General features: G+C 55.3%; 11 protein-coding genes across 17 annotated transcripts; 4 read left to right on the top strand and 7 right to left on the bottom strand.

Annotated features, from left to right (window-relative positions):
- Positions 1–5,618: 5,618 nt before the first annotated feature.
- Positions 5,619–8,549, bottom strand: TPPP3 (tubulin polymerization promoting protein family member 3). The gene is made up of 4 exons (XM_035543807.2): positions 8,459–8,549; positions 7,539–7,730; positions 6,609–6,762; positions 5,619–6,424 (listed from the first exon to the last, which is right to left on the bottom strand). The coding sequence occupies exons 2-4, from the start codon at positions 7,724–7,726 to the stop codon at positions 6,236–6,238; spliced, it is 531 nt and encodes a 176-aa protein (XP_035399700.1). The 5' UTR covers positions 7,727–7,730; positions 8,459–8,549; the 3' UTR covers positions 5,619–6,235.
- An 8,212-nt stretch (positions 8,550–16,761) lies between these two features.
- ZDHHC1 (zinc finger DHHC-type containing 1) lies at positions 16,762–44,659 on the bottom strand. Of its 4 annotated transcripts, none has more exons than XM_035543803.2 (12): positions 44,319–44,659; positions 35,917–36,135; positions 33,526–33,589; positions 33,053–33,197; positions 32,329–32,430; positions 31,410–31,534; positions 30,910–31,068; positions 26,645–26,757; positions 21,209–21,294; positions 19,654–19,747; positions 18,898–19,006; positions 16,762–17,484 (listed from the first exon to the last, which is right to left on the bottom strand). In XM_035543803.2, exons 2-12 carry the CDS (start codon positions 36,133–36,135, stop codon positions 16,949–16,951), a joined length of 1,752 nt encoding a protein of 583 aa, XP_035399696.1. In that variant the 5' UTR covers positions 44,319–44,659; the 3' UTR covers positions 16,762–16,948. The 4 variants fall into 4 exon arrangements, with proteins under 4 accessions (XP_035399696.1, XP_035399697.1, XP_035399699.1 ...); XM_035543804.2 differs by having other exon boundaries at positions 33,053–33,179; XM_035543806.2 differs by lacking the exon at positions 32,329–32,430.
- Positions 44,660–45,836: 1,177 nt separating this feature from the next.
- LOC118246462 (fibulin-7-like) lies at positions 45,837–48,908 on the bottom strand. The gene is made up of 8 exons (XM_035543589.1): positions 48,817–48,908; positions 48,348–48,504; positions 48,035–48,205; positions 47,709–47,834; positions 47,435–47,557; positions 47,223–47,360; positions 46,978–47,116; positions 45,837–46,197 (listed from the first exon to the last, which is right to left on the bottom strand). The coding sequence occupies exons 1-8, from the start codon at positions 48,883–48,885 to the stop codon at positions 45,837–45,839; spliced, it is 1,284 nt and encodes a 427-aa protein (XP_035399482.1). The 5' UTR covers positions 48,886–48,908.
- Positions 48,909–50,722: 1,814 nt separating this feature from the next.
- On the top strand, positions 50,723–55,157 carry LOC118246493 (C-type lectin domain family 18 member A-like). The gene is made up of 12 exons (XM_035543630.2): positions 50,723–50,831; positions 51,397–51,488; positions 52,193–52,417; positions 52,504–52,601; positions 53,027–53,148; positions 53,237–53,344; positions 53,965–54,057; positions 54,120–54,226; positions 54,362–54,491; positions 54,613–54,709; positions 54,803–54,894; positions 55,013–55,157. Exons 1-12 carry the CDS (start codon positions 50,723–50,725, stop codon positions 55,048–55,050), a joined length of 1,311 nt encoding a protein of 436 aa, XP_035399523.1. The 3' UTR covers positions 55,051–55,157.
- Positions 55,158–55,920: 763 nt separating this feature from the next.
- On the top strand, positions 55,921–61,291 carry LOC118246607 (RNA-binding Raly-like protein). The gene is made up of 7 exons (XM_035543821.2): positions 55,921–56,027; positions 58,001–58,079; positions 59,300–59,350; positions 59,523–59,671; positions 59,859–59,972; positions 60,150–60,307; positions 60,439–61,291. The coding sequence occupies exons 1-7, from the start codon at positions 55,991–55,993 to the stop codon at positions 60,475–60,477; spliced, it is 627 nt and encodes a 208-aa protein (XP_035399714.1). The 5' UTR covers positions 55,921–55,990; the 3' UTR covers positions 60,478–61,291.
- A 251-nt stretch (positions 61,292–61,542) lies between these two features.
- On the bottom strand, positions 61,543–63,077 carry EXOSC6 (exosome component 6). The gene has a single exon (XM_035543818.2). The coding sequence runs from the start codon at positions 62,955–62,957 to the stop codon at positions 62,130–62,132; it is 828 nt and encodes a 275-aa protein (XP_035399711.1). The 5' UTR covers positions 62,958–63,077; the 3' UTR covers positions 61,543–62,129.
- Positions 63,047–78,074, bottom strand: AARS1 (alanyl-tRNA synthetase 1). 4 transcript variants are annotated; one of them, XM_035543813.1, is made up of 21 exons: positions 77,969–78,074; positions 77,310–77,519; positions 76,170–76,358; positions 75,285–75,430; positions 74,360–74,551; positions 73,592–73,736; positions 72,703–72,848; positions 72,121–72,229; positions 71,880–72,030; positions 71,378–71,502; positions 71,018–71,162; positions 70,156–70,334; positions 69,514–69,627; positions 68,533–68,739; positions 67,389–67,573; positions 66,939–67,047; positions 66,059–66,172; positions 65,573–65,692; positions 65,049–65,135; positions 63,695–63,808; positions 63,047–63,324 (listed from the first exon to the last, which is right to left on the bottom strand). In XM_035543813.1, exons 2-21 carry the CDS (start codon positions 77,451–77,453, stop codon positions 63,139–63,141), a joined length of 2,907 nt encoding a protein of 968 aa, XP_035399706.1. In that variant the 5' UTR covers positions 77,454–77,519; positions 77,969–78,074; the 3' UTR covers positions 63,047–63,138. The 4 variants fall into 4 exon arrangements, with proteins under 4 accessions (XP_035399706.1, XP_035399707.1, XP_035399708.1 ...); XM_035543814.2 differs by lacking the exon at positions 77,969–78,074 and adding an exon at positions 77,599–77,938; XM_035543815.2 differs by lacking the exon at positions 77,969–78,074 and adding an exon at positions 77,608–77,932.
- An 879-nt stretch (positions 78,075–78,953) lies between these two features.
- On the top strand, positions 78,954–86,389 carry LOC118246494 (uncharacterized). Its single transcript, XM_050713285.1, is given in 8 exon segments — positions 78,954–78,971; positions 80,746–80,959; positions 80,962–81,179; positions 81,589–81,640; positions 84,958–85,145; positions 85,507–85,665; positions 85,935–86,045; positions 86,276–86,389. Coding segments are annotated over 8 exon segments (1,074 nt in total).
- A 489-nt stretch (positions 86,390–86,878) lies between these two features.
- Positions 86,879–89,118, bottom strand: LOC118246606 (C-factor-like). The gene is made up of 6 exons (XM_035543819.1): positions 88,972–89,118; positions 88,535–88,586; positions 88,177–88,364; positions 87,719–87,877; positions 87,300–87,419; positions 86,879–86,992 (listed from the first exon to the last, which is right to left on the bottom strand). The coding sequence occupies exons 1-6, from the start codon at positions 89,116–89,118 to the stop codon at positions 86,879–86,881; spliced, it is 780 nt and encodes a 259-aa protein (XP_035399712.1).
- Positions 89,119–91,427: 2,309 nt separating this feature from the next.
- On the top strand, positions 91,428–101,751 carry LOC118246604 (uncharacterized). The gene is made up of 14 exons (XM_035543817.2): positions 91,428–91,532; positions 91,672–91,801; positions 94,838–94,962; positions 95,550–95,640; positions 95,786–95,865; positions 96,148–96,192; positions 96,806–96,840; positions 97,686–97,840; positions 98,083–98,170; positions 98,521–98,601; positions 99,212–99,310; positions 99,606–100,369; positions 100,797–100,873; positions 101,133–101,751. The coding sequence occupies exons 1-14, from the start codon at positions 91,483–91,485 to the stop codon at positions 101,194–101,196; spliced, it is 1,884 nt and encodes a 627-aa protein (XP_035399710.1). The 5' UTR covers positions 91,428–91,482; the 3' UTR covers positions 101,197–101,751.
- A 793-nt stretch (positions 101,752–102,544) lies between these two features.
- On the bottom strand, positions 102,545–120,955 carry CARMIL2 (capping protein regulator and myosin 1 linker 2). Its single transcript, XM_035543822.1, has 40 exons — positions 120,916–120,955; positions 119,805–119,896; positions 119,511–119,561; positions 119,318–119,377; positions 118,252–118,373; positions 117,913–118,010; positions 117,281–117,351; positions 116,852–116,925; positions 116,288–116,363; positions 116,127–116,215; positions 115,652–115,746; positions 115,405–115,491; positions 115,188–115,297; positions 114,982–115,059; positions 114,799–114,875; positions 114,614–114,718; positions 114,388–114,457; positions 114,200–114,281; positions 112,939–113,035; positions 112,787–112,844; positions 112,432–112,604; positions 111,902–111,970; positions 111,190–111,283; positions 111,018–111,113; positions 110,729–110,857; positions 110,066–110,179; positions 109,676–109,851; positions 109,309–109,396; positions 108,804–108,923; positions 108,214–108,280; positions 107,062–107,267; positions 105,212–105,315; positions 104,452–104,845; positions 104,151–104,270; positions 103,874–103,910; positions 103,673–103,741; positions 103,257–103,523; positions 103,056–103,157; positions 102,801–102,893; positions 102,545–102,717 (listed from the first exon to the last, which is right to left on the bottom strand). Exons 1-40 carry the CDS (start codon positions 120,953–120,955, stop codon positions 102,545–102,547), a joined length of 4,323 nt encoding a protein of 1,440 aa, XP_035399715.1.
- Between the last annotated feature and the right edge of the window lie 1,065 nt (positions 120,956–122,020).

Raw genomic sequence — 122,020 nt, 5'->3', positions numbered from 1 at the left:
AAAAAAAATCCAAACAATTTTAGACAGTAAATGTGATAGTACAGACAGGATGTGTCTGTGTCAAAACCTGAGAAACTTTCAACTAAGGGAAATAGAAATCTTACAAAACTGAAGACTGAAGAGCGGTAGGAGACTAAAGCAAAGCTGTGATGAATGCAGAAACCCTTCTGTGCCAGCTGCGCCCTGGTCTGTGGATTGGGCAGCCCAGAACGATTGTCAGCCAACAAGTCACTGGTACAACCACTGCATTACCAGGCAGGTAAAGTGAGTAGCAGCACGTTTTAGCTGTGCGTGTCAAGCAGCATCTGACGAATGCCTTGTGGTTGCTCGGTGTAGCCGGAGGAAGTCTCGCAGAGCAGCGCCGGGTCCAGCAGGCTGGTGCAGGTTGCAGCCAGGGATGTTGCTGTTGGGCCACAACCACCCTGTGCAGGGGGACCGGAGCAGGACCACCGTCACTTCTGTGCCTGTAGCGACTGACGAGCTCTCAGACTGCTTCTATCAACAGCTTGCCTCATACCCGAAGCAGCTATGCAGCGAGGCAAGGCTACGGAGCTGTGTTCATGCTGTAACCTCCTGCTACCTCTGCTGTGCAGTTCATCAAAGCAGCACGCAAATTTTCCAGGACAGAGCTCACTCTGGCATTCCCACAGGGCTTCAGCTGTGCCAAGAGGCCCGGAAGTTTACGGAGAGGGAGTAGCTTATGTCTCGCTGCCAGACACTGATAATTTCTCTTGGCCTCAGTTTCTGATTTATTTACATGAACTCAATGACGCCCTAGCAAGGAACCCAGGAAGGCTTCAGATCAAACACAGGCTGACTTCATTTAATTTAAATCATAAGCTTCCCATCATTAGCCACGTTACCCGCTGGATCTTTGCTTCCCAAAGGAATCCACTGGATCCCCCAGTGAGGAAGGTCATTCCTATGTATGCTGGGGTGCTATCAAACCAAAAGCACATGGTCTCTTTATAAATGACAATCAGTTTTGGTGAAATGGCCACAAAGAAAAGCAGGTTCTGTTGCTTCCCTTGATAGCTCATCCAGTGATTAAAATTAGCATAATCTATAAAAAGTTGTGCCTTATTTCCAGCTAGTGTCTTTCTAACTTTCTAGCTTCTTCTGCTAAATAGAAGACCTATGGATTGTTTCTCCTTCTGTATTAGGCCACCATAAAGCAAGTTTTTAAGGAGTTCTTTAGAGGGGAAGATCTTGTCTTTCCTTGCCTTTCTTGTTGACACGCAGCCCAGCTCCTGATGCCCATTAAAGCAGGAAGATCACTTACACGAGGCGTTTTTTTGTTTGTTTGTTTTTTAATCCTGAGTTAAACCTGAGAACATCCATGGGTGGTGCCATATTTACTGGATATTGCTGGTGGTGCTGGAGAAAATTATTTGGATTGTTGGACATTTCTGTGAAGGGTGCCTGGGTAAACCAAACGCGACCTGCCAGTAGGATTTGCCTTGCAGAGCTGCAGAGAGGAAAGCCACTCCATCCCCAACCTACAGAGGCACGTTTCCCTCTGGAAATGAAGAGCTGGGGCATGCAGCAGGGCCTCATAGCCCAGGGACCTGCCTGCTGCACGCCAGGAAGAGTCTCGAGTTAATTTGAGCATGAGATGGGAAAGAGCCAAAAATGAGCTTGCATAAAGAGACAGAAGACAAATTAACAAGGAATAAAACTGTTAATTAGCTCTTGGGGTTAGCAGCTACAAAACTACCTGTACTGAAGACCAGGAATTAGAGGACTCCGTATATTCTTCATCACGCCCCTGCTGCCCTGAAGAGAAGACTTTGCCCCCTCTTTTTTCTTCTTTCCTCCACCCCCAGCGATTCTTCCTGGGATGCTGCTAATGGCAGCTTGTGGATTCGCTCTTGCTATCCCATATTTTCTCCTCTGGGTTATCAAGAACATGTTTCACAGCTACGTTCATAAATAACCGCTCCAGGCTGCGGTTCAGCTGGGAGGAGGCAGCCGCTGGGTGCTTGTGGCAGCACAGAGGGGTGCGAGGTCTGAGGTGTGGGATGCAGGGACCGGGGCCAAGGGGAAGGAGCAAATGGAAAGGAGAAAAGGGCTTTGGTGCCTGCTGCCTCGATCAATGCAAGCAACATAAATCCTGGCCGGGACACCTTCCGCCCGCTGGCTCCTCCACTGCAAGGGGATTACGTGCTGGCTCTGGAGCATCTTTCTTGACCTGGTGTGGAGCCAGCCTCAGAGCAAACGCTTGGCCAGCACAGATTCGTTAACGTGGGGGAAAGGGCTGCGAGCCTTTTGCACAGGCTCTGTCACTTTCCATCACAGAAAACAGGCCTGCAACCAACATTTGGGATCTCTGCTGTCTCAGCACCACACTGACACCCCTTCAGGCTTCACAGGGAGAGCAGCCAGAGCCCCTGTGCCCAGGGGACCCCCTCGCTAACCCAGCTTGCTGCAGGGCACCTGCTGACCCTGTCACCTCTCTGTCCCCCCATCTGCTGCCTCCAGGGGTGGACGCTGCCTTTACCTTGCTCAGCTCTGGGAGGTTCCCTGCAGCCCAAGGCTTGCTGAGGCCTCTCTGGTCCCATCTGCAGCAGATTGACCTCTATCATCCATTTGGCATCACGCGCACACCTGCTGAGACCCCACCAGCTCATTGATAAGGTGTTAAATGGTGTCGGTCCTACAGTTGATCCCTGAGGAATGTGAACCACCAGCATCAGCTGGCCTTCATACTGCTAGTCAGTCTGAGCCTGGTGGCCTAACCAGTTCTCCACCCAACATCCAGCCCCTGTCTCTCCTGGAGGAAACCAAGCCAAAGGCCTTGCCAAAGTCCAGATGAACATCCCCTGGTCTCCCATTGTCCACCCAGCCAGCTGCTTTGTTGTGGGGTTGTTCGGGTCCTCCATGTGCCCAGAAATGGCTTCCAGGAGCATTTACTCCACCACCTTCTGAGGGAATAAAGGGTCATTCTCCAGATCCTCCTTCTTGCCCTTTCTGAAATTGGATTTGGCATTTGCCTCTTTACAATAATCAGAAATCTCCCTGGTCTCACCAGGACCTTTCCCAGATTTTAGACTGGGGCCTCGTAATAGGATTGGCCAGCCCACTCCTCACCAAGTCGACTATCCCATTGACAATCATGCTCTTGTCCCACCTTGTCTGGCAGTGCCCATCCTTTACCCACAGTCCTCCTTCCTCACAGGGGGTTTCATGGTCATGGGCACCACCATGAGCCTACTCCCAGCTCTGCAGGAACGTCCTGGGCTGTTGATCCTTTCTCCCACCAGGCCGTGCTGGGAGCTATCAGGAGTGTCGCCCTCTGGGACTGTTTTTTTTTTTGCTCAGTCCTTGCTCATTTCTCAGCAGAATGCATTCCTCCTGTAGCCTTTAATTTCCCTCCTCCTTATAGCTTCAGGTCGGATTTTTCCTGTCTGCAGTAGTCATGAAGACTGGTGTTTGAGGGGTGTTGTCTGAGACATGGTCCTTGTGCTTCTCTCCAAGAGGCCGTGGCTCCACGTAGCTGCGGCCGCACATGGGGGCTGCACGATGTGCCCATAGAGCAGGTCACGGCTGCAGATTTCACACGGCTTCTTCTGAAGGGCCATGACCATCTCCTGCAGGATGAATGGGGTGAGCCTTGTACACTCACACTCAGCCAACAGCTCTCCCAGGAGATCACTGTGCTCATATCTAAAAATCATTCTGATTTTGGTGAAGACCCAACTCAGCATCTCGTTGTTCCCAGGAAGCCATTCTCATCACTTCGGGGGAGGGCTGACTTCTTTTCAGATCTCTCTTAGATCCGTCTGGGTCTTTTCCAGCACTCATTCCCCTGGGGCTGGTTTGGCAGGAACGTGCCTCCAGCTGGGTGGGGCGGCCAGGCTGTGGGGCCATCACCGTCCCCACCACACAGCCCCATTCCTATCCAGCCTCGCAGACACTGGAGCAGCCTCCTTGGGAACACAGAGATGTCTGGAGGGGAAATGTCTGGAGTAAGCTGGAGAGCAAGCAGCAGAGAACATGCGGAGGCACTGGGGCGCTAAGGAGCACCTGTAAGCCGAGAGGTTTGGGGACACATGTGGGAGCTGCCAACCTCGGTGTGATCCCTGCGACCCCACCAGGAGCTGCAGAGAGGCCACCTCTGCACAGGGTTGGAGCAAGTGGCATGGCTGGGCAGAGTGAAGCCCGCAGCCCCTGCCCACCAGCTGAGCAGTGAGGGCTACACTGCCCAGGCTTCCCATAGAACTTACGGGGGTAGATCCTGTAACTGAGGACCCATCCATCCTCCTCACTGACTGTGGGTGCTCAGCTGCTGCTACGTGGACAGCTGAGCTGCTGCTGGGCAAGGAACAACTGCTGCCCACCAGTGTCACGGCTCTGTTGGTGGGCACAGGAGCGGCACAGCTGCTGCAAGCCTATGACCAGCCAGAAATCCCCCTCCTGTTCTTGATTTCCCAGTATCAAAAGCACGTCAGATCCCTGTGCCAGTGACTGAGCTTTTAGGGTTTGGGGCAAACGAAGCACTTCTGCCCCTCGGGGAGAGGCTGTGATCAGATCAACGTGTTGATGTGCTGTTCAGTGCCCAGGAGCCCAGCAGTCCTGCTCCCAGGAAAGCCTTGGGCATCCCTGGCCCCAGAGTGCTGAGAGGGGCAGGGTGAGGGATGCTGCGCATCCGTCCAGACCTCCAAACCCCCTGTCATGCACAGCCAAGGAGGGGAGGGGAAAAGAGCTTGGGCACCTGAACACCTTGGGCACCTTAGTCTCCAACCTGCTGTGGTGCAGCCCTGAGGGCACCTCCCCCATGTCCCCGGGGTCCCACAGCACCCAGAGCCTCCCAATAGAGGTCCTCCCCCCTTGCTCCACCACCAGCTCTTGTCCTGGATCAGTCCCACGGAGCCAGGCCGCTCACCTCATCACAAAATATTCTTCCTCACCAAATCCTCCAGCTGTGTGCCAGGGGACTGGGGTGGCAGTCGGTGCTGATCCCCAGGGAATGCAGCTCAGCCCAGCCCGGGGAATTTCGCACCTCCTTTTTGCAGCTGGGCAATGGGGTCAGCGAAGGGACAAAGACCCTAGGAAGGGGGATAGCGAGGAGCGTTTTGGGGCACAGAGAGCCCCACCGGCCCTCTGGCCTGCTCAAAGGAGGAACAAACACCCCCAGTACATCACAGAGCCGGGCAGCGATGCTGAGAGGAGCCCAGCAGCAGCCAGCCAGCCTCCCACTCCGCCTGTGCTTGGAAAAGCAGCTGAATGGGATGCAGAAGGACGGAGCTGGCAGGGAGCCGAGCAGTGAGTGGGACCAAGAGCCCCACACACACCCCAGGCACATCCCCGGTGGCTCAGGCAGCCGCGATCCCGCAGCCATGGGTGCTGGGGGTGGCAGCGCCCAGCCCCGAGCACCCGCCCAAGCCCCGAGCGCGGCCGGTTCCCAGGGAACGTTACCAGGAACCCGCGTGTTTGGTTGCAAACAGAGCGGGAGCCGGAGCCAGGCGCTGTGTTTGTGCCTGCGGTTGCTCAGGCAACTCGGGGCCAGCCAGGAATCGAGCCCCGGGGCCAGCCAAGCTGCCCGGCAGCAGCAGGCGGGCAGGCGGACGGACAGATGGACAGACGGGCTGTCGCCGAACACAACCAGAGCCGAGGCGTCAGTGCGGAGGGGGCTTTATTGCAGAGCCGGGTCACAGCGCGGGGCTGCAGCACCCCTTGGTTCAGGCTTCTTGAAGGCAGTGGGAGCCCACGTGGGTGAAAATCTGGGGACTTGGGGACCTTTGGTTGTGGCTGGGGAACACGGAGCAGGGCGCGGGCCAGGTCCCCTGGGCCAGCCCCATCCCAGGAGCAGCCCAGTGGCTCCGGGCCATGAGCAACCCTGTGGGGGTGAAGGAAAGCGAAGGCTGTGGTGTCAGCGGGGGGGGGAAGGCAGGTCCCCAGCAGGGCTGCCGGGTTAGGGACAGGCTGCGGTCCCCGCTGGGACTGGCAGGGAGGGTGCCCCGGGGCTGGGGCTGAGGTAGGGAAGGTGACGGTGCCAGCGGGGCACCCCGAGGAGCAGCGCAGCAGCAGGGGCAGGGGGGTCACAGCACAAGGGACGGACGTGGCGCTGGGGCAGAGCCCAGCCACTTCCCAATCGCATCCGACATCCCGCCAGCCTGGGGCCGGCCCCAGCGCAGCCTCCCGGGCCCCACGGCACGCGGGAACGTCCCGAGGCTGACATGGCCGAAGGCCGGCGCGCAGGGACCGGGGCGGTGGGCGCCAGGGGCAGCCATCCCTACTTCTTCACTTTGGCGTCGTAGGTGCCCGCGTTCTTGTAGGCACTGACGTAGCCGCTGTTGTCCACGATGTTCTCCCGCCCGCTCTTCCCCTTGCCCTTGCCTGTCTCGTCGAAGCGCTCCTTGTGGGAGCCCGTGTACTTGGAGGTGTCCGTCAGCCTCTCCACGGCACCCACGGTCTTGGCTTTCTGCGGTGGGGAGAGGGGCACAGGGAGTCAGACACCGTCCCTGTCCCCACGCGAGCTCTCGATGCCCACGGGGACCCTGCGCTGCCCCAGACCCAGGGCCATGGGGCTCCCAGAAAGCATTTGCCCGTGGGCAGAGCCCCGTCCTCCCATCCTGACCTGCCCTCCTGCTCCTGCTGGCACTCACCGTGACGCCCACATTAATGGGCTCCTTCCCTGCCACCAGCTGGCAGATGGCTTCGAACGCCTCCTCTTTGCTCTTGTCCTTAAACCTCTTCTGGGCCAGCTCCTCCAGGGCCTTCTTGAACTCCTCATAGTTGATGACACGAGCTGTCTTCCCCCTGCAAGCACCAAACCGGGATGCCCTAAGCACTTCCTCGCGTCGCGCCTACAAACAGCGCTGCTGATCCAGCTGCAGGGGGCTGCGTGGCACCAGGCAGACCCCGAATTTCTCTTCTACCAGCTTGGGGTTCCTCAGCCTCCCCTGAAATGCAGCCAGACTGCATGGGTCAGGCCAGGGATGCCTGGTGCTGAGCTCCAGGAGCTGCACAGCCCCATGCTGTCAAAGTCCCTGGTGCCCAATATAACTGGGACTTGGGTGCTGGTGGCAGGAGCACAGAGCTCCCCTGCTGCGTCCTTGTCTCCCCCTTGGACACTGAACACACCCGGGTGCTCAGAGCCCTCTTGGTTTGCACCAGGGAACCAGGGGGTGTCCAGACAGCGGGTGGGGAGGGAGCAGCTTCCCCACCCTGGTGCAGCATCGGCTGTCACCGTGTTCCCAAAATCAGGCCCGGTGCCTCTGCTCAGGCCCCTGGTCACCCAGCTCAGGGCTGTGCTGCATCCCACGGGACAGCCCCGAGCATCCTTCCCCGCTCCCGTACTGCGAGATGCCCAGCTGGCAGCCCACTTTGACACCCAAGTGACATCAAAATCTGAGCCTCCCGCCCCAAAAATCTTCACTAATTTATTTCCAGGTCCTTCAAAAGCAGCCCTGAAGGCAGGACGCCCCAGGGCAGCACCTGCTGCACCGTGCTGGATGGCCTGGGGAGGACTGCACCTCCGTGGGGACCACAGCTCCAGGCCGCAAGGCTGGAGACCCCGAAATCAGGTCACTTACTTCACCTTGGAGAAGACAATGTCCACGTCGGTGCCGGTGACGCTTTTGCCATCGGTGACTTTGCAGTCTTTGCACAGCTTGGCCCAGTTCTTCCCGTTCATCTCTTGCCCGGTGGCCTTGGTGTCGCCGTAGATGGCGAACTTGCGGAAGCTCTCTTCCAGGGATGCCATCTCCGTGCTCCCAGCCATGGGGCTGCGGGGTGAGGGGCAGAAGGGCCCCGTTACCACCTGGCCAAGGGCGGGGGGTGGGGGGGGGGGGCGGCAGCCACAGGGCTCTGCCCAAGCCCGTGCCTCCGACGCTGTCATGGGTACCAACAGCCCTCGGGGCTCTGAAAGCTCCCGAGTGGGGCCGTCAGCCCTGGGGGGTGCCGAGGCCGAGCATCCACCCCCGGGGGAACAGCCCCGGGCCTCCCCGCTGCCCGCACCCAGCCCCGGGGCCGCTCCGCATCCCCCCGCCCAGCGCCTCCGCTGCCTGGTGACTATTGCTAGGGAGAGGCTGTGCCGCTAGCAACCGTTACTACGGGAGATGTTGTGCCTCTAGCAACCGTTGCTAAGGAGGGGTTGTGTGCCCTAGCGACAGTTGCTAGGGAGGGTTTGTGCCCCTAGCGACCGTTGCTAAGGGCAGGGCGGTGCCGCCTGGCGACCGTCGCTAAGGGCAGGGCCCCCCCGGGGGGGCAGCATCGCGGTCCCGCCAGGCCCCGGCAGCACCGGGGGGGCACCGGGGGGAGCCCGGGGAGGGGGCGGGCCCCTGGGTGGACGCGGCCCCAGACCCTTTTTGGGGGGTCCCAGGCCCTTTGGGGGTGCAGACCCTTTTTTTTTGGGGGGGGTCCCTCCTCCGGAGCTGCGCTGCTCGGCGCCCCCGCCCGCCCCGGCCCCGGCCCCGGCCCCGCACCCCGGCCCCGGTCCCGGTCCCGCACTCACCTCCCGGCGCCGCGCTCTGGGCGCGGGGCGCCGCCGCCGCCGCTGTTTAAGGCCCCGGGCTGGCGCCGCGCCGGCCCCCGGCGGCGGGAGGGGCCCCGGGACGCGCCCGCCCGCGCCGCCGGGGCCGCCCCCTCCCGCCCGCCCCGCACGGGAAGCGGCCGCCGGACCCCGCCCGGCCCGGTTCTCGTCGGGGGGAGCCGGGGGACCCCGCGGAGGAGCTGCCCCGGGGGGCCCGGCGCTGCTCGTGCACCCAGAGCCCCCTCGTGGCTTTAGGGGCAGCGTCGCAGCGGCTCCATCCCTGCGTCCTCCATCCTCTGTCCTCCATCCCTCTGCCCTCCATCCCTCCACCCTTCATCCTCCATCCTCCATCTCTCTGCTCTCCGTCCTCCATCCCTCCGTCCTTCATCCTTCACCTTCCATCCCTCCATCCTTCATCCCTCCGTCCTCCGTCCTATATCCCTCCGTCCTTTATCCTCCATCCTCCATCCCTCCACCCTCTGTTCTCCATCCCTCCGTCCTCCACTCCACAAAAGGGCTTGTTAGTGTGAAAAACCTCCCTCAATATCACAGCCTCCAAAGATTCTGTCTGTTTTTCTGCCTTTTCCATCTGCGTTTCTCAAAGCACCGCGTATTGCCACGGCTCCAGGCAGGTAGCCCTGCTGGATCACCTACCCTGCTTTCGTGCTGAGTTCTGCCTCTGGTTGTTGCACTGGAACAGGGCACCTGGAGAGGAGTTCGCTATTTCCAAGGCTTCCAGACGAGGTCTCAGGCTGCTGCTGTGCAGAGGAGCCCCTGATTTGTTGAATCCAGCCGCTTTCTTTTCCTCCTTGGCTGAGCAGGGTTTGCTCAGCTGGGGGGGGGGAAGAAGGTGGTGTGGATGCTGCTGCTGTCCTCACTCGTGGGGCTTGGTCCCCAGTCACCCTGCCATCCTCTGGCAGGAGCTGCTGTGCCACAGCCTGAGCTCAAGCCCAGGCAGCTTCGCCTCTGATTGGGGTGGGCACCGGGTTCCTGGGCAGCTTCAGGAGGCCCCAGGAGATGCAGTTCAGCACCAAGACACCTCTGCACACCCTATCCCCCCAGCCCAGATTTCAGAGGCTGCAGAGAAGCTTTTACATGCTCGAAGATGCAGACTGGCTGCTAGGAGGAAATTGGGCTTTTCTTGTTCATCTCTGTTAGTTTGTTTGTTTGTGCATTTGTTTTGATTGCCTTTTTTTTTTTTTTTCCTGCTTGGAGAATAGGAAAAAAGTCCAATACTTTTACTGCAAAGCCAAGCACGCCATGAGCTAACCCCATGAGTTTGTGGTCTGCTCCATGCCCCATCCTCCAGGGTAAGGCCCTGCCACAGTTCACAGTGGGGGACGGTGGTCACTGAGCAGCCTCTGACCTGTCCTGGCATCACAGGGTCACAGCGTGGTGGAGGTGGGAAGGGACTCGAGGTCCTCTGGTCCATCAGGGCCACCCAGGACCATCTCCAGGTGGCTTTTGAATACCTCCAAGGACAGAGCTCAGAAGAGCCGCTGCGTGCCCCAAGGAGAGGATAGTTACTGGGGCTTGCCACATCAAGCAAGGTGCTTACAGCTGGCCCTGAGGCAGCACATCTGGATCCCCAAGGGATGGAATATCTGTATCCCCAAGGGGAGGCACATCTGGAGAGCTGGGTGAGCGCCAGGAGAGGGGCACCAAGCCCGGAGGGACGCATTGCCCCACCGCTGCCATCCCATGGGCGGGTTGAGCAGGTCAGGTTTCGGTTTCTAAGGGCTGGGGTTTGTTGTGCATTTGTTGTCACCATGACAGCCCCGTTGGGATGGAGCATGCCGAAGTGGCCACGGCAGCCAGGTCCTTGGCTGGCTCCTGTTGCTCCTGCGGCAGCCCGGAAAAGGAAGCGCAGGAGGAGGCTGGGGCTTGGTCCGGAGCCCATGGCAGGGACAGGAGCCGCGGAGGAGGTCACGCAGGTCCTGTGGCATGACTGAGGGAGGAGCACGGATGTGGGTTCACGCTTGGGCCCCCAGGGACCTTTCTCTTTTGGGGATATCCAGAAAGGATCGTGATTTTCCCAGGCACTCAATGAGCTGTGCAACTCCGGCACTCATCCCAGACGTGCTGGGGCTCATGGTCAGCATCACAGGGATGCAGCAAGCCAGGTGCCAGGCTTGCCTCTGCTAGGACCGTGTCTAACCCCAGCAAACAGGACCGGGGTCACCCATGCTTCCACCTCGGCACGCAGCCCTGGCGTGCTGCAGTGGCCGCAGGGTGCTGTGGGCGCAGGTCGGAGCGCGCACACGTGCCGGGACGCGCACCCATGCGTCCTCCTCACCTCCCACGGGGCCGGGCACCGCCGGCTCGGTGGAGTTATCTTGTTTCATCAGGGAGTGCAGGAATGAGTCGCTGGCTCCGCAGCAACTGGGGCGGGATGAGGTTATGTGGGAACACTGCTCCTATAGAGCAAGTTGCTACAAAACAGAGGGAAGTGTTTCGGCGGTTGTGCAATATGTATACGGTCACCTCGGCAACGGCGCGTCCAGAAGGCATTAGCGGGGCTTAGCTGTGTCCGAGCAGTGGCGTGAGCATGGCGAGGTGCAGCGGGTGGGCAGGGGGCCGGGGGTCCCAGCTGCGATGCACAGCACGGGGATGGGGAGGGGCAGGGCTCTGCATCTCCCCCCGCGACTCGAGGCAGGTCACCAAAGCAGAATGGACTCCAAAAATGTCACAATCGAAGATGACTCCCGCAGGAAGGTCACCCTGGCTTCAAAGGGAGGACTAAGAAAGCGAGCTGCGCCTGAAGATGAAAGCAAGCACAGAAAGGATCGCATTGTAAGGCCGGCGGAGCCGCCGGCAGGTTGACAGCAAGATTTATAACCCTGCGCTGGGAGGGGCTCCAGAAGCTGTCACCCTCCTGCAAACGCCTTGCTTATTCCTGATAAAAAGCCGCAGAGTCTCGTGGTGGGAATGGCCAGGCCAGGGCACTGGACCTGCGGCGGTGGCAGAAGCGCCTCCTGCACCCCAACTCACAGCTTGTCCACGCTGGGGGCCCCGCGGGACAGAAATGAGCTCAGCCCGGGGGAAGGAGGGAGCTGGACGGGAGCCGCTGCCTGCCATGGAAAGCCTGCAGGGCTTTGTGGGACACCACGAGTGGCACCCAAAGCAAAGGTCCCGTGTGTTGAGAGAAAAAGCAACTGAGGCACTGGGTGGCATTTCTGGGGGTTCATTCTGCGATACACCAGTTCTCCCAGGAGCTAAAGGCATCTCAGTGCCACCACTTCCACTCCTGGGTGCCCAATACACATCTTCAATATTCCTCCCTTACAGTGGTTGTGGCAAAACCACAAAACCCAGCCCAAATCAACCACCGCAGACGTACACAAAATCCTGTGGGATGCCGCCTGGGACTTTCAGGAGACCAGGGCCCATACGCAGCACTGGAAGCACTGGGAGCCCGTCCTGCTGGGGCCTGGCTCTTCCCTTAGCACCCGGTTGCCGCAATCCAGGGTCAAGGAATTGCACTTTGCAGCATTTGGCCCACAAAAAAAAAAACAGGTTTTTGCTCCTTGAGGGGAAGCCTGCAGGACTCTGTGTGCCTCCTGTCTAACGTCCATAGGGCCCTATGGAGAGGGGAACGCTATCACCCCCCAGGTTAAGGTGCAAAGCCTGTCTGGGACATCCTTATGGGAAAGGTGGACCAAAGACCCTGGGGACCATCAGGCAGGCAGATAAATGTGGTGAATGACTCCAGAAAGGAGGAAAACATTTAGCAAAAGTCATAGAAAATTTTATTGTGGACAGAGCTAATAAAAAGCTCCATACATGACTTTGGGACTGGTTCCGCACAGACGAGGGGTGAGAAAACACAAAAGGTCTGCTCAGGGGCACCTGCTGGAGAGAAAGTACTGATGATTCCCGGGTGGTGGGGCAGCTGGCCTTTGAAAACCCTGAGCCCAGCCTACTGCAGGGTGGATTGCAGCAAACACAGGGAGAACAACAGGAAGGACTCCATCTAACCTGGATCCATCCAGGGCAGATGTCCTGGTCTCCACAGACGAGCAGCACAACATCTGCTGGGCCACAAGTGCTGGTCCCACACATGCCAGCATTTCCCAAGGGTCACCCTGCAAGCGGGTACCCCTGGCTACAGCAGCACGGGAAGCTGCAACATGCACGACCACAGGCAAACCTTCCTTGCACATCTAAACGTGACGACTTCAACCATGAGACTTCACTTCTGCTGATCAATGGCTCACATAGTTCGATGAAGAGTCAAGGCTCCTCATCTCAGCTCTTTAAGGAGTCAAAAGTCAGCTAACAGGATGGTAAGAAAGCCCTTCACAGAAATTTGGGGTCAGTGATCTCATCTACATTACTTTGCCAGACAGCTCCCCAAGAGTGCGGCAGGGAGTGCTCGGCCTGGATCGCCTGTCCACGATCCACCAGTCCCACCAGCACCGCTCGCCGGTGATGGCTCTGGGGATCACCTTGGCCCCATAAACCCTTCAGGCCCAGTGAAGCCGTTCCAACATTTGCCCTGTCTGTGCCATAAGCACCACGCCCTTTCTGTGCAGCTTGCCATGAGCTTGTCTGGTACTGCTACCTGCCAGCACCTTGTGGCAAAACGAGGGGTGTGGAGGAGCAGTTGGACCAGGGGCTGAAGCTCTGAGGTACCAGGCTTCCACACTGCTCCTTGGCCAGCCTCGAGCAAAGGACAAGGGGGCCAGACACTGCCTAAATGCCAGATAGGCGCATGGGTGTACTCCATCAGCACCCCTTCCATCATCACGTCTCATACAAAACCTGGGAGCCCTCTTCTTCTGGAATACCTCCAGGATCCATAAAATTCACCGGCTCCTTGGGCAAAATGTAGCCGAGGGGAACAACAGGAAGGATCGGGCTTGTCTGTGGAACAGGGGAGAAGAGTGAGAGAACCTTGGCGACTGAAGGCCATTGAGTCAGAAGGCAGACTCTCAAAAGAGCTGAAAAATCTACCCTCTTCCAAGCCCGACTCTGGTCTTCCAGATGTTCCTGTGCTTCCTTACAGAGCAACCAGACTCATGCTTCAAGCTGGGATGATGCAGAGAGTCCCTCCCCAGGGGTCACGTTGGGCCATGCTGGGCCCTGAGAAAATGGTGGAAGACACAAGCACTGCGTCATGTCTGTGCACACCCCAAAACCTCCTTCGTTGTCCTTGGCCTTGTGTTGGCATGATTTGACATGACAATGCCCACCTTCCGCAATGACACGCTTTCTCCTGCTCCCCCAGATCAGCTTTGGAGACTTCACTAAACTTTGGAGCAGGAAATGTGTTTAGAAGGGAGCCCCTCTGGTCTCCACACATCCCTGGCAGAAGGAGCAGAGCCCCAAGCTCCTCTCAGGGCACATCTCCTTGCAGGCAAAGGCGACTCTGGAATGAGCGCTCAGTGGCGGCTCCATGCAGCGTGGTGCTGGCGAGGTGATGTGCTGGGGGGGTCCCACAGGAGCTGGGCTAGCTGCTGGCATTCAGGGCTGTGACCAGAAAGGGCAGAGGCCTTCAACATGCACCAGGCACCCTCCTGTCTCTCGCAGCTTAAGTCAGATCTGCAGAAGGAAATCTGTTGGGATCTAAAGCTTCAGGGACAGGCAGCGGACTTGCATGGACCTCGGCACAGTGTTGAAGCCAGTGTGAGCAGTGGGACAATGGACAACAGCAGGGCTGGGAGGTGGCTACATTGGAGCTGGGGGTCAAGCCTGCCAGCCCTGCGTCGGCTATGCCCAGAGGCCATTTGTCCCCAAATATCCTGGCTTGCTCTGGACACGGACCACGAGAAATGGCCCACATTGTTGATGTGGTTGGCAGCAGGCTCAGTATGAGCCAGCAGTGTGCTCTGGCAGCCAAGTGGGCTGAGGACACTTGGGCTCTCCGGTCTGGAGAAAAGGAGGCTGAGAAGCCTCTTTGCTCTCTGCAACTCCCTGAGCAGGGGAAGCAGAGAGGGATGTGCCGGTCTCTTCCCCCTGCTCACCAGTGATAGAACAGAATCACAGAATCACAGAATTGTCTAGGTTGGAAGAGACCTCCAAGATCACCTAGTCCAACCTCTGACCTAACACTAACAAGTCATCCACTAAACCATATCACTAAGTTCAACTTCTAGACGTCTCTTAAAGACCTCCAGGGATGGTGACTCAACCACTTCCCTGGGCAGCCCATTCCAATGCCTAACAACCCTTTCAGTAAAGAAGTTCTTCCTAATATCCAACCTAAACCTCCCCTGGCGCAACTTTAGCCCATTCCCCCTCGTCCTGTCACCAGGCACGTGGGAGAATAGACCAACCCCTACCTCGCTACAGCCTCCTTTAAGGTACCTGTAGAGAGCGATAAGGTCGCCCCTGAGCCTCCTCTTCTCCAGGCTGAACAATCCCAGCTCCCTCAGCCGCTCCTCGTAAGACGTTCTCCAGACCCCTCACCAGCTTCATTGCCCTTCTCTGGACTCTCTCGAGCACCTCCATGTCCTTCCTGTAGCGAGGAGCCCAAAACTGAACACAGTACTCGCGGCATGGCCTCACCAGAGCCGAGTACAGGGGGACAATCACTTCCCTAGACCTGCTGGCCACGCTGTTTCTTATACAAGCCAGGATGCTGTTGGCCTTCTTGGCCACCTGAGCACACTGCTGGCTCATATTCAGCTGACTATCAACCAGTACTCCCAGGTCCTTCTCTGCCAGGCAGCTTTCCAACCACTCATCAGAAGGGAACATCACTCACACAACACAAGGGAACAGCACAAAGCTGCACCAGGGGAGGTTCAGACAGCATATAAGGGAAAATTTCTTTACTGTGTAAGTGGTCAAACACTGGCACAGGCTTCCTGTAGAGGTGGTTGCTGCCCCACACCTGTCAGTGTTCAAGAGACGTTTGGACAATGCCCTCAGTAATGTTTTGCCTTTGGTTAGCCCTGAAGTGGTCAGGCACTTGGACTCAATATCTTTGTAGGTCCCTTCCAACTGAACAATTCTGTTATAATGCTCACAGATAGAGCTGTTCCAGGCCTAGGCAAGTGGAGGAACGGCTTAGCTGGACTCACACAGGACCACGTCTTGTCCTTTCCTAACCTGCACTCACCATAGTATGGAGAATGGTTTGGCTGTGGGTTCCATGCATGAAATGATGTGGCAGGGTGATAAAGGCTCCCCACATCTCCTCTCTGCTGGTGCACCTACGTGTTCACACACACGGGCAGCGCCTCTTCAGAAACGGTGCCAGCAGCTGAGGCTGCCGCTGCCATGCCAGGGAGGCATGGGCTGTGCAGCTGTCAGATGGGAAATGGTGTCAGGCACATACGTGCTGGTGGCCAGGCCTGCTGGGATGCGTGCTTTGCTGCTATCCTGGGCTCTGAGGTAGCTGGCTGCTAGGCAGATCTGGGCTTCCTGGCAGCCCTGGCCTCGGTGCTCAGCCAGGAATTTGCAGCAGGGCATGCTGCCCGTGGAAGCCAGGAGGACAGGGAAAGCACAGGCTCTGCAACCCAGACAGCTCTCTGCTTCTCACCACCGGCACAGAGCTGTGACTCCAGGCACTGGCCACATGCCCTGGTGTCTGGTGTGGGATTTTTCTGCAATACAGAGAGTCCAAGCTTGGCTGTGGACTGATGCTGATTTGGCAAGCCCAGGAGACGGAAAGCTTTCAGGACCTGCTGTGTCCCAGAGTTTCTGATGAGAAAGCTGCACTGTGGGGCACTTCAGGCTGCTGGGAAGGTGCAGTTGAGTAGGTCAAACCACACTGCTTTAGAGAATACATGCTGGTGGACTTGGCTTGAAGGTGCACAGTGGAAAGTGGTATAGGGACAGAGCAATCCTGAGGTTACTCCCTGTCTACCTGCTGAGGCCCCCAGGCATGATCCAGAGACTGACTGGGTAGAGGCAGATGGAAAATTTAGTTTTCAGGGTACCGAGGGATGGCAGAGATGCAGCCTTGTTTTTTTCCCACACACCAAAAGTTACTGCAGTACTGCTCTGCAGAGGGCCAGGAGGGGACAGCCCCTTCCTATGGAAAACACTGTTTTAGTTCTCTCTAGCAGCTTCTCAATGCACCTGCCTCAGGTTTGTCTCCTTATTGCCTGTTGCCTTTAGCCAGGCAGCAAGAAATGTCTCACAGTGGAGTGATGGCATGCACACAGTGAGGGGATGAGGCCCTCAGTGCTCTACAGAGTGCTAACACTGGCTAAGGGCCAGAGGCTGCCCTGGGCACATCCCTGTCAGGGGAATTCTGTTCTCCTCAACAAGGAAAGTGGTATTGGGCTCAGGGGCACTTCTGTCTTAGGAAGATGCAGCAGCCAGAAAAAAAGAAAGATGCAGCAGGGTTTTTTCTGCCTCTCAGCTAGGTCTGCTGGAAGATGGTCAGCATCATGTAAAGGGACACTGCTACCTCCAGAGAATGAGTTTCTGGAGTCAAGATCTTTGAACAGCAACATACAAATAGAAAGAGAACCTCTTGTCTCATTCCCAAAGGGTATGGCTTTGGAAGGCTGATCGCTAGGCCACTGTGGTGTTTGTCCTTATGTCCTTTAAGCGTGGATTGTGTCTGCCCAAATGCTGCTTGCTGGTGCATTTTCTGTGGTGTGGCTCAGATGTGTTCCCAGCAGGCTGGGGCTGTGACAGTTGAGGTTCTCCACTGCTCTTACTTACAAACACAGCAGGAATCTTAGAAAAAAGTTCCAGGTCTTGTTCCATGTGTCTGTCTTGCTGGCACCTTTTCCTTTTTACCTTGTGCCCAGAATACAGGTTCTTCTCCCTGTCACCTCTGGGATTGTCCGTGGACACAGGATAATGCTGAGCATTGCTTGAGCTATTCTTAGAAGGACCATGAGGGGCTGTGTTCCCAAGGTGAGTCTGAGCCACAGGAATTTCATCCATGGACTCAGCAGACTCTGAGTGATAGTCAGCCGGGGGTCCCGCCGCCTGGATGGGACCAGTGCTGCTGGGGGGCACAGCAGCTCTCAGAGGGAAAGCTGGCACTACGAGGCGAAGACTGTGGGAAGAGGAGGTGGCAGCAGCTGTGGCTGGAAACTCTAGAGATGGAAAGAAAGAAAAGAAAGCTTAAGACAAGGGACATCCCTCAGCCCCACAAAGATGTCAACATGCCCAAGAACTCTGATATGGATGATCCACTTGTGTTTAAAACCCCCATACACATATTTATGCAAAGTTAGATGTGAAAATGTGCAGAATTCTCCACTCAGCAGTGTACCCAACTCTGATCATTTCAAAGTGCCTCCAAGCTCTCAGAAACTCTCATTTTCCCTTCTTTTCTTAGGTCAGATAACTTCCTGACAGTGCTGGGGTTTTATGACACTTTTCATTTCTGTATGCCAGCAACCAGAAAGCTACTCCAGATGGCTGGCTATCAGTCTAGTTTCACAGATGAACTGTTGCACATTGAAAATTATAGCAATTTTAGGGAAAGCAATAGTTATGGCATAGCCTCTTTTTTGGAGATCCCTTCTTGCATTTCAAGAAGTCAAGAAACGCAAGGGTTTCTCACCTGTTCTGTTAATGTTCTGGCTAACATAATTATGCGTATATTTTTTCATAAAGTTACCCAAACATGTTCAGGATCAGATACTCAGTTATTTGTTCTTGAGTTCTTCAAAGTCTGTTTTAATTTTCATCTTATATTTTACCCTCTGAATTCATTTGAATTATTTTTTCCTAATTTTGCCTTGGATAAAAATGAGGGAAATTCAGCCAACTCCTTGCTATGGAATAGCACTTGTTTAGCTTTTTTCTTTCTTCTTTTTAGAGAGTCAGAGAACTTCTGCCATCTGTGTTGCTGACACAGTTGCCTAAGTAGCCTAATACTGTTTATGAAGACATAGTTTACCCTCTTGCTCATCTGACTAATTTTTCCTTTAAAAATGAAAGCAGTCCTTGGTAAAGCTGTTTGCTACCACAACATCTTTTTCTGTGACTTCCTCCTCGGAAATATGGAACTGAAATGAGCATCACTATTGTTTAACTGTGCTGCTATAGCAACAGCTTGATCAGAATGATAGGAGCTAGAAGAGTCCTTCTTCTCAGCTACCCTAGAACTAACGGTTCCAAGAAATATCCATTTCAACCAATTTTTAGATTCAGAAGTGTTTTGGTCTTTACAAGGTCCTCATGCTCTCTGCTTTGCTCTCCATTTCATTCCTCTGTACACTCCAATTCCAGTTCCTGGTGGCAGCTGTTGGTTCTCTCCTACCACTTTTAAAGCTGCAATCCCTGATGAAGAGCAAGGAAAATTTGGCATCAGAACCCCATTAGCTCTTCACAACACAGCTGCTTTCAAAGTAAAGTTCATATTTTTTATTCTCATGGGAGTTTCTGTTCTTCACTTTTTTCTTGTCTCTACTTTCTAAAGTCATGTTCATATTAAATCCTTCACATTTGAGTGAACTGGAACAGTTACGAAGCAAGGAAGCTGACTGACGCACTCTCACCTGACTGAGGACCTGGGAAAGAGGGCCAAGGTCTAGCATGTGTTTTAGATCTGCTCTCCGTTGCTGCAGAAGAAGTCTTGTGCGTCTTCTTTCGTCTTTTCTTCTGTCTCTGTGAAAGCAAGAAGCACCAAAGTCACAAAATACAGTATCTAAAATACAAGTGTAGTTGAAAAGGAAGCTTTCTTATCATTTAGATGACAAAACTTTGATTAATAAGCCTGGAGGAAAGGGGGAGAGCACAACTACCTGCCATTTGAGGAAGTGCGGAAGGCATCTGGATGGAGGAAAAGGAATATCAAAAAAGCAGAAAACTTGACTTTGAACAACTGCTTTATACACTAAAGCTTCATGTCTGCATGTATCATATTTCCCTGGGCAGATACTTTAGTATCCATATTTGAATGTATTAACTGTTGGATTTTGCTCTACAGAAGCATGCACAGTGGTATAGATACAGTCACTGAACAGCACTGGAACAGCAAGATATTGTACAGGCTCCATGTATTACAGCTGAGCTGCAAGCTTATGAAGCAACAGCAGAATACACCTGATCACATGTGTGAGCTGAGATGGGAGAGTATTGTTTGGATGTCATGACTGCAGGGCATGGCCAGCCCTGCACATACACGCTGAGGACAGCAAGATTGAGTGTAGAAAGGACATAACCACAGTCTGCGCCAGAGCGAGTTTGTACCCATGCAACATGATGAATCATCAGCAGCAGAGGTTTTGGTATGTAGCAAGTCTCCTGCTTACCTGTGAAGGGACGGCAAAGTGAAGAGATGGGAGGTCAGGAGAGGTGGTCTGCTCAGGATCAGCTTCATCATTGTGGATGTAGAGCTTTGAAAAGCTAAAACACATGGCAGATATACAAGATGCTTTCCTTAGACACTGCTTTACCCTGATGCCCATTTTTCTTGCACATACCCAGCTTCAGTCAGGCTGACTAAGGCATCCCTTGCTTTGCACAGCACTCCCAGCATGACTGCAGGGTAGCTGTTCCTGCACAACTGTGCACAAAACATAAAGGATTCCCTCTCCCTTCCCCAGGGACATGAGTTAATAGGCAAGGCTTAATTAAGAGAGAAGGATGCTGTTTTACCATGACTGCTCGCCTCGTCTAAAACTATGCTGATTCATATTGTGATTCAGGTCTCTTGACAACCTGAAATCATATAATTATAATGAGCTCAATATAGGAATTACGGGACAAAACCACCCAGAAGTTTAAGATGGTAACAGAAGAAAACAATTTTTTGTGATGCAATGGCTCTTAGCAACGTATATTATCAGTACTGTGTTGTCATTTGGCTTCCACGTGGAGTTGAAATTTGATTTTGACAGAAAATCCTTATGGCCTGGGAAATTCAGATAATCAGAATTCAGACACCCAGATTCAGAAATCTGAGATATTCAGATGTGGGGATATAAATACTGAACTGGTACAAACACAACCTAAAGATGTTTTTGAGCTTGATCTCTTATAATCTATTACAGAAAAAACTCTAGGGCAAGTGGAAATGAGATAAGGCTGGATTTTCTGATGTGAAAGCGCTCTAGGACATCACATTGAGCAAGTCACTTGACCAGCTGAAGAACTGAGGCACAGCAGCAAAAATGTACAGGTTCAGGGTTTCAGCTGAGCCTTCCTTGTACCTTCTTACATTTTAACTGAATATGAAGAGTATTCTAAGATGAGGGTCTGGGAAATATATTAATTAAATGTCATGATAGACTTGAGCTTTAAGTTAGACCTCTTCCAAAAAACCTTGGAATTGTTAAGCATATGAGCAAATTCTAACTTAATGCAGACATGGCTTGTAGGGGCCACCCAGATGGTGAGGTATGTACAACAGGCTCTCAAAACTGCTACAGTTGGGTATTATGTTTAATTCCAAGGCAATCACAGATATTGATTAATTGTGACTTCCTATACAAAAATGCTCTAAGCCTAATCACAAACTTTACAGGCTTTCAGATTTCACACTTGCTCACAAAGCAGACCATCTCCTTTTTCAGTGGCATTGTAGAAACTTTGTTACAAGCTTAGGTGGAGCTCCCAGCTATATTTCAGGCAGCTTTAAATGAATTTCAATTTAAAACAGTCTAAACAGAGCGTTCTAGGAATGTTATTTTCCCAGAGGAGCAAAGGCCAGTACTCCTGCAGGTATTTATCCTCCTGAAACTCAAAGATTTCAGCATGTCTTGGTCAAAATAGCAGTGCTCCATACATTCCTAAAGTGACTTTGATGACAATTTCCCATTCAGCATACATGCTGTTGGGAGAGTTCTATCTATTTACTTTACTCACCCTTTTCCTGAAGTTACTGTTGCAAAGTCCTCTACCTGAATACCAGGGTCTGTATAGCCAGGGTTACCTGAAAAAAAGTCCACTTCCTGAAAAAGAAAAAAAAAAAAAGAAAAGAATTAACATTTTCAGAACAATATGGACACAGTGGAGAAGAGGGATTTTCACTACTGAAGTGTTCTCTTCCTCCTTCCTCAGCCATATGCCAAACGTATCCTGTCATTACATTTAGCACAGCTGAATCTCAGCAGAGGAGTCTGCTGCTTAAGATGGAAAACCAAGATTGAGACAATTAGAAGTCCCCGATCCATTCATTTAGTCCAGCCAGTATTTCATGTGACTCAAAATCACATCAGAGAACACTTACAGAGGCCAGCTGAATCATTTCTTGGGACCGCATTCAAAATATCACGTAAAGCCTTCATTAGTTATACAGTTCAATAGTAGGAGTTAAGCAGTGAAGGCAGAAAAGTTCTTTTAAATTCAAAATGGAGGAGACAAAAATGAAAACATGCAATATACAGGAAAGCCATAAAGTATTTTCTGTTTCTTGTGTGAACGCTTTATGGCTAATAACTGTGCTATTTAAAAAAAAAAAAAAAAGCAATATATTACTCATTCTCCTCAGGTACAGATGAATTCCAAGTAATGCCATCCTGACTTTTGAAGTTGCATACCCACATAAACATAAAAGAAGGCTTGACAAATAAGCCTCCTAAATCCAAGTAGCTGAATTACAGAAACGGGGCTCCCAGTTCTCCCCCTAAAAGTATGCAATTAGGATGGTCAGAGGTTCAGAGGACCTCTGCAGATTATTATTAATAAAAAAAAAGACAAACTATGATCAGGAGAACCTTGATGCTCTATTTTCACTAGCTGTACTCTCTTATATTTGAATAATTAGTGAGACAACTTTCAGTATTTTAGTGTGCAGTGACTATAAAAACCCACATATATTGTATATATATTGTGAGGCAAATTTTAGGTTGTAAAGATGGGGGGTGATTTTTAATGCAATAGGCATTAGCTTAATAAACAAAAACCTTAAGCACAGGAAGACCTATTCGGCTGAGCAGCCTGATCAGCAGACTTGAGAAAATGAAGTCAAAGTTGGACGTCCCACAGACGGGTTCCTGAGAAACCCAGGGCCTCTGCAGTTCAGCACATTCATAAATGGAAGAGCAGAACAGTGAGATGAAATCTGGTGATGATGCTCCCTTATGTAAGGCAATAAAAATGAAAACCAACTGCAAAGAGCTGCAGAAGATTCATGTAATGTTGAATTACAGCATGATAAAATGGCACATGAAAATCAATATTGCTAGATGTAAAGATGTAAAGTGATGCACTTGGGAAAAGTAGTACAAACTTTATAAACAAAGCAGTGCTCTCTGAACTAGAAATGAATTCATGGAGTTACATGCTCAGCAGCAGCCAAGAAATCATTTCAGATGATAGGAATGAGAAGGAAAGCCATAAAAAAAAGCAAAGAGATAATGGTTTCATGTCACTGGATAAATTCATAGGCAGCCTGGACTCTGTATTCTCTACATCATTCCAGCCTCTTCACCCACAGAAGATCTGGAAATAGGTGCAGAGAAGAGTGACAGGGCCAATGAAAGGTATCAAGCATTTTCTGTACAAGAAACAGCTAATGGGCCAGGGCCCTTCAGACAGGAGGCAAAATACTCAGGGCAGATATGAGTGGCTTGGAGTACACAAACGGGGAATAACGGTTTCACATCTCAACAATACAATGCTTAAGGAGCATCAAATGAAAGAGGATCAGGCAACAGCTTCGAAAGGAACTAAAGAAAAGTTGTGGTTTTGATACAGGATGGAGCTAAGCTGTAGCACTCACCACCATAGGATGGTGCAGGTGCTAAATGTTACACAGATTCAAGAATAAATTAGAAAAGCTTGTGTCAGCAAGCAGCAAGTACAAAGCCATTCGATGCTCTGTGTTCCAGAAGCCCCTGACACATATTGCCAAATGCTGGGAGAGGGTACTGGGGATTATGCTCCCAGAGTCAGAGCCAGCACACTGCCCTGATCATCTTTGCCCAGCCTTCTTTACACGCCAGCAGAGGAACTTCCAAATTTACTAGTTGCTTTCAAAAATCCTGGCATGGAGGCCTGAAGTCTCGGTGCTCATATAATTGTAGATAAGAGGGCTGCCAAACTGGAAAGAGTTCAGGCTTGTTGCATTTTGTAAAGTGCTCTTACTTTAATTGGTCTTGCAAGTATGGAAAGAAAAAAAAAAGAGGTGGAAAGAAATTTACAACTGTCTTGTAGGTGCTAACATCAAATTTGAAGAGAAATGGTTCAGCAATCTTGAGTGCTTGAACTTTCTGGTTTGCGAACTATGAAATTTTGGGCTCACTACTACCAGCAGAGTTTACCCCAGTGCAGATTCATGATCTGCAGAAATTTACCCCGTATATATTTCACATAGAACTTGTAACTCAAGCCATATCATTGATCATTATTGACAGAACATCAAGTGTACATAAATGGTTCCTTACAGCTCCTTGAAGACCAAATTCTTAACATTTACACTCAAACCTCATGCACCTGAGTCTCAAATGAAGGAGAGCAGACACAACCTCATGTCAATTTGAAGCAGCAAGCCTGGAAAAAGCAGGGTGGGGAGATGCAGGCCTTTCCAGAGGAAAGCTCACCACGGCTGCAGTGAGCTGCAGCAGGAGACGTCCTTGTAAGACTGTGCACAGCTACTGAAAATGATCAGGACTCAACATGCACAGCATACAAACAGGAGTGCAGGCCTGGCATTTCAGAGGAGGATAACAAATGGTGCATCTTCAGAATACCATGAACAATTCTTTCCAAGCAGGCAACAAAAGAGCCTTTTAAAATCCATTTTGTGTATTTCAGCCTTTTAAATTATGTATAACCAAAGCAGCCACATAGAAGAAAGTAAAGCATTAGAACTGACAAGCAGAAACAAATGGAAGAAGACTCGATCAGTAGGAAATGCAATGTTCTCTCAGCGTGATGAAAACTACAAGCACAGTGCAGAGCCCCAGCCTCTCTCAGCTCCCACAGGACAGCCAGCTGTCAACTGTGACAGCGAGACAGAGCCACCCTTACCACCCGGGTTGTTAGCCTTCGTCTCTTACTCTTCCTGAGAATAGACTGCTAAACCAATTTGAATCTCAGTTAGCAAAGCTCACGGCCAACTTACAGGTCCTGCCCATGCTCAGACCTCCTCTAAAGGTTGATTACAGCCGTGCCCACCCACAGACTTCGTAGTTATAAATTTTGACTGTTCTATAATTGTCTACAGAAAACAAAAACAAACAAACAACAACAACAAAAAAAAACAAACGGTTACTTGCACTTGCTGCTTTGGCTATAGTAATAGAGGCAAACGCTGTACATCCAACCGTTTTGCGTTTTTGTGATATCTGAACCATATAAGTGTGCAAACAGTGCTTTTATTTTCTGCATGTCCTGAGAAAGATTTCACAAGTATATAAGAATCCTTCAACCTGAACATAGCTGAAGACCTAACCGCAGACAAACATGGAAAATGGAAGCCAAAACCAACGTCTAAGCTTGAAGAAGCCTCAAATACAAGGATTAAAGGGGAATTGCATGTTTCTTCTTACCCTCTACAATTAACGAGCAGTTAAGACAAAGGTGGGAAGAACATGATTTCTATTTTATGCTTGCAAGATCTTGGATCAATTACAAAGGACTTCTGTGTTCAAACTAAAGGCTGTAGTCAACACAGCTTACAAAAGGCGAGTCACTTGGTGTACTCCTACTCCAATGTATTTGTTTGTGTTTATCTCTGGTTGCTATGTAAGGAACAAGGAAAATCTGGTGGGTTAACATTTTTCTTAACAATGTTACTGGGCATCTTCCAGTCTTTATTGTTCCCCAAGGTACGAACTGTAGCTCTGAAACACAGAACTTTTCACCCTGCTTCTTCCAGGCTGCTGCTACAAATTAACCAGATTCACACATATCTGGAGAAGCAGCAGCACAGACAGGAGAACAGGACTGAATGGCCACATCCCTGATGTACCCCCAAAACCAGAGTCCACCTCTGTTCAGAAATATTTTCAGTATCAATCAAAATTTGGTAACTAGAAAATCATTAGAGCTAATGTTTTATTATTGCTTTAATTTTCATGCTCTCTGACACAAAGTGCCAAACATCCTTGTTGTTATGGAAACCTCTGTTTAAACTGAAAGTTCAAATTTTCCAAGACAGTAAAAGAAGTATATGAAAAGCTGGGGTATCCATATTGTACAGAAAGGGAATTGGCTCACTTTCCCCTTTCCTTTGATAAGGTAAAGCTTTTAATGTGTCCAGAGAGATCCCAGTATCTCTACACAGAACACCTGGATTAAGCTTGGATGTAATTAGTTTCTTATGAAGTATGAAACTGGCTGTGTAGTAGGCAACTCACTTGCATAAAGCTAGGTAGAATTACATGAGATCGCAGAATCACATAATAATTTAGACTGGGAAGAACTTCTGGAAGTTTCTAGTAAATCCCCTGCCCAAACCAATACAAATGTTGTGCAGTCAAATTTTGAGTAACTCCAGGGACAGAGTTGTCTTGCAGCAAAATAAATTACCCTGAACCTCTCAATTAATACTGCAATATTTGCCACTGCACAGTGCAGCAGGGCTGAAGCCTTGTAGAACTCCTTTACAGCAATACAGATCAACATCATGGTAATCACAAGGACCCTTATCACTACATAAACACGAAGAAAAACAAAGCTATCTGGGTCATTTCTGACCATGACTGATGCCCTTTTCTTTTTCAGAAGCGTTAAACTGTTCAGTATTAGCTGCTCAACAATTAACCCCAGTTTCTCCAGTCCTAGAGCCTGCCTGCTTTCAGTCATGACCTACAGTACCACGCACATAAGCCATCAAAATGCACACTGCCACCAGAACAGATGGTTGTGCCCTTTCCAGTGACAGGTCCTTCCCACTTTCCAGTCATCGTCTTTCATGCTGACACAAGCACTTACGTGACTGCTTGGTGAACCAAATGGGAGGGAGCTGGCCCAGCTAAACACTACCTCAACTATTTTTTTAATAAAGTAAGTTTATTCTTACACAGATAAATTCCCCCACCCTGTTCGGTGCATGACTGTAACAAACAGCTGTGCTGGCAGAGCAGAATAGATAGTCCGGGGCCCAAAAAAAGTGGCGGAAGAGAAGGGGTGGGAGTGATTCATTTGAAATCAGTACTTGCTTATGCCTATGGTGTTTATCAAGTCACAGGCCTTAGACTCTCTCACATCCCATTCTACTCCACAGAAGTACTTCAGAAGTCTTACCTGTAGCCACTGCCTCTAAAATTTGGAGCTTGCGAAACTGAGGCAAACTCTACACAGTGAACAAGTGAGGCTTTTTTACAAGAAATGGATTGAAAGTACAATGAGTACCTGACTGGGGATCACTTGGGAGGGACAAGATTCCAGTTGCTTGTCTGCCTCTTTAGCCTCTTGCTGGGGACGCTGCTGCAGGATGTACTCATACGTAGTCAGCTTGTTCCACACTGGGAGGAAAGAGAGAGCTGTCAGTGCATGAAAGGCCCCTCCCAATTTTACTTGCCACCCACAAACAGCCTGAAAAACTATACAGTATTTAATTAGGAACTATAAATATGAGAAAACTGGTATTCTAAGAGAAAAGTACCTTCACACTGTCTATCTTACTGTATCCTTTATTGTGATCACCACAACACTTTCTCACAGGCACAGCGTTCAGCTGGATGTCTGATGCCTCATACACACAGTACAGCCTTTTAAGCTATCACAATTCATTCAGCTCATTTCAGAGCAAAACCATTATTCATATCCAATATGAGAAAGATCCATATCATATAGAAAGCTCAGTGAGCAGTCAAAAGGGATGTAATGCTAAATGTAGAAGAGAAATTCAGCAGGTTAGTGTGTCCCATAAAGAAGATTGAGACAATTAATGTCCAAAACAGTGAGCACCAAATGCCCGACTCATCTCATGCCAAATAGACATGTCCAAAGCTCCTATGTGCCTGAGTTTATATGCTCTTAAGGTCTCCCACACACAAACACATCTGCTTCCATGAATGAGCAAGAGCATTTTACATTTCTGAGCAGCTTGGTTTTCTCATGAGACTCAAAACATCCAAAACTAAGACATTCCTCCCCTCATGACCCTGATGTAGTAAGTATTTTTAGACCACAAGACCTAGAAATGGATGCTGCAGCTTTTTACTGCACAGCCTGGTAAGCCTTATTCCTGTTTACAGTAGCACAGCAGTTAAATCAGACACCTAGGGTACGGGACATCTAGACTAAAATCCTTGCTCTGCCTGAATACATTTGTACCAGTAGTATCCTACCCCTCAAAACCATGCCATAAACACAGGACTAGTTCATAGGGAAGTGCGGAAGAACAGAGGAGAAGGTGCCCCTCCTGTTAAAGCAGTGACCATTTGAAGAACAAAGAATCCAATATCCATTTGGCCAGGAAGACAGAACATAAAGATGAATGCGAGTCTGAAGCCAAGTGATTAGTGAATGCACTTAATGAGGATGGTACCAAGTGCTGGCAAACGCTACTAGAATTGAATCTAAATGCATGATTTGAGAAACAGAATATTGCTTCAGAAGCAAAGGTCTGTATACCATTTTTAGTTTAGAATTCATTGGTTTCTGAATACTTAGCAGAGCAACTTTTAAAATATTTTAACATTTGTTTAGCCAAAAAATACTACATTTGTCCAGACAGCACATAATTGCAGCACATACTGTGCAACACATAATCAAAAAAGACACCTCCCTCCAAAATTCTGAAGAGCCATGCTTCCCTGAATGCCTCTACAAATGAATCTCAATCAACACTTAATTTTGAACACACAGATCTACTACTTTGAAAACAATCTACTGTGATAGCACCAAGTAGTTAAAACCAGGACAGAAATTCTGAAAAGTTCACTGTGCTCACAACACAGACAGATTCAAAGATTTTCATAGCTAAATCTGATTCAAGCCAGTTTGTTGTTGTTGTTGTTTTTTAATGCAAAACTTAAAGGCAATATCAGCCATGGGGGTGCTATTTTCATTCTATAATTTAATTACACAGGAAAAAAATATTCATGAAAAAATATTCATGAACAGTAATTATGTTTCAAAAGGGTGGTTCATTCCAACACTGTCTACCTTAAAGTATTCAGATGAAACCACTGAAAATTAAATGTGTGAAATAAGATGAATTTAAAACAAAAATAATATGTCTCTCTCCCTGAATCTTAGTTGTCAAAATAATGCATACCTTGTAACATACAATATAGGCTTCAATGTGGTAAAGCTGCTCCTTTTAAGCAAGGACTTACACAACACACTTTTGCACAGCATGGAGCACAGCTTAAACCAGCTTCAATAAAGTAGCAGATGTCAACATAATAAAATAACGAAAATTAACAATAATTAAATTCTGTTTCCATGTAACTCATAAATATTATAAATTGTGTCAAAACTAAAAGTTAATTTGGCTCAAAATTTATTCTGAAAGAGGAGAAAAATACCCCCAAGAAAACAAAAAAAAATCAACCCCGGAGTAGAACTGGTGTTAAACATGCATGTTTCTATTTGACGAGAGAAGGCACGACTTTATCCCAAGGAGGGAGCACCCTCTTGTGGAAGTTGTACACAAAGACAGGATAATCTACAGCTCAGCACTGGACAGAACAATCCTGTTTTCTTCATCCAAAATAAATTTTCCCAGAGTGACCCCAGCATTGTGAGGCTTTTAGTCTGCATTGCTAGGTCAACCTTTGAAATCTCCAGGCATCACACCATTAACCAAGTCAAGTCAACTTTTAATTGCACCAAGAAAGCAAAACTGTGGACTGTGACCAAATCTGGAACTGCACTGATTTGTGCTGGCTTAATTTGTGTTCACACCTGTATCACCGTTAATGGACAACCTAAGAATCCACCCAAGAATTGTCTGTAAGCAGTCTTCTCTTCTCACACATCCCTTCTCCCCTAGTTTTCACACCACTGACTTCTGCAAGTGCGAGATCTTCTCTCATCACAATTTACGTAAGGCAGACAAATAGCATGGTCTTCACTTCACACGATGACTGAAAAAAAGTTTTTGATGACCATTCGTACTTCCAGGCAAAACTATCCCTTCTGTCCATCAGGAGCAACAAGTAGGAGATCTAACGTGGAGCCTTTCTGAAAAGTTCTCCCTCTGAGTTCCACAAGTCATTTTGTGTCAGTACAGCACAACTTCCATAGTGGGACCTGATCTGGAAGTTGGACTTCCTATTAGAAAATTAGGCCAATACTATTGCCACTTCTCTTGGGTAACAGAGAAACAGGACCTCTCATACTACAGAAGCACAGGGGATCAGTGAAAACCCTCAGAAGCCAGTGGAGAGACAATTGAATCTGCCATTACTGGCATGGAGCTGGAATTAACCACTCCATCTCACCCGGCCTCTCCACCATTCGCCCAGGTGCTTGCAGTTTGGGGTCAGTACCAAGCACAGAAGATCTAAGCTGGTTTTACAGAATGGCAAAGCACATGGGAGTGCACCTTGCTCACATCACATTGTGCTTTAGCAAGTCCTACAGCATGAAATTGGCATTACACAGAACCACCTGGGATGCAACATTAATCAGCAAACCAGATGAATATGATCTGGATAAACTTCATGTGGACTATATAAAATCCTACACATTTATGTATAAAGTCTTTCATTACTATATTAGCCAAGAACAATTTAGTTACTTTTATTATTTTTTTTTCTTCCATTCAAGAAGCCTTGTACTCAAGATGCCATCCTTTAATACCTAGGACTTACCAGCAACTGTCCAATCACTATCCAAGACATTCTGGAAATGGCCACTGATGTAGTTCAGCAAGTGAACTCTAAGTTTATCTGGATTCTAAGTTTTTGTATGATTTCTATGATTCAGCCCTGAATGAAGGAAATGGTACTGATGGGAGGTGGCCTTATTAGAGCTTTCTGAGGTAATGACTTCAAAATGCTCCTGGGGAATCTCACTAAAGTGGGAAAAGGTATTTCACTGGCTCCACTCCACCCTTTTCAAAGACACAAAAAGCCTCTAGATAGGTCTCTAGACTGAAGCCATCTGCTTCTAAACAGATAGGCTTCTCACTATCCCTAAAAGAAAACAGTCAGAGATGAGATGGTACATTTAGGCCAAATGCACGCTCTGGGCTGCATAGAGTTATTCTACAGGTATCTATGAGGTTAATTTGCATCTTGGAGACAACAAAAACATTTATCTGAGGTCTTACAGACAGGATGAAAGAGATTCATCCCAAGTCAAGCATGTGTAGAGTGTTTTCTCCTTGATGGATTCTCAGTTGCCCTTGGTGAAAGAAAAACTTGAGTGAACTAGTGAAATTTGGAAGCAGCATCTAATGGGACTTCTGCACACTGCAGTAAGAGAGGGCCTCTAGGGAAAATCAGAAGTATAATATTAACTCCAACTTTTTACCTCTTCAGTGGTAATCTTGCATGTTGTATGCATAGTTGTAACACAGGTGAACACACAGAATGAGTAGAAGCTAAAATGAAGAAAATGAAAGAAATAGAAGAAATAGTAGAAGCTATTCTACTTATTCTTCATATAAAATGAAGAAAATGAAATGGGGACTCAGATGACAGGAACATAATACCTACTAAGATAGATGTGAAAGGTCAAGAGGTGGCCTAGCAGGAACACGGTCACTAGGCTCAGTAGAATAAAAGTCCCAGCTGGAACCAAAATGGCTGGAGCCCCAGTCTCAACAGGAGCAGCAGGAAGAAACACAAACCAGACGTCCGTGTGGTTCTTTAGAACTGTAAATCAAAAACAGGAGAGGTCAGCAGATTGTCCAGGTATCTCTAACTCGACTTTACAGCTGGAAATACTCAGAAGTGGCTGCAGGGCCATTATGCACTTGAGGCTTAAGAAACTTTATATTTGCAAGGCCTTTAGGAAGAGTGGCTTAGTAGGCTCTGGAAGGAAACACATTGCATCACCTGAACAGAGACGCTCCTGTACAAATATAACACGAAAGAAATAAGGAACAGGAGCTCCTCCTCAGTGGGAAAGCCCATGGAATCCAATCCCACATGCAGCTGGCCCTTGAGATATGCTGACTGACTCACAGGATGCTTCACTGAAGCATTGCTGTTACCTTCGTAGTGCTGGTCAGAGCGAAGCATCATGGGGTTAATGAAGAACTCCACAAAGACGTAGCAAGCAACGAGCAGCAGAAGCCCAAGGCCCAGAATGGCAGACAGCACACTATTCAAAAAGAACCTGCCAAAAAGGTGAGATCTCTGAGTGGCTTCAATAACATCACACATACAATTCAAAGGACAGACAACCCAGATTACTGTGGCACTTTCACAGATGCTGGGCAAGAGTCTTATTTGTTACCCTGAGGGACTAAACTGTGACCCGTTAGAGCAATTCTAGTTAGAAGGCAATGAAGGATACCTATGATAGACAGCTCCCGGCACAAAATCTAACAGCAGTGTATCGTGGCAATCAGCAGTTATAACTCTTTGCGTCCCATGCAGTTCTAGTGCGGGAAAATTAGCTGAGAAGCAATAATCAGTGATAGCTTCCTTATTCTTTACCTTAAACCTGGCCTAGATTAGAGTTACCTGTATGCTGTTGCAACTCCTGCCAACTGGCAAATCTCTTAGAGAAAGCAGGCAGTTTGGATTCATGTTGTTTCAGAGATGGGAACAACAGTATGACCATGGTTCTATTCCCACTCCAGTTCTCACAAACATTAAGGACAGCCAGTTACCATCACATAAGCTTTTTCTAATACCAAATAATAAGAGCATGCTTTCTGTTTTTACTTGTAAAAGCTTGACTACAAAATTCTATGTGTAGGAATTTTATCCCTGGTTATTGGGATGCCATAGTCATGCTTGCATTTTTGATCTGGTTTTCTCATGACTGACTTTATGCAGCTGGGATCTGAAAGAAAAGTGGTTTTGAGTGGCTCAGTCCAGATTACACTGAGATGCAGGAGCATCCCTGGAAGGGGGATATTACTTAAGCAGCGATGTGTTCTTGTTACAGTGCCAGGCCCTTACCAGTAATTCCTCTCTCCCACACAGTTGTTGAGCCATTTGCAGTGGTGATCAAAGCCACACACACATTTATTGCAAGTTCCACAGTGCTTTGATTTGGCACTCCTGCCAAAGAAAGGGTGGTGTTAGAGTGGCAGCACCGACAGGTTACCATGCCTTCCCAGTGACACAAGTATAGGGGCATACAGCAGTAGAGATCCTGGTAGTCATGAGAATACCTATGATATAGGGAATACTTAAACTACCAAACATATTGGCCATATTGGCGTTGTTGGACCAAATTCCCAGATGCTGCAAAGTTTGTCTTTTTAATGCATTGCGTGATTTCTAATTTAGAGATCCCAAACTCTTTAGCAATTCTACAAATTTTGATCTTAAAGTCTGCCCTCCAAGCATTTCTTGCTATCCAATTAGCATCTAGCACACACACACAAGTTACATATTTTTCTCAGATCTAACACCAACATCCAGGTAACACAGAACAGAATAGTTCTCTCCACGCAACACAAGAGCAATTAAATAAAACACTGAACCATGCACACATTTGACGGTGAGCATCTACCCAACTAACTGAAGCCTGCCACAGGAAGAAGTTTCACTGGCACTATAGAGTTAAGGGTTTCAGGGACTCGATTTCAATCTTATAGTCTAACAATAAGAAGAGCCTTATGGTGAAGTGTAATGGTGAAGAAGAAAGATAAATAGAAGAAAAAGAGAAGATACTTACACATTTACATCACAGACATGGCAATGATGGTTTTCAATGACATGTGCATGTTGATTACGATTGAAGGTGGCCAGAGGCCCTAGATAGTTTTTTTCTCGCACATTTGCATCCGCAGGGTCAATGGAGACTGCAGTAAGATGAACAACTAAATGATAGATAAAACACACTCCTGGACACTGAAGTACACAGTTAAGGATTGTATGAGTGGTTTAATGCATATATATTTATCCTTAATACACAAAGCCCACACAGACAAGAAATATATGGCTTGTAATTAGAAATTACCATATAACTGACTATGGCACATTAATCTGAGCTTTATTAACAAAGAAGTTTCCCTATCTCATGGTAATAAATATCCTCTGCAAAAAGAAAACTAAATCTACAGGAACAACCCTCCTTATAATGTACTATTCTGCCTCACAGAAATGTCCTCCCTTGCACAGGAGTTTTTAAAAATTACCTTTACTTACCAGAATCTGACCCCCATGTGCAGGCTGTTGGCACAGGTCCACACTTCTTAGTCCATACAGAATCCTTGGAAAGGAACAGTCAGTTAAGGCCGTGCACATGCCCCTTCACAAGACCAAACTTCCAAAAAAGAGAAAAAAAAGTCACATCAAGTAACCAGTACCGATCACCTTGTTTTCCTTTTCTTTAGTTTGAATCCCAAGCAAGAGGATCACCCCTTTAAAGTAGGGTGCTACAGAATTTACAGTCAGAGAATATCCAAAATTTCTCATTTGTTTCTCCAACTATTATCTGTTTGGATTCTTAATTCCAAACTCAGTAGCAAGTTAGAGCAAATAAGCTTTAGAAGAACTTTTGATCAAACCTCAAGTGACTGCCAATATTTGGAAAGACTACAAAGCAGCAGCTTTACATATCTGGAAAACCACTGTGCTCCAGAGTTTGCTCCTCAATACACTGTGACAGATGAGCATGCATGCAACAATTAATCTTCCAGTTTATTTGCTATAAAACCAGATATAAACACTTCATTGATCATATTAAAGTCTATGGAAAACACAGAAGTGTTGTAAGGAAATAAAAAGAGAGAGAGAGAGAGACATTTGAGCTGTAATAACTGGTAGTAAAGCTTTGGGATACATTAATCCGATGAGTTAGAATGACTGAGTTATGAAGGTATTTGGCATACAAATTTATGAAGTTCAAGCCTTGATAATACCAAGGACTTCAGTAAGATAGGCAGTTGTAAGACAACTGTGAGCTAAGGATATTAATAATGCCTAAATCATGCAAGTGTAAGTAAAACTATAAGCAAAAGCATCAGTCGCAATAATATCAAAGGTTGTATGGACATATGAATATATGAATACCACATGTACAAATTGCATAAGTGCATATCCCAGGAGCATCTTTTCAGAACTCTTCCCAAGATTCTGTCTGTAATATTTCTGGGTTATCTGGTTCTGCTAAGAAAGCTTTAAATATGAAAGGCTGCTACTAAAATAAAAAATAAAATAGGCTTCTACTAAAGGATTTTCTTGTTTCCAGTAACAGAACAATGTTAAACATTCCCTTTGGTTTCTGCCACAGAAAGACTGACACATCTGGAGTAATCTTTATACAAATTGCCAGAGATTAACCTAGCAAGATTTTTTTTTTTTGCCAAAAAGCAAAAACGGCGCCTGTTTAATTTCATTCTAATTTGACCCTTGACAACAGGAAGTCCTAAATACATCAAAATGTGTGTACATATATATGTACATGCATAAATCTGCTTTGGCTTTGTTTGACATTTCGTAAAATAGGTCAGACTTCCTGACTTTAATCTCACTGAGCCACTTTGTCAATTTTCTTTTCACCAGGAAATATGCTACAGGAGAAATGACAAAACCACACAGATACACACAAATTATAATCCCTCACCAGCTTGGTTAGCAATAAATTCAAATCTCAGGACTCCTTCTTCTAGTCTGCAACTTCCCAGACAATCAAATCCACTAGGAGCCAGGGCCTGGCCTTGAGGAGGTGCCTTCCTTGGTGCAGGTGACAGTACAAGGTGGCACTGAGTGCATTAGGATTGCTCCCCAGCACAGGACCCCACACTCCAGCACAGCCCCTTCTGGAGGCACACAGCCCCAGACCCTGCAGCCAGCTTTGCTCCATCCCACGGCCTCGCTGGGGAGTGGGAGAAACGTGATGGGAGGTGGGGAAGAGGACAGGAGGAGGAAAGCGTGCTCAGGCTGGGCACAGAAGAAGATGCCTTGACAGTATGAGCACCTCAGCATCAGATACTGCCTGCATTTGGAAGAAATAGATAGATGATAGACCTCTCCTCCTATGGTCACCCTACACCACCTTGCATTTCACTCACAGCTTTCCTACAGAGGAGAGGAAGAGGCTTCTGGGAAAAGATCAACTGCTTGTTATCACAAGGAACCACACCATAAGATCATACACTTATAAAGCTGCCTTTCAAGACTCATTCAGTCAGCACAGGAAAATGAGGCAGCTCATCATGGCAAGGATGTTTGGGGGCTTTTCTTCTCCCTATGACTTCCCTCAAACGCTGCAGCACACTTGTAGAAAAATATAAGGCAAAGGAGATGCATAGGCAGGAGTAGACAGCAGAAGAGCTTTGGAGGCAAAGATAGTGAAAGAGTGATGAAGGAGACAAGTAGAATGTTAGTGATCTACCTAAGTGGAGGGACAGAGTGGATCTCAAAATATGTGTTTTTTAGGGACAAAAGACCAAGATTCTGGCTCAGCTGCTTCTCCTATGCTTTATATGCTATCTAACAACATTTTTCTATTAAAAAAAAAAACAAACAAAAAAAAAAACAACAAACTGTTGATAGTTTATTACAGTTCATGCTCTCCTCTTGACCAAAGGATACGATATAGCCAGCGGGCAGCCAGTGGAGGGGCAGGAGAGGAACAAGGATTCCAAAGCCAACCAGTGCAAAGAAGAGGTACAGCAACCAGGCAATAATCTGGAAAGGGTGCAGAGGCCAGCTCCAGCCATTCCTTCGAGCGTGTTGGACCTGCACCTCAGGAACAGCTTCGCCGAAATTCTCTGGAGCTGTCTTATTAGGAGGCTTATTGCAGATATTCATCTACAGAAATAAAAAAGGGGAAACAAAATATGTGATATAAAAATATGGTTACTGAGCCCTGCTCCTGGAGATATGCTCCAAGAGGATGGACAGAAAGTCCAAGAGACCAAGATAATGCATCTGAGGAAAGATTTCTCTCTGCAATGAGGATTAATAATCTATAGTGACAAAAGGGGAAAAACAATTACACACTCTAAAAGCAAGTGCTAATAGCTGCAAGAAACAACAATACCTCAAACTTTTAGCTAAGGGAAACTTGCAGGTTTTGCCAGTCTTTTGATGGATGCAGACCAAAATCAAGTAAAAAGAGCATAGGGTGGCGGTCTGGAGACGGAGTATGATATGATCTGTTTGGGGGATGTGTTCATTTCACAAAGCTGCTTTACAGGTGATGGCAAAACACATGCCTTCACCTGTCTCATGTATGCCATATATTCCTTTCAGCTAGTGACAAGAAGTACAGTGAAAGCCAATACCCCCACTCGAGGACACGGTCTGGAATCACAACTTTAGCGCTAGACAGCACCCAAGAAAACAGAGACCCCTTTGTCAGCAACAAAGGAAGTGGAAAGACTAGTAACTGAAAAAAAAAAAAAAAAGTGAACAAAAAGGGGAAAAGGAGCAGGAATTGCTCACAACACAACTATAAAGCCAGCTGTTGCTAGAAGAAAAAACAGAAGGTTACATATGTGAGAAAAATCTCAAATAATTTTCTTCAGACAGGATCTTCTGTGAAGCTATTTTATTCATGATTGCAATGGCGGGCGTCCTGCCAATTAGGAGCTCATTATAGTAAACAAATCATAAACTTTTATTCCCTATTACCTGACACCTGATCACCTCCCCTGTTTCCTCATCGGCTGAGTACTACAGGTTCACAAGCTACTCGACGCTCCTCTACACCATATATGTACAATTTTTTTTCAACCCTTTAATTTCTTCTTTTTCGTTTTTTTTTTTCCCTTTCTTATGTTTTGAGAACTTGTGAGTTCCACACTCTTGAGTTTTTCCAACATTAAGGTGCAATATTCTTCTTTGGATGTCACGGGAGATGACAGATATACGTTATTATTATTACAATACCAACAAATAGTTGTTTGAGCCAATTCTATTCAGGTAACCACGGAGTTAGTTTCTCCCAAATTTTTTTAAGTCCTCAGGAAGTGTCATCTTGATCTACTCTATGTAGGATATTGTTTTTTTGTTGTTTTGTTTTTTTTTTTCCAAATATTTTTGAGATCAGTCAAATTCGTCCCATTTGGTCTACATATATACAGCAACTAGAATTAATTACAGTGCATGCTCCTCCTTATGAGGTTATTAATAAATCTAATACTATTTGATTCTAGAGTACTATTTTTGCAAAGTTATCTAACTTATTTTCTAGTTCTTCAATTATAGCTGAGATATTTAAAATAGCTTTTTCTAATTCACTCACCTCTAACCAAGGTAAAAACCACCTTGCAAAGCTGTGAAATGCTAGAGAATTTTACTAGAGAATTATCTAGAGCCCACTTAATTCTGCGTGTGGTCTCAAGAGGATTTGGCTTTGTGGGTCTTCAATAATAGTTACATTTGGAATTATTGCCTCCAGGGTGCAAGCTCCCTTCCATTCTAGGGGCAACACCTTCCTGGCTTTATTGCTACATAGCCAGTACCACTCCTTGCCATTCGGGACAGACCATCCGGTTACAGGATTCTCATGTTGTATCTGGTGTGCATTATGCATATTAGCATTCCCGTGGCTACGATATTCAGTACAATATGGATTATTCCCTATTTCATGGGTACTTCCACACCCAGGGTCAGTAATATTGCCCCCTGAGTTTTCTATCAATGTTGTTTAAAAGGCACCTTTGATAACACAGTATATTGTAGCCAGTATTATGTGTAGGGAGCTCAACTTCAAAATCTATTCCTTCCCAGGACTGTGTATGATCTGTCATTTTTAGAAATCTAGAGAATCCAGACACAGTTGCTGCTGGAAATAGCGATCAGGGACAAGGTCTTTTCAATCTTTCCAGGCACCTGGGTGCAAATCCAACAATTATTTCGAGATAGAACTCAAGAGATGTTCTGGATTAATTGGAAATGCTGATTTTTCCCTCCATCCTATCACTAATCCATTTAGAATAGGTATTACTAACATAAACTTAAAATACATCATTTCTCTCTAAATATATACACCCCTATAATAATTAAGAAAAACAATAAAAAATCACAGACTAATAAGGATTCTTCCGGTGGGGATTAAATACCCCCCCTTTCTCCCACTTCCAGGGAGTGTTCCCTAGAAACACTCCAATTCTGTGTTCTCATTAATTCATTAAGAATTCTTCTAAGGAGAAGTTAAAGGTTTACAATAGATAGCTTTAACAGTTTCAACCTTAAAAGTCTTTGCTAATGCAGTCTCTCAGGTATCAGGGTTAACTGATGCTTTTACCCAGGTATGAGTCCACCCTTTCTCAGCTGTTCTTACTGCTGTCTCAGTAGTCAGGAGCACTTGGAACAGTCCATCCCACTCAGGTTGCAGTTTCAATTCTCTCCATGTTAGCATCAGAACCCAACCTCCTGCTCGGAATGGAAGGATCAGGACTTCCAAGGGTGGGGTTTGAGCTAATAATCCACGGGTCCTGAGAGACGACAAAGAGGACGACAGCCCGAGCATATAGTTCTTAAGAAAAGCATCTTTTGTCTCAAATTGAGGTAATTCATTCTCTTTGTCCATGTACAGCAATCCAAATACTATTTCATATGGTGAAACTCCCACATCTTTTCTTGGTGCAGTTTGAATTCGGAGAAGTGCCCAAGGTAAACACTTCGTTTGGGAAAGCCGAGTTTCCAGAACTTAGTCAATGGCTTCTTTACTGTCTGATCCGCTCCACCCTTCCAAAAGAGGAAGGATGCCAAGGAGTGTGAAATTTCCACTTAATTCCTAGAGTCCACATTAGCCCTTGCAATATTTCTGACATAAAGAGATTTCCTTGATCAGAGTCAGTATTTTCAACAATTCCATACCTGGGAGTTATTTGTTCCAGAATTACTTTAGTTACTATGTTCACAGTAGCAGATACTGAAGGGAAAGCTTCCATCCACCCTGACAAATGATCTGCCAAGACTAATATGTATTTAAATCTACCTACTCTAAAGACTTCTGTAAAATCTACCTGTACATTTTGGAAGTGTTGAACTCCTGGTTCTCGCCTCCCTTTGGGCTGACAACGGATAATTTTCCTATTTACCTTTTGACATACTACACAACTCCTGCATACTTGTTCAGCCAGAGTATATATATTCTTACACATAAATATTTCCATAGCACAGCGTCACACATTGCTCGAATTCCCCAATGACCCTCTTGATGTAAAACAGTTAATATTTGCCTCATTAGCACTTTATTCAGCATTTCTCTCCCATCAGGGAGTATCTATTTTCCTTTGGACTTCATGACTCCTAATTCCTTAAATACTTCTTTCTCTTAAAACTTTTTAGTTCTTTTTAGTTTTGAGTAGGGGTAGCTCAACAATTCCCTGAATCCTCTCTGAATTTATTCTTCACTCTAGATGCCTCTTATTCGTCACACTAGATGCCCTAAATATTTGACTTCTCTTTCTATAAATTTTAATTTATTTTCCAATACTTTCAAGCCCTGTTTTCCCAGAAAGTCGAATAGCTTCTCGGTGGCTTCCTTCACAGCTGTTTTCTCCTGTCCTGACAATAAAAGATCATCCACATATTGTAGCAGTAACACATCCTTTGGAGGTTGGAATTACTCCAAAATTTGTTCTAGAACTTGCCCAAATAAATCGGTGGCCCTGTAAACCCCTGAGGTAAAATTGTCCATCTGTATTGCTGCTTCCGCCCCATTTCAGAGTCTTTCCACTCAAAGGCAAATATATCTTTGCTCTCAGGATCTGAGAGCACCCCATTAATAACACCATTATTCTAGCCTAACAATTTACTATTTGAATGACCAATTTCATTATCAAATCCTCTCCCAACAACTCAGTCCCTGCCTCAGGTGCATACAATAATTGCCCAGTGATCATTCTATCCCTAGTCTCAGCTTGGTGTCCCCAAAAAGTGGTACTGTTATCCCAGTCCCTTCTACCCCCATCACATTTAGGGTTTGATTAGTTAATTTAAGCCTTGATACTTTACAGGCCAGTAATGACCTTGCTGCCTCAGGGTTCACATGGCAAGGTTCTGATAGCGGAGGGGGCTGCAGCGGTGGTCCCTGTGAGAAGAATCCAGCAGCTGCCCAATGTTAGATAAGGGCCAGTTTCAGCCGGCTCCAAAGGGGCCCACCGCTGCCCAGAGCCAAGCCATGAGCAATGCAGTTTGTGCCTCTGTGAGAGCACGTCCAAGAAAAGGAAAAAAAATATGCTGCACAACAGCAGCTGGGAGAGCGAGGAGTGAGAAACCTCCCTGCAGACGCCAAGGTCAGTGCAGGAGCCCATGAGGTACACTTTTTCATTTATCAGGGAGCTAGCTTTCTGAGAAGCCCCAGCCCCCCTATTCTGAATTTGTAACAGCAATCTCTCCTCCTCCTTCCACTCCGGATACTCCTATTTGAAGTGGCTGGTCTGGCCACACTTAAAACATCTTCTCAAAGCCTGTCCCTGCTAGGATTTAGGCTGCAAGACAGGTAGCTTTCCTTGTCTGTCCTTCCTTTATCTCTCTTCCTCTCCTTTCCATCCTCGGCTCTCTATCTCCCCCTCTGCCTCTCTACCCAGTATGCTGTGAATACCATTTGTTTCGCTCTCTGCTTTTCCTTCTCATCTCCCCTCCTGGTGTACACCTTCATATTACCTACACTGTTCACTCCATCCTCCCACCTTCTGGAGCTTTTTCTGTGTATCTGGCCAGGCTTTAATCACAAAATGAACTTCAAAGAGCCCTTGGGCTACCAGATCCTCAGGATTCATCCCTGAGTACTTTCTCATTCTGACCCTGAGTCTCTCATGATTTCTATGTTGTGGGTTGTTATTATTTCAGTTGGATAAGCTAACGTTTCTGCTCTATTGGAATTACTCTCGGTCCAGGGGGAGGGTGTTAGTTCTTTCCCATTCTTGCATAGCTGCCTGCCGAATCATTCCCCCCCTCAACATTCTTCTCCAGTGAATAACATACTCAAGATTGACATCTCCCTCCCAGGAATAAAAATTAGGCCTTAGAAATGGATTTGACTGTTCTGCTAGGCCCTCAGTTAAAGACTTCATTTCCTTCTTAAAACTCCTAACCTCTCTGCTGGTAAGGGGGGAGTGGCACCGACCCTGCATCAGCCCTGCACGGTCCCGCCGGGACCTTCGCTCCTGCTGTTTCACACTCCCCGGCGCGACTTCTCCAGGGACAGCATCAACTGCAGTCCCTGTCTCCCCTCCTGGAGCAGCTGCCGCTGCCTCAGGTGCAATATTAGGATTATAGGGAGCATAACTTAATTCCTCCTCCAAAAAAGGAGTCTTATTGTTTACATATAAATTTCAAGCCTGAATTTTCATCAGACCCGTATTTTGGCCAAAATACTGAAGTTCCTTTTATTGGCTTTTTAGGCCAGACAATTACACAATATTTAACCACTTTTAAATATATATATATTAAATCTTTTTCCCTAGTTTTTGGGTTGTTTTTCCAAATCCTTATTCTCTCCAAAGGGCTATCTTTAGGCACAGTCCTGGGGTCTCCATCCCCACCCTGCTGACTCTTGGAACCCTTATTCCCCATCTCTTCCTGACGTGCTGCTGTGGACTTTACCACGCACAGGGTACCACACACCTTCACCTAGGATGAGGACAGAGGTGGGGTGTACTGCCGAGCACCTCACTTCACCATGCTCAGGGTACCGTACACCTAAGGGCACAAGCCACCGAGACTCTTGCTTGTCTCTCTTTTACTTCGTCCCTCTCCAGCCGAGGGGACTTCGTTCGTCCCCTCGCAGGACTACAGAACCTTGCAGATCGGGACTCCACACTCGCTTTACACTTAAAGCGCGTCTCATTCACACTCCACACAGGAGTCTCCCTGAACCCAACCCGAGGCAAGATACGGTGAAGTTTCCCTTACCTCGGTCCGTGCACGGCTTCCCAGTCCAGGTTATCAGTAGTAAACCCTGTGCCTGTACCCGATCCGGGCTGGACTATGTCTGGGCTGTGTATGTGTATGTCAGAGCTGGCCTCCCTTCTCCCCAGAGCTTTGCAGAGCCTGTCTTCAGATTAACAGTCTCAGTCCTTTGCCGGCCGTACCAAGATGACCCACCACCCCCGACAGGATCGCTGAAATCAGCGGGGTGCACCTTCCTGTCTGTGGTGGCAAGAAATCTTTGGCAGGTGACAAGATCCCAGACGAGCCCCCAGATTGTGAGAAAAATCTCAAATAATTTTCTTCAGACAGGATCTTCTGTGAAGCTATTTTATTCGCGATTGCAAGGGCAGGCGTCCTGCCAGTTAGGAGTGCATTATAGTAAACAAATCGTAACCTTTTATTCCCTATTACCCGACGCCTGATCACCTCCCCTGTTTCCTCATTGGCTGAGCACTACAGGTTCACAAGCTACTTGATGCTCCTCTATACCATATACGTACAATTTTTCTTTTTTTTTTTCAACCCTTTAATTTCTCCTTTTTCTTTTTTTTTCCCTTTCTTATGTTTTGAGAACCTGTGATCTTTGTTTTACTGTTCCCACACTGCTCATCCTGTTTTTCTCAAGCTTCCACCTTATTTTGGAACAGTGAGGCCTTCTACTCTCCACTTATCTACTTAGCATTTCTCCTTATTATGGCTACACAACTGCCTTGGAATACAGAAAATTAGTTCTCTACTGCAAAAACACAACTTAGTTTCTCACACATATGCAGGACATCCATGCAGTAAACTGCCAAACTATTTAGCTGTCCTACAACGCGTGGACTGCCAGCTCGAGCGAGCAAGATTTAACTGCAAAGATGAGTTACAAAGCATAACTCATACTGGAACCATAACTGGAAGGTTCTTGGTGTTTATGTGTTTGCACAACAGCTACAAGCTCAGATGCTATTTCAATTTGTGTTGGATTGTTAGTTGTTGCTCTTTGCTTGCCACTGAGCCAGGGTGAACCTTTAACAAAACCTGCCTTGGTAAAAGAAATACATCAGTTCTTCATTCCCTGGGACAGCAGAGAGTTGGGTTTCTCTGCTTTCAGCTAGTCCCTTTGCACGAGTGTGCTGAAAGATGAGGAGGAGGAGGTCTCTGGCTCACTCATGTTGTTTTTGATAACAGTTCCAGTACCAGAAAAATTCCAAAGGGCTGGAAGACAGCAAACATGCCAATGTGCTGAAAGAGCAAGCAAAATGGTTCAGACTTTGGTACACCAACTGTACCATCAGTCCAAGCAAACATGACTACTGGGGTCAAGTGATAAAGAAGTAGGAGTAAGAATATAAAATAATATAATTTATGCTCATCAGCACAATCTTATGAGCAACCAGTTTGGGAAAAAACAAACAAACAAACTTTGAAGAAATTAGCAATGTCTGCCTACATTTATAGTTCAAATTTCTATATGGCCACTGACTCATCAGTTATGACAAAGTTATTAATAATTCAATATTTTTCTCATTAAGGTTGTTCAAAACTTGCTTGCATTTCACTCTGAGCTACCTGTTACAAAAACTGCTCAGATTACTCGAGAAAACTCCCAGGTTTCTCCTTTCTCCTAAAAAAAAAAAGCCTGGCCGCAGAGCCAGTTCCACACAGACTCTGGAAGCCTTGCTTTGCTGCAAGGCTTTCCTGAGACTGTTTTATAACATCGGGTGTTTTTAAAGTCATCTAGTATTTTTGTACGGTTCTACAGAGAGAAGTTTTCACAGAACTGTGCCTAAAGCTAGTGTAAACTACTTCCTAGCTAAACTGTTCGTAAGACTACAGTCGCCCCACAACTGATTCCTAACACACTTTCCAGAAACCCAGAAGACAGCTGTGGGACGCTGCCCTCAGAAGAGACAGACCAGTGTTCCTCTTGCCCTTCCCTCACGACTCGAAGGTTTCTCCTGCGGTTATGCACTGATTATCCGCTGACAGTGACGAAAACCACTGTTAAGTGAGGAGGCTGCAGGATACAGCCTCTCCCTCCCCAGCCCCTCGCATTTCCTTTCCACAGAGAACGCTGAACAATGACAGCAGGGTGCAAGGGCACACTGGGGGCTTACTCGGTCGCCGCTGAGGAGAGGCCACGTATTTGATGCTGGTTATTAACTCGGAGGCTGCAGGTTTCTCTGTTCGCAGTCCCTGAGTGGGTGATCGCGGGGACGGACAAGGCACGCAGCGAGCGGCGAGGCCCAGGGCCTCGGAGGAGGCAGAGAGATGAGACGAGGGCTCCTGCGGAGTCCCAGGCAGCCACGCTGGGGGCCTCCACCACTGCCCACTCCTCACCTTCTCCCCGCGGAGGCGGCTCCGGGTGGCCCCGCACCCGCCTCATGCCCGGGGACGGGCAGCAGCTCCCAGCGCCTCGGCGGGCTCAGGCCGCTGGGCCCGTCGCCATGGCAATGGCCGGTCTACGGCGGGGCGCAGGCGCCAAGCGGCGCTGGGCGCGTTGCGCTGCAGTGCTGCTGCTTGGCTCCTTACACCTCCCTGAGCCGGCCATGAGGTGTTTTCAGGAGATTTGGCCATGTTTTCACAAAAAACAAGGCTCCCCAGGGTCTGCGCCTGAGGGGTGAGGCCGGTGGACGGGCCTCCCGCGTGGTCCTGTGGCCTCCACCTCCACCGCCTCAGCCCAGCCAGCATCTGGGGAGGCTTCTCCCGTGCCGAGCCCCAGCAGCGGCCCTCAGGTGCTAGCGAGCGGGTGCCCGGCCGGCCCGGAGCACAAGGAGGTCTTTATGAGCTGCCCGTGGGCTGTGCACAGGGGCGGCTTTGTGTGAGGGGCGCCAGCCCGGCGCGGCTGGAGGCTGCCGCCCTCACCCGCTGTCCCCACAGGCCCTCACCACCTCCTTGACCGCCGGCCGCGGCCCTCACCCCGCAGAGGATGGCTGCAGGGGGTGCAGAGCCTGGCACTGCTTCTGCCTTCACCACCCATCGCCTTCCCCATGGCAGCAGGTAGTGGGGAGGAACAGCCATAGCGGGGTGAAGCCAGCTGGCACGTGCCCTGCGCGGCTGGGAGCCCCGCTGCCCTCTCCACAACACTTGTGGGTCTGGCACCTGCCAAAGGGGCTGGGCATGAGCCAGACTCCCTGGCAGAGAGCAGCAGGACATTGTGTTCAGCACAGAACGAGGACATCCTTCCTACAGCTGTTTTTATTTTATCAGAGGTTACAAGGCGCAAGGAGCCAGACCTGCATGGCATGTGCGGTCTGCATGCTCTGCCATGCCCCGTCGCGTGCTGGCACGCTGCGGTGGCGGAGGTAAGGAGGGCTGGCACAGCCTGGTCCCCTTGCAATGCACATCTCCTGCTGTAACCCCCGTCATGGCCTCTGGGGTTTTCCTTGCAGCCTTAGCAATGAGCACGATGCCTTCTGTAGTTGCTTTGCCCAGCAGCCATGAGCAAGCATTGTGGGAGAGGGATTGGAGAATATCATAGAATATCCCGAGTTGGAATGGACGCACAAGGATCACCGAATCCAACTCCTTGGTATGTCTCTAATGGGACAAGAACGGAGGTCACCAAGCTGAACCTGCTCCATCACTCCGCAGGGCAGACCCTGGCTTGGCCCCACATCTGCCTCCAGCAGGGATCAGAACTCGTATGGGGACACAAAGGCTGTGACCTTGAAGATGTGCTTGCCCAGCAGCACCTTGCGGGAGAACTCGCTCATCTCCAGCTCCACCTCCAACGTGGCTGGCCCCACCACTGGGCTGGTGAGCACCAGCTCTCCCGTCTGTCGGTCGGAGCGCCGCACAGCGAAGACGCCCTGGCCACGGCCACCCATGATGGCGAAGCGCAAGCTGTCGCCCACGAAGCGGGTGGTGGACATCTTGAAGAGGACGCGGGGCACACTATGGTTGGCCTGGAGAGGCAGGTAGTGGAAGGAGATGGAGGTGGCAGCCAGGCGGCAGGCTCGGCTGTCCATGGGGCAGGGGTTCCTCTCGCACTGGCTGCCAGGAGACAAGAGGTACCACAACTCAGCACTGTGGTTGGCAGCACTTGGGAGCTGCCTGCTTGCAAACAAGCTTATGGCGGCCTTTCAACCACTCTGAGCACCTCCAGCCTCATGTCCTGTGGTGGAGCAACGCAAAGAAGCCACATCCAAGGAGGTCCAGCCTCAAAGCTGCGTCCCTGGGCTGGGCATGGGATCTGGAGGCAGATCGGCAGCCTGGTGCAGGGATTCTGCTCTGCCTGGGGTGCTGCAAGAGCTGTGCCAGGCGAGGGGGAAGGAGCCAACGGGGCCAGCTGTGCTTGGCAGCCGCGCACAAAGCAGTTCAGTCTCGCGAGCAGGACCGGGGGGCTGTTTGCATGATGGATTGCAGCCAGAGGCACTGCACGAACGTACAGAGGAGGGGAAATGGCGTAGTTCCCCCCGGAGTCCTGGGCACCAGCGCTGCTGGCATTTGATTAATGCTCCAGTGAAGCCAGCCTGGAGCACAACTCCCGGACAGAGGTGCTTTGCTCTGGCTGGAGCCCTGAGCACTGTGCAGCGCCTGGATAAAGCCACCTTGTATTTGGGTGCTCCTGCCCACGCCCCCAACCACTGGCATCTCAAAGCCTTTGGCAAGAGTCATCCTGGAGCGTGCCAAGCACTCCCTGTGTGACAATTTGCTGCCAGCACTCTCCTTGCTTGCTCCCTGGGTGCTATGATATGATTCTCTGGGCACATGTAGGGCCCATCTCCTCCTTTAAGAGGGTGCAATGCAGCCCACGCCACGCACGGTACTCACAAGCTGGATGTCTTGACATAACTGGTGTTGTGGCGTGGCGGGGGGCACTTGGGGCGCACGCAGCGGTGGCCCCCGAAGGTGTTGATGCAAAGCTCACCGTGGGTGCAGTTGTGCTGGCTCCCGGTGCACTCGTCCACGTCTGCGGTGGTAAAAAGGAGGTGAACGGGGCCGGCCCCACACCTCCTGGCTGTGCAGGATGCCCTTTGCCACGGTGAGCACAGGATGCTTGTTGTCCTGGATCTTACCCTCGCAGGTGTTGCGGTCAGCATGGAGCACGTACCCCTGGGGGCAGAGGCAGCGGTAGGAGCCCGGTAGGTTGAGGCAGTCGTGTAGGCACAGCCGGGTCTGAGGGCTGGGCTGGAAAAGCTGGCACTCATCGACATCTGCGGGGCACAAGCGGGGATGAATGTGGGGCAGCCTGTCCCCGACAAACCTTATCCCTCCTCTTCCCCCATACCTTGGCACACGCCTCCAGCTCGCATCTGGAAGCCGGCGTCGCAGCTGCAGTGCCGTGAGCCCGGGTGGCCCTCGGCACAGCGGGGCTGGCGGCTGAAGGAGGAGTTGCTCAGCGTCACCCAGTCTGTGGGGAGGATGTGGTGTCACCACCAGGGAAGGATGGGATGGGCACAGCATGGCCCCGTGAGCATCCCATCCTCCTCCACCCTGGGGATGTGCAGGGCAGCCCTAATTTGAGCCCCTGTCGAGCTCAGGATGGGTCTGAGGGCACCTACAGGCATAGACGGGGCTCTGGCAGCTGGTTCCTGACCAGCCCCGTGGGCACAGGCACGTGTAGCTCTGGTTGCCATCCACGCAGGTCCCACCGTTTGCACATGGGTTGCTGGAACAGTCATCAATACCTGGGGAGAAGGAGCTCATAAATACCACGAGACCAGGGCTGGGGAACTGGGGAAGCCGATCCCTGCCCCTTCCTGCCACCCGGCCCCGCTGGGACACAGCCCCGGTGCCCATCGCGGTGGCCTCTGGGCTGCTCCCTGTGCAGTCCTGTGGCCGGGAGCAGGGCGATGGAGGAGCTGTCCCCGAGCCCGCGCCACTTCACTTCTGCAGAAGGGCTGGGTGCCGCCCCACGTGCGGTCGCGCCGGCAGGTGCGTGTCTCTGAGCCCACCAGCCGAAAACCAGCGTCGCAGACGAAGTGAACGTCGTGGCCCACCCGCACGCTCCGGCCCAGCTTCCGCCCGTTTGCGGGCACTGCCAGCTGCGGACAGGTCTCTGTGGACAGACAGACGGACATGGGTGAGGATGGGACATCACCAGGCTGGAGCCAGCCCCAGTCCCTGGCTCAGAGCTTGGGATCCTTCCACAAGCTTCTCGCTGGGGACTGATCCAGTGCTGTGGGGATGCCGGGCGTTACCGTTGCGCTTGCCGGCCAGCCTCTGGACGCGGCTCTGCAGCGCCGAGAGCTGCTTCCTGAGGCTGCGCGTGCCCTGGAGGTGGGCAGCCTCCTGCGCCGACAGCAGCTTCTGCATCTGCCGCATGATGCTGAGCACCTGCTGATGGCTCAGGCACTCCTGGGTGAAGACAAGGTTCTCCCCGTCACCCGCTGGGCTGCACTGTGTCCCCTCCCATGCAAGCGGGCAGTACTTGGGGATGGTTGGGATGCTCTGAGCTCATCTCTCCCCATCCTACTGCGGGGTCTGTCTTTGCTTCTGCACCTGCTCCAACCCCAGCCCCTCTGCCTGGCCCTACCCTGGTGCTGAGGGAACACCCCGGGTGGGTCTAGCATCCTCCCCGGCAGGGGCTGAGCCCCCAGACCACCCCCATGGCCCAGGGCAGCCCCACGGGTGACGTGTCTGTGCCCATCTTGGGTGCAGGGTCCTTACCTGGGTGCTGCCGAGGGGCAGCTGCAGGACGCACAGGGCCATCCAGGCTGGCAGCAGGACGAGCAGCATCGCGGCGGGGCTGGCTGCTGCCACGCAGGCTGCAAAGACGAGATGCCGGCAGTCCGGTCCTGCCCCGCTCCCCCGGGGCCACCAAGGGAGGACCGAGGTCCCCTCCCCGGTCCAGGCCACCCTGTACTCCTGCGGCCACACCACCAGTGCAGCACTGAGAGACCCCCACCACCGCCCTGGACACCTCCAAGCACCCCCGTGGGTCCCGCAGACACCCCCCCCCGTGGTGGCATGGCACCGCCACTGCCATGTGGCATCACCCCAAGGCCACCTCACCCACAGACCTGCTGGGCTCTCCCACGGAGGGACCTGGCCAGGTTTCGGGGGCTCCGGGAGGAGGGATGTGCCCCACGCACCCAGCCCAGCTCGACCCCTTTTGGTCGCTCTCTCGCAGCCTCGCGCTCCTGCTCGCGCGCTCCTCCGCTCGCTGGGATTTATCCTTGGCGCGTGTGTGCGTGCCTGAGTGTTTGTTGGTTTTTCCCCTGCCCAAGCCGTAGGAAAGTTTCCTCTTGGCACCCGCGCTGGCCTCTCCCTTCCCTCTCTGCAGATCAGAGGGTTTGGGGCCTTTCATGTCACACGGGCAGCAGATGCCGGCTTTCCCTGCGGACACGGCGTGCTGCCGCTCACATGGGCCGGCCGGGGCCAGGCGGTGGCTGTCACGGCGCTCGCAGCGCTACCGGTGCACAAAGCGCACAGGGGTGTGCAGGATGAGGCCGATCCGGTGTGTTTGACAGGCACGGGGAAGGCTCCTGGGACAAGGGGTGGCTTTGGCGTCTGCATCAGGGCAGAGGGGGGAGCCGGGCTTCACTGCAGGCTGGGGTTGGGTTAGCATTAGGGTCGGCATCAACATCAGGGTGTGGGTTAATGTCAGGGTCAGGGTTAGGGTTGGGATGCTCCCAGACTGTCCCGCATGGGAAGGACTGGCCTCACTTGAGCCCAGAGGAGGGGGAATGGCAGTGGGTGACTGTCCCCTGGCCACCCCTGAGGCTGGAAGCCCAGGAAGGTGCCATCAGGCTGTGACATGGAGCTCCAGCATCACCCCTCACTGCAGGAGCCAGGACGAGAGGGGAGCAAGAACTGCGGCAGCAGCACGGGGGACACGGGCTGGTCTCTGGGCTGGGCTGTGGGGGGCTCGGACCCTCCCCACACCCCGAGCTGGCTGACGCTGCTGGTGGGGGTGTCAGCACTGGATGTGTGCAGTGGCTGTGCAGGGCACCAACGGGCTGCGTTAGCCCCTTGCTTTTGGGGGCTCACTGTGATGGGGCTCAGACATTTCCCTGTACCAAGGGGTCCCCCCAAGCTGGGGCAGAGCCCCCGCAGCAGAGCCCCCTGTTCAACCCTAAGCATCTCTCCCGCTGCTGCCCACCCCGTATCCACGCTGCCCAGCTCGCCGGAGCGGGAATTTGGCTTCGTGCCCACGGCTCCCTCCCTGGTGGTGTGCATTACCTCCCTGGCATGTTTAATTCATGGGGCAGGAAGAAAGCAAGCAGTGGGGTTGGGGGGGCGATGCCGCCGTCCCCCAGCCCATGGCATCCTGTCTTTGCTGCCCGTCCTGTCCCCAGCACGGTGGCGGGGCTGGGACCGAGCCCCCCATTTGCATCCACCCCATGTGCTCGGCGGAGGGGCCCCTGAGCTGTCTCCACCGCCCGCGTCTGTTTTGACAGAGCTATTACTCACCCGTCAACCTTTTGTTCAGGCTGACCAGCAGTGCCTGTCTGAAGTCCTGAATAGGATCAAATCTTGGAAGCAGACACACAGGCACGCAGGACCAGCTCGTCCCTCCCCAAATCCTCCCTTCCCTCCCAAATCTTCCCTTCTGTGAGAGCGGCTGCGGGGCATGGAGGACGGCAGGGGTCCGGCCGGCTGGCTCCTGGTGCTGCTGGCCTGCCTGGCCTGGAGGGTGGGCGAGATGGAGAAGCTGTCCCCGCTGGCTCCGGGGCCCCGAGGTAATAGGGAGAGGGAACTGGGGGGCCACTGCCCATGGCAGGGCTGGGGGGGCAGCTTGGGGAGCCCTGAGCATCATCCCCAAGGGGACGGGATGGATGTACCCTAGCCCTGTCCCTAACCAGGTGCTCCCCAGGAGGGCAGGGGTCTGGGGTGGTGATGGGGACACAGGGCTGGTGGTGGGGACACGGGGCTGGTGGTGGGGACATGGGGCTGGTAATAGGAACATGGGGCTGGTGATGGGGGTGTGGGGCTGGTGGTGGTGACCCAGGCACAGTGATGGGGGCTCGGGGATGGCAACAGGTCCATCCCAGCGGGAGGCAGCGCGGAGCCGGACACCCCCATGCCATCTGGGGACCGGGCGCATTCCCGGTGGTCTCGCCTCCCCCTGCCCGGCCCCTGCCCCCTTTGTGCTCCTGCCCAAAAGCGCTTCCTTCGCTCCCCTCCGGTCTCCATGGAGACCCGGGCGCCTTCCCCGTATCCCCGGCTGCCGCACGGGACTGGCCGCGGCGGGGGCACCCGCTTGGCCCCCGGCCTCAGCCCCCGGCCACCCCTCACCCTCCGCAGCTCTCAGCACGAAGGAGACCTTCCTGGTGCTCTCGCTGCACAACAAGCTGAGGAGCAAAGTGCAGCCGCCCGCTGCCAACATGCAGAAGCTGGTGAGTGCCCCAGGTCTGACTCTGCCAGCCCAGCGCACACCAAGGGCTGGTCTCTCGGGGTCCCCAATGTCACGTGATGGTCCTCTGATGTCCCCTGATGCTTGCTCGACATCTCCTGGTGGTCGCCCATCATCTGGTGGTCCCCAATCAGCTCCTGGTGGTGCCCAAGTCACCAAACATCCACTGCTTGTTCCCAGTCACCTCCTGATGGTCCCCAATCACCTCTTGGTGGTTGCCCAACATCCCCTGGTGGTCCCCAGTCATCCCCTGGAGGTCCCCAGTCATCCCCTGGTGACCAGCCATGGTCCCCAATGGCTGTGATGGTCCCCAGTCACATCCTTGTGGTTTTCCAACAACTCCTGGTGGTCCCCAGTCACCTCTTGGATGTTCAACATCCCCTGGTGGTCCCCAGTCACCTCCTGGTAGTCCCCAATCATCCCCTGGTGGTCAGTCATGTCCTGGTGGTCCCCAGTCATCTCCTGATGGTTGCCCAACATCCCCCGGCGGTCCCCAGTCATCCCCTGGTCCCCAGTCACCTCTTGGTGGTCCCCAGTCATCTCCCGATAGTTGCCCAACATCTCCTGGTGGTCCCCAGTCACCTCCTGGTGGTTGTCCAACACCCCCCGCTGGTCCCCCATCATCCCCCGGGTGCCTCCACGATGCCCACCACCACCACCAGCGCCCCCAGCCCGCTGTCCCAGCAGGAGTGGAGCGAGGAGCTGGCGCAGCTGGCGGTGGCGCGGGTGGCCGGCTGCCTGGCAGCCCCCGCTCCCCCGCCGGCCCCACAGCTGGGCTGGAGCGAGACCCTGCTCCCGGAGGGCGCCGGGGGCTTCGTCGAGCTGCTGGAGCGCTGGTTCGCCGAGGGCCGCCGCTACGACTACGGGGCGGCGCGCTGCGCCGGCAACGCCACCTGCCGCCACTACACGCAGGTGGGGCGAGGCGTGAGGGCGGGTGGGCGGTCGGGCGGGCGGGCGGCCGGGGGTGCCAGCGTGTGACGGCGGCGCCTCTCCTTCAGCTGGTGTGGGCGACGTCGGGGCGGGTGGGCTGCGGCAGGCAGCTCTGCGCCGGGAGCCGGGGCCGCAGCCAGGCCTTCGCCTGCGCCTACTGGCCGGGGTAAGGGGCCGGGGGCGGAGCCTGAAGAGGGGCGGGGCTATGGTGGGCGGGGCATGGGGGTGGGCGGGGCCGTGGTGGGAGGGGCCTGGGGTGGGAGGGGCCTGGGTGTGAGGGTGGGGAAGGGAAGGGTGGGGTGGGATAGGGCCAGCTGTGGTGGTGGGCGGGGTCTGGGTGGGGTGGGCGGGGGCTTTTGTGTCGATAGGGGGCGGGGCATGTAGTGTGGGCGGGGCTTTGTGTTTTAGGGGCGGGGCGGATGCAGTGTGGGCGGGGCCTTGCCCCCAGAAGTAGGCGTGGCTTGGCACTGTGGGTGCTCTCACTCCAAGAGGGGGTGTGGCTTGGGTCGAGTGGGCGGGGCCACACGGTTGTGGGTGTGGCCACGGGGCGGGGCTTGTTGTGGCCCCGCCCCCAGCTGCCTCCCTGGGCAGGGGCAACTGGGAGCTGTCCGGGGCGCCCATCGCCCCCTACCAGCGCGGGCCCTGGTGCTCGCTCTGCACCGCCGGCCTCTCCGGCTGCTTCAAGTCCTGGGACCACGGCGGCGGGCTCTGCGGTGAGTCCCTGCGCACCCCCCCGACAGCGGCCCCTGCCCGGCTGTGCCCAGCCCCTGAGCGCCGCGTGCCTCCCGTGTGCCCACCCAGAGGTCCCCAGGAACCCGTGCCGCATGAGCTGCAGGAACGGCGGGCACCTCAACGTCAGCACCTGCCGGTGCCACTGTCCCCCCGGCTACACGGGACGCTACTGCCAAGGTGAGCGCCTGCTGCCGTGGACGAGGACGAGCTGGATGTCAGCAGCACAAGGCAGGCGTGTGAGCAGTGCACACACGTGTGCTCAGTGTGTGCGTGGGGTGAGTGCGGTGCTCGGGAGTGAGCGGTGCATGTGTGCGCACGGCCGGTTGCAGCGCGCGGGGCGTGCGTGTGCAACATTAGCACACGGCGTGCACACTTGGTTCCCTGTGTGCGTGCTTGTTGCAGCACATGCGTGTGCATGGCTGGTGCTGCATGTGAGCAGTTGGTGCAGTGCATGCAAGTGCATGATGCAGTGCGCACGTGTCCATGGTCGGTGCGGTGCATGCATGGGTATGGTTGGTGCAGTACACGTGTGTGCACAGCTGGCGCAGTGCAGGCACGGTTGGCGCAGAGCATGCCTCGTTGCAACGTGTGCATGTGCATGTTTGCTGCTGTGCATGTGTGTGCACGGTCCGTGCAGTGCCCATAGCCTGCTTGCTGTGTGTGTGCGCAGTAGTGCAGCACGTGCGTGTGCAAGCTCAGCTCAACACATGCACGCAGCTCGTGCAGCACACGGGCAAGGGAGGATGGTTCTGGGGCTGGCTGCCCCGCGGCGACCTCATTCTGTGCCTTTTTGCCAGTGCGGTGTAGCATGCGGTGCCTCCACGGGAAGTTCAGGCAGGAGGAGTGCTCCTGCCTCTGCGACGCTGGCTACGGCGGTGCTGAGTGCGGTGGTGAGTGGGGGCTGCCCCTAGGCCGGGGGGGTGTCCCCGGTGCCGCTGACCTGTGCCTGCAGCCAGGGTCCGGTTCCCCTTCCACACCTGTGATGTGACGATCGATGGCGACTGCTTCATGGTGTCCCCCGAGGCCGACACGTACTACGGAGCCAAGGCCAAGTGCCAGGTGAGCCCCGTCCCTCCTAAAATGTCCCAAAGCCCCATGGCTCAGTCTACGGTGGTCACATGTGGACCCCAAGCCTGTGCTGGGACGCAGAGGAGCAGGTCTGAGCCGCCCGCTGCCTCCGTGGCTTCCCTCCAGGAGAAAGGGGCCATGCTGGCCCAAGTCAGCAATCAGAAGGTGCAGGACATCCTGGCCTTCTTCCTCAGCCGCCTGGAGAGCAGCAACAGGGTGACGGACACCGACTTCGAGACCCGTAACTTCTGGATTGGTGAGTCCTGCTGGGGTGCTGCTGGACGTCCCACCCCCCTGCTGGACATCCCACCTGTCTAATGGCCATCCCACCCCTCTAACCCCTCTAATGGACATCCCACCCCGCTGGCTCCCCCCAGGTCTCACCTACAAGACATCCAAGGCTTCGTTCCGCTGGGACACGGGCGAGCCTTCTACCTTCACCAGCTTTGCTTTTGGGCAGCCGGACAACCAGGGGTAGGTGCCCACCGGTGATCCAGCCCCTCCAACTCCCACGGGAGATGTGGTGACATCGGTGCCGCCACTCTGTCCCTCTCCTCTCCCGCACAGGTTCGGGAACTGCGTGGAGATGCAGGCATCAGCCGCTTTCAACTGGAACGACCAGCGCTGCAAGACCCGGAACCGGTACCTCTGCCAGTTCGGTGAGCGCGTGGCCGCAGCCCCCGGGTCTCCTCTGTCCCGTTTGTGTGGCCGGGAGCATCCCGATGGAGGTGCCACTTTCAGGGCAATGGGGAACGCTGACTCCATTTCCCATTGCAGCCCAGGAGCACATTTCCCAGTGGCAGCAGGACCCCTGAGCAGGCAGCCCCGGGCTGTGCCCCCTGCCCACCGTGCGGGCATCTCCAGCACCAGCTGGGGATGGGGACAGGGGACAAGCGTGGCACTGGGACCGGCTGAGAAGGGCGCACGCTGTGCATCAGCATCCCAGATGTGGTGTCATCTGCTCCTCGCCTTCCTCTGTCGACAACCACCAGGGCAAGAAGACACCCAGCCTGGGACAGCTTAAACTGGTGGCCGGGCTGTGTCCAGCGAGGAGCCGAGCGGGGCCTTTGGGTGACACACACCTTGGCGTGGCTCGGGGTGAGGGCCGGGCTCCGCGTGTGGCCGCCTGCAGCAGGACACGGGCGTCGCCACGAAGCCACCAGCCTGGCGCTGCGGGTCCCCTGCCACCAGCCGGGTGGATAACAAAGACCTCTCTCCATTCGGAAGAGCCTTTTTGTCTCCTTGTCCTTTTTGTCTCGGCCACGGCCCCCATCCTGCCCACGCTGCCTCCCGCTGCACCCAGGGGCTCACACTTGGCTCCTGCTCAGTGTCCCCAGCGGGTCCCAGCGGCCGTGGCGGGGACACGGGGACACGGTGGCAGGGTGGGATGGGGCCGGGCCACGGGGCTACGAGGGTCCTGCAGAGGATGTGGGGGGTCCTGCGGAGGCCAGAAGCGCCCCCCAGGACGGGACACGTCTCATGGGAAGGGGCCGGCACCTGGCGTCCCCCCGTGGCGCACGGGACGCGGGGCGCACGGAGACCGCGGAGCCTCCCCCGGCGGGGCTCGGGGGGCCTCCGGCAGCGGAGGCAGCTCGGAACCGGGGGGTTCTCGCCCACCCCCGCCCGCCCCCGCCGTGGTTCGCCCCGCTCCCCCTGCCGTCGGCGGCGTGGTACGGCCCGGGGGCGGCGCGCTCGGCCCGGAGCCGCTCGGGGGGGGCCGTGCCGGGCCGTGCCGGGCCGGGCTCCGGCGGGGCCATGAGCGCGGCGGGCGGGCGGGACGCCTGCTGGAGATGTGAGTACCGGGCACCGGGCGGCTGGCGGGGACGGGGGGCCGCGGGGAAGGTGCGCGGCCCGGCCCCGGCACAGCCCCGGCCAGGGATGCTCCTTGGCGGCGGGATGCTCCGCGCAACGGGGGCGTCCTCCCGGAGCCGCACCGCGACGTCCCCGCTCCTCCCCCGGAACGGGGCTGGTGCTCCGCCACCGGGGGGCCTCCCGTGACCCGTTCCCCAGTGCCTGTCCCTCCCCAGGACGAGGATGTCCCCTGGTACCGGGATGTCCCCATCCCATCATCCCCAGGACAGTGGTATCGGGATGTCCCCGTACCACATCACCCCCGGGACAGGGACGTCCCCTGGTACCGGGATGTCCCTGGCTCATCACCCCCAGGACAGGGATGACCCCTGGTACCGGCATGTCCCTGTGCCGTCACCTGCAGGACAGGGATGTTCCCTAGTACTGGGATGTCCCCATGCCATCACCCCCAGGCCAAGGGCATCCCCACCAGTTTGGGACAGGAGCCCCAGCACAGGACCAGTGTCCCAGGGGTGTTGGAGCCCTTCTGGCTCTGGTCTCCTGCCCTGATTGACCCCATCGGTGTGTCACGGGCCACCACAGGCAGCAGAGCACCCACCAACCCCCCTGCGTGCTGCTCACACACGGCTCCATGCAAGGTGTCGAGCTGCTGGGGGACGGGGAACACGCCACGAGGGGCTGCTGGGGGCATGGGTTAGGCTGGGGGTCATGCTAAAAGCAAGCAGTGCCTCAGTGGAGTGAGTCCTATGGGAGCCATCCGCATCGCTGGGAGTCACCCATGGGACAGCTGGTGGTGGTTACGGTGCTGGTGACACCCATGGGACAGCTGGTGGTGGTTATGGTGCTTGTGACCATGCAAGAGGGAGAACTCAACACAGCCACCAGCTCCTATCCTAGGGGTTTAGGATCCTCCAGCCTGTGCCTCCCTCCAGGATCCGGGCTTTTTTTGCTCTTCTTTGACTCTTTCGTAAGCCCTCAACCCATTACCTGTCACGGTGTGGGAAAGCAAACATGACCCCAGGGCTGCAGGGGAGGAAGCCGAGTGGATCCTGGCGATTGCCACCTCGCCACCCAGCTCCAACCCGAGCGCAGGGAGGTGGGAAGCCAGCAGTGAGCACCCGGGGAGGAATCGTGCCGCGAGCAACACGGGGAGCAGTTGTAATGAGGAGAGCCCTGCCAGGAGATTTCACGTTGTTCCTCCAGCCAAAATCACAACATTAAATCTATCCCGATGTTAGTAAGGGGCTGCATTGATGGCTCTCAAGGATATACTTTTGATGGAAGCTGGCTTTAAATGGACTTTACACGGCTGGGAACTGACTGCGGAGCTGCAAAGGGACGGAGCTGGGAGCGGAGACTCGGCGCTGGGGGAGAGGACGAGCGCGGGGCGAGGAGACGCCCATCGGTGACCTCCTGGCGAAGCCCCCAGGAATTAGTGGATGTCAGGAAATGCGGCAGCCCCCTGGTGCCCAGTACAGCTCTGGGTACATCTGGGCTGAGGCCGGTGGCAGCACATCTGGGGACAGGCGTGGAGCACCTCATGAAGCCATGGGCTCCTTCGGGAGCGTGAACCACCCGGGTGCTGCGTCCCCATCATCGGCTTCCAGCCTGCTCCGGGGTGCTCTGAAAAATGCCTAAATTCGTTGTCAGGCAGATTCACCACAGCAGGAGGACACATCTGCGGGGGTTAATTACCCTCATTGCCAGAGCTGCTTCCTAATGGGAATGCTTGGGGCTCGTGGGGCCTGCGGGGTGTCCACAGGAAGGGGCTGCTGCAGGGGCAGCCGGGGTGGTCCCCGTCCTCCTGCTGCTTCTCTGGGGGTTTGGCTTAGAGGGAGCTGGTGGCTGCGACACAGACGCTGAAAGCTTCAGCAGGAGAGGAGCCATCCGGCAGGGCTCCCGGTTCTTGTTCTGTTTTTGCGCTGCTCATTCCCCTGCTCTCTCTCCCCTCAGATCTGGACATGGCCAGGGAAGCCAAGCCGAGCCGAGCCAGGCTGGGCCAGAAGAGGCAGCACAGCAGCAGCCTGTACCAGTGAGTGCCATGGCATGGTGGGGAGTGGTGGGGGCGCATGGAAGTGGTGGGAGCTCCTCTTCCTCTCCCTGCTCTTCCTCCCTCCAATCCTTCTTCTGCATGCCCTTGGTTGTGGATGCTCACCTGGCTCCATAGGATGTCCCTACCCTGTCCCCATGGACACCTCCCTAACCCTAACCCCAACCCTAACCCTCCTCACTGAGGGTCTGAGGCTTCTTCTGCCCAGGAGAAGAGAAGATCCCTGTGGTCTCCGCGTGGTTGCAGTTTGGGCTTTTAAATGAGGTCCCTTGGAGGACAGGTGCCCAAGCAGAGATCTGGGGGCATGGTGTCCTACCAATGCGGGGGTGGGGGCCACCAGCAGAAGGGCAGGTCCCTGTTCCTGTGTGTGTTCAGCTCCTAGGCTCCGCAGGGACCCTCATCCCTGCTGGTTGCCACACCGGCACGTGGCACAGAGGGGACCAGAGCCGGCACCGGGCTCTGTCTCTCGTTAGAGAGCTTCTGGATTGAATTAATTGCTCTGCCCGTTGCCATGGCGCCGGGGCCATGCAGGGATGCAGCGCTGGCAGGGCAGGGACCGCGGTCCCCGTGGCTGCTGGAGCACGGCAGCCGCTGCATCACTCTTCCCGCGGGATGCTCTGAGGAGCCGCGCTCGTCCACGTCAAAGCCCATCTCAGGGTCACACTGCAAAGCGAGGCCAGCACGTGGCGAGCCGGTGACCGCGCGCATCCGGCTTCGTGCGTAGAAATGGCAGGAGGCACCCCGCGGGTCCCGTGGCGCTCCTTTCTTCCCCGCAGGACACGGTGCCCTTGTGGTAGCAAGGGACAAAGCGCAGGTGCCCGAGGCTGCTGTAGCAGTGACGATGCTCTGAGCTTTGTCTCACCTCGTGCGAGGCTTAATCCAGCGCTCATCGACTCCACGAGAGCTGAAGCGGCAAAATGAGCATCAGCACCTTTCCTCCTCCGCGGCGCGTGATTTATTGCCGGCATGTCGGCTGCCCGCGCGGGAGGCAGTTCGATGACAGATCGCCTCTTAATTTGGAGCTGAGCGAGCCGTCGGTGTGCTCCTGGAGCCAGGGACTGTGAAATTCAACATCAGCCAGCTCCAAATCCAGAGCCCCAGCCGCAGAGCCCACTCCTGGGGATGGGGACACATGGTGGGCAGCTGTCCCTGCTCTGCGGTGCCACGGCTGGTGACTTGCTGTCCTCTGTCCCCTCCCGCAGCAGTAACTGTGACCTGGACTACGATCTCTACAGGGACGACTTCCCGTACCGGTGAGTGTGGTGGCACAAAGCGGGGGGCCCAGGCGGGCAGCCCCAGCACCCGTTCCCCCACCTCTGGCAGAGGCTGCGCTGGCCTCAAGCAGCACCCATGCCGGGGCTGTGCCAGTCATTGGGGTGGGGGCAGCGTTTTTATGCTCACGTTGCTGGTTTTGTGCCCTCGCAGGGTGTATGAGTACCAGAAGATCCCACCCCTCATTAACCGCATCCCCGTCAAGGCCAGGAGAACTCACGCAGGAGCAGGAGGCAAAAGCAGCCCGAGCCCCCAGCCCGGGGCGCGGAGCAGCAGCAGCTCCACAGGGACACGGACAAAACGTGAGCGGGATGCGGTGGCTGGGCTGGAGGGGAAGCGCTGGGTCCTGCGGGAGGGGGTGAGCCGGGGAGCCTGCCTGCGTGCACCTCGGTGCATTGCAGCAGTGCCTGTGCCCACACCTCTTGCTCGCTGCTAACCTCATTGCTACAAGGCGCGGGGTGGGATCCCGACAGCTCCTCTCGCCCGCAGTGCGAGCTGAGGAGCTGCACTCCATCAAGGGGGAGCTGAGCCAGATCAAGGCGCAGGTGGACAGCCTGCTGGAGAGCCTGGACCGCATGGACCAGCGGAGAGAGCGGCTCTCGGGTGAGGAATGCTGCCTGCCCTGGACTCAGCCGGGTCCAAACCCCGCTGAGATGTTCCCCACACCGGTCCCCTCCCCTCGTCCCCTTTGGTGCCATGGGGCTTTGCCCCCTGCCCTGTGAGCACGGGGCTGGTGCTCTGCACGGGCACGCCGAGCTCCCACCATCCCTGTCCCCGCAGGGTGCAAGGAGAGTGAGAAGAAGAGGGCGGAGGTGGGCGCAGGATCGCCGTCCCTGGTGGGAGAGGGCTCCCGGGGCAAGGAGGGGACAGGAGGGGACGGGCGCAGTGACCTGCGCACCATAGACAGCGCGGAGGAGAGCACGGACACAGAGGAGACGGTAAGGCGGGGGTCAGCTGCCTTCCCCCAACTCCCTACTTTGCCAAAACCGGGTCCTGGTGGGCTCTGGAAGGGACGCTCCGTGCTCCCTGGGGTGCACCTGAGGACCCCGCTCTGCTTTTCTCCTTGCAGATGAAAACGCACATCTCAGACCCCGAGGGGAGCCACTAGATGGACTGGGTATGCTGGAGCCTTCCCAGTGTGCCAGCAGCTCCTGTCTTGTGTCCGTCTTTCTTTCGAGGCTTCCAGCTCGTGCCATGCTGGTGCCAGGTGCCCGCTCCCAGCACTCACGTCCCCTTCCATGGTGCCATCAGCCCCGTGTCCCACCCTGGCCAGCCACGGTGAGAGAAGTCTGTGTTTGAGTGCGCTTTGGGTTTGTTTTTGTTTTTTTGTTCCTCCTGTTTTCCAGCTAGGGATAAGTACACAGGGCAGGGAGGGTTGGAGGGCAGAAGGCCCACGTCCCGAAGGAGCAGCAGCCTGGAGCAGAAATCCACGGTGTCCTCCTTCTTTGGATAAAGTGTCCCATACACACCGGTCACATCCCGAGCCCTTGCCCCCGAGGCGTGCCCCCAGCTGCCTGCACACTCGAGGGTGGGCTCGTGCTGTTGGAGGTGACCGCCCTAAAGAGGAACCAGAGGGGCTGTCAGCACAGGACAAAGCCACAGCCCCGTGCCACCAGTGCCATGGCACAGGGCCCGGCGGCTCCCAGTCACCCGTGCTCACAACTGGGTTTTCCTTACTGGTTCCCCAAGGACTCCCACCATGCTCCTGTCAGCAGGATGGAGCCTCTGCCCCGGGAAGTCGCGCCCCCAGCCCCACTCCCCCCATCCCGCAGAGCTGTGCCACGTGTCCGTGTCCCTCGTTTCTAGGTCGTCCTTCTCGCTGGTAGGAAGTTGTTCTGTATCTCTAATTTGCCCCGGTAAAAGAGTGTATTGTGTTGGAAAGGAAAAAATAAAATAAAATTTGTATTTCTTTTCTCTGGTTATTTGACTCCGAGGTGGTTTTTTTTACCGCTTTGGGTGTGGTGTCTGAGAGCTACTGCAGCTGGAGCTGGGCTCTGCAGGGGACCGGGCACTTTGGGTAAGCAGCCAGCACCGCACGCAGCATGGCCGAATCCAGCTGCTGTGCTGAGGCGAGCCCCAGCAGAGCCAGACCCTGGCTCCAGCTCCTTTTCCCCCAAACCAGGTCAGGGTTTGCAGGGAAGAGGGCCCCAGCAGACTCAGGTAGGCAGAAGACTCACCAGAAAAGCCTAATTTATTGTAAAAAAAAAAAACGAAACAAAACAAAACAAAACACAATGTCTCTGCCACCCTGGAGCACCACGGGCAGGAGTCACGGAGGGCCAAAGTCTGTGACGGGACACTGTGGTCATGGTGGGGACGTCGCAGTGGGGACGTTGTGGTGCCAGGGCTTGTGGTGGTGCTGAGCCTGCGGGTGGCCGGGCAGGATGCGTTGGGCTCAGCTGCCTGAGGGTCTCCAGCGTCACGAGGGGTGGCTCAGGTGGGGAGTCTCTGGTGGCGCCAAGGACGGCTTGGGGAGCCCCTAGAATTGTCCAGCAGCACCAGGGGTGGCTCTGGAGGGGTCTCCGGTGATGCGAGAGGCGGCTCTGCCGGGCTCTGAGGGTCTCCGGCAGTGCTGAGAGCTGCTCCGGGGGTCTCCGGCAGCACGAAGGGTGGCTCTGCAGATCTCCGGTCGTGCGGGTGGCAGCTCGGGCAGGCCCCGGGGGTCTCCGCCGGCACCAGGGGAGGCTCCAGGGATCTCCGGAGGCGCGTGGGGCAGCTCAGGGTGGCTCCAGGAGCCCCCACCGCCACCGGGGGCGTCCCTCAGGCGCTGTGCGCCGCGTCCCTCCGCCGCGCCGCCCGCAGCAGGCTCTGCCTCAGCACGGGGTACAGGCGGTGGCAGCCGTCCAGGCCGAGCCTCAGCGCCTGCCCCCAGCTCTCGGGGTCCCCTCCGCGGCCTCCCCCGAGCACCGCCGACACCTGGTTGAGGGCGGGCAGCAGCGCCAGCGTCAGGCGGGCGGCGGCGCGGCGCTCCTCGGCCTCGCCGGGCTGCAGCAGCCAGGGCCCGGCGGGGTCGCCGGCGTCCCGGCAGAGCGCGCAGCCCACGGCCAGGTCGTACATCTCCACGCCGGCGTCGGCCAGGGCCAGCGAGGCGGCGCTGACGGCGGCGGCCAGCGCGGAGCCGCCGTCCTGCAGCAGCAGGGCGCTGACGGCCAGGCGGGCCCGCGGGTACCGCGCCAGGCGCACGGCCGGCTCCAGCGCCTCCCGCAGCGCCGCCGCCGCCTCCCGCTCCGCCTCCCGCTCCGCCGCCCCGCCGGGCCTCGGCCGGGCGCCCCGGCCGCTGAAGGGGGCGCGGCGGAACTCGCACACCAGCCGCCCCCCCGCCGCCGTCCCCCCCGGCTCGGCCGCCTCCCGCGGCCCCCAGGCGGCGCACAGCACCTTGGTGCCGCCGCTCAGCTCCACGTAGGCCGAGCCCTCGGCCTGGCTCAGCAGCCCGGCGCGGGCGAAGAGCGGCCGCAGGGCGCAGGGGTCCCGCGGCCCCGCCGCTTCTCCCTCCCCGGCCCCGTCCTCGTCCTCCTCGGCGCCCGCCGCCCACAGCGCCGGCGGCTGGGACTCGTCGGGGCCCCGCAGGCGGCGGTGATCCAGCGGCATGGCTGCGGCAGCAGGAGGAGGAGGAAGAGGAGGAGGAGGAGGAGCCCGGCCCGCTCCGCCCCGGCCCGCCCCGCAAGCAGCAGCAGCAGCCGGAGGGCAGCGGCGTTTATTGTCAGCTCCAAGGGGCACGGGGGGCACAGGCGGCAGCAGCAGCAGCCGGTGCGGGTCCCGGGGGGGTCCGTCAGTTTTTCAGCTCGCCCAAGTGCAGCCTGGCAAAGTCCGTGGCCAGCCGGAGAGCCTCGGACAGGCAGCCCACGTTCTTGCCCGTCGCCTGCGCCGAGACGTCCTTGCCGCCGCCTTTGCCGTCCATCAAGCCGGACACCTCCTGCACCCACTGGCTGGCCTTCAGGCCCTTCTTCACCGTCTCCTGGAGACGAAAAGAAGGCAAAAAGGAGCTTGACGTCGAGCAGGGAGGGAAGGTGGGCAGGAGCAGGGCACGGCAGGACAGAGCTCCTCCACGTGCAGCATCTGGCCCCATGCCTACGGCCACATCAAGCCGCAGCTCTCCCCCTTCCCCTTCTGCTCCACAAACAGGACCCGGTGCCTCTTCCCCCTGCTGCAGCACCCTGATAACACAAAGCACAAGGCTGTGGCTCTTGCCGACCTGAATGCTTTTCGGCCTTGTAACATCAGATAGAGCTGCTGTCTGGAGGCCGTGGATCCTCCACCAAGGCACGCAGACACACCACCAAGGCTCACAGAAAGGCACAGACACTCACACAGACTCTCAGTGTTACCTGGGGTACTTGGCACAGGCAGGTGATTCTGCCAGCTTCATTATCTACAGCGAAGAGCATGGTGGCAGTCTGGGGGGAATGAGTCTTGAAGAGCTTCAGTGATTCGTTCAGGGCCTGTAGAGGACAAAGTCACAGTGGCACACCTTCCTCTGGGCTTCCAACCAGCCTTGCTGCAGCCCCCGCAGTACTGTGCAGCCCCCAGGGCCCCACGAAGACTTTGAGGACCTGGACTTGCATTAAAATAGCCAGCAGCATCCTGCAGTGCCCATTCTCTCATGTCATCTTCTGCACTACCTTTGGCCTCTTGGCAGACTGCCTCCTCCCCCAGCTGCTGAATGCTGGGCACAGCTGGCTGTCCCCTCACAGCTGCAGGGAGCTGGGACTTGCAGAATTCATGGCTGTGCAGCCCCAAAGCAAGCACCGCTGTGTTTTGCCTAAGTGTAATGGTAGAAAATGGGGAAAATGCTCTGCCCAGGGTGCGATGAGAGCTCCCAGCAGGAGGGAGGAAATGTTCTGCAAAGAGCAGGACTCAACTACAGCGTAAAGAAGCTGCAAGGGTATCAGACCCATCCCAAAGGTTTCCCTGTCAGATCGCCATGCCACATTCTCACCCACTGCGATGAGGGCCTCACAAACAAAGCAGTTTTTGACTCCCACACAGCTGCGAGCAGCAGCGCCGGTGTCGAGATGGAGACAGCAATGGAAAAGGCAAGCAGGAGTCTGAGCAGCACCAGCTCCAAGGCTCCCAAAGTGGAAATTTAAATAGGGCATTAAAACTTGGCTGTTCCAGCCTCACAGCACGATCAGCCCCCGCTGCATGGCACTTGCGAGGAACAGCGGTGCAACAGAGCACACACAAGGGAGCTTTTATTCACAATAGAAAGAAATTTAACTTGTGCTAAGGGGGAAGGGGCAGCTTCAGCCCTGGCTGGATTAGAACAGGAACCTTGCTGCAGCGGATGAAATGCCCTGGAGCTGGGGGGCAGCTCTGTGATCTGGCCCTGTCCATGCTTAGCCCAGGACAGTTTCCAGAGCTGATCTTTAAGCCTGCAATTTTGTGTCAGGACTCCTTTGGGATGAGCCTTACCTGGAACCTGATGCAATTTCCACAGGGGTCCCTATCCTCACCAGGTCTGGAAGCTCAGCAAACGGTCAAGACCTCCCCAATCCTGCAGGCCCATTTGTAAACCCAGTGGGATGCTGGGATTACTACAGAGGTCCTGCCCCTCTTCATTACCGCTGCTCAGGGCTGGTAGGTGGTGAGACACCTCTGTCTCCCCAAGCAAACAGAGACCACCCAACTGGTCCTCAGGCACACGGGAGGTTGTTGAGGAGGGACCAGACTTTCCCGTACCTTTGCTGAGGCTCCATTTTCCATTTCCATGATGACCAATGGCTGGTTAGGGTGACTCTCAATGACTTGCTTGGTCTTCTCCAGCACCTGAGGACAGCAGTGTTCAGACACCCACACATTGCATACAGACACAGGAACCACCCAGGTGGAACCTCCCTGCCGACAGAGGCCCCCAGGGTGCCCCAATGTACCCATGGCCCAGCCTGGAGCAGCCCCACACTGCCATTCCAGGAACAAAAGATGCTCAAAATTGCATGTGTGTTCTGCGAGGCAGCAGCAGTGCTCCACGTGGTTCCTCCTCCAGGAAAATCCAATGGGATCTAGAGGCAGAACCATGCACCGCCCTTACCCTGCACCCAGGTGCAGGGACACCACCGCTACGGCAGGAGCACCCCATCTTCCAAGGTAGCAGGCATGGAGGCAGCCACAGCTCAGCTCCCTTCCACGCTGGGCACAGCTGGAGCTCCCAGAAGAGCTGCCCATCAGCACCCCCACGCTGTCCTTTATTCCCACCCAGGGCTCACTCGTTTCTGGATGTCAGCTTTGCTTGCACGGTCCAGGTCATCCATAACTTTCTTCAGTGCCTTAACAGCCTCTCTGAGTTCATCCTTCTGCCACTGCGGGATAACAGCAGTGGCCAGTGTCTGCAAAACAGGCAGGGGTGGAGGGTTAAAGGGACAGGTGACCGTGGCAGGAGGCAGGGCACGCTGCACTGAGCTCACGAACCTCAAGGGCCTTGTCTGGCAGAGCCTGATAAACTCCCCTCTCCCAATGTCTGACAAGCTCAGGTGTGAGGCAGCAGCTCCCACAGGACGCAGGGCTGGGACCTCTCTTGAGCTTGTGTCCTACAGGGTGCTGGCACAAGACTTCAATTCACCAGCAATTAAACCCTTGAGACTAATTGAGACGAAGTGACCCCAGGGGAGACAGAGGAGCAGGAAGCTGAACTTGGGCCTCATTAAACCACCCGGTGCTGGCAAGCAAGGCCCCAGCACTGCCGCCACCCTCACCTCGCTGAGGTCCGTGATCTCCTTCTGCACATCCTTATTGGGAGCTGTCTGGACCTTCACCTTTGCGTCCAGGGCTGACAGCAATTTCTTGAGGCTGTCCACTTTCCTGAGGGCCTAGCAGAATACATTTTGAGTTATATCATGCAGGGAGAGCTTCCAGGCTGGGCTCCTGGCCATCCGCATGAGAAGGGTGAGGAAGGCTGCAGCCCCAGACATGGAGTTCAGTAACTCCTAGGGAAGTAGCTGAGCCATGCAGCGCTTGTCCAGAGCCACGGTGTGATGCTGGCCGGACTCTTCTTTGCCAGAAGGAATGCTAAGATCCTCCCAAAAGAGGACAGCAGCTCCCACATCAACCCCCTTCTTCCACTTTAGGCAGCACCAGCCCAAGCTCGCCCAGGACCAAAGCCACCTGCCTCTGCAGCAGAGGACTGCACAAATGTCAGGTGGGAACAGCTCCCACCTCCCTGTTCCTTGCCATTCCCACACCTGATGGAGACCACAGTGCCAAGGGGCTGAACAAGTTCTGGGCTTTGCCAACTGCTGAGAGCTCTGCACCTGCAGCCCATTCTGCAAACCACCATGAGCTAACCCTGCAGCCACCTCTGGGACCACCCCGGGCCCTTCTACCACTCTAACACCGCAGCTGCTGCCGAGACCTCCCTCCCACCCCGATCTCTCTTTGTGCTGTGTTGGCAGAGTCCAAGCCATGAGTCCCTCAGGCTCTCAAGCCAATATACCCTTGTGCTGAGTACCCCAGCAGGGACACTGGGCAGATTTAATGAAATCAGCCTTGGCAAAGGGTTAATACGTGTGCACACACGTGCCAGTGGTTTCCTGCAGGGCTTGGATCTCACAGGAGATCACTCCTGCCTCCTCTTACCTTCCGAGCTTCGGCTCCGGTGACTGCCACTATCCTCCGGATGCCTTTAGCAATCGCTTCTTCTGAAACAATCACAAAGTGGCCAGCATGGCCGGAGTTCTGCAAGTGCCTTTGGAAAGAACCCAGAAACAGACCCATAACAAGAGAAAGTTACAAGTTACCTCTCATCTCAGCAGGATTCAGCATGGAAACCAGAAAACCACCCTGTCAGGGAGGCGCTGCCAGGGACAGACAGAAAGCCCAACCTAGCCACCAAAAGCACAGCAGCGAGGGGAGGGTGGCAAGGCCCAGCACTGCCAGAGACTCTGCATGCGAGCAGGGACAGCATGCAGGCAGTTTCCCTATTTGCCCACCATATACCTGCACCTCAACAGCCCCCAGGAGCCCAGGCTCCACAGGGACTCCTTTTCACTCTCCCCACTGCCTTCCCTGGTCTCTCCAGATACTCACGTCCCTCCGCAGAACTCGATGGAAGTGATGGAGCCCGCAGGGCCAGAGGGGTCGGCCAGCAGCTCCTCCACAGGGATGCCAATCGACACCACGCGGACAGGATCGGGGTAGGTCTCATCAAAAACTGCCCGCAGTCCTTGGATAGCTTTGGCTGCTGCAAGAGGGCAGTCCTTGGCATAGACAGTCTGCAGAGCACAGGAAAGGGGTGCAGATGAGAGTTAGTCCTGTGAGCTGTGACTGAGGGCCTGCATTTCCAGGATATCCTGACTTCCTCTGAAAGATCCTAAGAGGGAAGTTACATGCCTAACCCGACCTGGGGTTTGTGGGGCTGCAGGGATCCCAAGATAATTGACGAATCTTCAAAGCCCCCGATGTCTGTGCCTGCTCAGACCCCCTGTGCTGTTGTACATTCAAATGGTTTCTAACCGTGAACTCCTGAGCAGGACATGAGGTCCTGCTGGGGTCTGATCTGGCACCGGGCTGGCACTATACAGAGCAACTCTCTTGTCTTTGAGGACACATCACCACTCTGCTAAACTCCTTGGCTTTTGCAGACAATATGACACTAGAACAGACAAGGAACCACTCCAACCCTGCAGAGGGCTCAGTAGCAATGAACAGATCAACGTACATGGAGGTTTCCCACTCAAAATCCTCTGAGGTGATGCAAATCTACGCACAATACTGCGTCAGCAGCTCATAAGGCTCCTACTGAGCCAAACTTCCAGTATCCCAGATCATCCAAAAACTTGACTCAGGCTATTTTTTTCCTGAGTATACCTCTACCAGCCAAACCCAAGGATCAAAGAGAGGGAGCTGGCCCCTGTATGAGAGGTCAGTGGAAAAAGGTGGACAAGGCATAACTTTCCTCTCTGCCCTGACACTCCAGGGAAACAGCAACGTGACAAACGTTGAACTGCACCGACAAACAGTACAATGCACAACTCAGTCCCAGGGAGGGGAGCACCCTGGGAAGGAATGGGATTCAAACCAGACTCCTCCTGAAAGCTGGTGCCTCAGCTGTCCACTGAGCCCAGTCCAAACCCTGCAGCAAGCCAGGAAAAGGATGGGATCCTTCCCGGAGGATGGGGGCAGCTAAGCACCATCCCACCCCACAGGGCTCACCCCCGCAGCCCGTACCCACCTTTGCCTCCTCAATCATCTGGTTGGCGATGCCTTCAACCTGCTTGATTTCCTGGGTAGATAAGGCTCCCTTGGCTGTGAAGTCAAACCGCAGCCTGTCTGGTGCGACCAGCGACCCTCTCTGGTCAGCCTCTCCCAGCACCGAGCGCAGGGCGAAGTTGAGGATGTGAGTGGCCGTGTGGTTGCTCATGACCGGCCTCCGCCTTGTCTGATGGAGAAAGGCACTGTTAGTTGGGGTCCCGTACTAGGGCCACACTGGTCCCAGGATCACCTCTGGCACTGGAAGTGGAGGCTAACATGCTCGTTCAACAGAAGCCTGAAGTAGCTGAGGTGACCAGGAACAACTTGCTGCCTCGGAGCCTCAGCTAAGAGAGAAGGACATTCCCCACCACATTTGTACGTGGCTTTTCACTGCCAGTCCCCTTGCTGGGCCTTTCTGGAGAGACACCAAGGACAGAGCAGGTCACAGACACTGATCTCCACTCAACAGGGAAAAGCGCTGCAAGACGGGAGCCTCCTCTCTTGCTCCAAAGGTGCCTCTATAGGGAGGGGAGATGCATTTTGCAGACTGGGCTCCATCCAGCACTCCCTCAGCAGGCTGAGCCTGCTGGAGCTGTATCCGGAGCAGGGCAGACAGCCCAGGCTCTCCACTGCCATCCGTAATGCTTGGGGCTCAGTAGACATCCAGCTCCCAGTCAGGACCAGAAGTGTGGTTCTGCTGTTGCTCAGCAAGACCCAGTGAGCACAGATGAGCCAGCAGGGTGTTATCTGCCTCATGGAAGGAGGAAGCCAGATTCCAGGAGGGAGATGCCCTAACTCAGAAGGCCTGGGAGGGCCACGTTGCTTGCCTGAATCGTGTGCTGTGAGGAGAAGAGGACCCGATCTCCAAGTCTCCAGGGCAGTACCAATGCTGCTCCAAAGAAAGGAGACAAAATCCAGGGACAAGAGATGAACCCATCTGTAACACTGTGCCTTAACTCACCTCATCGACAGACAGCAGGACCTGGTCTCCTACTTTCAAGCTTCCATACAGAGTTCCTATGTGAAGCACGTAGCCTCCTCGGACCTGCACGTTCTTCACAGTGAATTCAGTTTTCTGTACAAAGAGGGAAATGCACACAGTGAGGGGGTGACAGGCCAAGGGAGGCACATAGTCCAGCCAGAGCCCTGAACTACAACTGGAGGGCATCAGTGAGAGCTGGACCGGTGTACAAGATATGAGAAAGCGAAACGTCCCCAGGCAGAGCACACAGTGACACAAAGCAGAGAAGGGAGTGAAGTGGGGCATGGTTATGAGACACAGCATAGCTGAAAGAGGCCCTCAGCTTGAAAGCACTGTCCTTCAGCACAGCCACCCCAGCAGCACCACCACCAGAGGCACCCACATCCTGGCGACAGCCTGATGCTGCAGCAGAGTTCAGCACAGCCTCCCAAAAAGCAAAAAGAGCCAACTCCAGAACATCTGTGCCATGCTGCACCCCTGAAAAGGAACTCCGTGCAGTTCCCAACACCCGCCACAGACAGGAGATCCCTAGAGCTTGCTTGGCCCCTTCTCCTCTGCACACATCTGCCCCAGCCCCAGGTCAGACTGAGACCAGTGAAAGGCTCTCAGTGGAAGACTCACATCCTCCCTGCTGTCGTCGTCCTTGACCATGTAGCCCTGGTCATAGATCTGCCCACCCTGCTCGGCGTAGAAGCAGGTCCGGTCCAGCACTATCCCACACTCCTGGCCTGTGGATACCTCCTCCACAAACTTCTTCTCCCTGCGGATGGCTTTCACTGTGGCCACAAGGCTCCCAAAATCTGTCACCAAGACAACAGGCAGTGTCAGTAAAATAGGAAAACCTTGTGGACACCACACAAGAGAACTTCAGAGCAGCACATTCCAGGAGCTACCACATTTGTAGGGGGTAAAGAGGAAGAACTAGGGCAACAGTTGGATAACAGGGAATTTCATTCAGTGCTCTCCGTGGCAGGCACAGTCACTTCCTTCCACATCTACGTGGAAAATCAGCAGCACATACGGCTATGAGTCTGGTGGCTCCCGCATCTCCACCAAATCAAAGAATGAGCAGAAAGAGCCACAGCAAACAAAGTGGGCTGAGGAGTCTTTAAGGACCAAGCAGAATCTGCAGTCCCCTGTGACACTGGCAAAGGAGCAGTCGGGAAACACAAACACGGGAGTGTGGAGAGGCAAAGCTGCAGGAACTGGAATCCCCTTAAGTCTCTCTGATCAGGTCAGCAACAGATCTGAACAGTAGGGCAGACCTTGGACCGTCTTGCCCTTCTCTTTCTCTGCCCCACTTGTCACAAGCAGGCTATTCACCTGCACCCATTTCCACTCCCACCTCCATGTCCCGGGAAAGATGAGCCCAGAGGGGACCTTGCTGAGATGCATGCTAGGAAGACAAATCAGCTTCTCCCAAAGACATGCAGGAGGAAAGGGTTTGGCAGCAGAGGTTGCTTCTGAGAGGGCTTTTTCATACCGTAGGTCCCGCTGGGATCTGACGTATAACCGTATTTCGGTGAGTCGTCGGTCACCTCCAGCCCTTGGGCCCTTAGCTCTTCGATGGCATAGATGTCCAGCATGAGGAGATCCTCCCCGCCAGCACCCTTGCCCTGGGATTTGAGCTGCCAATGACAAGCACCAAAGTTTAAGAAAACCTACCCCAGCAGTGGTGGATGACAGTGCTGGTGTTGTGCCCTGGTCTTTCCCACAGGGCACTGGGAGCTTGAGGGGAGAGTGCACCCCCTAAGAAAGGAGCAGAGACCCATAACCACAAAATAAAACGAAGGGACTCCTCCCTGCCCACTCTCAGCCAAGCTCCCCCACAGCTGTTACCTACCTGTGCATTTTTCCGCTCTTCTTCAAAGCCCTCCATGTCCACAACAAGGCCTTTCTCCTCTGCAATCAGCCCAGTCAGATCCACAGGAAAACCGTAGGTGTCGTAGAGCAGCCAGGCAGTATCACCTTCAGAGAAAAAGCAGAGAAGTCATCATGCTTGTTCCGTGAGCTAGTGCTCTCCCCTTGGCTTTGTGCTACTGCAGGACAACGAATGGGGCTGGTGAACACGAACAGCTAAAAGGCTCCTCGCTGACGAACAGCTAAAAAGCTCCTCGATCCTCTTCGGGGCAAAGAGATCGCACTACCATGGGCACCTCAGAGATCTGAGCAAGTGTACACAGGCCAGAGAAGAGAGGGGTGGCCCAGCTCTGAGCAAAGATCTTTCGATCCCAGCTCTGTGCCCACCCCACCTTCCACCATCTCTCAGTTCCCAGCCCAACTCAGCCCTTGGTCCCAGATGGTAAATGCATTTTGGTGCATACAGACAGGAATCACAGCCTCACCAGGAATGGTTTTACTGTCGCCCAGGCTCTGGATCTTCCTGTCCAGGATACGTCGTCCTCTGCTGAGTGTTTTCAGGAACTGATCCTCTTCTTCATTGATAATGTCCTTCACCATATCTGGGTCCTTCTTCAGCTCAGGAAAGGCATCTCCCTGCAGACCCAAAAGGATTCAGCATGGAGATCTGCACACCTCAGCAGATGAAGTCTTCAGCAGACACAGCGGAGAGGGGGAAGAACTCACCAGTGACTGCACCACAACATCAACCAGAGTAGCAAAGAAGCCCTTGGGGGCGTTGAGCTTCTCATGGGAGTAGCGCACAGCCCTTCGGAGAATCCGTCTCAGCACATACCTAGGAACAGCAGAGCCCCTCAGTGCAAACATCACACCTCTGATTTGTTCTCAGGGGCTCCACCGGCACCCACCTACCAGCACTCCCTTCCCAGACCTCAGCCCCAGGACTCAAACTCACTGTGAGCTTAAAAGTCAGTCCCGTGAGTCCAGCACAGCCCCCCAGCCCAAACTTTGTTGCCTTTTTGACAGCAGCACTGCACAAAACAGACTTCTGTGCCTATCTGTCCACAGCAATCTGTTTTGGGCATTCATACAGCAGGACTGGTACTCACAAGAACCCTCAGACCTGTGTGTCCTGGCCTTTCGGGAGGACTTTGCTACAGGGATACAAATACACTGAGCAAACACTCTGCTATCTGCTGCTTCAGTGATGAATTCAGACATCCCAGAGACACACCAGGTCCCACTGCCCTTAGGGAAGCCGTGCTGAACAGAAGGGGTGCAGCAGCACTGCAGCAGCTCCCTTCTTACCCCCTGCCAGTGTTGTCAGGTCTGCCCCCATCGGAGAGGGCCAGCGTGATGGTCCGCGCGTGGTCCGCCAGCACGCGGTAGGCCATGTCAATGCCGTCTGCGTCCTCAGCGCCGACCTGCCCCATGTACGGCCTGGCACCCGTGCCCTGTGCAGAGAGAGGAGAAGGCGTTAGGCAGACGGGGTGATAACGGACAGCAGGGATCAGCAATGAGGCAGAACAGGGGCCAGCCTCGTCCCACTGCCCGCAGCCACACACATGGCACACTCCTCTGGGAAAGGGGTGACTCGGTGAAGCCGGGGAAGACGGAGGGCTGTGAGGCTGTGCGTGCTGCCTGCACTTCCAGGGCTGAAGGGTGCCCAAGGCCAGAGGGAAGTAAAGCCAACTTATCCCACCATTAAGAGCCCAGGACAGAAGCGGGAGGGAGGGGGGCAGAGCATACAGGGAACCAAAAGGGAAATCTGTTTGGCTCACTGGCTCACGGGCTCTGCCCTGGCATAACCTGCCCAGCCAAGAAACCTTTAAAATTCTGTCACATGGGACAGGGTCCCAGCCCCCCTCTTTTAGGGCATTTCCATCTGTACCCAAGGGAAAGACACTGCTGTAACAAAGCAGTGCCTGCAAGTGGTGTGGTTCACTGGAAACACCTGGGAGAGCTGCACTGCTCGTGTCCCTTGTTCTCCTCTGCAAACATGCCCCAAGGCAGCAATTACCGGGCCAGCCAGAGCTCCTACCCTTGGCAAAGTACAAACCCACAGGGCTCGAAGTAGCTGGGAAAGCAGAGACCTGCAGACATGACCATCCCTGTCTGACCTGCCCCGTGCATCTCCCCAGAGACCCAGGGAATGGATGGATGCAACTGGATCCGGCCCTGACTCTCCAGTTTGTACCTTCTGGATGGCTTCAAAGTAAGGAAGGAAAAGGTCAGTGTCATAGTTGGACATCTTGTTCTGCAGCACTGAAACCAGCCGCTCCAGACCCATCCCAGTATCAATACTTTTCTTGGGAAGAGGTTTCAAGCTGCCATCAGCTTCCCTGTCCAGCCACAAAAAAAAAAAATACAAGCTGTTAAGGATGGAGGCTCTGCAGGGGCATCCCCAACTCTCCTCTCACCTTTATCACATTTATGACACAGGCCCACAGACAAGCCACACACAAGGCAACTTTAATAAAATATAATTAACAAGACTCAATGGCAACTTAGACCCAGAGGAGGATGGCGTTTATGTCCAACGGATTCCTGACCGATGAACAGGGAGAGCATTTCTAGTCTATCCCCAAAACCAGCATGACTGATCTCTTCTATACAGGTGGGCTGGGGCCAGAGCATCGCAAAGCACGCAGCTCCCAGACAAGTGGGAATGACAAGCAAACCCAGTCCTCCTGGTCTCAAGAACCCGATGGGAGACCCTAAATGAAAAGCAAGGCTCCAAAGGTGCTCCCCAGGTCCACAGCAGTGTGCTCAGCCTCCCCTACAGCTCTCACTTCCAGGGGGGCAACACCAGCGTTCGGCAGCTTCCTACAGCACCCAAATTGCTGGTGATGCTTGCAGGTATAGGAACAAGGCCACAGCAAACAGCAAAGCAGTACAGAGGTGCCTGGGTTAGAGCGCTGGGAGCGTAGCCAAGCTGCTGGGCTGGGAAGCAGGTCTTACTCACCTGTTGAACTGTATGAACACCAGGTTCCAGATCTCCAGGACGTTGGGGTCATCCTGATTGACCAGGTGCGAGGCATCCCTGTCCCCGATCCGGTCATAGTGGATCTCACTGCAAGGGCCACAGGGGCCTGTGTCTCCCATTTCCCAGAAGTTATCCTTCATATTGCCAGGCAGAATCCTGCCCTCAGGCAGCCTGTAACAAGAAACTCCCGCTGACCAACAGAGGCAAGAATTCCCCCACCTAAGGAGGAAATCTCACAATAGAAATCTCAGTGTGCTACTTCCCTGGACGAGCAGATGAATCGTGAGGGCAATTGAAATTACCTAGGGGTAGAACATCTATCTGCCTTACGAAAACAGTGGGACTGGAGAGGACAAGGCTGAGTGGTAGACTATGACTGAGGGTTAGAAAAATCCCAGAGGTTCAAAGCAGAATCAGACACACTCTGAAGGCACAGGTCCCCAGGCAGCGACTAAGAGGAATACACGGGCGATCTCTGAACGTACTTAAACAAATGACTGTGGATGCTGGGATGGGAAGATGAAAAGAGTAGAGACCATAGTCAGGGTTGCCTGCTTTCCTTGAACAGCATCTTCTCAACTGCCCTCAGAGGCAGCACACTTGGCTGGACAGACCACTGATCTGACCCAGCAGGGCCCTTCTTATGTTCTTAAGCTTACACAAGAGATTTTGAAATGAAAGCTCTAGGGCCTGACCCAAGTCTCAGTCTCTTCTATCTAATGCCAGTGCTTCCTTTTGGCTTTGTAGCTCCACCAGCCTGCAAACATTATTTGTGACATTTCAATTTTGTTAAAACCTCCTGTCATATGTGCTCTGCCTCATAGCCCATGGCATCTTTCTCTGAATAAAGCCACATGGCTACTGTTCATCAAAACACGCAGCTTTCTCGGTTAAAGGCCCTCACCCCAAATTCAGCCAGATCTGCTTGCATTCCAGATCTGGTTGCAGTCCTGCAGCCTCATTTCCACCAAAGTAAGTGACGTAGAGTCTTTCAGCAGGGATGCCAAACTCCTTGGTGAGAAGGTCCAGTGCCAGTTTACAAGCAAGCTCCTGCAGAAGGAAAGATGAGGTGAGCAAGTGAATGCAAACAGAGCCTCTCTTCAATGTGCAGTACCTGCCCACGCAGAGTACTGGCTACTGTAGGTATCCCTGGCTGCCTTGGATCTACCCAGTAAGTCTCACAAACATGCAGAAACCTTCCACACCAAGTCTCTCCTGAGGTCCCCTTGTATTACCAGCTTTAGCAGACAGAAGCTGGACCAAAGCAGCTCTCTGCTCTGAAACAGTCAAGAGCTTTCAGATTTTTGGCACAAGAAACAGGCAAATTAATATACACAGCAAAAAGGGCATGAGAAACATCTCACACCGCTTTCCAGCTATCATGTTCTCTGTGCAAAAAAGAGCCTTTGAAATCTGCTGTTATGCTGTATTCTTAACATCCCCATCGTGGTATGAACCCTACACTAGCAAGAAGCTTGTGAAAGGACATTGATATTTCATGATCACTCCTATATGAGGTCCATCTAGTCACATAGCATATGCAACTCCCCACAGCTCCAGGACAACCACTAAAACCTCTACCTGAAGACTCCAAACTGCCAGACTTAATACAATCAGCTTTGTCAACCTTAAGTAATTAATCACAAAACATTCTGCAGTCGGAAGAGCTTATTCCAAGGAAATCAAATGTATGATAAGAGCTACTCTGTTTCAAGAGATTCTCATTCCTCTTGGCAAATGCTCTGCTGAGTTCATAGAGACATATAATTTTCAGATTAGCCTATTTTACCTTGAAGTAATCCCCAAAGGACCAGGACCCCAACATCTCGAAGAAAGTGTGGTGGTAGACATCTTTTCCCACGTCATCCAGGTCATTGTGCTTGCCCCCAGCTCGGATGCACTTCTGAGTATTGGTAGCTCTGCTCAGTTTAGCAAGCGGGTGCGAGGGGTCAATAGTGTTGAGGAAGATGGGTTTGAACTGAGAGGACAGAAAAAAGGGGAAATCAAGGAGCCTGTTTTCCTATATTGAAAGCCCCAGCAAGGCAGTGTCATCTACATCACAGTACCGCTGGTCTGGATGCCCCTGAGGCAGCCTTCAGAAAGAGCCTGCTGTATGCTGCATGTGAGGAGGATGCAGGGCCCAGCACACCTGCACATGTGCCTGGGGCACACCAAACCCCAGGACTTCCAAAGGGACTGAAAACAGCCAGGTTCCCAATTGCCAAAATCATTGAAAACTCCAGCAGAACTCTTCCAGCAGCCCAGCCCCAACTGCTCATTAAAGATACTGTTACTAGTTTGTGCCAAGATTCTCTCTGCCACTCTTTGCAGCGCTAGCTGTGGTCCAAAGGGTCAAGGAAGATAGACTGGCAGTGCTCATGCTGCATCACAATCAGCCCAGCAGGCACAGGAACTTCTCCCAGCAATCTTGCCAGCTCTGCAAAAGCACATGGGACTCCAGCAGACACACCAGCCACCTCTTTGTGACCAGAAGAAGGAGAATGCAACAATAATTTTCCACACGATCCACAGAAGAAACTGCTAGTTATTTTGTCTGTTTGAAAATTCTATCTTCAGGATGCAAAGGGCCAAATATAAGCCTCACTTTAGTGAAACCAAAGCAACCAGCTCAGCCCAGGGAGCAGGCACTGACAGGTGAAGGGAGAACTGAACTCCCTGCAAGCTGAAGCACTTACAGAGCCAACCTTACATGGAAAGGAGCCACCTAAAAAGAGAAGGGTAAACGCACCGCCAAGATGTTGTCTGCAGGAGGTTTTAAGATCCATTTATTGCCTAATAAACAATTGCTAAGTCCTGTCATCCAGTAGAAGCTTATTAGGAAGAAATGGGCACTCCAAAAGCTCTGCATACAGCTTCACAGATTGCAGCTGCTAAAGGATATGTTCACAAGGACCAGAGCGAGACCTACCTGATTCATGCCAGCATTAGCAAAGAGCAGTGTGGGGTCATCCAGGGGGATTGTAGAGGAAGAGTGCACATAGGTATGCTGGTTTTCCTTGAAGAAGTCAATAAATCGTTGCCGGATCTGGCTAGCTGTCAGCGTAGATTCCATCTTGAAGCTGCAGGTCACAGCTGTCCAAAGCAAGCAGAAGGGAAAGCGGCAAGGCCCCGGTGCAGTCTGAGGAGACAATAATCACAGAATCATTAGGGTTGGAAAAGACCTTCAGGATCATCTGGCCCAACCATCCCCCTGCTACCAACGTCACCAGCTCCTATGCGCTGTCGTCTCAGGCAAGAACATCAGGATCCCTGCTTTTATCTCCTGCAAGGGCCCTTCTGCTTTGATAGCCATTCTCAGCAGCCCCTCGGTTTAGCGACGAGCCTGCCCCACGCGGTGCTGGCCCAGACCCAAGCATCCCCTCCCCGGCCACGGGGGAGCCACGGGGACCGGCCCCGCGCGGAGCCACCACCGCCCGCACGGCCCCGGGGAGGAGGGAAGGAGCCGGCCCAAGGGCACCGGGGGAGCCGGGATCAGCCCCGGTCCGATCGGCCCCGGCCGCCTGCGAGAGGTCCCGGTCCCCGGTCCCCGGTCCCGACCGCGCGCCCCCCGCCCGGCCCCGGCCCTACCTCGCCGGGCGCCGCCGCCGCCCCTCGCCCCGCGCCGCCGGCCTCACCGCAGAGCCCGCAGCGCCCGCCGCCCGCCTCCGATTGGCTGCCGGAGCCGTCGCTCAGCCGAAGCCCCGCCCGCTCCACCTCTCCCGGCCACGGGGAGGGCCGCCCGCCGGCTGATGCAATGGAGGGACGCGGCGGCCACGTGACGCGGCTGGGGTGAAGCCGAGCAGGGAGGCGCCATTTTAGGGTTGCCCGCAGTGTGCCCTCTAAGGGGGCTTGGGGGGCTGCCCCGGGCCGCGATGGAGGGAAGACCGTAGGGGCCGGGCCGTGTGGCCCCGGGCCTCCTGCTGCCCGGTGCAGCCCCGCATGCGATCCTTTGGCCTCGTCCCCTCCTGCGGAGGGCACAAGGAGCTTCCCAAGGCTCAGACCTAGAAGGTCAAGAGCTTACAAAGCCTTTGCGTGGGTCAGAGGTGACAAAGTCATGGTGCAGCTGCTAATTGGCAGACTCCTCTGCTTGCCTTACTGTACAGAATCACAGAATCACAGCGTGGTTTGGGTTAAAAGGGACCTTAAAGGTCATCTAGTCCAACCCCTGCCATGGACAGGACAACTCCGACCAGGCCAGGCTGCTCCAAGCCCCATCCAGCCTGGCCTTGGGCACTGCCACGGATGGGGCAGCCACAGCTCCTCTGGGCAGCCTGTGCCAGGGCCTCACCACCCTCTGAGTGAAGAATTTCTTCTAATGTCTAACCTGAATCCACATTCTTTTAGTTTAGAGCTGTTGCCCCTTGTCCTATCACTACACTCCCTGACAAAGAGTCCCTCCCCAGCTTTCCTGTAGCCCCCTTTAGGTACTGGAAGGCTGCCGTAAGGTCTCCCCAGAGCCTTTTCTTCTCCAGGCCAAACATCCCCAGCTCTCTCAGCCCTTCTTCGTAGGAGAGCACCTCCGCTGGACCCGCTCCAACAGGTCCATATCCTTCTTATGCTGGGGGCCACAGAGATGGATGCAGTGTTCCAGGTGGGGTCTCATGAAAGCGTGCCATGTCATAGCAGGTGCACCTCTGAAGGGACTGTGCCCCATGGAAAGTCCATGCTGCAGCAGGGTTAAGGGTTCACTGCAGTGTTAAACTCTATGGCCTGGTCCAAAGGGGAAATGGGTGGAGACTGTAACGGCTACGCTTTTAAACTGTTGTAACCCACAATTTGAGTTGCATGTGTTAGGAAGTACTACAGCAAGAACAACTCTAACCAAGGAAGGACAAGCTTCACAATAAACAGTGCAAGTGCAGCAGTGACCTGATCTGAGGTGGCTTTGGCATGCAAAAACTCAACACAATGTACCACTTCTCCTGTCCTGAGTCAACACCATAACAGACAGAGGCCAAGTCATGAACTAAACAAACTCAATGTACATGTTATGGACATTTTATAGATGTTTTACAGGGGTGGTCCTCTCCAACCAGCATGGTTTCGCAGGTGTCTTGACAGCATTGCACTTTTGTAGATTAGTCTCATCTCTTCCCTACAGCATCCCTTCTGGCTGCTGTTGGAGCCCTTCTGGCCCCAAGTTGTGTTTCCTGAGCCATGAGCAAGTCTGCACTGCTGTCTTGCTTGGCCTTGGTTGCCATCAGCCACTTCCAAAGGTTGCTTGCTGCTTGCCTTCCTCAGCTCTGTTGTCCTGCAGCTGATCCTGGTCCTTCAGCTCTCTTTGCTTGTATCAGCTGTCTCCTTTCCAAGTAGCCTGGAAGGAAAAGAGGAAACTCCAGTCTTGCTGGTTCCTAATGGCAATTCTGCTCATGGTGCCGCTTTGCTTCTGCTCAGCAGCAGGAGCAGGCAAGTCTGTACAGTGCAATTGCTTGCATGGGTGATGACACCCTCAATAACACCTTCTGCAGTGGGTCTGAGTCTAACGCCAACCAAATCCACACCCAGCAAGCTTATTTCTTTCTCCGCGGCCACAGACTTCCCACCAAGAGGGAAGGAACCATCACTGCTTTTTCCTCTCCATGCTCTTTCACCTGAAAGCACATCTTCCGATCTTAGAGCCCCTTTGGCATCTTCCAGTTGCTGGCCCAGATATCTCTTTGGCGAGTGCCAGACCTAGAATCACCCACATGCACAGGGAATAGCCAGCTCTGTCCCTCTGCCAGGCTGAGCGGGGCTCGGCAACGGATGTGTGTTTTGGCCACATCCAGATGTGACAGATCCATCCCCACTACTTTCCTCTTTGTATCTCCTCTCCCCACTTAAATTCAGGTTGCTCCAATTCCTCAGCTAAGCACATCCATTTTGGCTGAGACTTTTTACATGGTGGTTCTTCGTTTCCTTTAGCACATTACTCACGTCTGCCTTCTATGTCCCCAGGCTGGTCTGGGCTGCAGGAGCCTTGGCTTTTTGGGCACCTGTTGGTCTGCTAGGCATCCAGAATTGTCCTCCTGTGGATAATAGGTGATGGAGTGAGGACAGGAAGATGGGTGAGGGCTGTGGGCTTGGTGCCCAGCAGCAGGAGGATGGGGCTGCGGGGAGCTGGGGGACTTCTCTGCTGGCTCCTGGGTGAAAGCATGTATACAACTTGAGCCTGCTGCAACCTCACTGCTACAAACAGAGCTCTGCCCTCCCTCTGCACCCAGGCTGGGCTTCAAAAGGTCTTAGATTATCATCCCCTGGTTCAACTGTCCCAAACTCACCTCCCATATCAGGAGATCACCAGCCACAGCCCAGATTTGGACCTGCTTAAGTCCCTTCCATTTCCTGGTTGTGTTTCCAAGTGCTCTTCTGAGCTCTGAGTGGAGGTTACTCTTCTCTGGTTGCACAGATTTGGGAGCTGGGGCTTTATTGAAGTCAAGTCTCGGTGAGCAGGCAATGCAGGAGACATGTGGCCCCCCCACTATGCCCACCCTGGTCCCCCAGCTCTGCACAGGGCAGGAAAGGTGCCAGGGCTGCTGCTGACAGCATCGCTGTCCCTGTGGGTGCCCAAAACCACACCCTGGGCTGTGCCCATGCTCCCATCACGCCAAGCAGGTGACAATCCCGCTGGGCGCATCCTGTTTGTCACCACCGTGACTGTCTCACCACCTTGGGGATGGCCGCGCTGGCTCGGAGCGTCCTGGTGACGGGGTCCAACCGTGGCATCGGGCTGGAGCTGGTGAGGCAGCTCGCCGCCAGCCCCCAGGCCCCCCAGCACATCTTCACCACCTGCCGGGCCCCCGATGGTCCAAGAGGGAAGGTCAGTGCACGGGGATGTCCCCAGGCCAGGTGAGCAAGGGGCATTGCAGTCCTCACCACCCTGCTGGGTCTCCGCTGGATCTGGTCCTGGCTGGGAGTGGGCTTGGCTGGGTGGTCCAAGGATGGAAGGAAGGCAGGCTGAGCCCAGGGGGTGCCCATGGCCCTGGTGCTTGCTCCTGACAGTGATGATGGCCAGCTGTCCCCTTCTCCCTGCTGGCATCACCCAGGCTGGGAACAGCCCCGATCCCAGCAGCACCCCTTCACCTGGTAACTCCCCCAGCAAAAGCAAAGCCACCACGGTCTGCTCTGGCTGGGGTGTCCCATGTCTGGGATGGGTGGGAACCTATGGCTGCGACCACAGCGGTGCCACTGGTGACTTCTAACCCCCTGCTCCATCCCTTTGTCTCCACACCCTGCGAGAATTATCCGCTCAGCACCCCAGCATCAGACTGGTCCAGCTAGGTATGGTGCAACCTCCCTGCCTGCGCTGGGCATGCTCCTGGCACTCTGCTCGCCGTGGGGATGGGAACAGGGACAGCTGTGCCAGACGTTGGTGGTGGCAGCCTGGGAATGCCTGGGAATGTCTGGCAAAGCTTCCCACAAGCAGAGCCGTCCTCTGGCCGGGTGCCATCAAACTGGCTTCAGAGGGAGGCAGAGGTGGGTCCAGACCAAGTTTCGAGGGAAAGGCATGAGATCTGTTCTCCAGTTTGCCTAGCATTTTGGTTTGGGACACACAGGTTCACAAACCAAACAGTTTCTGAGTAGCAGGGTTGGGTTGGTGTCTTTTTGGAAGTGGCCATGGTCACATTTCCTTTGCTATTGATAAAAGGAGAGAAAAGAAACAGGCTAAAAGGATACACACGGGAAATGTGGCCATGCGCTGGTGTTAGCATCCCAGGTTGCTGCTCAGGCTCAGAGGCATGCTCCTTTTTGGGATGTCTGCCAGATTCGGTGACAAACAGACCCGGAGAGGGCAAGGACTTGGGGAAGGAAAAGGAGAGCAGAGAGGAAGGCATTTCATGTTGCCAAAGCTGGGGGTTCATCTGCAGGGAGCTTCCACGGATGGAGGCTCTCGGGAGAGGACAGAGCAGGGGTGAAGTGTTGCATCTGTGGAGGAAAAAGGAGCACCAGGCTGAGGAACGTGGTCTCCTGCAATGTGTCTCAAGGGGCAGACGAGCAAGGTCTGCTCGCAATTGCCATCACTGTACTCAGGGAGGTAGGAAGCAGCCAGCACTTCTAAATACTTATGAGTATTTCCTTGGAGCGCCCATGATAAGAAAACCAAATGAAGGAAATGCAAATACTACATCAGTTTCTACCTGACTATTAATTTGTTAAAAATCACTATCAGCCTAAGGTTCACTTGAATCCTCCTGACTTGAACCTAAGTTCAAGTGAATTTTTAGCATATCTTAACAAAGAAGGCATCCCTGAAGTCAGTCTTTACTAAAAATATCTGCAAATCTCTCTCTTATAATTGAATAGATTAATGAAGTAGAAAATCTTCTTTGTAATAAAAAATTAGCGTCTCCAAAAATACCTGTGAGCCCCAACTGGCATTATGTGTTAGGAAAAGCAAACTTACTTTGCTCACTGAAGCATAAAGGAGACATCTCAAGGGGTTGTCCACGGAATGAAAAACCTTTCCAAAAACACATGCGCTCCAAAAAACAGGCTATAAAGTCCCAAAATAAGCTAAACAAACCAACCAAACAAACCAAACTCCATCTTAAGGAATGGTTAACTTCAAACCGATAACAGTAGTGCTCTTTTCAGAAAGGAAAGAAATTAACTCTAAAATGGGTAAGTCCTGTCACATTCTTTCATTCTCCATTTCTATCTTTCCCTTTCTAATCCCTTCATTTCTTCCAGCTGAAAGACGAGTCTTCTGGGTGTGCACATGGCTTGTAGGCACCGTTTCAGCCGTTGTGGAGGGGAGATAAGAGGTTGCCTGAGGCTAATTTGGCTGGTCTAGCAATAGGAACACACTTGTCCTGCACGCCTGGCCCCATTCTCCCTTGGAGCAATGACTTGGCCAGTCCAAACACAGAAATTAATCATTCACCCCAGCCAGTGGGCAATCCCTTGCATGTGGTGGAGTGACAGAGTCCAGAGCTCCGCTTATCCATTGCCCAAAAAGAAGTCACCGGAAAGTGTGCAGTGAAGTGTCATGAAGCTGATCATACATGAAATGTTCGTGCTGAAATGTCCACGCTGAAATGTCCATGCTGTTGTCATGAATTCCACGGCTGCTTCCCCAGCAGCCTGGCAATGAGTTGGCTGGGGGAAGGCTTTCGGTGCCAGCAGCATCAACCCCGAGCTGACCGGCACCTGAACACGTTTGGGCTCTCGCTCTGCATCCTCAGCACAAAAGTCAAAGTCCAAAATCACAAACAGCTCCGAATTCAAGCCAGGTGTTGAGAAAAAGATGCTGTTTTCATAAGGCAATGCTAATCTTCCAAAAATCTATGCTGCCCCGTGGATAATTAACTCCCACACTACAGCATTTCTCATCAAATCCAACAGACAATTTTCTCATCAAATTCCCCCCACAATGTTCTCATAGCACCTCCCCAAAGGCCTGTGCTGCTGAAGCAAGTCCCTGTCACTCAAACGCTTTAAAAGAAGACTCAAGGTCTTCAACTACCGCCATAAATCCACCAAACTGGTTAAAAATGCCAAGAAAAAGGCTTGTTCTGGTGCTCATCAGTTCAAGGGAAGAGCAGGCTGTCTTCAGCCCTGCCCACCCTTGCAAAGTCAGTCTTGTGCAAGCTTGAGAACAGAAACATTCAGGGCAGGGGGGCAATAAGAGAGCCAGTTCCCCAAATTCTCCCCCCAGCAGGCTCATCAGATCAGCACTGCAAAGCATGCGTGCAGGAATGTGTGCACAGGGGCTTGGGCTCAGCATACAAGCACAGCCCAAGGTGCCCATGCACATGAATATTCATGGAGCTTACGGGCTCAGTGGTGCACTTATGATATAAAAAAGCAATACAGATGTTAAATGTTGGTCTAACCGGCCCATTTCACATGTGTAATGTGTTCACGTGACCCCTTTTAAATGAACAATGGACGTTTCTTTGGAGAAAGTACTCATCAAGTGATGCAGATCCTGACAAGCAAATCCAAAAACTCAAGCAACCAAACACCAACTTAAAAAATACCACCCCTACTGGTTTCATGAAAAAGGGGCAATTAAATCTTAGCAGGGTTTCAAAGAGATCCAAACAAGTGCTTATCCCTGTTATAAAAATTTCAGGAAAATCGGTAATTCTGGTTGCTGGAGAGGGCTTGAACACACAGCCTGGGCCGGAGCATCTGTAGAAGAGGGGAGGCTGAGAATCAGTCTGCAAGTAACTGCTGCAAGTCCTGGGAAGCGGTGGTGTGGAAGATCAATTTTAGCACAAATTGTTAAAAAAAATAGAAAAGATCACTCTGAATGATCTGAGTGGATATCATCCAGGAAAGATCTTTGTGTAATTCAATAATAAAATGAATCTGTCCCCAATACATTAGCAGCCCCAATAGCCGCTGTGCAATACAGAAGGACACTCTTGGTGTATTACATTACTCATATTGTTTCTCCAAAAATGCTGTCCATCACTAAAACCTGTACACTCGGCCGTGGTTGGCCTCTAGTGGAAACGACGCATGAACTACATCTGGGAGCCTCCGCGTGCAAGGACCAAGCACCTCTTATAAAATAACCCCTCATGCAATCATAACTTCCTTGAATACACGAAGCAAATATGGTTATGTCCTTCTTTTTGCCCCGGCAGACACAGTGGACCTGCCCAGCATCCGCAGGGCCGTGCAGGTGGTGGAGTCTTGTCTGGAGGGCCAGGGCTTGAACCTGCTCATCAACAATGCCGGCATCGGCTCGCACGCCACGCTGCAGTCTGTGGACTCGCAGGAGATGCTCGCTGCATTTGCCACCAATGTGCTCGGGCCCCTCCAGGTTGCCAAGGTATGTGAGGGCTTTTGGGGGTTCTCCTGCCCAGGGAGATGCTCTCCTGGGTGGAACGAGCCACACTGATGGGAACAGGGCCATGGCTGGGGGAGCAGGGAGGCTTGAGGAGCAGCATCTCCCATGCTTTGTTCCTCCCTGGCTGGAGCTCCTGTCCTCCCTGCTGGCTTTGGCTTCACCTAGGAAAGGTTGGAGCTGAGGGGGCCTTGCCCATCCTTGGGGCACCCTCCTTACCCACTGCCCTTCTGCCTGGGGTGTCCGTCCAGCTGCTCCTCCATGGTCTGCAGCCATGGTGTGAGCACTTTCAGGGCAGGCCTCAAACCCAGGGTCCGTATTAACAGTGCAGGTGTCCTTGTGTCAGGAATTCCTGCCACTCTTGGAGAAGGCGGTGAAAGGTGCACGGAAGACAAGGCTGAGCTGCAGCAGGGCTGTGATCGTCAACGTGTCCTCCAAAGTGGGCTCCTTAGGGCTGTGCCTCAGGGTGCTGGAGGCCCCCATGTACCCGTACCGTGCCAGCAAGGTGAGGGGCCGGGGGAGGCGCTGGGGATGCTTCCCCACGGAGGGGAGCTCATGGGACCCCCCCACCTGCCCCAGGCCACCCATCCTCGGCCTGGTCCTCCAAGGGTGAGCATGCAGAGCGCCAGCCCAGGCTGTGCCCATGCTCCACTGCAGGGCAAAGCCCCATTTCCCACCTCCACAGCCCTTCAGCTGCAAAATATCTCCCTCCCGCCCACACGTACCCAGCTCCCCCAGCCCCGTGTGGTGCTGGCATGCCTGTGCCTCTTCCAGGCTGCCCAGAACATGGTGACCAGGTGCCTGGCTGCAGAGCTCAGGGACAGGGGGATCTTGTGCACGGCGATCCATCCCGGCTGGGTGAAGACGGACATGGGGACAAAGCAGGTACCGTGCTGTGCAGGGAAGGGGCAGCGGTGCTGGGTCCTCTGCTGCTCGGTGGAGATGAAGGCCTGGGAACAGCTCGGAGGTCCGCCCCCACAAGCACCCTGCCTTGCTCCAGCTGGGAGGAAAGGGCACAGCAGCACCTGTGCACCCTCCAGCCTGGTCAGACCCTGCTGCTCTCGCTGCCCATCATTGGCCGTGGCAGTGACACCAATCCTTGTCCTCTTCTGCAGGCACCCATGACGGTGGAGCGCAGTGTGCAGGGCATCCTGGCGGTGCTGGGCAGCCTCTCGCAAGAGACCTCCGGTGCCTTCCTCGACTGGGAAGGGAACAGCCTGCCCTGGTGACAGCCAGCTCAGCACCCCCCCGTCTCTCCTGCCCACCCATGGACACAGGAAGCAGTTTCTCCCCCTTCCACACCGCACGTGTGGCTACGCAGCGCCCTGTACCCCAACTCTGCCCATGCCAACTGCCTCTCGCTCCATGTCCTTGGACACCTCAGCCCCTGCGGGGACCCCTTGCCGGCTGGATCCTGTGCCCCTGCCTCACTTGTGCTGCCCCCAGAGAGTAATTTCCAGTGGGACACACGTGGGTATCCCCAGTATGGGCAGGGGACAGGAGCAGTGGGCACTGACACACACACAGATGAGGAGTGGGACCACACGGGAAGGGGCTGCCCTCTGCAGGCTCAGTGTGGCAGAGCCTGTCGAGCACACAGACAGATACGGATGGCAGCACTGCTGCTTTCAGACAAAGGTTTATTGAGGGTGTGGTGGAGGTTGGGAAGCAGCAGAGGGGCTGCTGCCAGGATCTGGGCATGAGGCTGGTGCAGTGTGTCACCAGGGCACAACTTTCCCTTCCCAGTCGAGAAAGGTCCCGGTGTCCTTCTCGGAGAAGGAGGAGATCACCTTCAGCATCCCTCCTACGCTCTCATCTACTGTCACGGGGGGCTGCAGGGGCAGAGGAAAAACATGATGGTGTGTGCCCAAGGGCTGGCCAGGGTCTGCCCTGGAGCCTGGCCCGCAGAAGGCAACAGCTCAACCAAGGGGGAAGTGGAGCCAGGGGAAGAGGGGCTGAGCAGGGCACCCAGGTGATGGGGCCGCCAGAGCTCACTGCAGGGTCCCGGGGCAGGGAGAGCTGCCCACAGTGGTGCCGGAGCAGGCAGGGAGGTCACGCTCTGTAGCTCGGGGTGACAACAGCCTCCCATGGAAAACCAGCACAGGGGCTCGGATGGACCCCCCGTGGTAAAGCTCCTACCGTGTCTCCGGCTGTGTTCCCCATGTCCGTCTGCACCCAGCCAGGATGGAAAGCAGCACAGAGGATGCCATGTTCCCGGTAGCCCAAGGACTGGCACTTGGTGAGCATGTTCAGAGCAGCCTGCAAGGAGACACCGCAGGGATCAGGGTGGGGAGGAGAAGGTGCCTGCATGGTGACACCTGCAGACCCCACAGCCGGGGCAGGCAGGGCCAGTTCCCTGCAGCAGCTCTGTCCTATGAAGATCCTCTGTGATTAGGTCTGGGACCAGGCACAGGAATGTGCCATGGGAGGGAAACGGTGACTGACTGCAGCTCAGCCGCAGCGGTGAGAGTTGCAGGGACTGAGGGGAAGGTTGGGAGGCGTGCAAGATTGTTCAGAAGGGAAAATGTCCAGGTTCATGCCCAGCAGTGTGGCAGTACCTTGCTGCAGCGATATGAGAGAGCTTCTCTGTACTCCCAGAGATAGACATCCTGAATGGAGCCAGCATAGCTGGACATGTTGATGATGGCTGCCTTGCTGCAGCTCAGCCCCGAGCCCAGGCTCCCCTGGGCAGCCTTCTTCAGCAGGGGCAGGAATGCCTATGAGGAGAGGAGAAGCAGGGGGTCCACACAGAAGTGGTGCAGGGGAGAGGACCAGCTCCTTCCACAGCGGGCAGCGCTGCCACCAGCACTGCCAGCAGCCACCTTCCTCTTCCCCCTGCCCCTTAGCACCAGCCCCAGCTGGTTCCACCAGCTTCTTCTGGGAGCTCAGGAGTGCCGGGCCCATCACCAGCACAAGAGCAGAGCTGGGCCCTGTCCCAGCGGCCCTTTCCGTCCTCCTGGGAGGGCCGTGGGGCCGCAGGGCAGGGACGTTCCTGGAGCTCTGGTGAGGGCCTCACCTGGCTCAGCAGCAGGGGCCCAATGGTGTTGGTGGCGTACACCTGGGACATGTCCTCCTGTGTCTGGGTGTCAAGTGATTTATAGTGTGAAATCCCAGCATTGTTGATGAGGAGGTTGAGACCTGAGCCCTTGAGGTGCTCCCCAACGCTGGCTGCAGCTGCCTTGATGCTGGCGGGCTCGGTGACTTCTGCAGGGGCAAGGTGGGGAGGTGAGCACCCGATCCCCTTGGCGGCTGCCACCACGCGTGGTACTGGGGGTCGGAGCCCCCACCCCAGGGATATGGGAGGACATGGTATGGGCAGAGCGGGGAGCCCAGGCAAGGGACCCTCAGCCTTGGGGCACAGTCTGGGCACCTACCGAGTGGGACGATGACCAGGCTGGGGTGCTTGGAGGCCAAGTTCTGCAGCTCCTGCAAGAGTCGGGACAATGTGGGCATGGAGAGGCAGGGCCGGCTGCACAGAGGCCTTGTCCCAGCACTGCCTCACTCCCAGTGCCCCGCTCCCCACAGTTTCTGCGCATCCCGCGCACCCCACAAGCCATGTGTCTCGCCCTGCCCACCATGGCCATCACCTGCCCCAGCAGCAGAAGCTCCCTGCCTGGCTCCAAGGAGCCCTGGGCACCCTGGGCACAGCTCATCCCATGGCCGTCCTACCCCAGCTTTCTGTGCCATGAGACTGTGCCCAGGGCTGCAGCCCCGTGATGGAGACCCTCACGCATCCCCACCTCGCACCACGGGGCTGCTCCTGCACCGGGCACTGCCCTGCCCTGCTGTCCCCCACCGCCACCAGCCTCACCTGTGCTCGCTGTCCCTTGGGGTCCCGACAGGCTGCAAAGACCCACTCGGGTGGGTTTGGCAGCCCCAGCAGGTGCCGGACAAACCCCAGGCCGATTCCTCGGTTGGCTCCAGTCACCAGAATGGAGCGGACACGAAGCCCTACCATGCTGCTCCATCTGCCTCTGCACTGACTCTGTAGGTGCCTTTTAATCCTCAGTTATCTTGTATTTTCCCATAAGGGCTTGCATCTGCTCTTTGCTCTAAGGCAATCTTTGCGGTTCCCCAGCCTCTTGGCTTTTTCCACACCCTGGATCCACCTTTTCTGGTGCTGAGTGACAAAAGTGGTGCCCAGCGTCCTGTCCAGGCAGGGAATGCCCTGTGCTGCGGGTCTGGATATCCGGTGCTCACTACCAAGCCCTCTGACACACTCTCTCCTCTGCCCCACTGTCAGCAAGAAAGCTGTCTCCGCTCCCAAGGCCACAGCAGTGCAAGCATTCTCTCAGAGTCGCCGGCACTGGGCTGGAGTCACATTGCTGCTCTTTATACCTTCCTCTTCTCAGCTCCACCAAAACCTGAGCTGCTTGTTTTCAGGGCCAGAACTACAGCTGTTCCCGCATGGAGGGGCCTCCTCCCTCTTGGGCCACCAGCTTCTGTCCCTCATGGTCAGACAGGCAAGTACGGACGTGTGGACCATGTGCAGCACAATTATTGCCCTTAGTTTGTGCAACACCAAAGCCATGGGCGGGGACAGAGCAGCTAGGAGAGGTGAGTGCGCCTTATCTACCGTAACAGGCTGGAAAACCCAGGAACCCTTCCAGGTCTGACTGGAAACCCTCCCGAGCTGCCCAGAAGAGACCTTTTCCTGAGGGTCTGCTATACCAACCAGTCTGCTGTAGAGTTTAAGCTGGAAGCGTGATGGAACAAAAACACCCAGCACACAACAGACACCCAATCCCAGGGTGGTCCCAGTGCTCCTTGGCTCACATCTGTGCTGGTGAGGCAATGGGCTGACCTGAGCAGAGATGATGGACCGAAGTCCTAGCTGTCTTCCAAAGACAACATTTGACTGGTCATCACAGGACTTTTGGGGCAGGACCTCCTGCTGTGCCTAAACCAGTGGATGAGCACCACCAGTGTGTCCACACGGGTTGCTTAACAGCTTGCAGACAAGGATCTGAATGTAGCACAAGCTCCCCAGGTGTTTTCTGCTGCAGCACTGACCGCACTGTGCAAAAGTTGTAAGCGTAGGAGGTGTTCCTGGAGATGCAGAAATGGTCATGTAGGACAGTCTTCTGCACCTATCTAAGATAGTTAGGAGATATCGTGTAGATAGTTTAAGAAAATTAAGAACAGCAGATCATGTGTGTGCCACAGCAATCAGGCAGGACCGGCTGGGTGCAGGCTGGGGGAGTCTCCCCTGCCCCAACTGGAGATGCTGCTGCAAGAGAGACTCCTGTCACCATCTGCACAGCAACCAACCGTCACATTAAGAGATTTGCTTCTGTGTTAACTTCTGTGGAGGTCCCAATAAACTAGGTTGCTTGTGTTCTGAAGCTAAACACTTGTTGTCTGCTCCTCTGTGTGGCAGGAACTTGTGGCATTTCAGGGACAGCCAGTGCACGCTGTACCCAGCCGCGTCCCTCACCCCAGCCTCCAGACTGAGGGCCAAAGGAGGTCAACTGGGGCAAGCCATGACCCTCACAGCCCCAAGCAAGGAGGGACTTCAGCCTGGCGAGAGACCTTCTGTGCCGCCAGGCATCTTCCTGCGACACTTCATCTGTGAACAAGAAGCCGAGGGCCTGTGCTCGGCCAACAAAGGAACTCACCGTACTCTCTGCTGTGTCAGTGAGGTTCGCAAAGCCCTGCCTGGAGGAGGCATTTGCTGTCCCCTTGGCTTCCTCCCAGGTGGGCTTTGCTGCCTGACTGCAAGATTTGAGCACCTACATGGCATTAACATAAGAGGAGATGGCAAGCAGGGAGGACGATCCTTCCAGCAGGCGAACGCCCGTGGAGGACTGGTGCTAGGGCAGCTGAGGAACCCCTGGAAGCATGGGGAGATGTGTGAAAACACGGCATTTCAGCCATTTCAGGCTGGGTGTCAGGAAGAGGTTCTTCACCAAGAGGGTGGTGACGCACTGGAACAGGCTCCCCAGGGCCGTAGTCACAACACCAAGCCTGTCGGAGTTTAAGAAGCGTTTGGACTGTGCTCTTATTCATATGCTCTGAACTTTTGGGTAGACCTGTGTGGGGCCAGGAGTCGGACTCCATGATCTTTATGGCTCCCTTCCAACTCGGGAGATTCTGTAACTTGCTGAAGAACGACTAAACGGCAACCAGCAACGGCCCAACACCAGGAAAACACCGGCCGGTGCCGGGTCGCGGGGCCGGGACCGCGGGACGTCCCGAGGGCACAGCTCTGCCCCCTCAGCCCCGGGGCCATCTTCCCGCCCGCCCCGAGCCGCTCCGCCCCGGATGCGGCGGGGCCCGGCCGCGGTTTCTCTTCCTGGGCCACGGCGGTGGCGGGCGGGCTATGGCGGCGGCCGCTTGCTCTGGCGGGGCGGCCGCGACGCCGGGGGCCAGGTGAGGCGAGGCCGGTGCCCGGGTGGGCCTGGGCCGGCTCCGTGAGGAGGCTGCTGCGGCCGACGGGGACCGGAGCTCGGCTCCTTCTGTTCCTCCTCCTCCTCCTTCCGACCGCGGCGCCTCCTGTCGTCCCTCGCAGGTTCGTGTACGAGAGCAAGAACTTGTCCGCCCCCAAGGTGTACGTCCTGCAGCCGTGGATCGCGAGCCTGCTGGTGAACTACGAGCAGCGGGACGCCAGCGGGGACCTGCTGGCGGGGCAGGTGCTGCGGGTAGGTGCCGAGGGGAAGCCAAATTCCCGGCAGCCTGCCCAGCTCGGTGCCCGAGGGCTGGCGAGCCTTCCTCCTCCGCGTCTCCGGTTGGGTTTGGAGGTGGAGGAGCTCTGCCCTTCTCTGGTGTCTTGGCTGGGTTTTGCACCCCTGCATGTGCTCTCTCACACGGAGTCCGCAGCCTCCCCTCCTCTCTCCCGCCTCCCGCTCTGCTTTGCCGCCCCGCTGGGTGAGCGCGGGCAGCGGGTGCCGGGGGGTCTGGAGCCCCCTGCCCTACCTAGTGTGAGAAAAATCTCAGATAGTTTTCTTCAGACAGGATCTTTTGTGAAGCTATTTTATTCGCGATTGTAATGGCAGGTGTCCTGCCAGTTAGCACATTATAGTAAACAAAGCATAACCTTTTATTCCCTATTACCTGATGCCTGATCACCTCCCCTGTTTCCTCATTAGCTGAGTACTACAGGTTCACAAGCTACTCAATGCTCCTCTATACCATATATGTACAATTTTTCTTTTTTCAACTCTTTAATTTCTCCCTTTTCCCTTTTTTTTTTTTCCCCTTTCTTATGTTTTGAGAACCTGTGATCTTTGTTTTACTGTTCCCACACTGCTCATCCTGTTTTTCTCAAGCTTCTACCTTATTTTGGACCAGTGAGGCCTTCTACTCTCCACTTACCTACTTAGCATTTCTCCTTATTATGGCTACACAACTACCTTGGAATACAGAAAATTAGTTCTCCACTGCAAAAACACAACTTAGTTTCTCACACTGGGGCCTGGAGGGACCCCGAGCCGTTCCTCTCCCGAGTGGAGCTGTTCCTCTCCTCCTCCCGCAGGTCCTCTTGCCCTGTGATTCAGGCTGTGGGGCTCCTGGTGACAGGACCTGCTCCTGTGCAGCCCCTGGAGAGCTTTTGTGTTGAGGCTTGATCGGTGATCTGCCTGAAGTGTCAGGAGAAAGCCGTAATGAGGGAACCCTCGTCGGTCTGAGGCCTGCTGGGTGACATAAATGAGGAGGACACAACAGAGCTGAGTCGGTGCTGCTGACTCCTTTCAGACGGTGCTTGGAGGTGTGATGCCCTGCTAGCCCCTTTGTCTCTGCTGCCCAGCAGCAGCCCACTTTGGCCAGGGAGGAAGGGTGAGAGCTGCTTATGGATGTTTGCTCTTGCTCTTCCACCTCACAGCGAGCACTGTGGAGAAAGGTGGGCTGAATTATCATTAGCTGTGGACTTACTAATGTAGTCAGGTAACTACGAGTTGCGTGAGTAATGTGGTTATATTAATATATAGATAGCTGAATTACTAACTGGTATCCTCTGATGCTTCACAGTCCCCTCTGTGATGTGGCTAGTGGGCTGTGTTTTGGAGAGGTTGGATGAAGATGCTGTGAGACACCCAGCCGCGCAACTGGATGTGAGATTGGCAAGGGCAGGACATGCAGTTTCTTGTGCTCAGTTGTGATTATGGTCTGGCTGCTAGAGAGTTGTACCCTTACAGGAGAAGGATGGCAAAAGATGGATATTGTCTTTTTTTTTTTTTTTAATGGAAGTAGAGATGAGATGGGGAGAAAAACATGACTGCTAGAAGGAACACCCTGTGTTCCTGTTCCTGACCCCATCTGAAGATGGGGAGGTGGTGAAATCGCTGGTTCCCCGCTTCCTGGCCCAGTCCATGCTCCCTGGTGGGGGATCTTTTTCTCTGGGATCATAGAGACCCAGCTGTGAGTGAGCATCTCCCTGCTAGGGCTTGAGGAATTAATGGAGAGAGGTGCGTCAGTGTGACTACTCCAATCTGCAGCCACCTGAGTCCTGAGCAATTAATGAAAGTTGAGAGTGTTGAGCAGCCGAGCCTTTCCCCTGGTTGCTGTGGGCCCCAGTTATGCCTAACTTCTTCCTTACCTGTTTTGGACTTGTAACTTCCAAATCTACCATTTTTATTTTTATTTTTATTTTTATTTTTATTTTTATTTTCTAACCAGTCCTGTGAGCAGCTCTGTCTCTAGCTGGTGCCAGGGCTCTCGTGCAGCGCCTGCTAAGCCAGTCTGCCTCGGCTGGAAGTCGAACAGTTGCATATGGCAAGCGAGCACGGGGTGGCCAGGCTCTGGCCAGGAAGCTGAGGGGACGCAGCAAGCACAGACTGGTGAGCTGTTGAGCTGTCACGTCCTTGAACCCAGCAGTGAGCATAAGCCTGGTTGGCTTGTACAGGGAGGTTATGCAGTAGGAATGTCGGACTCACTGACAGCACAAGGTCCCAGCTGGCCACAACTGATCTTTTGAGCATGGTGGGCGACACTGCTCTCTATGCTGGTATTCAGAGTTGCTTCCCTTTGTCGCTTGGCTGGTGGATGATGGGGACAAGAGCATCTTAAACGACACGTGCACGTCTTTTGTCAGATGCCAGTGGCATTTGTGCATGGTGTGACGTGCGATTTCACGTCCCCTCTGTGAGTGAAGAACATGAACCAAACCATAGGTGTGTAACAGGGGACTGCAGTGCTTAGGGCAGGCCGGGACTGACCCACAGCTCCCAGCCTGCTTGTCAGGTATGTGTGGGACTTGGAGAAGCTTGTTGCACCCATCAGGGCTTGCATTGATCGAGTGTGTACATGGCTTAGTATCAGCTCAGGGTTGATACACCAGGAACTTTGTAATTCTGCTAGTTACTGTTGCTCTGTCTCTCCCTTTGCTTTGTTAGAGTGCATGTTGCAAGCCTGCCCAGTCCCTTTTGCTTGAATTCCTGCTGCTGGGTTGGGCAAAAAATGCTTGGTTGTGCCTTCTCTCCCCCCTTACTGTTGACCACTCTCTCACACAATGCAGCATGTCCCTTATCGTGTCTTGGTGCTGAGCGCATGGGCTCATGCTGGGCGCATGGGCGCATACAGCACCCCTTGGCCCGGGGGCAGTCTTTATCATCTGGCTTCACAGGGAATGGTGAACTTCTCTTCTAAAAGTCCATGCTCTCAGCCAGGCACGGTGTGCTCTCCTTGTTCACTGGAAAGTCTGTGGGTGACGTTGTTTTCCCCCCTCCCCAATGTTTTGATAGGTTTTGAGTGACTCAAGTGCTCCAGACCAAGCTGGAGCACTCCAAGATGCTGAACTACAAGTCTCAGATGGGTCCTACTACATCCGAGTGGTCATTACAGCTGAAGCTCTGCGGGCGGAAGAAAAGTGGGTTCTATCGTGACTCGGCTGTGGCTGGGACAGCAGCTCTCCGCAGCTGCTAGTGGGGCTCCTGCCTGGTCTTTTTTCAGGTTTTGTTAAGCCTAATCAGTAATGGGGTGGGAAATCTGTGTGAAAGAGGCAGCTGCTGCTAGATGGGGCCAGCTGCAACTCTGGCACTTGGTGCTCCAGTTATGGCTGGTTAGGAAGTGCAGGGATCGATGGCAGAAACTGTGATGCCATATTAACATGATCAGAAATGACTAAAAAGCCTTTGCGAAAGGAGTTGGAGTGTTAACCATGGTATCCTGGGCTGCTCCTTCAGTGCTAGCAGCTTTCCACAGCTTTCCTGTTTGGACATAACCTCTCTGTTTTTCAGCTGGGGCAGTGACTGGCTGGTTGCTGGTATCAGAGGCAAGGATAAAAAGCAGCTCTCAGCATTGTGCTGCGCTCAGTCCCTGACATTCGTGCTGAGAAATATTCCAGCATGCCCCCGTGTGGTTGGCATAGCTGTAAGGGGAACCCCATGATGTGTCTGGGTGGTCTGACTCCATTCTTCATCTCTCCAAGATGGTCCTTTTCTGCTCTTTTTCTAGCACCCACATTCATCTCAGACTTTCCAGCCTCGTTTGTAGAATTATCGTCTTGCAAAAGTACACAGTGTGTTTCCGGGAGGAGGCCAAGCTGGTGAGTGCCCTGCTGAATGGAAGTAACTTGCTGAGGCTGGAGGGTTGTTAGCAGGGCTGGGCTGGGTGCTCACCAGCCCTGAAGTGGGAGGGAGCAGAGCCGTGGCCTCTTGCCTGTGCCTCACGGGCTCCGTTTACCCCAACAGGAGGACTGTGAGTTTTATCTCACCGCCCATCAGTTCATCGTGCTGCCCATGGAGAGACAGAGGATGGATTCGTCAAACGGGTACGTCCAAGGTGCAGGCTGGGGCTCGAGCTGCTGGTTTGTGGGGCTTGTGCACCTCCCCAGAGCTGAGCAGCTGGTGTCTGCCACACAGCGCTGAAGCTGGGAGCCCTTGGCACAGCAGCGTGCACCAGCAGTACCAGGCTAAGAGATCTGCTGCTGCAACCTGGTTGTGACAGAGATTTTTTTGCTCTTTGACAGAGGAATGTCTGTGTTGGAAGCTTTGAAGGAACGCATGCATGGGAGGAAGTGCCACATCAGTAACTGTCTTCTCTGTTGTTGCAGGAACCACGAGCCCTCTGTGCTACAGAAGATAAAGGAGCTCTGGCTGTAAGTACAGGGCTGGCGATTGCCAGGGAACATACACAGACACCACGATGAGAGCGTGCAGGCTCTGAATGTGGTGAGCGTGGGCTGGCAAGGGCAGGTACGTTGTGGCAGTTCCTTGTTAATCTGTGGGACTTGCTGCCCTGGGATGTGACAGAGCTGAGTAGAGAGTACAAAACGAGTCACTGTCATGGGTGAGAGCCTGCTGACACAGGATTCCACCCAGTGCTGATACTGACTCCAACCCCAGCCTCTTAAATGGCAGAGCTGGAAGAAAACACCTCTGGGGAATGTGTTCCTACCAGCCTGGGGCAGCGTGTCTAGGTGCATGTTCGTTCTTCTCTCTGGCCTCTCCCAGGGAGCCCCAGTCGTGGAGATCTGGAGGGGTCTCCACTGGTCTGTCCTCAGGAATGAGGCTCCTTCCTGGGTATTAGAGGGATACTGAGAGGAGCCTGGGGCTGGAACCGGCCCCAGCAGGGAATCCACTAGTTCCATGAGCCTTTTCTCCCAAGACTGAGTGCTCAATCTGTAACGCTCCGCAGCAGAGAGCTGTGAAGGGCTGCTGGCTTGCATGTGCCTTGGTCCTAACCATTTCTCTTATCCTTGGTCATTGCAGGAGGAGTCTCTCTCTGGGGACTGCTCCCAGCTCAGGTAAATAGTTGTGGGGGGCACACAGTGCTGTGGCTGCCTGCTGGGGGCTCGTGGCCCCTCCGAGCGTGGTCTGTGTTAGGCAGATGTAGCACAAACGCAACCAAATGTGCCAGTGAGCTGAATGACAGGGCACTGTGTCTGCCTCAGCCTGGCTCACCCTGCTTCTGCTGGCAGACTTGAGCCTGCTCTCGCCCCAGAGATCAGGGAGGGTCTGCCCTTGGCTGCTCAGATAGCAAGAAGCAGCATTGTGTGTGTTTCCTACAGGAGCCAGGCTCAGTCCCACCCACCCAGGGCACTAGCACAGAGCCGTGCTGCTAAGCCTAAAGCAGGGCACGTTGGTGTTAGCAGTTAAAACAGCACAGGCCGTTGCATGCCCGTGCTCGTGCTGCTGCTCCAAGCAGTGAGAGGCTGGAGAAATTGCCCCAGAGCTCTGCTTCAGGGGCTGCCCTTGGGCTGCAGCATGAAGGGCTCCTTGAGTTCCCCATTGCCCCTTCTGTTCAGGAAGCTGCCTGCATGTGTGAGCTGACTCTAGCTCTGAACACACCATTGGATTTCCTGTGGTCCTGGCGGGGTTGTCTGACCAGAAGCAGTGGTGTTATCTTTTTCCTATCTGCTTCCATGCTCTGCTTCTGAAATGGCTGCCTGATGTAATCCTTGTAGTATGTTAGGAAGGTATGTGAGGACCTCTGTGAATGGGGAGAAAAAATGCAGGAAATGCAGCTTTGTGTTTCCATGGGTTTCATCGCACCTGACAGTCATGCAACAGAAAGTAAAATCATTTGCAAATGAGGCTTGCCTGAACCGAGGTGTCCCTCCCACTAACATGTGTGTTGTTCTTGCTTCAGAGCCATCCATCTCACAGCTGATTGATGTGATAGGACAGAACCAGCTTGAGACTTTGAAGGAAAGTGCTGAGGAATGCTTGGATTTACAGGTGTCCAAAGAGACAGAGAAGGACAAGCTTCCTGTGACGCAGTGGGAGGCAGAACTCAAGAAAGAGGTCAGTGCAGCTGCTGTGAAGTGCCTGACGTGGAGCTCTCTCTGTGACTGTCTGAGGCAGGGCTGTGACAGCTCATGGTGGGGATCCTGCTCTGGAGGAGTGGGAGAAGGAAGGGGAAGAGCAGTGGGCAGAACCAGAGGTTTGCTGGAGAGCGAGATGGTGTTCAGCTGCCAGCTGTGGGTGAGCTCCTGTAGCTTGAGTGAGACTGAACAGCAAAAAACAAGTAACGTTTCTCATTTCAGCCACGTGAGGACATCTTCGTGGTCCCAGCCAACGTCCTGGTAATCCCTCCTGAGGAGGGGGTGGTTGATGGCGATGCTTCTAAGGCAGGTGAGTGCTGTGGCTTCATTTGGAGGGTAGGCAGGTCAGCAGTTCAAAACCCAATCAGGTGAAATAAGGGACTTTTTTCATGGTTATGGGCTGAGCACAACAGTTGGACACCTAGAAGGTGGAATTTTGAAAGCTGCAGGCCCCAGGATTGCGGAACACCCTGAGAAGTTCTTCTGTAGGTCCTGAGCCTGCTTGGCACATTCCTTTTCTTGCTATCTCATTCCTCACACTGCTGAGGTGCTGGAAGTGCTGCCAGGTGCCTAAGATGTCTCTGGGAAGGAGAAAAGAATTCCTTTGCTCTGGCTGTGCAGTGTGCTGGTGTGTGAGCAGCAGTGTTCCTTTCATTGCAGATGCATGTGGAGCATCTTCTGAGAAAAGCAGCTATGACAGGACGGTGCCAGGCGACCAGACTGTCATGTCGCAGCCCAGCTGTGAGTAGTGGGACATGCAGATCCCATCCAACCTCTTAATATTTTCCTCTGAAGTCTGCTCAGCCCCTTTTGTCCTTGCATTAAGGAGAGGAGGTACCAGCAGGGCCAGGTCTCTGGAAGACCAGGACTCCCAGCATTGAGTGAGCAGGGAGCAGTCCCATTCCTGCATCCTGTCCTGGACAGTGCAGGCTCTGTTCCAGACACAGCAGAAGAGTGCACCTGTGTGTCCCTCATGGAGACCAGGTTCACAGGTCACAGACCATGAGCAGCTCCCATGAGGTTTCTTACCTGTCAGGCTCTAGGGTGGAGAAGGTGGCAGCTGCAGTTACTGGGAGCTGTGGGCTCCAGCTGTGGCTGCCTGGCTCTGATTTTGCCCCAGCAGCGAGAGGCGGGTCACTCTGCTAGTCCCACAAAAGAAAGGAAGGGGTGTAGGGGAAGGCTTTCCTCCTGCCTGCCTGCTCTCTGGGCACTACCTGGCTCTCCACTGCCTGGATGAGGTCTTGGTCTGCACAAGCTCAGAATTCTTTTCAGCTGTTGCAGGGTTGGGAGTAGACAACAGCTTTCTTGGTTCTGCACAGAGAAATCACTCGCCAAAATCACTTTTCTGCAGCTGCAGAGTCAACAGTGGTGTCAGGGAGCTCAGAGGCATCGCTGGACAATCCTTGGAACATGCTTCCCACGATGTCTTTAACTCTGACCTCTTCAGAAGGTGAGTCTCCGTGCTGTGTGGAGCACACGCACTTTGCTGGGAGCGGACAGTCCCTCTCCTGTTGCCGCATGAATGCACAGCTCCTCCTTGGCTCTGGCTTTCTTTCCCCTGGCTAGAAAGTAGTGCTGTGCCGATCTGGTGTCCCCAGTGGTCCCATTTTCCTGTACCTGCCTTGTTGCAGCTCTGATGCTCGCCTGCCCTGTCTCACGTACTAGGACAGGTTCTGCTCCCGTGTGTTACCACCAGCAGCGTGCCCCTTGCCAACGTGACTGTGGTTTTTTTTCTCTTTTACCAGAGCAGTCCTTTCAGCACAGTTCTCCGTGCAGGCCGGAGGCCCAGCAGGATGTGGCTGCTGACAGCAACACCCCTGACCTGCTGGAATCGTGTAGCCGTGACTCTCCCCAGGGCTTGCTGCAGGCTGACCCGGTGCAGACTTCATCTCCCTCGCTGCTCTCCTCGTATGGCAGTATCAGTCCTGTGAAGGCTGGCACGAGCCGGGCAACATCAGCTGCAGAGGCAGCCTACACCTCCCCCTGTGCTGCTCGAGGCCCGCTGGTGTCAGGGGACTCCCAGGCCAACCTGCCGTCTCTCTCTCCAGCTTTTCCTGTCCTGCCCGGCAGCCACCTAGTATCCCATACCGAAGGGGTGCCTCACCGGGAGCAGGCAGACTCCAGTGGCACAGCTTTCCCTCCAGACATGCTGAAGCATCACCTGGCTCATGCCAGGACCCAGGGAGGAGAAGCCCCAGAGGAGGGCAGGAAGGCCGCGGGTGCCAAGAGGAAGCTGTTGGTGGGAGGTGGCCTGGCACTGCCTGGCGGGCGTAGGTCCCTCAGTGGACTGCAGCAGAAGCAGCCTCGACGAGGTGCCTCGTGGGGCGCAGGGGGGGAGGTGCGCAGGAAGCTGGAGTCCATGAGCACAGAGGGAGCAAAGAAGATCAGAAGGGAGGAGCACAGGCCACAACGCAGAGAGGAGTCCCCAGAGGAGGAAGAGGAGGAAGAGCAGGCAACCTCAGTGAGCGGCCCCAGCTCCAGGCCAGAGCAGCACAGAGTTCTGCAGCCGGTAAAGACGAAGCAGCTGGTGGAATCCCAGGGGCCTGACGTGGCCCCAGGGGAGCTTTGTGTTCCCTTGTGTCACACCCCCAAACCTTTCCTCATCCCTGTGATGGTGCCTGGCTCTGTGGGAGATGAGCAGCTGAAAGCAGGCATCAGCACAGGCTGTGGCCCCACCTGAGCCAGCCCTCCTGGCTCCTGGCAGGGCAGAGCAGGGCTGCGGGGTGCGGGGAGGACCCCTGACACCTGGGGCACTGGGTGAAGGGAGCTGGGTGGGACCCAGCCCTCTCTGGAGCCTCTTCCAGGTCTCCAGGTGAAATAAGAGTGGAAGGGCAGGAACTGAGGGAGGAAGGGAGGGACCAGAGTGTTTCTGTGGGCCTATCAAGCTGGCCAGCTGCATTCCAGCACCAAGCTCACTGTCCTCTTTGCTTCTGCAGTACGTGAAGGAGAGGCCGCTCCAGTACAAATACAAGGCCCCAAGCCCTGAGCTCTGTGAGCAAATAAGATCTGTCAGGTCAGTGCAACGACGGACCCTGCCATCTCCCCGCCCTGAGCCCTGTGGCCACAGCTAGCCACTGCTGTCACCCCCTAAGCCCGCTAGCCCCATGGCACCTGGGCACTCCACCTTGCAGCCCAGGGGGTCCCTCTGGCCTTTCCAGCTTCCCTGCACCGGGTCCTGAGCTTGTCCCTCCCCCCTGCAAGCCTGTCTGGGCACCGTTGTGTGTTCCCAGCTGGGTTCCCTTCTCATCCTGGCTCCCGTTTTGGTTTTGCAGGATCTCCGAGGCAATGCTGAAGTGGGCGTGCTGGATTCTCACAGACAGGGACGTGGATGCCTGAGCTGAGACCACCTGGAGCCCAAGTGTGCTCTGAGCAGCCTCTTGTCTCATTTCTTGATCGGTTCAGCAAACTGCATGGGAAGAGTAGGTGGGGGGAGGGTGAGGGGACCAAGACCCCCGTCCCTAAGGGGGGGGGCTGGCCTGGATCCAGAGACCCTGGGTCTAGCGCGGCCAGGGACATGACCTGCTGGAGGCCAGCACCCCCAGCCCAAAGAGGGGGAAGGCATCTGTTCAGGGACGCTGGAGCGCATGAGCTGGGCTCACTCCCACCTCAGTACCATGCTGTTCCTGTGATGTTCCTATCACAGCTTGGAGCAAACAGCCTGGCCTGGCACACAGGAACAAGAGGGAGCAGTTCCCCCTGTACCGTGGGTAGATACAGTTACAAGGCCCTGGCACCTGCTCCCTGTCCCAAAGCCAGTGCAGTAGTTTGGACATGTATCGATTGGTTTTGGTAGGGTTCTGCACAGTTTGTTAAAAAAAATATCCTGCAAGGTTATGCTGTAGAAATTAAAAATAAAAGTCATATATTTTTTAAATACACAGCTCTTGTATTAAAAAAAAAATAGGGAAAGAAAAAAAAAGCATCTTGCTGCTTTGTCGTAAACATCGGTGCAGGTAATGCATTTGGTCCGGAGGTGGAGTGGAGGTGATCCGCTTGTGGTTGCCACAGGAGAAAGCCACTTGGTTTTGGGGTAACGCTGGTGACAGCTGGAGATCTGCAGGGACGGAGAGGCAGATGTGGCTGGGTCACTCGAAGAGTAGCGGCTACGGAGCTGCGGTTTGAAGTGCGATGGCTTGTGGTCACGCTGCGAGAAGTGGAGGGCGCGTTGTCCCCATGAGCTGAGGAGCAGGAGGTGAGCTGGGGGCTGGTACGCGTGGTGACAGGGCCCTGGTAAAGCCTGCTAAAACTGTCTCAGCTGCTCCGCACCGCCAGGCTGCGAGCACCTCTGCCACCTGCTCTGCCTCCCAGATTCCTCCCTAAAATTGCCAGCGTTCCTGCCACCACCTGCAGCCCACCAGCCTGTGCCAGCAGAGGCAACCTAGGGAGACGAGCCGCTTGACACATCCCTGCGTCCCTCCATCATGGGGGGTCCCGGGGCTGTGGCCACAGGTCCGTGTCCCCTGGGCACTGCCGCTCTGCCGATGCCCCAAACGGGGCTGTCGCTGCAGTGAAAACTGGCTGCTGCCTTCTGGAGTAGACGGCGATGCTGCCAGGCCCTCAGCCACGCCAACGCGGTGCAGGAGCGGGGCATGGAGCAGACCCCGCGCCCCTGTCGCTAATCACCCCGTCACCGTGCGCTTGCTTGCAGGGTTTTATTGGGGACAGTGCAGCGGCATGCAGGGGCTCACTGTCCCAGGGCTGGCTCCTCCCAGCCTGGCACGGGGCTTCTTTGGTCTACGGCTGAGTCTTGTGCGTTCACAACAGTCTGTGTCAGGCCTCCTGGCCGCTCCCTGTACCCCGTCGCTCCTGGCTGCGGTTCCTCCAGCCCTGCACGGGGCCGGTCCTGCGGCGTGGTGCCTGGAAAAGCCACAAACACTGGGGTGAGTGGGTGCAGGGCCTCGCTTAGCGTGAGGGGCACTGCACCTCCCCCCTGGCCTCACCTCCTGCCTGTGAGGCTGGGCTGGGCTCGCCCATCACCTCCGGTCTCCGTTTCAGCACAGGCGACCGCCGCAGACGGAGGGGAATCGTCACGGCTGGGGGAAACACAAGCAGGCAGCACGTCACCACCATGCCGCCGGTGTGGGGACAGCTCTGGGCCCGAGGCTGGGGCATGGCAGCGAAGCAGGGAGCAGGTGGGGCATGAGGGCGCTTCGCTGGACGGGTGCCAAGCGTGTCTGCAGCTGGCCCCCACTTACTTCCCAGCTCGGCCAGGCACTGCGGCTCCCTGAGCTGCTCCTCGTGGACTGACACAGCCCGGCGGCCGCTGGGCGCAGCCAGCCGCGGCGTCAGGCGATTGTCTGCAAAAGCAGCAGGAGACGGCATCAGAAGGTCCGGCTGCCCCCGGAGCAGGACTCGGGGTGCACGACACGGCCACGAGTCGCCGGCGGTTTGGGTACCTTCGGTGCCAGAGCGGGGCGATGTGGGCAGGGGGGTGCCAGCGGCCGGTTCCCCGCCGTGGCTGATGCGGCGCGGCGGCGCGCTCCTCCCCGGCCGCGGCAGGCTGCTGCTCCAGGCCTCGCGGCACGCCGGCTGCCCGCTCTGCTCGGGGCCCGCGGAGCAGCGCCGGGGCTGCTCCCAGCTCGGCCCCGTCAGCTCTGCGTTCAGCTGCCGCCCCAGCGCTTTCCAGGCCGGGCTGGGCTCCACCGCGCTGCGCAGGGCCACGTCTGCAGGGAAGAGCGTGGCTACGTCCCTGCGACCCCACGGAGGGGGACCGAGGGATCCCAGGGTTCCTTGACCAGTGTTGGGTAGCCCTGGGCGGTGGGACCCTGCCCAGGTGCCCCTTCCCACCACGTCCCGCCGCGGGCCCACCTACCTGTGGACACGGAGTGCGTGCGGGCCTTCAGGGACGGCGGGGAGTCCGCAGAGCTGTCCACGATGTCCCCTGCAAACACAGGCCACGGGCCGGCTTCAGTACACTGAGGTCACCCTATGCCATCAGCCCCCAGGCCGTCAGGGAGCCCAGCGGGGTGGCACCCAGGGGTAGAGGGAGGCTGGAGGAGACGTGGGCCCTCACCATCTGAACCGGCTTTCTTGATCTCGCTGTCTTTGCTCTGCAAGGGAAAAGAAGGATGGTGAGGGGTGGGGGACAAGAGGCTGAGGGGGGTTGGGAGGGACGTACAGACAGACAGACACCATGCACCACGTAGCAGCCCGTATGATGGTCCCCTTGCAGTGGGCTAGGTGACAGGGCGGTGGCAGCACAGCTCAGTGTCACCTGTCCCAGGGGGCCACCACCTCGCTGCCCAGGTGGGTGCAGGCTGTGTCCCTCAGGAGGCTCCGTCCAGCCCCACCTGCTGCTTCTTGCCCTCGGCTGCCAGGCCCTTGGTGACACCCATGCGGTGCAACATGACGTGGACGCGCTGCTCGAAGGAGTTGGGCAGCTCCCCGTCGCTTTTCTCCAGGTGCCTCTTCTGTGGGACATCAAGACCGTGCCAGGGTGAGGGGCACAGCACCCATCCCCATGGGTCTTCTGCTCAAGGGTCCCTGTGGCCCCCATCTTATCCCACCACCCCCCTTGGTGGGAACAGCACCCAGCCCACTGACAAGGTCATCCAAGGTGACATTTTTGGGACTGGTCATGGCGATGCTTACCTTGTCCTGCCTGACCCCCAGCGCCTCCTCGTCCTCCCCGGGCAGCAGGATGAGGGACTGGGACTTGCCCTCCCGCGAGTACTTGGGCCTGATCCTGCGGGCAGCCTCGGGGGTCTGGCTGTGCTCGGGCTCGGTGCTGAGGGCCCCCTCCTCGGATTTGCTCAGCGCCTTGCCCGGCTCGCCCGCCTTGCTGGGGGCCCGTAAAATGTCACTGAGCATCGACCGCCTGCTCCTGGGAGCTGCCGTACTGCCCTCTGGCTCCTTCTCGCACCGCGAGCCCCGGCTGGATTTGGGCTTCTTGAAGGCAAAAAAATTCCCAATTTTCTTCTTGAGGGTGCGGGAGCTGGAGGACACCAGAGGGGCTGATCCGGGGCCGGTCTCCAGCACCATGGTGCTGGGGGAAGAAAAAGGGAAAAGATGAGCTCGAAGCTGTTGCGTTCCCCATCACCCCCCAAATTATTTGATCCTACACCCATCCTGGCAAAGGCATCTGTTCCCACCAGGTGCCACCACCACTTCCCACTGCCACCACCACCCTCTCCCACCTACTTTGCCCATGGAAACCCCCCCCGGAGGGAACACGAGCTCTGCCCCGCTGGGTGCCCAGGGCACAGCATGCTCTTTCCCCCAGCATCCCTTCAGGCACTTGGCCAGCACAGCAGGCAAAGACAGCCCTGGGCATGGTCTGCAGGAGCACCATGCACGGCGATGGATGGGTGCTGGGACCCATCTGGGGGCTGCAGCCACCCCCATGGCTTACGGCAGCTCCTCGCTGATGAGCCTCTTGGTGAAGAAGTCCTCCAGGCCCTCATCCACACGGGTGATGCTCCTGTCCTCACTGTTCTCATGGACCACAGGCTGCACCTGCGGGCAAAGCATGGTCATCAGCCACGGGTGGGCTCCCTGAGCCCCCACATCAGCCAAAAACCCACTGCACCAACAAGTACTGCCCCCATGTCCTGAGCAGGCTCATCACACCACCTCACCACCAGCATGGAAACCCCACTGCACTGTGCCCCAGCTCTGAGCCCCCTCCAGCTTCGCTGTGTCCCCACCAGGGGCTCCCCTGGGTGCTGCCAGCCCCTCGCACAGCCCACACGGCTCCTGCCCCACCACCAGCCCCACCGCTATGGCACCCTGACACTGCAGCACCCGTCTTGCACGTGCATTGCCTCTCTGACCCTCCTTGGGGACACTTGGTGGCCGAGCCTGCCCTCTGGGCACTGCCGAGGCGAGGAGCAGCTGGATATCACCTCCACGTCTAGCAAGAGCCCTCCTACAGCTGGGCCAGGTCTCCGATCCGGCTGCCCCAGAGGAGAGGAAGCCTTCGGCAGGGATCTGAGCCCCAAGAAAAGGCCATCGGTGCCCCCAGAGGGAGATGGAGCTGGTGCCCTGCGAGACCTGCATCCTGCCACCTGCACAGCCAGGCTGGTGCTGCCCCTCGGAGGCTTCCCCACGTGGAGGCCACCCTCATCCACCTCGGGGCAACCCCGTGGCCAGGTGAAGGTCACCGCTCCGTGCCAGGCAGCAAATCTGTCCACGGAGGAGGGCCTGGCCCTGGCACCGCGTCAGTGGCTTCCTATCGACCAGGCACTTCCCTGCTGGTGGCATTCCAACCCATAACGCCTTTTCATTGCAGCTGGAGTCATGCCTCTCCTTCCTCCTCCGACACCGGCAGCGGTGCCAGGCCCCCGCGCTGCAGCGCAGCGTGCCAAGGTGACAGCCCCGGGGCTGCGGCCGAGCAGCTCCTGCTTCTCCTCCTCATCCTCGAGCCACTGGTGGGCCGGCCACAGGTCCTGCCCAGCCTGAGCATCGCTGTGGCCAGGCGAGCTGGGGCTTTCTGACGCGTGGACGGATCCAGACGCAGCTTGGTGGCAGGGGAACAAGCTGGTGCCATCGGGGTCCAGCCCTGCTGCAACCCACGGGGTTTGGGTCCCCCCCAAAGCCCCCTCCCCGCTCGCTTTGGGTGCTGAAGCTCCTGGCAGAGGGTGACCCGAGCTGCTGACAGCCTTGCAAGCACCCAGCCTCCCCTCCTCCATCCCCACAGCGAGCTCTGCTCCCGGAGCACCCAAAAGTTGCTTTTTGCTTCCAAACCAGCCGGAGGAGAAGGGGAAGTGCTGCAGGCAGCAGCTGCCCAGCACATCCCACCCCTCTGGGGCTGGCAGCGCCCGTGCCACCGAGGGCTGCGTTTCACTGCCTGATGCTCCCCAAAACCATTTTCGAACCATGGGAGAAAATTCATCACGGATGGAGGGAGACAGAGCCATTGACAGACACACAGCCCCCTGCATGCATTCTGATTTTTTTTCCCTCCCCGATTCTCCCCCAGCCCCTGTGGTTTGCATCGCAGAGTCATAAACAAGGAGCGGGTGCCTGCCCGCCCCCCCGAGCCCCCTGCCCGTCCTCCGAGCTCCGGTCGCGGCGGCGGCTCAGGAGCATAACACAGAATAATAAAATAATAAACCGGCCGCTGCTCCGCGCATCCCGTTTCCCTGCCTTCATCCTGCCGATGAAGGGAATTCACCCTTCCGAGAAAAATAATAATAATAAAATCAGAACCCATGCGCATCCACCCTCCCCCTGCTCAGGAAAAACCAACGCGGGGCTCACGTTCGGCTTGCTCGGCGGCTGCTTGTGCCTGCGGTTGGGCCTGGGCCTGGCTTTGGTGCAGTGCTCCAGCCTCTCGCCCGCGGTCGGCAGGTCCATGAGGGCTTCGGCGGGCGGCGTGCCGGGGAGCGCGCCGGCGGCGGGCTCAGCATCCTTTGTGGCAGCCGGGCGCGCCTTGCCGCTGGCCGGCAGCTCCAGCTCCGAGGGACCTGGCGAAGGGCGAGAAGCCCACCGATGGCTTTGCGGCGAGGAGCGGGGATGCGTGGATGCTCCGTGCCGCCGCTGACGGCGGGGAGAGCTTGCGCGTCAGCCCCCGGGCAGCGGCTTTGCAGCGCAGCCGGGGACGGATCCTGCTGCCACGCCGACGGCGCAGCGCGGTCCCCAGGGATGCAGGGGGAGGGATGCTCAGGGACCCTTGCAGCTCAGCCCCGAGATGCCCACCGAGCGCGTGGGTCGCCAAAATGCACTCCCCCCCCCCCCCCCCGCCTCGCCGCCACCTCCAGATGGGATTTTTGGGGACGGGGCTGGGTTGCAGGCAGGGGGTGATTTGGGACTGCCCCCCATGTGTTGTCCCAGCCCGGTGGGCAGCTCCCCGTGCTGTCTGGTTATGGGTAATTTGGGGGAAGCGGGGGGTCAGGATGCTGCAGGACTTGGGGTGTCAGGGGTCTACATGGACGCAAGGCACCGGGGTGCAGTGTGAGCACTGCTTCAGCCAAAGCAGACAGGCATCACAGCCGCCCCCCCCCTGCCAAAAGCCACCCCAGCAGCCCCCCGCCATGATCCTGACACACTCCAGCTGACCCCGGGCAGCCCACGTGGGCAGGGTTTTGTGGGATAAAAACAGCCACCAAAAAGCCTGGGGCAGCTCAGCACCCTGCAGCACCCATGGGTGATCCCCCCTCCCCCCCCCATACAGACCCCAGATGCAAAGGCTGGAACATTGAAACCTCCAGAACTGTCCCCAAACCTCCCAGCATCCCAACTGGGGAGGTCAGGGAATTTTCCCAGCTGGACCACAAAGACCCTGCAGGACCATCGCACCCCAAATTCATGGTGTAAGCTTCCCCTGTCCCTGCAACATCGGGGTGGGGACATAGGGACACCCCGGTGTGGATGCCCGCTGAGCAAGCAGGGAAAGCTGTGCGGTGGCCTTACTTCTCACGGTCGGCGTGGGCCGAATGCTCCTGAAATGCTTGTTCTTCCTCCGCAGAGCCATCTTGTACTGCAAGGAGAGAAGGGTGGAGAGAGCCTGCAGCGGTTCCCCGCCACTGGTGGCACAGGGACAGCCAGTGGCCATGGTGGACGTGGGGTCCTCCAGGCTGGAGATCCGGCCGTGTTTCATCATCATCAGGGATCATCGTTCACGGATCATCACCATCATGGATCACCATCAAGGATCATCCAGCACCACCCCACTGGGATGATGGACCCAGCCAGCCTTTGCCCCGCGCTGGGTGCACCCCTCCATCCCTGGTCCAGCTCATCCCTGGCACCCAAATAAACATCTGCACAGCCTGGGTGCCGGGCTGGTGCTCTGCTGGCTGTCACCCCGTGCCACATGTGCCAGAAGGCTGGAGGGGACACGTGTGGCCGGGGGCATGGCCAGGACGTGCCTCAGGCTGTCCGAGCCCACAGAGGCAGCAGCGCTAAGCCCAGCATCATCCCATAATGCGGATAAAAGCCCGTGGGCATCATCATGCAGCGGCAGGGTCATCACTGAGCCCAAGGGGGGGACCAAGCCCTACCTCCTCCACCGCGAAGCCTTTCTCAGCAAGGTCCGAGAGGTTCCTGCTCCGCGCCAGCACGGCGGCATCGTCCTCAGTGGGCTCCAGGAGATCCAGCCCATGCGTGGGGAGGCTCTCTGCCTAAAACCATTAGGAAGCGCTTAAATTATCCGTCCGGCTGAAGCGCGACGTGCTGCTCTGCTCCCTGCCTGCGGCTGGGATTTGCAAGGGGATTTAGGGCTGATTAGCCGGCTGCTGGCCCTGGTGGTGCCAGGGTGCTCCTGGCCCAGGTGCCCAGCTCCACCCCAGCACCCCACCACACTTCCCCGTGGGACGTGGAAGAGCCATGCGACCTTAATTCTGCCGTGGCCACCTTGGGAGAAGATGTCCCAGGAGGAACATCAACCTGGGTGGGAACACTCCTGCTTTACGGACAGCAAACCCACGCTCACCATGCTGAGTGGTGTCTGCTAAGACCCCCACCTTGCCACGTCCCCTCCATGGGGTTTGGCACCCCAGCACTCACCAGCTTGCACTGGGCAGCAGACAGGTCTCCCAGCACGGCATCCACGATGCAGTCGGCCACGGCGGCCGTGACAGACAGCTTGATCTCGCTGGGAGCAGAGAGAGGTGCATCAGGGATGCCGCAGGTGCCCGCCGTCGCTTCCCAGAGGAGACATGCGGCAAGGCAGGATAGAGTAAGGTGCCTGCAGCCCCCCTGCCTCCATGCTCCCCTTTCCCAGCAGTGGGATGTGCTCGCAGGAACAGCACCCCATGGGACTTCCCAGCCCCAAACTGGACACGAGTGAGAAGCATCACGTTGTTGGGGTTCCCCAGAACCACCACTTAACCCCACGCTGCTGGAAGAAAAAGGAGCAAGGCACGTCACCCACTTCAGCTTGCTGAAGACGTCGGTGACCATCTGGTCCAGGACGGAGCTGAGGTTGAGGTGCTCCTGGAGGTGGATGCGCTCCGACATGGCATTGATTAGCTGGTCCCTCACCCCGCTCTTCTGCATCACGGGCGGGCACAGGTTGTGCGCCGTGTCCATCGCTGCCTGCATGATTGCCTGCGGCAGACCCAGGAATTTGGGGAGAAAAGGGAGTTTTCAGCACCTTACCTGGAGCTGGGTGTTCTCCTGTTTGTTCCAAGAGATGCTGTGGAGGGTAAGGACAGGGGAAGTCCCGGCATCTGGGGCTTCACTGCATCTTGGGCCAGGGCGGACAAGCATCCCATGCTGCTGGCAGCCCCCTGCTCTCCAGCAGCTCCCCAGGGGTTCCCACCTGGATTTCCCGGCCGCAGGTCTGCGACGCTTCCTCCGTGAGACACTCCAGCTTGTGCTGCAGCTTGCCGCTCTGGTACGGGGTGTTCCCTGCTTCGTACAACAGGGGCAAGATCTGCGATGGGGAGAGAGCACGCATGGGTCATCCCACGGCACCTCACCCTTGCTCTGCTCAGCCATGGGAAGTCTGCATCCATGGGGGAGCATCCCCTGCATCAGCAACATGCTGGGGTTCCACCAGTGCTGTCCTCCTCCATCTTCCCACAGCCTGAGAAGTTAGGATGGGTGTCGTGGGCCAGCGGTGTTGCTGAAGTGGGGGCCCCCCAAAGCTGCTGCAGGAGGGGTGGGTGAGCAGCGAAACCCCCTCGCTGAAGGGGGGCTGCAAGCGTGCACAAAAGTGAGTCTGCATGCGCATGTGTGGAGGGGAAGTTGGAACATTTTGGGACTTGTTACAGAAAGGGGTTCAAATTTTGTAGCTGTTCTTTAACATTTTGCAAGCATTTGCTCACACGCAGCTGTTGCACTGACGATACCGATGTTAGCTGACTGCCAGTTAATCATGCCATTAACAAATCAATAAACTGCTTTGATCCCAAATCTGAGCACTCTGGGCCGTCTCCCCACACCAGTGTGATGCTGGCCGCCCCGCACGCAGCAGACTCACGCTGACGGCCAGGTTGGCGTTCCTGATGGCTTCCTCGGCACAGAGGATGTCCGCCTCCACCTCCCGGCCCGGGCAGGAGCTCAGGATGTCGACGTGCTTCTGCACGCTCAAGCAGATCTCGTTCACCATCTGGAGCAGAGCGGAGGAGCTGCGTCACCCGCGGGTACCCGAGCGTCGCTGCCAGCTCCCCTGCCAGCAGAGGGCACGGCGGGGATGGGGCAGGCTGCGCATCCTGCCCGTGGTGCTCAGGGCTGTCCCTGATGGGGGACAAGGGACAGGGCAGCGTCACCTGCTCGGAGGAGGAGGCCAGGATGCCCTGCTGCAGCCGGAAGGTCTGCGCGGGCAGTGCGCGACGCATCTGGTTCCTCGCCAGGCAGGACTGGAGCTGCAGCAGGCGGATGGATGGATGTCAGCAGCCAGACCCGTTCCCCGGACCCCAACCCCAGCCCGCGTCCCCCAACCTTGTGCACGGCCTCTTCCGTCCTCTCAGGGTTGCTGCGGTACGCCTGCGCCACGTCGCTCATCGGCAGGGGCATGGACTTGAGGGTGTAGTTCCTGCCGGGGAAGGGATGGGGTGAGCCAAGGGCACTGCCCTGTGCGGCAGGGAGCCCAACACGGCAGCCTGGTGGGGACTGTCCCATGTAGGTCCCATCCCATGGAGGTCCCAAGCCCACCCAGGTCCAGCTTTGGAGAAGGACAACCCTGTGGACCAGCAAACCCCGATGGGGCTGCAATGACCCATGCTCTCCATCCATCCACATCAGACCAAGTCCTCTTTGTTCAGACCTCCAGAGCACCTACATGGCCACATAGCAGCCCGGGTAGGTGGATGTTTCTACCCACCCTTCATGGCAAGGAGGGAGAGGAGCACGGGGTATCCAGGTCCCCACAAGCAGCAGATCAGTTTGAGGCATGGTTCAGGGTGGGATGGGGCTGGGGAAAGCTGGGTCACAGCTGGCCCCAGAGCCCTGAAGGTGCTGAGACCAGAACTGAATTGCCATCACCCAAGGGGTTGCAGGTTGTGTGGAAGCTTGCTTGGACCCTGCTTACAACCCACTGGTACTGCGTGCAATGCGTCTGGGGATATGAGGCCCTGGGGACAGTGACACCGTGATGCCAGTCTCTTCTGCATGGTGGCAGTGGGCCTGGAGGACCAGGCTGCTCCTTCCTTACCTCTCCAAAGCCTGAGCCACCTCCAGGAGGCCAAGGGCAGTTGTGTTGTTCCTGTCCCAAACCACGGTCCTGCAAAGAGGACAGGAATGAGCCTTGCCCGCCTGCCAAGCAGGACAGAGCCTTGCCTGTGTTCTGTCCTCAGCAGCCTCCTTCCCTTTTCAGACAGAACATGGTCAAAAAGGGACATTTTAGGATCTGGATGACAGAGCCCAGTGAGGCAGTGACTGCATGGGCCCAGCTGTAGCCTCCTGGACCATGCAGATGCAAAAATGTGGCCAAGAGCTGGCATATGCTGGCACAGGGCCACCCTGCAGGTACAGAGACCCAGCTGCTCCCTTGCCCTTTGCGTGTCACCAGCACTGCCAGTTGGCTGTCACAAGAGCGAGATACGGTCATGGCATGGCCTGGACCAGGCTTGTTGTCACAAGGAGCATCCCCTGGTGGCATCAGCTTCCCCACCAGGGCCATCATATCACAGCCAGCACGGGAAAACAGCCCCCAGGAGGAAGTCTGCGTGGTCCTGCTGCTACCTGAGCTTCGTGTTGATCTGCAGGGCCTTGGCCAACATCTTGGCGCCGGTGTCGCCCATGGCGTTGCCGCTGATGTCTAGCGTGGTGAGGCTGGTGTTGCTGCCCAGGGCGCTCAGCAGGACGTTGGTTCCCAGCTTGAGGCGCGACTCGGCCACAGACAGGGACTGGAGGGGCTGGGTGGGAGAAGAGAAGGGGGAGATGTGGCTGTCCCCATCACGGCACACCTGATCGCCCTGCAGAGCTGCAGCCACGCGGCGGGGATACGTGGGTGGCCCCAGGGATGGAGGCTGCTCAGTGGCTGAGGTCAGGGCACAGGTGGGATGGTTGGATGTGGACAGGGATGGGCAGTACTCACGCAGTCATCCTCCTGGGTGAGCTGGACGATGCGGTGCAGGACGTCCAGCAGCCCGTCCCTGCGGGAGAGGCGGGCGGTTACACGCGCACTCAGGGTGCACGGCGCTATAGGGGCTCCTGGCCTGGGGACAAGGTGCCGCTACCCACACGTACTTGGATTTGATGTTGAAGTTCTTCCCCAGCGAAACGTGCCGGATGGACTTGCTTCTGCCAATGGACAGCACCAGCGTCACCATATCGGAGTCGAAGCCTGCGAGAGACGAGCACGCCGCGATGCTCCCAGCCCTCCGGACCACAGAGGAGCACCGAGGTGGCACCATGGTCCCCACAGGGACCCTCATAGAGCCACCACGCGGGACAGTAGAAAGGTCTCTGGAGCACCCCCTGGCCCTCTTCCCATAAACACATCTGGGGGAAGCTTGGCTGGGCATTTTGGTTAAAACAGTGAGTTTTGGAGCATCTGTGAGCCAGGGGGACCAAGACCAAGATGAGGTTTTGAGTGACCCAAAACACATCAGCTTTCCTAGAGGTGTCTGGCTGTAGAGATGTTGTGTGATCTGCTGTGAGATTTCAGCAAGGTCGCTTTAAGCTTTGAAGCCTTTTAGGTGAAATTAAAGAGGCAAAAGGATTGATTTCTGCAATAATTATGATGGCTCTCCCATAGCCCCATGGCTGCAGAGGCAGGACATGGTCAAGCACAGACAGCAAATTCCCGTGGACAAGATCAGCCCAAAGAGATCATCTCCATATCTCACCTAGCCTCAAAACCTGAGCCAGCAATGTCAGACTGCTTCGGATGAAGCAAGCTGAGGAGGTTTGTGGCACGAGAGACGTGAGGTGACAATTTTAGGCAGATCCTGATTTTAGGCAGATCCTGAGGCAGGAGGGGGCAGCGGGTGAGGCAGCTGCCCCATGCCCTGTGCTGGTGAGGTGGGACTTTGCTGGCAAGGACACAAGCAGAGGGAGAAGAGGACACGCAAGGACTTCCCACCTGGGGAAGGCAGGCAGGTTCTGGCTTTGAGGGTGGAAAGTCATAAGGCCTGACAGGGTGGTAACCTCTCGGGCAGATATCCACAGCAGGTGTTTGGGTGCCTTCAAACCACTGGTCCTGGCACCAGACCCTTTGCTGAGATGATTGCCCGGTGGCTGCTGCTGTGGAAGGACTTTTACGGGCGATGAGCACCCCCTGATGTTGGGTTAAGCAACAGGGGGGGATTCACAGAGCAATGCCATGGGTGATGGGTGGACACACCAGGACAGTCCTCTGAGTGGCCAGGCAAGGGAAGCAGGTCAGGATAAGTGCAAGGGTGCCTGGTGGGACTCCACCCCTGTCCTACACACCCACGGATCTGAGCTGGCCTCTGGGGAGCAGCCCAAGGCAGGAGAACCTCCCCAGGTGCAGAAAGGGACCCACCGTTGTCAGACAGATCCAGGTCGCTGATGGCACTGGCGTCGGGGATGAGATCCTGGATGACCTGGGCCCCCGCCGACCTCAGCTTGGAGCAAACAGAAAGACATTGGTACAAGGGGAGCCCCACAAATGAGATCCTGCTGTCGGGACTGTCACACGGACCCATGGCACCCGTGGGTGCCCTCCCTCACCTCGCAGCTGCTAAGATCCAGGTGCAGATCACTGATGTGGCTGTTGTACGCCAGCCCTTGCAGCATGGCCCTGGAAAAGACCCCAAAGCCACCCATCAGCATGGGCAACATGGGCTCTGCCCCTTGCAGCCCCAACCAACATCCCTGCAAAGCCCCAGGTGACAGCACCCGGACCAAATCCACCCCAAATCCACCCCCTTGGCAGGCTCTGATCCCCATCCCAGACCTGACGGCATCTGGAGGCAGCTTGGTACCCGCCACGGAGATGTGCCTGAGTGCACGGGCCTGGCTGAAGAACTGCTTGATGTCAGGAGGGACGGCTTTCACCTTCCTGGAAGGGAAGGGCACAAAATGGCATCATTTCACCATCACCAACCACCTGCCTGCTCCCCTCTGCGATCTGGGGCTCACCGGTGCGAGTATGTGTTTTTGGAGAGGTCCAGGTGGACCAGGCTGGCGCAGCATCCTTGGACCAGTGCCCCAAAGAGCTGTGGGATGGGGGGAGGAGAAGCACCACTCAGCCAGGGCACACAACCCCAAGATAGACCAGAAAGGGAAGGGTGCTGAGCCCCACGGCAGCGGATTTGGACTCACAGTGTCCAGGGAGCAGTCGGTGGCAGCCAGGCTGAGGTGCGTGAGCGAGGCGCAGCGGCCCAGGAAGCTCTGCAAGCTCTGCAGGAGAGAGGGCTCAGCACCTCGTCCAGGACCACGCTACCCACCCCACGAACCCCAGCAGCGCCCCGGGTGCCTCCTCGCTCCTGGTGGCATCTCCCACCCCGGCAGCACTGCCCCATGCTCACGGTGGTGTCCTCCACAGCCAAGCTGCCGGGGTTCCCCGAGAGGTCCAGGAGCCGGAGCGAGGAGCCGATGGCTTCGTTGGCTGCGAGCGCCTGGCACAGCGTGCTCATCCCTGCATGGGGGAGGAAGAGATGGGCTTTGGGCAGCAACACGTCGCATCCTTCAGCATGGCATCGCAGGGGGCCCCGTGGCCCCTCCAGGAGCCCAGCTCAGACGTACCTTTAGCAGCAAGCATCGTCCTGGCCAGGTTGAGGCTCTGCAGGCCCTTGGGTCTCTTCTCAAAGTGCCGGCTGAAGGCGATTACCCCTGGTGAGAGCAGAACAAACCCTCAGCACCCGGGTGCTCACATCACACACAAGCGGGGCAGCGTGGGCCCCACCACGGGCATGGGGACCCCGGCACGGATGGAGGGCTGGGATGTGGAGGTAAACATCTCGTGTGGGCTTGATCTCGTGCCGTCAGGTACCTCTGTCCTCCAGCTGGTTGCCGGCGAGGTTGATGGTGTGCAGGACGGAGTCGGGATGTCTGCTGAGTGCCTGGGCCATCCTCTGTGCAAAGTCGCTGTGGGGAGGAGGACACCCACAGGAGATGCAGCCACCACCCCGTGGCATTACAGGGACATGCCACCATGCCAGCTTGATCCACAAGTAGAGCCTCTCCCCCCACCCCAAGGACCCCCACATTCCTAAATTCCCAATTCCCTCTGCATCTTGAAACCTGTTCAGTGCCACAGCATCCCTGTCCTCCAGCCACCGGTTTGGGCAGCAGGAGCTTGTCCTGCCAGGTGCTCAAGTGTTGCACCCGAACTTTTGCCATTTTAAGAATTCAGCAACGCAGCTGGCAAAGCAGCAGGAGGAAGGGCAGGGGGTTCCCTGCGCAGCCTGAGGCCCTCATCCAGCAATGCCACAGGGCCCCCCCAGGGAAGTGAGGCCTTCCCGTACCATCTCAGCCCGCTGTTCTCCAGTGCCAGCTCCTCCAGCGTCATCGACTTGCTGAGCATGTACAGCAGCTGCTCGGCGATCTCCTGGTTCTGCAAGGGACAAAGCCTCTCAGGCCCCGGCACTGCTGGCAGGGACAGAGGGCTCGGCACGTGTGCACTCACCAGCCTGAAGTCCTTGCAGGAGAGCTTGGTGAACCACAGGTTGAAGGACAAGGCAGCGACGCTCAGCGCCACATCCCTGTGGGGAGACGAGGACAAGGGAGTCAGCGGCCATCCCCGCAGCCCCCACACGTGTCCCCGGGCACGGTTGGAGTTTGTGGGCCCATCACGAGGTGCTAACCCATGCAATAACAGCAATCTGGGGAGGCAGCAGGGCTGCAAGCCCTCCGAGCCGTGCAAAGCCTCGCAGCTGCGAGCGGAGCTGGCTGCTTTGCATGGTGGAAACGCCTGGCTGATGAGGCCTTCTGCTCGCACCCCCGTAACTGGTAACGGGCTGCCTGCCTCGTTTACATGTTAAAAACGAAGTCTGCCCAGCCTCGTGCCCCATGGGACAGGGCTTCTAGCTGTGGGAGGACAAGCACAGGCTGCAGATGTGTCCTCTCTGAGGCACAAGGCAAGGTCTGAAGACTAGCAGAGAAGCGTGACGTGCCACCCACTGAACCCTGCCACGGGGGGACATATGGTGGCACAGCAAAGGGCGCTGTGTAGCGGGGCCAAGGCACTCACCGGCTCTCCAGGTGGCTGAAGTCCAGCAGGTTGAACTCCCGGCAGTCTTGGCCGTGGTAGATGTTGTCCACATCCTGTCCAAGGGGACAGACACATGGATGGAGCTCAGTGCCAGCTCCTGGGAAGGGCTTCGGTGCCTCAAAGCTTCAAACATCATCCCCTGGCCATCAAGGCACGTGTCCCAAACAGGGGGTAGCCTTCACCATGGCGTGGTGGCTCCTTGGCCCCTGCTGCAGGCACCAGCCAGAAGATGACAGCAGCCCCTGCTCTGGTGGGAACAGGGGCCTAGAGCTGGTTGTTGTCCCCCAGGACAAGGGGGCAGCCTGCTTTGCTGTGCTGGGACGTCCCCCAGCCCCATGAGGACGCCATCTGGAGTGGAGGCACCCATCCTGCTCCCCTGGTGACACCCCGCAGGGCCAAGCAGCTCACCCACTGGACCTCCTCACGGAAGACAAAGCCGTTGTAATCGCATAAGGCGGCGTAGGTCTCTGAAAACCCACCTGCAAAGAGAAGGTGGCACCGTGAGCCCTGCTTCCCAAGGAGAACACGGAGGAAGACCCCTGAGGAGGGCAGAAAGGGCAGAAAGCAGCAGGATGAAGGCGGGGGCTCTCCCTGGGTTAGGAGAGCAGCAGAGCCTCTGCTCCTCTGTCGTGGCTCCCCTGGCACATTCTGCTTTTCTGCTGCCCACAGAGCCCCAGCCTCACAACCCTGGCATCATCGCAGTGCCCAGTTTCCCCCCTTACGATGACCCCATCACTTGAGAAATGAAGGCATTGCCATAACAGTAAGAGAGGTATGCCAGGAAATGTGCTCGCATCATCATCTTTTTAGCAACCACCTCCTCATCCGTGCATCCCGCTCTAACTCTCCTCCCCCTAAAACCTCTGGAGCTTTAAAAGCTCCCACTCCGAATCGGGCTGCAGAAGAAGCCACTGGTTCTGCAGCAATATCACACCAGGTGGATGGGAACATCCCTGGCTGCTCACCCTCGCCTGTCCTGCCCCTTTTTTGGGGAGCTATGTCCCTCCAGCTCCCACCCCCAGGGATGGGTGTGCACTCACCGCAGGGCCCCTGGTTGCTCTGCAGCATCTCCTCCAGCGAGTCCGTGACCCTCCGGATCCTCTCGTACAGGTTGGGGGGCGAGTTCTTGAGCAGAGTCCTAGGGAAGGACCAAGTATAGCATAGTGGTGGGATGGCAGAGCATCCCCGCCAGCTACAAGACGTGTGCCAAGCCTGGAGGATGACCAGAGGTGCTCATCCCACTATGTTCGGGGAACAGGGTGCTCATTTGGCCTCCATCAGCATGGCTTTCTTGTACCACAAGGACCCAGCAGATGTTTTGGACCTTTCTGAGCCCTCTCGTCCCTACAGGACAACCGCAAGGAGCAGAGGACCCTCACCCAGGGGATGAGTCTGGGAAGACCTTCTTAAGTGACATGGTGACATGGATGACAACTTGCTCCAAGTCGTCGAAGGACATGAGCCGGAAGGAGTAAGATGATGTGTCCGTTTCTATGACAACCTGCAGAGGCCAAAGAATGGGAGATGCCTGAGAACACCGTCAGTGTCCCCAAACCCACAGACACAGCGGTGACAGCAACCAAACACCCGGCCTCTGCTCCCAGCCCCAGCCTATGAACACAGGTACGGCTGAGAACGTGAAATTCATTAATGATGTGATGTGCTAGAATAAGGCATCGATCCCCCCCAAAATTCAAGTTTAGTCACTGTTTAGCCATCCCAAAGCAGTCAGGGGGAGAATAGGGTTTAACTGGCAGAAACTGTAGGATGGTGCTGGTTTAACGCCTGCGGTCCCCCAGCCCAGGTCTTGACAAACCTCCCTCGCTGCCCTGCTCATCTTGCTGTGCCAGCCAGCCCCTGACGGAGGTTTCCTCCCTGAGTTTCTCTAATTGGGTTTCGAGGCTTTTTTAGCTTCCAGCTCCTCCCAGATCCCATGGCAACACGCTCCTTGATTTAATTACAGGCTGGCTGAGCCGCAGGAGCGAGATGGCAGCGATCTGCTGGGACCGCAGCCTCCGGGCTTTCCAGATGCCCCCGAGCCCAGCTTCTGCACTCCCGCCCCAGCTCCCGGAGCTCAGACCTGCAGCCTGCTCCTAAACAGATCATTCTCCCATTGCCCAGCCTGTTCTTTCTGAAAGCGCTGTAATGAGCACAACGAAGACAGGATGCTAAAGGGGACCGCAGCCCTGCTTTGGGCCCGTTCGGGCATCCCGCTCCACCCTGCTTCGCTCCCACTGCCTCGGCCGCCTTGCTGTAAGAGGATTAGCGGGGTTTAAAACACCTCCCAGCTAAATTTGGCATCGCCTGGGTTAAGCCAGCCACAGTTTATCACCTTGTCCCCGCCAAGCAGGAGCGACCGGGGCTGCACCCACACTTGTCCCCAGCACCCATGGGTGCCCCCGCGGGGAGGTGGGCACTGGGCTCGCCCCACACGGTGCCACTCACCACGCTGGGCTCTCGCACAGCGATGTCCCTCACCTCCAGGAAGCTGAAGCTGCTGTGCACCTGCGGGAGAGGAGGCTTGGGACACAGAAGGGGACCCAAGGGTGCCCCCCCCTCCGCCCCACACTGCCCCAAGCCCCCTCTTCACCCCTTTCCCCCATCCCACCCCGGGGGCTCTCCCAAGCCCCGCACTCACCCTGACTGGCAGCACCGCCGGCACCACGTAGGCTCGCCAGGGTGTCAGCACCTAGGCAGGGGGAGATCGGTGGGATGGGAGTGGGGTGAGACAGGAGCTGCTGCCCTGCACCCCTCTGCAGCCAGTAAGAGAGGAGAGCAGGAGCAAGGCAAATGAATAATTAAGACAACGAAGTCTGCAGCCTGTAGCAGGGCCAGGGGCTGTAGTGAGGTCCCCATGTGTGCCATGGGTTTGGGCCCCCACCTCCAGCTCAGGCTAACTGCAGAGGGACATAGTGCGGGACGCTGCACGTACCAAGACAAAGTCGTCGTACTTGGATTTCACCTGCAGCTGGACACTCTTGACCAGGAGGATCTTCTTTGTCCCCAGGGAGGCGGTGATGCCCTCTGGAAAGACCAGTGTCAGAGTCTCTCCTGCACCCCTGTGCCCTTGGGGTGCATGGCACAACGTGCCCAAGGAGATCCCCCTGCTCCCCATGCCAGGAAGAAGCGCTGAGCATCCAGCTCCCCTAAGCCACAGCAGCAGCCCCGTCCCCTCCTTCCAGAGGGACCAAACACCCAACACGTCCCCCGAGGACAGGTGTCCCCAGCGCCCTGCCACCAGGCAACCGCTGCTCCCCGGCTGGATGCAGCATCCCGCGGCTCTTCCTCGCAGACCCAAGCCAGCTGAGCCCTTGCACCCTTTGCCGGCTGGCTCCCGTCCCCCGTGTGCTGGGAGCTGCCCTGGCAAAGCTCTCGCCTGGATTTCTGCATCCCCACACTGAAAGGTTTCACCCAGACCCTCCTCCATGCAGCCATCCTGCTCGGGGGTATTTTTCTTTGTGGCTCTGTCCCCACGGGGGCTCTGCTGTCTCGGTTATGCACTCGAGGGAACCAAGGAGAGTAAAAGCGAAGCACACAGGTTCCTGTTGTCCCCAGGGACCCACCCTGGTTGAGCTGGGAAGCAGGGCTGTGGTGACCTGCTGCTCCTCACCAATGCAAGCACCGGTGGGGCTGGTGAGGCTGCAGGACCTCCAGACCTCCACAAACTTTTCTTCTTTTTAATTTCCCTCCAATCAAATCCAGGAGGCAGGAGAACTTCCCTGAAGCTGTGGGCTTCTCACATCCCTTTCGCATCCCTCCCTGCCGAGCCTGGGGCAGCCCAAGGCTTTGGCATCACCAGACCCTGCTGGTCAGCAGGAGGAACCAGCGTGGTTTTGGGGATGCTTTTGGCCTCAGCAGCTTCCTCGAGGAAGCGGGCTTTGCAGGAGGGAGCAGACTCACTCAGAACCCCCCGGGAAGTGTCTGCAGGCCCCGAGGAGCCCAGAAGCAGCTCCGCTCGCCCTGGCGCAGCTGCGGGGCCGAGGAGGCCGCGTACCAGCAGGCACCCACGCGGCAGGAGGAGCAGCGAGGCGGGTGCTGCTTACCTTGCAGCTCAGCGGGGATCCCCCCGGGGGACGTGGCCATCGCGGGGACCGTGGGTGAGCTGGCTGGCGGGATCAGGTCAGCATCCCCCAGCGCAGCCCCTGCTCAGGGTGAGGGGCACGGTGCCGGGAGGAAGCGCTGAGGTTACCAACCGGCAGCGCTGCCGCCTCAGCACCTCCTCCCCCTTCCAGCACTCGGTGCCTCTTCCTGCCCCGTCAGGCAAGATTTACCCAGCGAGCAAGAGATGCGAGATGAGAGTGACGGAGCCCGCGGCCCACGCAAAGCCTGTGAGACCCCACGCTGGAGAGCACCTTCAAGCTTTCCGAGGGGGCCAGGAGCAGCACCCTCAAGTTGGAGGCTCCCTGGTCTCTTCTCGCCCTGCAGCCGGCGGCCCCAGGGTGGTTTTTGGGGACACATTTCTGCCTCGGTGGCTGGAGATGGATGGTGAGTGTAGAAAGAGAGGCTTCCTGCACAGGGAGGCCAGCCCCACTCCTTCACCTTGCATTGGGCACCCAAGGGTTGGTGATGTAGATGGGTGCTAGCGCCCATTGCGCGGTGCTTCTCCAGAACCCAATACCCCAAATTTCACACCAGGGTGCCCCCTGGCCAGCCCCAACCGCTGCCCCAAAGTGAGGATGAGAAGCAGGAACTAGGGTGGCCTCCTTGGAGCTGCTAACACACTGGGTACACCAACCCCACTCCGCTCTCCCAAGGAAGGCCCCAGATTGGGCAAGAAGCTGGAAGCAGTCCAGGATGGAGCAGAAAACTCCTGCGCAGTGCTGTGGGACTTCACTGGACACAACATTTCTCAGTGTTGGCTCAGCACTACCAGGGACTCAGGAGAAGGTGCTGAGGGAGCACGGTGTGCCCACCACCAGCACAAGCTAGGTCAGAGGGTGCTGGCTGCCTCATTCCCCCAAATATTCCTTTTTGACCAACTGAGAAGCTCGGGGCCACCAGATCAGCGATCTGACAACTGAGGACTCCTGGAATTTTTCCAGAGCTGGAGTAACTCAGACCAGGCCGATCCTTGGAAGGGCTCGGGCCACTGCTCTCCTGCTACAGCTACCAGTCCACAGCGTTTCCAAAACCACCTTAAGCACAAAA

Source organism: Cygnus atratus, chromosome 12 (genome assembly GCF_013377495.2).
Source record: "Cygnus atratus isolate AKBS03 ecotype Queensland, Australia chromosome 12, CAtr_DNAZoo_HiC_assembly, whole genome shotgun sequence".
Lineage (NCBI taxonomy): Eukaryota > Metazoa > Chordata > Aves > Anseriformes > Anatidae > Cygnus > Cygnus atratus.
This window is presented reverse-complemented; position numbering and strand designations above follow the sequence as displayed.

Bases quoted from the DNA above. Each gene is read 5' to 3' on its own strand.
- TPPP3 (XM_035543807.2), bottom strand. From the start codon at position 7,726: ATGGCTGGGAGCACGGAGATGGCATCCCTGGAAGAGAGCTTCCGCAAG. The intron at 6,763-7,538 runs GTAAGTGACCTG...TGGTGCTTGCAG, and splicing joins ATTGTCTTCTCCAAGGTGAA to GGGGAAGACAGCTCGTGTCA. The intron at 6,425-6,608 runs GTGAGTGCCAGC...TCCCCACCGCAG, and splicing joins CCATTAATGTGGGCGTCACG to AAAGCCAAGACCGTGGGTGC.
- ZDHHC1 (XM_035543803.2), bottom strand. From the start codon at position 36,135: ATGAATATCTGCAATAAGCCTCCTAATAAGACAGCTCCAGAGAATTTC. The intron at 32,431-33,052 runs GTAAGTATCTTC...TTTCTTTGGCAG, and splicing joins CATGTCTGTGATGTAAATGT to GAGTGCCAAATCAAAGCACT. The intron at 31,535-32,328 runs GTAAGGGCCTGG...CCTTTTTGGCAG, and splicing joins GTGGGAGAGAGGAATTACTG to GTTCTTTTTGAATAGTGTGC.
- LOC118246462 (XM_035543589.1), bottom strand. From the start codon at position 48,885: ATGCTGCTCGTCCTGCTGCCAGCCTGGATGGCCCTGTGCGTCCTGCAG. The intron at 47,361-47,434 runs GTATGGGGGAAG...TGTGCCCCGCAG, and splicing joins AGCTGGAGGCGTGTGCCAAG to ATGTCGATGAGTGCCAGCTT. The intron at 46,198-46,977 runs GTGAGTACCGTG...GTCTCCTGGCAG, and splicing joins TATGTCAAGACATCCAGCTT to CCAGTGCGAGAGGAACCCCT.
- LOC118246493 (XM_035543630.2), top strand. From the start codon at position 50,723: ATGGAGGACGGCAGGGGTCCGGCCGGCTGGCTCCTGGTGCTGCTGGCC. The intron at 51,489-52,192 runs GTGAGTGCCCCA...CTGTCCCAGCAG, and splicing joins CTGCCAACATGCAGAAGCTG to GAGTGGAGCGAGGAGCTGGC. The intron at 54,058-54,119 runs GTGAGTGGGGGC...CTGTGCCTGCAG, and splicing joins CGGCGGTGCTGAGTGCGGTG to CCAGGGTCCGGTTCCCCTTC.
- LOC118246607 (XM_035543821.2), top strand. From the start codon at position 55,991: ATGAGCGCGGCGGGCGGGCGGGACGCCTGCTGGAGAT. The intron at 59,351-59,522 runs GTGAGTGTGGTG...GTGCCCTCGCAG, and splicing joins AGGGACGACTTCCCGTACCG to GGTGTATGAGTACCAGAAGA. The intron at 60,308-60,438 runs GTAAGGCGGGGG...TTCTCCTTGCAG, and splicing joins GCACGGACACAGAGGAGACG to ATGAAAACGCACATCTCAGA.
- EXOSC6 (XM_035543818.2), bottom strand. From the start codon at position 62,957: ATGCCGCTGGATCACCGCCGCCTGCGGGGCCCCGACGAGTCCCAGCCG.
- AARS1 (XM_035543813.1), bottom strand. From the start codon at position 77,453: ATGGAATCTACGCTGACAGCTAGCCAGATCCGGCAACGATTTATTGAC. The intron at 70,335-71,017 runs GTATGAAAAAGC...TCTTGGTGACAG, and splicing joins AGATCCCAGCGGGACCTACG to ATTTTGGGAGCCTTGTGGCC. The intron at 67,048-67,388 runs GTGAGTATCTGG...TTCTTTCCAAAG, and splicing joins ATCGAGTTCTGCGGAGGGAC to GCACTTGCAGAACTCCGGCC.
- LOC118246606 (XM_035543819.1), bottom strand. From the start codon at position 89,118: ATGGTAGGGCTTCGTGTCCGCTCCATTCTGGTGACTGGAGCCAACCGA. The intron at 88,587-88,971 runs GTGAGGCTGGTG...CGACTCTTGCAG, and splicing joins CCAAGGGACAGCGAGCACAG to GAGCTGCAGAACTTGGCCTC. The intron at 88,365-88,534 runs GTAGGTGCCCAG...TTGCCCCTGCAG, and splicing joins CCTGGTCATCGTCCCACTCG to AAGTCACCGAGCCCGCCAGC.
- LOC118246604 (XM_035543817.2), top strand. From the start codon at position 91,483: ATGGCGGCGGCCGCTTGCTCTGGCGGGGCGGCCGCGACGCCGGGGGCC. The intron at 91,533-91,671 runs GTGAGGCGAGGC...CGTCCCTCGCAG, and splicing joins GCCGCGACGCCGGGGGCCAG to GTTCGTGTACGAGAGCAAGA. The intron at 94,963-95,549 runs GTGGGTTCTATC...CTCTTTTTCTAG, and splicing joins GCTCTGCGGGCGGAAGAAAA to CACCCACATTCATCTCAGAC.
- CARMIL2 (XM_035543822.1), bottom strand. From the start codon at position 120,955: ATGGCCACGTCCCCCGGGGGGATCCCCGCTGAGCTGCAAG. The intron at 112,845-112,938 runs GTACGTGTGGGT...CCTCTCCCGCAG, and splicing joins AACTTCAACATCAAATCCAA to GGACGGGCTGCTGGACGTCC. The intron at 103,524-103,672 runs GTAGGTGGGCCC...TCTTCCCTGCAG, and splicing joins CACGCACTCCGTGTCCACAG to ACGTGGCCCTGCGCAGCGCG.